Genomic DNA, 144179 nt, shown 5'->3' with positions numbered 1-144179 from the left:
ACCTACCCAGTGAGTATGGCACACACAGTTCACAGATACACACAGGACATCGGCTTCAATGCAGTTACACATTCTCTCTTTCTCTGTCTCTGTCTCCCATGATACACACATAATCTGAGTATAGAATGTGCTTACACAGAGGACATCACATACTTGCTTGCATGTATATGCCCAACAACGGAAATGTTAAGGTATTTGTTGTTTAGTAAGTTCTCTTCATTTGTACACTCTCATAATGAGGGGTCCCAGCCCCTGTCCTAGTGGAGAAAACATTAAGTAGTTTTCTTAGATTCGGTAGCTTCTTCCTGCACAGTACAGAAACTCTGCAGGAACATCAAGAATGATCCTGTTTCTTTCTCTCTAGATGACAGAGGTCCTGCAGTCAGGAAGCAAAGATATGTGTTTGACATCAGTGCTCTGGAAAAAGATGGGCTGTTGGGAGCTGAGTTACGGATCCTTCGGAAAAAGCCCTTGGATGGGTCAAAGCCATCTATCCCTGGGCGGCCAGCCCAGCTGAAGTTGTCTAGCTGTCCCAGTGGCCGGCAACCAGGCATCTTGCTTGATGTACGTTCTGTGCCAGGTCTGGATAGCCCCCGTTGGGAAGTGTTTGACATCTGGAAGCTCTTCCGAAATTTTAAGAACTCAGCTCAGTTGTGTTTGGAGCTGGAGGCCTGGGATCGAGGCCGTGTCATGGACCTACGTAGTGTGGGCTTTGACCGAGTTGCTCGTCAGGTCCATGAGAAGGCCTTGTTTCTGGTGTTTGGCCGCACTAAGAAACGTGATCTGTTCTTTAATGAAATCAAGGCTCGCTCTGGCCAAGATGACAAGACTGTGTATGAGTACCTATTCAGTCAGCGTCGGAAACGGCGGGCCCCACTCACAACGCGTCAGGGCAAGCGACCCAGCAAGAATCCCAAGGCCCGTTGCAGTCGCAAGGCATTGCATGTTAACTTCAAGGACATGGGCTGGGATGACTGGATCATTGCACCCTTGGAATATGAGGCCTTCCACTGTGAAGGACTCTGTGAGTTTCCCCTTCGATCTCACCTGGAGCCCACCAACCATGCTGTCATCCAGACCCTCATGAACTCCATGGATCCAGAATCTACCCCCCCTACCTGCTGTGTACCCACCAGGCTGAGTCCCATCAGCATCCTCTTCATTGATTCTGCCAACAATGTGGTCTACAAGCAGTATGAGGACATGGTTGTGGAGTCCTGTGGCTGCAGGTAGCAGCATAACCCCTCCAGCCACCCACCCTTCTCCATGGTTATGGACACCGTCAGATGGACTTCTCTTTTCCATCAGTGTACTGATTCCCAGGACCGTTGATGGGGTGGGAGCCACAGCTAAGAGCAATTTGTTAAGCCTCATTTTGCCCTTGGAGGAAGGGTAGTACTTCCAAGGCCTCTTCCAATTTCCCTTTCCATGACTCTGGCTAGAGAGCCCCTCTCCAGAGAGCATCTCTCCCAGAAGGGACGTTCCCATCTGAGGGATCTCCACACCAATCTGAGTACCTCCCAGGCATCAGAGGGTCCCTCTCATGAGGTACCAGCATCAGTGCTGCTCAGACTTCCAGAAATAGGCTATTCCTGGGAAGTACAGACTTGAGGGTGATAGAGGTATCAGGAGTTAATTTTCTTCAGGAAGTCCCTTCTCAGTGGCAGACTCAGTCTCAGACATTCCACCAATATCCTCTCCTAGGGAAGTCTGGCTGCTTCCTGGAATCTACCTGGAAAGATAGCATTGGGTCTGACTTGATGTACACACAAGAGTGTACAGTGACCTTTTCTATTTCCAGCTTGGCAGAAAGAGGAGCTAAATGGGCAAGGGTGGGGGAGCAGGGATGGGGGAAAGGGTATTAGGCTGTTATATTGTTAGATTAAACTGTACATTGGCCAAGATAAAGAGCAAAACCACAACTTACAGCTGTGACTGATTCCCTCCATCTTCCTAAAAGTGATCTTTCCTACATTCAGAATTAGGGTTGGGGAGGGGGAGGCCCTTGCTTTTGTCTCCAGGTGAAGGGGGGTGGCAAGGATACTTGCCTCTCCAGCTCCTCCCCCAACCTGAGCTGTAGACTGCCCAGAGAAAGGGCTGAGTCTGGCAGCTCCCCTCTGACCCCATTCCTTCTGCTCCCAAAGTTGTTTTGGCTGGAAGCCTCTGCCTGCTCCTGGGTGAAAAGAGCCGTCTCTCCATTGAGTTTTCTCACTAACATTCCTCTGTCTGATCAAGTTCTCTAAAAAGGTCTGTTCAATTTTTCTTTAAAAAAAAAACAGGAGGAAAACAGTGACAACTATTTATTGACCTAGGAGTCTTATCCTCAGCACTAAATATGACCCCTGCACATCATCTTAAGTGATGTCCTCCATACTAAGGGTTAATAACCCTTCTGCCTTTGACCTATAAGGGGACTCTGGGATATAGGACTACCTCCAGTGTGGGGCCTCAGAAATAGAACCCTTTTAGTCATGAAAACTCAAGAGATATGGAACATCCTCAGTTTGGGGGATCTAGGACATTAGACTCCCTGAAATATGGGGAAATCAGGGATGTGATACCCCCTCAGGTATTGAGACTTGGGAACCAGAGGGTAAGGAGACAACCTCAGTAAGGGGGCTGAGAATGTGGAACCTCCCCAAACTTAGGAATGTGGTCCCCCTTTAGATGCAGGTACTTGAGATGTGGCCCTTTCAGGTATAGAGACTCCAGGGTTTGGGAGCTCCCTCAGGTTTGAAAAATTGAGATAGTCGACTTCCTGAAATATGTGGAATTTAGAGATATAGTGCTCCCTTAGGTGTGGAGAATTGGAATATGGAGACTAGAAGATGAAGGAAAATCTTAGGTTGAAGACTTAGAATGTGGGGCTTCGTTAGGTGTGTGGACTTAATGATATGGTGAGCATCAGAAACGGGACGGGGGTCTTGACTACACAGCCCACACTCTTATTTCTAACCCATGGATATGTTCAAGATTCTCCAGAGCTGGGCCTTTGATCCCTGTTCCACAAGAAGATGCCAGGTCAGAGAAGGAGTCAGGTACCTAGACACTGGTAATATACCTATGGAGCTGGGAGTGGTGGCATGTAACTGTAATCCTCGCTATTGGTGAGGTCTGCCTCAGGTTGGTGGATTTCTTGAGCTTAGGAGTTCTGAGGTACAATGTGCTAAACCAACTCAGTATCCACACGAAGTCCGGCACCAATATAATGAGTCCTTGAGAGCTAGGGACTACTAGGCTGCCAAAGGAGAGGCAAACCAGCCTAGGTACAAAATGGAGCAGGTCAAAACTCCCGTACTGATTAGTGATGGGATTGGGCCTGTGAGTGACTACTGTACCTCTAGCCTAGGCAAGATAGGGAAACCCAGCCTCCAAAACCAAATAAAAACAAAAAAACCTACAGAGGGGCTCTTCTCTTGAGCAATCAACCCTTGGCTAGGGCAGATCAGTTTCCATTTTGCAGAGTTGCATTGATTTTTGTTGTGGTCAACTCTTGGCCTGGAGCTATTGGAATAAGAGTTTAGAGAGACTGCACTGCTGGTCTAGCAGGAGCAGAGTGAAGATTGGGGACATCAGCGTCCCAGAGAGAAGTGAAAGGACAGGGAAGAGAAATTGAAGATTGATTATTTGAATGTCTATAGGAAATCTAGAAGTCAAGTAAAAGGGAAAGTATGAGAGCCTGGGATGATGGGCACTGAGGGAATTCAAGGGGTGGGAGGGTGAAAGATCAAGGATGTGAATGACTTCCAGAGATATCCGTATCTTGGGCTATAACCCCTCCAGGATTCCTTGGAAGTTTTGGGAAGAACTAGAGGCAGTGTTATATGATGCCTTCCATTGAAGAAAGCTTGGGCCTGGAGTCAGGAAACCAGAGTTCTAAGTTCTGACTCTGGAGCTGACTAGTTGTATGATCTTGAGCAAATCACTTGTTCTTTCTCACCCTCAGACTTCCCATTTGTAAAATGAAGCTTTGGGATTAGATTGTGCCCAAGGGCCTTTCCAGCTCTGACATTCTTTATTTTTAGTATTCTAACAGTAATGACTTCAGGGTGGGCTGTATATGGGGACTGAGAAGCTGCCTACCTTCTAGGAAGTATCAAAGGAGGACACGGAGGGGAGAAGATGGTCACATAGCTTTCTATATAGTTGAACTAGAAAGTCTGGGAATGAGAGGTTGATTGGATCTTATAAGATGAAGGATGGAAGCCTTTCCCCTTTTTCCCATTTCAGGGTCCCTGGTCACCTTAATCTCTATCCAGGGTATCCTTAGTTACCTTCGGAAGATGTCATATAACCTCACTTCCTAAGAGGGTACCCCAGATGATGTCATTCCCCACTAGTTTACCTTTATTTCAATCTTTTATTTCTTAGTTATACCCTGGGCCTGCTGCCCTCCTCCCTGAGGGACACAATCTAGGTATCTGAGGTCTAGCCCAGAAACTAGCTAAGGTTGGCTAGAGCAGGAATTGAAATGTCAGCCTGACAGAGTCCTTGATTGGAACACTGGGTTAACTTCCACTCTGGGCCTCAGTTTCCACATCTCTAAAATAGAGATAATAATATTTGTAATGACTTCACAGTGTTATTGTGAGACCTTGCTGAGACCAGGGCATGTGGCATATAACTGAAGTTCCCCTCTCTGATCAGAACCTCTTGTTGTAACTCTTCCACAACTGCAACCCTCCTAAACCTGCTCTCCACCCTCACTGTGGCCTCTAGTTACTTCACCCCCTCTTATTCAGTCTGTCACCCCTGCTTCAATTTTGCTTTCCTCCCTTCATAGTCTCGGCCCTGTAGTCATACATTCCAATAGTGCCCTTTTCTCCACCTTTGAGTCTCTTATTCCTTTCTCTTTCCCAATTGCCCAGCGCTGGACAATTCTATCAGCCTGTCTTCTCCAATCCTGATACAGAAATACTACTGGAGGAATTCATGAAACTATGTGTCCACTATAAATTTGGGCTATCCAGCCCTCAACTGGGCCCGTACTGCTACAAGGCAATCCTTTTATTTATCCTTATTGGCTCCCAGAGATATTTGTCTGCACTGGAACTGCATGGATGAAAGTCCACTGGAAAGTGGATACAGGATGCCTGTTCTCAAATTATGAAAGCAATTGGGTAGGCAGTTCATTGTATGTATATGTATATGTATGCATACATATATGTATATGCATGTACATATATAACACATACAATATATCTGTATACTGGGCCCATAATTGCACAGGAAAGATGCATGTATGGACATTGCACAGGGCTTTCAATAGTCATGAGCTTTTTGCTGCTACAAAACTCACATTTTTAATACCAATTTACTCCTGGTAATGGTTGTGAATCATAAAACATCAAGATATCAGAAGAATTCAATGGCAAGTTACCCAAAGAGTAATGGAAAGATATATGGTAGATGTAAGTAGGCTACAACATATTACCAATAATGATTCACACTCAAGAAATGGAACAAAATATATCATCATGGACATTTGTGAGTAGAAAGGGAGGTGTGTTAGCCATGCAGCAAGAGTGAGGGATGACAGGTGGGTAACTGAAGGACTGCACTGGGACATAAAAAAAATATTAATAGAACCAAAGTAAGAACTCTGGTATGTTGAGTAGAACCTTTATGGAGAAGTTACAGAAGGACCTTCATCGGAATCATCCAAGATGAGAAGGCAGGAAAGAGTTGCAATCTTTTTTTTTTTTTGGAGGGGGGAAGGCAGGGCAATTGGGGTTAAGTGACTTGCCCAAGGTCACATAGCTAGTGTATGTGTCAAGTGTCTGAGGCCAGATTTGAACTCAGGTCCTCCTGACTCCAGGGCCGGTGCTGTACTCACTGAGCAACCTAGCTGCCCCAAGAGTTACAATCTTAATCAGTGGATGGAATGTACCTTACATGGATACATAAAGCCTTGAATTTGTCAACCTATTTAAGTACTGTCTTCCTATCACGCTCTTGCTATGATTATTCCAACCTTTGCCTTTCCGTTCAAAGCTCTAGCTCTACTCCACTAATTTCTTTCTTAGTGGATGACTTAAATTCCTAATTTACTGCAGTTGAGGCCATCTAATTCAGACTCCTTTATTTCCCTTCAGACAAATTCCTCAAAGCCATTCAGTCTTTGTCTTGTTTCTCTTCTTTCATAGGCAGCACTATATGATGGAGAAATCACCAAATTTGGAGGTCAGAGGAGGTGGGTTCAAATCCCAGTTCTTCTATTTACTACCTGTGTGACACTAGGCAAGTCATTTAAGCTAGTCAGCTAGGTGGCACAGTGGGTATAGTACAGTACCTGAAGTTGGGAAAGCCTGAGCTCAAATCTGTCTTCAGACATTTACTACCTGTGTGACCCTGGGAAATTCACTTAACCTCTGTTTCAGCTTCCTCCTTTGTAAAATGAGGGTAATAATATAACCTATCTCCCAGGGTTGTTGTGATAATCATATGAACTATTTATAAAGTGCTTTGTAAACCTTAAAACAGTATATAAATGTTAGTTATCATTATAATCATCATCCTCTTTGGACCTCAGTTTTCTTATTTGAAAAATGAAAGTCAGTCCATGGCTTATGAGGCGCCTTCCAACCAACTCCACATCTATGCTGCTTTGTATTTCTGATCTCAGGGGATGAAGTGAGTAAGTCTCCTCTGCCAAGTCTAATCCTTCCATCTGTGCTCTTTGTTCCATCCTTGTCCACTACCTTCAGGAGTTTGCCTGATTCCTCAATTCTTCTCTCACTCAACTTCCGTCTCTTTATCACAAATCGGTTCCCATTTTCCTTACAAATACTCTTAGAACACCCCCCCCCCCAACCTTTCCTTCACCTATATAGTCTTTTCACCTGTTTTTCATCTTTCTTCTCCCTTTCACTTTTAAACTAAAAAAATCAAACACCTAATGCATCTTCACCCTTCCATGTTTCCTCAAGGCTCCACAGCCTGGCTTTAGGCTTTTTACACCACCACAGGTGCACATAGATACTGGAATAGGTGCCTCAGTGTGCCAGTACACCTTGGGGTAAGCATTACCATTGCTCCTTCCTCTATCCATGCCTACACTTACCACCCTATGGGAAATGCTCTCCCTAAGGTTATCAGCAACCTCTTATTGGACAAATTCCCTGGCCTCTTGTCAGTCCTCATCCTTCTTGACCTCTCTCCAGTATCTGACACTGTTGACCACCCTTTCCATTTTCATATTCTTTCCTCCCTTGGTTTTTACCATTATGCTCTTTCTTGGGTCTCTGCCCTCATCTCTGACAGCTCCTTTATAGTTTCTTCATTAGTTCCTCTTCCTTTTTTGCCTCTCTAGGTGTGGCTATCTCACAAGCCTCTGCCCTTAGCTTTGTTTCATCTCCAATCAACCCTTTCCCATGAGGACTGTATCCACTCCCATGGCTTCCACATTCAGCTCTGTGTAGCTAACTCTCAAATTTACATCCTCAGCTCAGACCTCTCCTCTGAACTTCGGTCACATTAACCGAGATGTTGTTGGCACAGTCATCTTTGATTCTTCCTTCTTCCTCAAACTTCATCCTCCCCAATCCAATCAGTTTTTCAATCCATTGATATTACCTCCACAATATCTCTCATATCTTTCCCCTCCTTTGCACTCCTACTGCCACCACCTTTGTTCAGACCCTCATCACTTCCCATCTGCACTATTGTAAAAGTCTCCTAACTGGCCTCCCTGCCCCAATCTTTTCCTTCAATTCATCCTTAACCTACTTGTCAACATTTCTTAATGCAGTGCTCTGATAATTTCACTCCCGTACTCAAAGACTTTCACTAGTACCCAACTGCCTATTGAATCAATCAATCAACAAGCATTTAGTATGTATTGGTGCCTGGCACTGTGCTAGGCCCTGGGGATACAAGACAAAAATGAAAGGGTCTGTCCCCAAAGAGCTGACATTCTATCTTTGGATGCATAAGCATATACAGAATAAATCCAAGGTAACTTTTTGGGAGGGAGACACTTGCAGCCTGGAGGATTAGCTTCATGTAGGTGGTGGTGATTGAGCTGAGCAAGGAAGGAGTCAAGGTGTTCTTAGAAGCATAAGTGAGGAGAGAGCGCATTCCAGGCCTGTGACATAGCTCGTGGAAAGACACAGAGTCAAAAAATGGAATGTCATGGGTAAGCAAAAGCAAGATCAGTCTAACTGGACTGTGGAGTGCGTGAAGGGGAGAGACATATGATAAAGGTAGAAAGGTAGGTAGGGCTCAGGTTGTGAAGGGTTTTAAATGCCAAAGAGAAGAGTTGGTATTTGAGCCTAGAAATAATAGGGAGCTCTTGAATTTGAGAAAGGAGAGACTTGAGGCAGGAAGACCAATTTGGAGGCTATTGCAATAAGCCAGGTGAGAAATTATAAAGGTTTGATCTAGGATGGTAGCTATGTGAGGGGAAACAAGGGGATCACATGTGAAAGATGGGGAGATAGAACTGACAAGACCTGGCAACTAATCGAACCTCTCAATGTGGCTCAATATCGCATTAGCTTTTTTTGGCTGCCTTATTATACTATTGGCTTAAAGTCTACTAAAACCACCAGATCTGTTATGGGCAAATAGCTGATTATATCTCCCTAGTCTTATACTTATGAAGTAAAATTTTAACATCCAAGTGCTCATTTATATTTATCCTTATTAAATTTCCTATTTTATTCATTTCAGCCCAATGTTCTAGCCTATCATGATCAAGAAGACAGCTTAGTGGCATAGTGGATAGAGTACAGGGACTAGAGTCAGGAGTATCTGAATTCAAATTTGGCCTCGGACGCTCACTAGCTGTTGCATTCACTTGACCTTTGTCTCAGTTTCCCTATCTGTAAAAATGGGGATAATAATAGTACCTATCCTTAGGTACACAACAGAGTTATGAGGATCAAATAAGATAATATTTGTAAAGCACTTAGCACAGTGCCTGGCATATAATACTAGCTGAGCGGCCATGGATGAGTCTCTGAACCTCAGTTTCCCCCTCTGTAAAATGAGCATAACAGGACCTAGAATACCTATTTAATAGGTCTATGTGAAAATCAAGTAAGATACTCTATGTAAAGTGCTTTGCAATCCTCAAAGCATCTATATGATTAAATACTTAATAGACCTATGGTATTGTCATGTCTTATTTCCTCTCCAGGTAAAGAGCTCACGTATATAGATGTCTTTTCAATCTGTGTAATTCCCGTCTACATTCTCCATAGATCCTTTACAAAATAGTGGACTAATATGTAAGAGACCTTTCTCTAGGACTTTTTTTTTTACATTTTGTGGGTACCAGAGTAGAACTAAGGTTGCCATTGTCTTGTTACATGAGTGGTCCACCTCCTTTTCTGACCACAAATTTCTTAAATATTTCTTAGGGCATTTCTTGAGCACAGACAATCATTGGGAAAATGCTACGGTCTACTTGTGCCCATCATGTGTTTCTTTATTGCCGTTTAGTCCCTCACAATTTTGATTCTTTTGAGACTGTGGTTGTTTTGGGTTGGGCCTGACTCATGCCAGTTCTCTCGTAGTTTAGATTCAATACTGGAACCATACAAGACACAAGTCATTCAACAGTTAACAGAGATTTGCTTAACCATGGCAGGTGAAAATACGAAACAAGGATAGGCATTGAATATGGGTTGATTCAGCTAGGTATAAGTTCTCTCTCCTGTGTATGCCATTGTGATCTACCAGCCAAGCAGGAGAATGCACCCCTGGAGTTCCTCTTGGCTCCTTTGTATTCAGGTGATGAGGAAGTGAGCCCTTAGTCCCCTGAGCCAACCAAAAGAATGTCTCAATCCCTTTTAAGGAAAAACTAGGCTAACATGCATGGGGGCTAGGATATTGCTTCTGCCACAATAGTGTTCCAAGACTCACAATAGTACACTTGTATTAAAAACAAACTGGAAATAGACAATGATTTGTCCTAGAATTGAATACGAGGAAGAGACAATGCTTTTAATAATCCCAAAGTGCTCACTGGCATAAAAGTGCTATAGAAATGTCACCTGTTTTTATTGTTTCTATTAAAGATGAGGGGAATAAATTTCTAAGTAGCAAGGAGAGAGTCAATTAATAGAAAAAAATTGAAGATGAGATGAAGGAAGTATGCAAACTCCTGAAATAGACAGGAAGGGAAGGAATTAGGAATGCAAGTAGAGGCATTTATCTTAGCAAGAAGGGACACTTCTCTTGAAACTGGGGGGAAGGAGGATAGCATGTGTGACAGAGGTTGCATTAACTTATATTATTATAACTTATGAGGGCATGCAGCATACTCAAACTTATCATTTTTGAGTGTGATCAACTGGGGGAGTTTTGGGGTCTGTTTTCAGCCATGTGGTAAGTCAGCACTGAAAGGACTTGACTTTTGGTATAACATGGCATAGTGGTCCCTTGCTTCACCTGCCCTCCCCTCTCCAGGATAAGGTGCTGCAGTTAAAAGAGATGCCTTTTGTCTCAGTATCTGTGCTTCAATTCATGTTTCCTTTCCTGAGGAGGGCTGAGCATGGACCTTGAGGTGGACCTGTCCAGGCTTGTGATTTCATGAGGTCCCAAGGTCCTGAGTCTATTGCATGAAGGTAATTGGCTTTAAGAGGAGTTTCTTTATCAGAGAATATTACTGTTGACAAGAAAAGGATTGGCTCAAACCTGGTCCATTTTCCCAGTCGACATGTATTGGTAGTTGTTTGGACAATGGAGAGCCTAGGTGAAATATAAAATGCCTAAGCAGCAGTCATATAGACCACATTATGGTCTTATGAGGTTCAGGTACTAGTCTCCCACCATATTCTAACAGTAGTTTTAAGTTAAATTATTGACTCCTATCTTAAGTTTTTTTTTTTTAATCAAATGTGTGCTTCTGAGTGTTGTATTTAGCATTTTCTTTTATTTGTAGGAAATAAATACCTGATTGATATAGTATATTGAGTACCTTTTGACTCCCCCTAGAAGTCCTAGATGTTTACCAAACTTAAGCTGTAAGTAAATTTGTCCCTGAGGTGGGTTTTTAACAAGCCAAAGAATGTGAGAATAGGAAGGCTGATCCTTCTGGAGGAGGTCAGACTCCTCCAAGACTGAATCCAGTTGGATTGTATAGGTGAATCTAGAGTAAGAGTAAGGCTCCTAAGTGGAAAAGGAAGTGAGTACAATATCCCAGGCCTTAGGGGCCCTATATTGGTTCATTAAAGGTTAGATATGTACAAAGAAAATTATAATAATATAAAAACCATACTAATAAAACAGAGGAGGGATTCCCTATAGATGGTGATGTCCTCCTAGTGCTCCTATTTGTAGATGACATTGTACTGATAGCCATAAGCCCTAGAATACTACAAATGAGTTTAGCCTACAATCTACATGGGAAAAACAAAATATAGATAGAAAATGTGAATTGGCCCCAGATCATGGAGGAGCTCAAAAAAGATTTTCAAAATCAAATAAGAAAGGTAGAGGAAAAATTGGGAAGAGAAATGAGAGTGAGGTAATAAAATCATAGAAAAAGAGCCAACAGATTGGTAAAGGAGGCACAAAAAATACTGAAGAAAACAACACTTTAAAAAATAGAATAGGCTAAAGAGTTTAAAAAAAAAAGAGGCACAAAAATCCAGTGAAGAGGAGAATGTCTTGAAATGTAGAATTGGCCAAATGGAAAAGGAAGTACAAAAGCTTACTGAAGAAAATAATTCCTTAAAAATTAGAATTGAACAAGTGGAAACTAACGACTCTATGAGACATCAAGGTATGACAAAACAAAATTAAAAAGGTAAAAAAGAATTGAAGAAAATGTAAAATTTCTCACTGGAAAAACAACTGACCTAGAAAATAAATAAAGGAGAGATAATGTAAGAATTATTGGATTACCTGAAAGCCATAATAAAAACAAAACACCAAAAAACAAAAAACAAAACGGGGACAACATCTTTCAAGAAATTATCAAAGAAAACTGCCCTGATATATTAGAACCAGAGGGCAAAATAGAAATTGAAATAATCCACTGATCACCACCTGAAAGAGATCCCAAAATGAAAACTCCCAGGAATATCATAGCCAAATTCCAGAGCTCACAGATCAAGGAGAAAGTATTGGAAGAAGCCAAAAAGAAACAAGTCAGATATTGTGGAGCATAGTCAGGATTACATAGGATTTGGCAGCTTCCACATAAATAACTGGAGGGCTTGGAATATGATATATTGGAAGGCAATGGAGTTAGTATCAGAACCCAGCATCACCTACTGAGCAAAATTGAGTATAATCTTTCAGTGGAAAAAATGGATATTCGATGAAATAGAAGACTTTCAAGCATTCCTGATGAAAAGACAAGAGCTGGGACAGAGCCAAGATGGCACCTGGAAAGCAGGGACTTGCTTAAGCTCTCTCCCAGGTCCCTCCAAACACCTATAAAAATGGCTCTGAACAAATTCTAGAGCTGCAGAACCCATGAAATAGCAGACAGAAGCAGGGCTCCAGCCCAGGACAGCCTGGATGGTTGCTGGGAAGGGTCTATTGCACAGAGCTGGAAGTGGAGCAGAGCAGAGCCTAGCGTGGGCTGTGCCAGGATCAACCAGACCGAGAGCCAGGTGGAACAGGCCATCAGGCCCTGAATCATTGAGCTGTGGCAGTTACCAGACTTCTCAACCCACAAATGCCAAAGACAACAGAGAAGGTTAGTGGGAAAAGCTTCTGGGACAGAGCGAAAGGAGTTCACGGTTGGCACCTCCCCATGGGTGGCCGAGGTGGGGCAGCTCTGAGGCTGCTTCCAGAGTTACAGCTGCAGTTGCTTCCAGCCCCAGGCCCACCTGGTGGGAAGAATTAAGCAGCAGATTAGAGTGGGAGTGCAAAGCCTGCTTTGTCCTAACTGGATCTGGGCAGCAATCCTGGTTTGTGGTTCTTGGGGGAGAAGAAGCACTGGTGTGGCAGAGCTTGCTGTGTAGAAGTAGCCCTCAAAACAGCAGCGCAGCCCCTCAAGCTTGGGACAAAGTACTCTCTATCCTACAAGCAGTCATACACTGACAAAAAGCTCAAGGGTCAAGTAGGTGGCTGGGAATGTGAACAGGCAGCAAAAACAGTCTCAGATTCAGACTCAGACTTTGGAATCTTTTTTTGGTGACAAAGAAGACCAAAACATACAGCCAGAAGAAGTCAATGAAGTCAAAGAGCCTACATCAAAAGCCTCCAAGAAAAATATGAATTGGTCTCAGGCCATGGAAGAGCTCAAAAAGGATTTGGAAAAGCAAATTAGAGAAGTAGAGGAAAAATTGGGAAGAGAAATGAGAGTGATGTGAGAAAACCATGAAAAACAAGTCAATGACTTGCTAAAGGAGACCCAAAAAAATACTGAAGAAAATAACACCTTAAAAAATAGACTAGCTCAAATGACAAAAGAGCTCCAAAAAGCCAATGAGGAGAAGAATGCCTTGAAAGGCAGAATTAGCCAAATGGAAAAGGAGATCCAAAAGACCACTGAAGAAAATACTACATTAAAAATTAGATTGGAGGAAGTGGAAGCTAGTGACTTTATGAGAAATCAAGATATTATAAAACAGAACCAAAGGAATGAAAAAATGGAAGACTGTGAAATATCTCATTGGAAAAACCACTGACCTGGAAAATAGATCCAGGAGAGATAATTTAAAAATTATTGGACTACCTGAAAGCCATGATCAAAAAAAGAGCCTAGATATAATCTTTCAAGAAATTATCAAGGAGAACTGCCCTGATATTGTAGAACTAGGTGGGTAAAATAGAAATTGAAAGAATCCACTGATTGCCTCCTGAAAAAGATCCCAAAAAGAAAACTAGAAATATTGTCGCCAAATTCCAGAGCTCCCAGATCAAGGAGAAAACACTGTAAGCAGCCAGAAAGAAACAATTTGAGTATTGTGGAAATAATCAGGATAATACAAGATCTAGCAGCTTCTACATTAGGGGATCAAAGGGCTTGGAATATGATATTCTGGAGGTCAGTGGAGCTAGGATTAAAACCAAGAATCACCTACCCAGCAAAACTGAGTATCATGTTCCAAGGCAAAATATGGATTTGCAAATAAAATAGAGGACTTCCAAGCTTTCTCATTGAAAAGACCAGAGATGAATAGAAAATTTGACTTTCAAACACAAGAATCAAGAGAAACACGGAAAGGTAAAGAAGAAAGAGAAATCATAAGGGACTTACTAAAGTTGAACTGTTTTGTTTACATTCCTACATGGAAAGATGATGTATGTAATTCATGAGACCTCAGTATTAGGGTAGCTGAAGGGAATATACATACATACATATATATGTATGTATATATATATATATATATACATATACATATACATACAAAAGGCACAGGGTGAGTTGAATATGAACAGATGATATCTAAAAAAATAAAATCAAATTAAGGGATGAGAGAGGAATATATTGAGAGAGGGAGAAAGGGAGAAATAGAATGGGGTAAATTATCTCCCATAAAAGTGGCAAGACAAAGCAGTTCGGTAGGAAGGGAAGAGGGGGCAGGTGAGAGGGAATGAGTGAATCTTGCTCTCATTGGATTTGACTTGAGGAGGGAATAACATGCACACTCAATTGGGTATCTTATCCCACAGGAAAGAAGGAAGAAGGGGATAAAAAAGGGGGGGATGATAGAAGGGAGGGCAGGTAGATGGAGGAGGTAATGAAAAGTAAATACTTTCAAAAAGGGACAGGGTCAAGGGAGAAAACTGAATAAAGGGGGACAGGATAGGATGGAGCCAAATATAGTTAGTCTTTCACAACATGAGTATTGTGGAAGGGTTTTACATAATGATACACATGTCACCTATGTTGAATTGCTTTCCTTCTCAGGGAGGGTGGGTGGGGAGGGAAGAGGGGAAAGAATTTGGAACTCAAAGTTTTAAAAGCAGATGTTCAAAAAAAAGTTGGTTTTGCATGCAAATAGGAAATAAGATATACAGGCAATGGGGCATAGAAATCTATCTTGCCCTACAAGAAAGTAAGGGAAAAGGGGATGGGGGAGAGTGGGCTGACAGAAGGGAGGGCTGACTGGGGAATGGGGCAATGAGGATATACGTCATCTTGGAGTGGGGGGGGCAGGGTAGAAATGGGGAGAAAATTTGTAATTCAAACTCTTGTGAAAATCGATGCTGAAAACTAAAAATGTTAAATAAATAATAAAATATAAATTAAAAAAAGAGAAAAGACCAGAGGTAAATAAATTTTGACCTCCAAAAACAAGACTCAAGGGAAACATAAAAGGTTAAAAAAAATAAGAAAGAGAAAACATAAGAAATTCAACAAGGTTGAACTGTTTATTTTCTATATGGTAAGATAATATTTATAACTCTTGACAACTTTATTACTATAAGAGCCATTAGAAGGAGTATATGTAGACAAAGTGTTCGGATATAAAGTGACTTTGATGGGATGAAACCCCAAAAAACAAAATAAAGGAGTGAGAAAGAAAATTGCACTGGAAGAAGGAGATGGAAGATTGAATGGGGTAAATTATCCCACATAAAAGAAGCATGAAAAGCTATTAAAATGGAGGGGAAGATGAGGCAGTGGCAGGCAAAGTTTAAACCTTACATCAAAATTGGCTCAAAGAGGAAATAACATACACACTCAGTTGTATATATACAAATCTATCTTACTCTACAAAGAAGTTAAAAGGGACGGGACGATCGAAGGAAGGGGGGGGGACTGATATAAGGGAGGTTATATTGGGGAAGGTGGTGATCAGAAATGTGAGGAAGGAAAGAGTGGAGGGTAAGAGAGAGGGGGATAAAAAAGGGCAAAATAATATGGAGAGAAATGCACAGCTAGTTATCATAACCATAAATGTCAATGGGATAAAATCACCCTTAAAATGGAAGCAGATAGCAGAATGGATTAAAAACCCAAATCCTACAATATGTTATTTACAAGAAACACATTTGAAGCAAAGAGATACACACAGGGTAAAGGTAAAGGAACTGGAACAGCATCTATTATGCTTCAGCTGAAGCAAAGAAACAGGGGTAGCAATCATGATCTCAGAAAAGCAAAAGCAAAAATGGGTGTAATGAAAAGAGATAAAGAAGGAAACTATATTTTGCTGAAAGGTATCATAAACAATGAAGTCAAGCCAATACTAAACATATATGCACCAAATGGTATATCATCTAAATTTTTGAAGGAGAAGCTGAATGAATTACAGGAAGAAATAGATAATAAAACTACACTAGTGGGGGACTTCAACTTCTCTCTGTCATAACTAGATAAATCTAACCAAAAAATAAAAAAGAAAGAAGTTAAAGAGATGAATAATATTCTGGAAAAGTGTGATATGATAGGTCTCTGGAGAAAACTGAATGGGAATAGAAAGGAATATATCTTTTTCTCAGCATTATATGGTACCTACACAAAAATCTATCATGTATTAGGACATAAAAATCTCACAACCAAATGCAGAAAAGCAGAAATAGAAAGCACATTCTTTCCAGATCATAATGCAATAAAATTACATTCAATAATGGGCAATGGAAAGAGAGATTAAAAATTAAGTGGAAATTAAATAAACTAATCCTAAAAACCAAGTGGGTCAAAGAATAAATCATAGAAACAATTGACAATTTCATTAAACAAAATGACAAAAATGAGACAACATACCAAAATTTATGGGATAAAACCAAAGTGGTATTTAGAGGAAAATGTATATCTCTAATTGCTTACATTAATTAAAGAGAAGCAGATCAATGAAGTTGGCATGCAAATAAAAAAACTAGATAAAAAAATTAAAAATCCCCAATTAAACAAGCAAATTAGAAATCCTGAAAATCAAATAAGAGTTTTTTTTATTGGTTTATTTAATTTATTTAATATTTTTAGTTTTAAGCATTGATTTTCACAAGAGTTTGAATTACAAATTTTCTCCCCATTTCTACCCTGCCCCCCACTCCAAGATGGCATATATCCTCATTGCCCCATTCCCCAGTCAGCCCTCCCTTCTGTCACCCCACTCCCGCTCATCCCCTTTTCCCTTACTTTCTTGTAGGGCAAGATAGATTTCTATGCCCCATTGCCTGTATATCTTATTTCCTAGTTGCATGCAAAAACTCTATTTTTAACGTCTGTTTTTAAAACTTTGAGTTCCAAATTCTTTCCCCTCTTCCCTCCCCACCCACCCTCCCTAAGAAGGCAAGTAATTCAACATAGGCCACATGTGTATCATTATGTAAAACCCTTCCACAATACTCATGTTGTGAAAGACTAACTATATTTTGCTCCTTCCTATCCTAACCCCCTTTATTCAATTTTCTCCTTTGACCCTGTCCCTTTTCAAAAGTATTTGCTTTTGATTACCTCCTCCACCATCTGCCCTCCCTTCTATCGTCCCCCCCTTTTTATCTACTTCCTCCTTCTTTCCTGTGGGGTAAGATACCCAATTGAGTGTATATGGTATTCCTTCCTCAAGTCAAATTCAATGAGAGCAAGATTTACTCATTCCCCCTCACCTGCCCCCTCTTCCCTTCCCACAGAACTGCTTTTTCTTGCCACTTTTATGTGAGATAATTTACCCCATTCTGTCTCTCCCTTTCTCCCTCTCTCAATATATTCCTCTCTTATCCCTTAATTTGATTTTATTTTTTTAGATATCATCTGTTCACATTCAACTCACCCTGTGCCCTCTGTTTATATATATATATGTATGTATGTATGTATGTATATATGTATATCCCCTTCAGCTACCCTAATACTGAGGTCTTATGAATTATACACATCATATTTCCATGTAGGAATATAAACAAAACAGTTAAACTTTAGTAAGTCCCTCATGATTTCTCTTTCTTGTTTATCTTTTCATGTTTCTCTTGATTCTTGTGTTTGAAAGTCAAATTTTCTATTCATCTCTGGTCTTTTCACTGAGAAAGCTTGGAAGTCCTCTATTTTATTTGCAAATCCATATTTTGCCTTGGAGCATGATACTCAGTTTTGCTGGGTAGGTGATTCTTGGTTTTAATCCTAGCTCCATTGACCTCCAGAATATCATATTCCAAGCCCTTCGATCACTTAATGTAGAAGCTGCTAGATCTTGTGTTACAAAGAAGATATTAATAAACTTCGAAGTAAGAAAACCATTGAACTAATAAATGAAACCAGAAGCTGGTTTTATGGGAAAAAACACAATAAAATAAACTATTGATTAATATGATTAAAAAAAGGAAAGAAGAAAACTAAATTACTGGTATTAAAAATGAAAGGGGGGAATTCACCTCTAATGAAGAGGAAATTAAGATAATTGTTGGAGCTATTTTGCCCAGCTATATGCCAATAAATTTGAAAAACTAGATGAAATGGATAAATATTTACAAACATAAACTACTCAGATTTATAGAAGAAGAAATAAAATACTTAAATAAGCCAATCTTAGAAAAAGAAATTGAACAAGCCATCAATGAACTTTCTAAGAAAAAAAATCCCCAGGACCAGATCGATTCACAAGCCAATTCTATCAAACATTTAAAGAACAATTAATCCCAATACTCTATAAACTATTTGGAAAAATAGGCAAAGAAGGAGTCCTACCAAATTCCCTTTATGATACAAATATGGTGCTGATACACAAATCAAGAACAGCCAAAACAGAGAAAGAAAATTATAGACCAGTTTCCATAATGAATATTGATGCAAACAATTTAAATAAAATACTAGCAAAGAGATTACCATAATATATCACAAGGATCATACACTCTGACCAGGTAGGATTTATAAGAGGAATGCAAGTCTGGTTCAATATTAGGAAAACTATCAGCATAACTGACCATATCAATAACAAAACCAACAGAAATCATATTATTATCTCAATAGATGCAGAAAAAGCTTTTGAAAAAATCTATAGCACCCATTCCTATTAAAAACACTAAAGAGCATAGGAATAAATGGAACTTACTTTAAAATGATAAATGATATTTATTTATTTTAAACCATCAATAAGCATTATCTGTAATAGGGATAAGGTAGAAACTTTCCTAATACTATCAGGAGTAAAACAAGGATGCCTATTATCACCTCTATTATTTAATATTGTACTGGAAACTTTAGCTATAACAAGAGAAGAATAAGAAATAAATGAATTAGAATAGGCAATGAGGAAACAAAACTATTGCTCTTTACAGATGATATGATGTTATACTTAGAGAAAATTCTAAAGAACCAACTAAAAAAAATAGAAATTATTAACAACTTTAGCAAAGTTGCAGAATACAAAATAAACCCACATAAATTATCGGCATTTCTATATATTACCAACAAAGTCAAGCAGCAAGAGACAGAACAAAACATTCCATTTAAAGTAACTGTAGACAATATAAAATACTTGGGAGTCCTCCTGCCAAGACAAACCTAGAAACTATATGAACACAACTAAACACTTTTCACACAAATAAAATCAGATCTAAATAATTGGAAAAATATTAACTGCTCATGGGTAGGCCAAGCCAATATAATAAAAATGACAATTCTACCTATATTAATCTATTTATTCAGTGCCATATGAATCAAACTATCAAAAATTATTTTATAGAGCTAGAAAAAATAATAACAAACTTCATCTGGAAGAACAAAAGCTCAAAGATATCAAGGGAATCAATAAAAAAAAACATGAAAGAAGGTGGTCTGGTCATACCATATCTCAAACTGTAGTATAAAGTAGTAATTAGTGGTAAAAATAAGAATCATGAGTCAATAGAACAGATTAAGTACACGATAAATTATAGTAAATGATCATAGCAGTTTCGTATATAATAAACCCAAAGATCCAAACTTTTCGAGCAAAAACTCATTGTCTTTTTTTTTTTTGGAGGGGGGAAGGCAGGGCAATTGAGGTTAAGTGACTTGCCCAAGGTCACACAGCTAGTGAATGTGTCAAGTGTCTGAGGCTGGATTAACTCAGGTCCTCCTGACTTCAGGGCTGGTGCTCTACTCACTGTGTCACCTAGCTGCCCCCAAAACTCATTATTTGACAAAAAATGTTGAAAAAACTGGAAAGCAGTAGGTCAGGAACTGGGCATAGACCAATGTTTCACACCGTATATGAAGATAAGGTCAAAATGGTTACATGATTTACACATATGGTGATACCATAAGCAAATTAAATGAGCATGGAATAGTTTATCTGTCCGATTTATGGATAAGGGAACAACTTATGCCCAAAGAAGATATAAAGAGCATTCAAAATGTAAAATAGGTAATTTTTATTACATAAAATTAAAAAAAATTGGCACAAAACCAATGCAACCAAAATTATTAGGAAAACAGAAAATTGGGAGAAAAATTTGCACAAGTATCTCTGATAAAGACCTTATTTCCTATATATATAGAGAACTGAGTCAAATTTATAAAAACATAAGTCATTCCCCAGCTGATAAATGGTCAAAGGATACAAATAGGCAGTTTTCAGACAAAAAAATAAAAGCTATCTATAGTCATATGAAAAAATGCTCTTAAATCACTATTAATCAGAGAAATGAAAATTAAAAGAACTCTTAGGTACCACCTCATACTTATCAAAGTGACTAATATGAAAAAAAAAAGAAAATATCGGATGTTGGACGGGATGTGGAAAGCTGGGACACTGATGCATGAGTTGTGAATTGATCTAACCAGAGCAATTTGGTACTATGCCCAAAGGGCTATAAAACTACATATCCTCTGATGCAGCCATACCACTTCTATGTCTGTATCCCAAAGACATCCACAAAAAGGGAAAAGGACCTATTTGTACAAAAACATTTACAGCAGTTCTTTTTGTGGGGGCTAAGAATTAGAAATTGAGGGGATGCCAAACTGTGGTATGTGATTGTAATGGAATATTATTGTGCTATAAGAAATGACAAGCAGGATGATTTCAGAAAAATCTGGAAAGACTTACATGAACTGATGCATAGTGAAGTGAACTGAACCAGGAGAACATTGTACATAGTAACAACAATATTGTTCATTTAAGAATTGTGAATGACTTAGCTATTCTCAACAACACAGTGATCCAAGATACCCAAAGGACAGATGATGAAGTATACTGAATGCCTCCAGAGAAAGAACTGATATTGATTGAATACAGACTGAAGCATGCTATTTTTCACTTTCTTTCATTTTTCTTTTATTTGAATCTTCTTGTAAAAAAATGACCAATATGAAAATATTTTTACATAATTGCATATGTATGACCTATATTTGACTGCTTACCATCTCAGGGAAGGGGGAGGGCAGGGAGGGAGGGATAGAATTTGGAACTCAAAACTTTAAATAAAAATGTTAAAAAATTGGGGAAAAAAAAGAAAAAGGGTTGGGTTTTGGAAGAAAGACCATGAATTGCTTTGGAAACATTGAGTTTGAGATGCATATGAAACACAGATATGATTATCTAGCAAAAGAGACCAACGGAATGGTTGACAGATATGAATAGAACCAAAAGAGAGAAGTGTCAGGGTGGTAAAAAAACGTCAAATGCTGCAGGGAGACTACGAAGGATGAGGACTGAAGAAAGATCAACAGATCTGAGAATTACGAGATTGGTAATTTTGGAGAGAGCCATTTCAGTTGAATGACAATGCTGGAAAGCAAAATTTGAGACGAAATGAAAAGAAATGAAGTGAAAGCAGTAAGAGTAGATAGCTTTTTAAAGGTGTTTGGCTCTGACAGGGAGGAGGATTGTAGGACAATCACTTGAGGAGATAGTAGAGTCAAGAAAGGATTTCTTTTTTTCTTTTTCTTTTTTCTTTTTTTTTTTTTTTTTAAGGATAGGAAAGACCTAGGCATATTTATAGGCAACAAGGTAGAAACCAGTAGAAACTTGAAAAAGAAGGCATAACTGTGGGAACAGTCTATCGGTAATATATTGTGTAAGCAAAATGAGGGAATGATCACTTCTAGGTGGTGTCTAAAGGAAGAATTTAGACAGAAAGAAGTGGTATGGAGTAACATCTTTTAAGTACCAATGAGACTTAGAAAGTGTCCATTTTTGCTGGGGTTGGTCAAGGGTGGAGATCCTCCGGTGCTCAATCCAGGGGAGGGATAGAAAGGTATGAAGATAAGAGAGCTTTTAAAAGTGGTCAATTAGGATCTCTAAAGTCTCTTCCAGTTCTAAGTCCATGATCTTATGAGTAGGTTTGGGTTTGTTCTTTAGCAGATTAGAACATCTGAACACAATCTTGTGAATCCTGGGATTGAATTCAACATTAAGCATCTACTCTCTGAAATCACTCCAATATCTTTGCCCAAAAAACCCCAAATGGGGTCAGGAGGAGTCGGACGCGAACTGAAACGACTCAACAACACCTACTCTGAAAGCTGAGAAGCAGCATGGCATAGTGGCTAAAGAGCTGGCTTCACATTCAGGAACGCCTGACGCAAACCTACAGCGTGTGACCTTGGGCAAGTCACTTAAACGTTCAATGACCTAGGTAACTCTCCAACATTACAAACTACAGAACAGTCGCTGATTTGCCTGGGGAGGGGAAGTTAGCTTATTGGGAATTTCCTATACCACTGAAAGACCTGTGAGGGGAAGGGGAGGCTGTGAGGAGGAGAGGGTCTAAGAGAGAACGAGGGCTTAGCGGGTGGAGGAGGTGCAGTTTATGAGAAGTGGGAGGGAGTGGTCTATTCAAGGTCGATGAGGGAAGAGGAAGTCTAGGAGGGAAGGGGCTCTGAGGAGGGAAGGGACGCTGTGGAGGGTATCCAAGGGACGAGGTGGGTGGGGGCGCTTTGTAGGAAACTTTGGAGGGAAGTGGAGGCTGTGAGAGTGAAAGGGGAGGAATGGACTATGTGGTCTGTGAGGGGAGGGGTAGTCTGAGGGAAGACTATAAGGAAGTTTGTGGGGAAGGTACTGGAGTCTGTCCGGGGGAGATACAGGGGTTCTATAGAGGGGGAGATGTAGCGGTCTATTAGGCAAGGCTGTGAGGGGGTCTGTTGGAGGATAGGGATCTGGAGGTAAAGGGTAGATAGATATAGGGATAAAATGGGAATATTCTGTGTGTGTGTGAGACAAACGGTGGATATAGAGATAAAATGGGAATATTCAGAGTGTGTGTGTATGTATGACAAAGGGTGGATATACGGATAAAATGGGAATATTGTGTGTGTGTGTGTGTGTGTGTGTGTGTGTGCGTGCGTGTATGCATGATGGCACGCCCACGGACCTTAAGGGCAGAGGAGTGGTCCACGACAGAAGGTCGTGGAAGCGGGGGGCAGGACTAGTCTAAGACAACTCGCGGGGTGCGCCGTTGTGACGACACTGCAGGGAGTGGGGCGGCAGTAGCGCTTTGAGGCCGCGCGCCAGCACGCGCAGCTACGGTCGGCACTGCGCTTGCGCCGCCGTTGCCCGTCTCCTGCTGCAGAAAAGTCTCCCCCAGCCGCGGAGAACTCCGGAAATTCACCCTTCCACCCGGAAATGTTTGTTGAGGAACATGGCGCTGTTGTGGCGAGTCCTTGTGAGTGATGGAATGACTTTCCCTTTCCCCTTGGCTGGCCCCGGGGTTAGGAGCAGGGGCGTCCTTTCTGAGGGGGCAGAGGAGGGAAGCTGTGGCCGCCGGAGGGGACTCTGGGAGTGGAGGGCCGAAGCAGGTGACAGGTTCTAGGTTGGGGAAACTGAGGCAGGCTCTCCAGACTACCATCCCCCGACTGGCCTTGGGCCCTAGATGTGGGCTTCTCGGGAGGAGAAGGACCGGCGTCTCCTCGGAGGGACCTCAGCCACTCCGCACGTCCACCCTCCACTAGCTGCAGCCGTGTTACCTCTGGGTGAGGTGCGGACATAAGTCATTGAACTGAGAGGGACCGTAGAAAACTTACCGAGGCTCAGATCCCCCTTTTACAGAGGAGGAAACTGAGGCACAGCCGTGCTACTTTGCTAACTCACTCCTCGTGTGACCTTGAAGCACGTTGCTTCACCACTCTTGGGATGAGGCTCAACTGAGGTTCATTCATCTGTCGAGAAATAAAAGGGGAGGTTGGATTCGATGGCCCCTCTCTAAAGTCCCTTCCAGGTCTGAATCCTAAATCATATAGCTAGTAAGAGGCAGGAAACCAGGACTAGTCATTTTCTCCTTCCACTGATCCAATGCATGTGTTCATGAAAATGATTTTAATGATCTTAGCCAGCCTGGACTAGTGGACAGGTGTCGCATGAACTAGAGAGCCCTGTATTTGGGGAGATAGTTGGAACAGTGGGGTGTGCAATGGATTTGGAGGCAGAGGATTTGGGGTGGAATAATGGCCGTACTATTTGCTACTTGTGTGATTTTTAGTCAAGCCACTCTTTTCTGGACTTCAGTTTCTTCCCCTGTAGTGAGATTAAATTAGTACATCTCTAAGCTTCCTCCCAAGTGTGTGCGTTGTTATATTGAATTTGTATAATATATTTTATCTAGCAGCTTCAGATTCTTAAAAGATTTTAAAGCCTAGTAATGCAAAGTCAAAATTGTGGAAAAAGAGATAGGGGTGGGACCTATGATTTCATTGGCCTACCTCTTGGAGGAGGAAACTTCCTCTACCAATGTGGGTCTGCACCTTCTCTATAATTCACAGTCTTAGAGAGTTGTCTAATAACGATAGTGATGATAACGTTTATTAGCCTATATTTTTATAGCTATTTAAGGTATGCAAATAACTTTACAAATATTTCATTTTACCCTAATAACAGTCCTGCGAGGTAGGTGTTATTATCTCCATTTTACAAATGAATAAGCTGAGACATAGCTCCAGTGACTTGCCCAGGATCACACAGCTGGTGTTGGAATCAGGATTTGAACTCCAATCTGATTCCTGTGCTAAATCCACTGCGCCACCAGGCTACAACTAGAGCTCAGAGGCAGGCCTCAAACCCAAGTTTTCCTGGCTCCAAGACCTACTCTGGTGGATAAAGATATATGAGGAAATGCTTGGAGGATAACTAATCTGACAGGATGATACTGTGCCGCTTTCCTGAAAAACTACCTCGTCTAAAATAAGTGCCATAGTGCTTCTTTCCTGAAAAACTGTTAAGATTATGGCAGGAACAGTGTCTTACATAAACCTTGCATTTCCCTTAGCTTTGAGCATAGCATGCTCTCTGCACACAGTAGGCACAGTGAGTGAATAAAGATCATAAAGTTGCTGAGATCCAGGAAGTCTGAAGTTATAAGGGAAGGCCATGAAATCCAGTGGTCTATTACATCCTACTGCCTCTGATTTAAAAAAAAAAACTTAAAGCATACTATCAATGTGACAGTCATTTGTGTTCTGTGACTGCTATAGCCTTCTAATTATTCCCACTTCTGCTTCCCAGTTCCATTTTAGCCTTCACAGGCTACCAGAGTAGTTTTTTAAAGTAGTGTTTTTACCATGTTATTCTCTTGTCCCAAACCTTCCACTTCAGCCAAACTGGTTTCCTTAATGTTCCCCAACCAAAGATGCCTTTCCTACCACTTTGTGGAACAAATATTCCTGGAATATTCTTCCTCTCTCTTTATTCAAATTGTACCTATTCTTCAAGGTCCAGTTAAAGTTTTGTTTCCTTCATGAAGACTTCCATGGTTTTTTCAGTTCATAGTGATCTTTGAACTCATTGAATCATAAAATCTTAGAGCTTGAAGGGACTTCAGAAATCATTTAGTCCAACCTTTACCTGATGTGAAAACCCTACAAAATAGATTAATAAAACTTGCTAACCTTATTATCCCTAGTTCTATCATCTGGGACCACATAACTGTCTTTTTGACCGCTCCAGCTATTCACATTATCAAGCATATAGGTTATTGCATCTCTATTCCTTTGTCCGTAAAGTACCCAAAGAAACTCTTATTGGCACTAGACATTCAAGAAATTACAAATGTTAGTGTAACAGTGTAGTGGAATGTATCAGAAGGTCACTGTGGTCTTCGCTCGTAGTGTATTGAAAAGATCTTGCTTTGGAGTCTATACTCTCTTCCTCTGCCCAATGTATAGTGACTACTGCAAGAGTTTTACTAGCTTATGAAGTGAGAGTGTTGTTTGGTAAGAATCTTAGGGATTTTCTTTTATCTGCTGGGAAAGTAAGGTTATTACTTAAAAGAATTTTTATTGATTTTTTTTCATTATATCAATCATTTCTGGATCCTCCCTTGAAATAAAGGGGAAAAAAGGAAACCCTTATTGCAAGGAAAACACATTCCCTCATGAAAAAGCATTAAATGCTCTTCTAAGCACTGTGGGGATAGGAAGATGAGAGAGTCCTTGTCCTCAAGCAGTTTACATTCTAATACAAATGTAGGGAGGTGGTAGCCAGGGTTAGGGACTAGACTTCTGATTTCACTAGCATTTGGAGCTTCTGTTGAGAAATTTCCTCTACTAACGTAGTAGGTTCACAACTTCTCCTCAATTTAGAGTGTTAGAGTTGCCTGGAGCACCAAGAGATTTTTATTTTAATTTATTTTTTTTTACTGAACAAAAATATATTTTCTTTTTCTCCCACGTTTGTTGTCCTGCAGGACAAAATCATTGCAACAAATATGTGTAATCAAGCAAGATAAACTTCAGCATTGGCTATGTCCAAATATATATATATGTACACACAGACATATATGTACACACACACACATACACACACACACACATACTCAGTTAATCGCCTCACCGTCAGGAAGTGCATAGCATATTCCCTCATATGTTCTCTGGAATCATGGTTGATCATTGCATTGTTCAGAATTTGTAAGTCTTTCAAAGTTTGTCTTTGTAATATTTTTATTGTATAAAGTTCCGCTCACTCCATTCTGCATTGGTTCATGCAAGGCTGAAACTGCCTTCTTCATGGTATTTTTATCCACAGGAGGCAATGTGGGTTACTGAATAGGCTAAGATACAACAGAAGGGGGATTAATTAAAAGAAAATAATGGAGAAAAGGGTCCCCATTTGAAATGAGAATGGTACCAGTAGTACATGTTTCATAGGTTTGTTGTGATGATCAAATGTCAAGAAGTACATAAATGATTTGTAAACTTTGAAGCATTATATATCACCTGCTGTTATTGTTGTCATTTGTTGAAGAGGAGAATTAGAGGGTATCAAAGGCAAGCACCAAACACTGGAAAGAGAGTAGGATTTGGAGTCAGAGGACCTGGGTTCAAATCCTGACTGCCACTTAGAACTTGAGTGACTTTGGGCAAATCACTTAACCCCTGGACCTCAGTTTCCTCATCCAAAAAATAAAGAATTTGGAGTAGAATGACCTCTAAGGTCTCTTCAAGCTCTACGTCTAAGATCCTGTGTTACTAGAGGGGATTCCTGATTTGAATGGAAGGTCATCATCAGTCACCAAACATTTATTAAACTCTTAGCTATATGCTAAGTGCCGAGGGTACAAAAACATAGAAAAAACATCAGAGATTTTACATTTATGATGGGGAAACATCATTTCAATCACTAGGTGCATACAAAACATATACAAAATAGATGGAAAATTATCTGAGTGGGGGAGTTGGGAAGGCCAGGAAAGGTTTCTGTAGAAGGTGAGATCTCAGCCAATCTTTTTTTTTTGGTAGTATTTGATAGATTTTTTGATCTCAGCCAGTCTTGAAGGAAACTAGGGTAACTAAGAGGCCAGGGAGGAAGGGGGAGAGCAGTCTAGCCATGGGAGATAGTGTAAAGGCACAAAGATGAAGTTAGAATGTTGTGTTTAGCTTTTATCTATTGAGGAAAACAACACATTGTAGAAAACTATTCTGTAGTCTTAGGAAACAGTAACCGTATTCGAATGATTTAAAGCAGGACTGAATAAATTTGCTGTATATCTAGGAGCTAGCCTAGCCCTTAAACCTAAGAGCCAAACAAATTTCAGTACACTGGAAGTGACCTTAAAGCCTAGAATGTCAGATCTTGGGTGACCCATAAAACAGAGCAGGTCACACACGAGCCAGCTTTAGAACCCAGGACTCATGCTTCCCAGTCCAGGCCTCTTTCCACTGCAACATTCTTCTTTATTCAGTATACTACCAAATGGTCCAATGTATTTTATCCATAGTTGTTTTTTATAGTGTTGAGGGTGTGTTCAGAGGAAGGTAGGGAAGCAATGCAGTGGAGAATAAGGAGTAGAAGACCTGAATTCAAATGCTGGCTCTTTTACTTTCTCTCTATGTGACCCTGAAACAGTCACTTCACTAGGCTTCAGTTTCCTTAACTATAAAATGAGGTCATTTGAACATCTCATCTCCAAGGTTCTAGCCAGTACTAAATCCTATGACCCTACTACTGTAGCTGTAGTTTGCGGGGGTTGGGGAGGAGGAGAAACTGAACTGTCTCACTTTTATGGTTGTAATCCCAGCACCTATCATGATGTCTGACATATAGTAGGCAAAATACTTAATGATATATTAGTAATAAATACTTGTATTTATTGATAAACCATATTTAATAAATACTTGTTCATTGGTTGTTTTGAGCAAGAATGATCCAGATACAGGTGTGCTTGTAATGGACTTTGGCTTATGAGAAATGAGCTCCTTGTCTTCCTGTATGATCCCAGTGGTCTCAGTGTTTAAGAGGGGATCAGGCAGTAAAGAAAGAGACAGAGCAAAGCAGTCCCACTTGGGCATTCTGACAGAGAGCTTCATTCTCTTGCTTCTTGGAGGAAGTGGAGCCAATAACTTACCCAGAGTTTCCAATAAGAGTCTTTAAATATGTGTAGATATATGCATATATTTAAATAATTGATGCCTTTTGTTGTTATATCACATTCACTTTTGAACATAACCCTTTCCCTGCTACCGCAAAACATTTCTTGTAACAAATATTTTATTTTATTTTATTGTTTTTGTTTTTGGCAGGGCAATTGGGGTTAAGTGACTTGCCCAAGGTCACACAGCTAGTAAGTGTGTCAAGTGTCTGAGGCCAGGTTTGAACTCAGGTCCTCCTGACTCCAGGGCCAGTGCTCTATTCACTACGCCACTTAGCTGCCCCTGTAAGAAATATTTTAAAACAAAAAAGACATTTTAGTAAAGCCAATTTAAACAGTATGTTGACCATGTCTGATATTATTTTCAATATTGCATACTCATAGTCCCCTACCTCTATGGTGAAGGGAGGTAGGTATACTTTCTAAACTCTTCTCCATGATGAATTTGGCCATTATAATTATACAGTTAATTTTTTCCAGTATGAATCTTAATGGATGAAGTTTAATATTTAAATTGCTATTTGTTTGAGATATTGCGTAGATACATGAGCTTTTGGGATACCCTAGTAATCTGTCATCTAAAATTTGTTGAACTTTGACTTAAAGTATACTAGTGTGATCAGATGATATGCTAAAGAGCAATTTAGTTAGTTCCATTATAGTACTTCTACTTCTAAAACTGAGTCACAAAGCTAATTTTTTTTGTTTACATACGTAAAGAAATTTATTTTCAGTCCACAAGTATTTATTTTTTCTCTCCTACCCAGCTTTGAAAAAGAAAGAAAAATAAAGCCCTTGTAACATATTCATAGTCAAAAATAAATTAAACATTGGCCATGTCCAAAAATATTATGTCTTATTCTGTACCTTAAGTTTATCTTTTTGTCTGGAGGTGGTTAGCATGCTTGATGATTGCTTTATCGTCCTCTAGAATTGTGGCTGGTCTTTAATCAGAGTTGTTAAGTCAAAGTTATTCATCTTGACAGTGCTGTTAATATATAAATTGTTTCTGCTAACATTATTGTGCATCAGTTCGTACAGCTCTTCCCAGGTTTCTCTGAAACTGTCCCTTTGGTCATTTCTTACTGCATAATATTGTTCTATTACATTCATATACCACAATTTGTTCAGCCATTCCTCAATTGATGGACACCCCATTAATTTTCAATCCCACTGTTAAAATATTTTTGTACATATGTGGCTTTCTCCTCTTTCTTTGATCTCTTTGGGGCACAGACCTACCAGTAGAACCAGTGGGTCAAAGGGTATGCACAGTTCAGTGACACAAACTTAGTTTAAAGAGAATGAAATAACAATGATGAATTTAACTTTATTTGAGAGGCAGAAAGCACCAAACTGCATAAACAAGGTAGAACATTCCAGAAAATGGGAAAGGTTCTATTCTCATAGTTTCTATGAGGACAATTTCCTATCCTCCTTTATCTGTATAAATCCTGTCCTTGGTGATTGCTGCTGGGGGTCTGTCAACCACTTGGTAGCAGCAGAAAATATGCTTCTTTATATCTGAATGCAGATCACTGGGACAGGGCCCAGAGATGCTGTAAATTTCAGCTCAGAGAGACAGATCGAAACTAACAGCAAAGCCATTACTCCATCATCCATAACTATTCACCTGGTATGTCTACCCAGGGGTATAGAACATACTCTGAAAAAATAGCCAGTTTCTGTACTTGGGCTGAAACACAGACATATAAGTTAGTCAAAGAAGTCTAAACACATGTGTAAATCTGAGTTATTGGGTGAGGGTGGAGAGGAAAAGAACAGTGAATGGAGTAACTGGAGCCAAGTGGGATGGGTCTGCAAAGCTTTTATGAAGGAAATGAATTTTTAGCAGACTTGTGAAGGAAGGTAGGGAATGTTGTTTAATAAGGAGGACGAGTGGCTCAGGAGTGGAGAAAGATAGCTAGGAGATTAGCTTTGTCTGGATTACTGAACACCAGGAAGTGTGTGGTTAGATAGAGAGGTTAGGCAGGAGGGACTCAGTGGAAATCTTAAAGAGGGTCAGTTTGGTTTAGTAGAAAGAATATTGAGTTGGTAGTCCAGGTTCTGCCACTGTCACAGTCTGACCATAAGCAGTTTATTCCCTTTAGCACCTTAGTTTCTTCATTTGTAAACTGAGGAGGTTGCACATCTTTAGGGCTCTTTCAAGTTTTGAAAATATGATTTATAATCAAGCACCTTAATTTGATTAAAGAAGCATTTGGGATTGACTGAAGGTTTCTGAGAAAAGACATTCAAAAGCAATACAAAGAGAAGCTCATGTAGTGTAGTGGAAAGAACAGTGCATCTGGAGTCTTAAGAGAAAGTTTTGTGTCCTAGCCCTACTACTGATTAGCTTTGTGATACAATTTCTTAACATCTCTTGGCCTTGTTTTTTTCATTTGTAAAATGGGAATAATGATGCTTTATGTTAGACCTGCACAACTTGGCAGTAGGTAGGGGCCAAAATTGAAATAGGCTAAACTTCAGGCCACAGATAGGTCTTTAGCAGCTCACTTTCCAAGTAAAGGTGTAATTAATGATTAAACTATTTTGCAAATAAACCATATTAAAAAAGGGAAATTTCAATTAATATCAATTAATTACACTTATTACTTAAGATTTTTATCATGAAATCGTATTAATGTTAAAAGAATTACTTTGCAAAGTGGTACAAGTTTTAATACATTTTTCAGGTTTTCTTACTGTTTACATTTGGTAATGCCCAAAAACACAGCAAAAAGATGTGACTCCTGTTCCTCGAAGACTAGAGACAGACTGACTATGGTTGGTTGCCGTGGGTCACATGACAAACAGGAGAGCGTGCAGTGGCAGCACACCTGCCATATTACATGATGGCCACAGTAGTGACTAGTGGAAGTCAGGTTAAGTGGGCCATGGACAAAGCGCTCCTTACATCTTTACTTTCTTATACATCCTCTACATTTTTCATTGGCAGCCGTCAAGGGTCTGCAGGCGGCCCTCAAGGCCAGATGTTGGGCAGGCCTGCTTTATGTTATGATTGTCAAATGAGCTGATGTATGCAAAGCATTTTTAAGTTTTAAAAGTGTGCCATATAAATGTAAGCTGTTCTTAAGCAAGCAACATGATTCTTGCAACTATATATTACAGATCAAAAGGGGAGGAGGACCATCTTGTTTTAATTTAGGCACTGTTGAATGTCAGGACTAGAACTGTAGCTTTAAGAGGGGATAGATAACTGGACCTCAGGAAGACCTGAGTTAAAATCTGGCCTCAGACTCATAGTAGCTCTGTGACTTGGGCAACTTACTTAACTTCTGTCTGCTTCAATTTCCTCAACTATAAAAAGGGGGTTATAATAGCATTTCTTGTGAGAATAAAATGAAATATTTGTAAAGCACAGGGCCTGGCACATAGTAGGCATTTAATAAATCCTTCCTCTCTTTCTTCTTTCCCTCCTTTCTTCCTTCCTTCCTTCTGTCCTTCCTTCTATCCCTCCCTTCCTTTATTCCTAAGTGACAGTTTGCTAATAAGAATTGATTTAAAATATTGGTATAAGGCCAAGTAGAGCCCAAATTATCTTGACACATTTCTGTTGATATTGAAAAAATAAGTGATGAAATTCTTCAGAAAAATTTCCCAAAGTTCACATTGTTCCTTCTTGCCATTTCCTCTCATTTCTTTTTTTGGGATGAAACTTAACATGTTTTATCTTATCCCATGTTTGAATTTTTAGGAAAGTAACATCTGACACTAAATTATTGTGGTAAATCTTTTTGAGTTAAAATAGAAAACCCAAGAAACCTCCAAATCAAAGTCCTTTTAAAAAGATTACAAACCTCATTTGAGGTAGAACATTCTTTTTTTTTTTAAGTTTTTATTTTATTTTATGTTACCAGAACACAAATACAAAATAGAGAAAAGAAACAAAAACATATCATAAATTTAAATATTGAAACTTAAATATAAGGTAAGAAAGAAAAAAAAGCATGTCATGTGCATAGCAGAACATAGGAGGGGATTCAAAATATGTAACAATAAATTTTCATTTCAAGAAAGCCTGTATGATAAATAATACACCTTGTATTGAGAATCGTCCCATCTTTGCTTTCTTTTGTTCTCTGCTGTGCACTTGTTAACTTTGTTCTTTTTTTCCCCTCCCCCCACCCCCCCAGAAGGCTACAATATAATTTAGATATTTCTTGATATATACATACACATACAGATATATACTTACACATGCATATATACATGCATATATAGACATATACTTTTCCCAAACATACTCTACTCCTAATCTTTGTTTTTTATGTTTGTACATATCTTTTGTTTCCTATCCCCTCCTGCCTCCTTTACTTAACTTCTTCCCACTACGTGGCCCTCCTATTACTTGCCCTCTCCCCTCTAAGAATCCCTCCCCTATCCTGCCGTTCCCATTAATCCAAACTCCCTTTACCTATTCCCTCATTGTCCCCTCTGAAAATTCTTCCCTTATCCTAATTCCTCCCTTGTCCTCTTCCCCCTCACTATACCCCTACCATTTTATTTCTTCTAAATTTAGAAGACTTTTATACTCTTCTAAATATATGTGTATTGTTCACTCTTAAACCCATTCCCGGTGAAAGTAGGTTACCAGAACTGCCAGCCCTCCTCCCCCATCGAAATCCTCTGTATCTTTTCTACCTCTTGCACCTCTTTTGTATAAAATAGTTACTCTTTTTTAGCTGTTTCTAAATGGTTTTACTTTTTAAATTCATATCATAGTCAGGCTTATCCCCCTCTTTCTTATGAGCTCAACAGTTATTAATAAGAATCTCAGACATACATTTTACATTTTATGTTTTATAAAAGGTAAACAGTCTGTTCTTATGAATCCTTCATAGTCAGTGTTTGGTATGTCGAATCTTCTATTAAGTTGAGGACTTTTTTTTTTTTTTAACAAAGTCTTAAAAGTCTGAGGGTTTGTCAAATGTCCATTTTTTTTCCATTCAAGATAATACTTAAATTTGAAGGGTATGATATTTTCAGCTGGAGACCCAGGTCTTTTGCTCTTCATTATATTATGTTCCAAGACCAGTGGTACTTTGATGTCTCTGCTGCTAGGTCTTGTGTAATTCTAATTGAGGCACCACCATATTTAAATTGCTTTCATCTTGATGCTTTTAATATTTTATCCTTGAGCTGGGGGCCCCGGAACTCGACTATGATATTCCTATGAGTTTTCCTCATAGGATCTCTTTTTTTTTGTTTTGTTTTGTTTTTAATAAAGACATTTGTTTTATTTGATAACATTAGATTTTTTTGCCACAAGGAAACAGGCTCCACCAGCACCCTTGATTTTTTCCTCTGCTCTTCTGCTGAAGAACTTTGCCTTCACGATGACTGGCTGCTTGGGGAGTTTCCCTTTTCCTAGAACTTTGTAATAGCCCGACCATGCAACGTCAATGATAGGGGCAAGCCCTTCCTTGTTTTTGGCAGCATTAATCCTGGTCTGCTCACTGACTAGCGTCCACAGCTTATCAAGGTTGACAGCTGGGCAGTAGCTTTGGTTCTTCTTCAAGTGGTAATGCCTCATACCCACTTTCCCGAAGTAACCTGGATGATATTTGCCGAAGTTGATCGGGTGATGGTGCAGCCCTCCTGCATTGCCGGGGCCTCCGGGGTGCTTCCGGTGCTTGCCCATGCGCCCGTGGCCGTGGTTGACTGACGTGCCCGCGGAGCTTCCGCGTCTTCCTTAGTCGGGGAGGCATGCTGCAGGCCGCTGCAAAAGAGAAAAGGAAGCTGCGCCGCAAGTGTCGCGAGAAGAGCAGAGGAGGGAAGTCATAGGATCTTTTTTAAGTGGTGCTCGATGGAGTTTCCCTATTTCTACTTCCCTGCTTTGTTCTAATGCTTCAGGACAGTTTTCTTTAATTATTTCTTGTATTATTGTATCAAGATTCTTTTTTTGATCATGACTTTCAGTTACTTCGATTATTTTTATATTTTCTCTTTCTTGATCTGTTCTCCAAATCTGTTGTTTTTCTTATGTTTCACTTTCTCTTCTGTTTTTTTCATTATTCATGTTTTGTTTAATTATTTCTTGATCTCTTATAATTTCAGTGGCTTCACTTTGCGCAGTTCTAATTTTCAAGGTGTCATTTTCCTCCTTGAGATTCTGGATCTCCTTTTCTAATTGGTTGATTTTCCTTTTATAACCTTCTTATTTTCCTTGCATTATTTTTATTTATTTTTTTAGTTTTTCCTCCATCTCTGTCATTTGGCTTTTAAAGTCTTTTTAAAGATCTTCTATAAATTCTTTGGGCAGCTGACCATTTGACGTTGCTCTTTGGGGGTTTGTTTACTTCAATATCCTCCTCTGAAGATGAACTCCGGTCATCTCTATTCCTGTAATAGGTCTGTATGGTTGGATTCTTTCTCCTTTGCCTGTGCAGTTTTTTTTTTTTTGTGGTTAATGACTTGATTTTTGTGATCACCTCTAGCCCTGGAGTGTGGGAAATGGTGCCTCCTGCCCCAGATCTTCAGTTCTCCCTTCTGGCCTGGAACCAAAGTGAAACTTCCAACCTCCTGTAAGTGCCCACAGCCAGGGGCTTTCTGCCCCACTTTCTGCACTCACTGGCGTGTGCTGGTTCCTTCTCGCCCCCACCACTCTTCACAGCACAGCAGGGTCTGGCATTCCTGGTCAGCAGAGGTTCCCTCAATATTCCTGGGCTCAAAAGCATGACTCCCCTCTCTATCCTGGGGGTGAAAAGTTCCTGTGGCTGGGGTGGAGGCAGCCTTTGAGACCAACTAACCCCAGGACTGGCCTCTAGTTGTTGAAATGGAACCAAGCCTGGAGGTGTTTACTCCTTGCAGGAACCAAACCTGATACTGGGATTTTTCTTCAGATCTTCTCGAACTGTCCCAGGAGGATCTGGTTGTGCCCCTGTTCTTCTTTGTCTCCACCCACACTTTGTTCACCCTAAGGTGCTATTTTAACTCTTCTATGGGGGAAAATCTTGAGAGCTTGGAATTTTCTGACCTACTCAGCCATCTTCCCAGATTCCCCTACTGAAGTAGAACATTCTTAAACTTGAATTTGCCTTGTCTGAAGGTTTCTAAAAGTTTGATTCTATTCTCTTTTCTATAAAAAGATATGTCATTTCAATAATAATAGTTACAATAACAACATTTTAAAATCACTATTCAGAATCTTTTATATATGCTATCTCAAAACAACCCTGTAAAATTGACAGTGCCAAGTATTACTCCTGTTTTATGGATGAAGGAACTGTAAGGTTATAAAATAATTGAATTAGATAGATCTGGAAGAGACCTTCAAGACTGTCAAGTCTCCTCATTTTGCAGAAGAGGAAACTGAGGCAGAGAGGTTAAGTGACTTGCCCAGATAGTGTCTCAATCAAGGTTTGAACTCAGGTTTTCCTGACTTCTAGGTCAACAATACTTTATCCACTATACTATTTAGCTGTCTCTAGGTAATATGTGCCGCATCACACTACTAGCACATAACAGAGTTTGGATTCACATATAGATCTTCCTCCTCCTATTTCTGCTACATCATTTCTATACTATATTGGTGGTTTTGACCTGACCTCTGATTTCATTGATTTGGAGACTCTTCGGTGTGAAAATTCACACTCAAATGTAGACCAAAAGGTCTTTAACTTATGTCTGAGAATTTCCTGGGGCATTGAGAAATTGTTTATAAAGCCCATGTTTATAAAGCAAATTTTCCCAGAGGTAGTGCTTGACTCTCTCAATCTTCTTGACTCCAAGGCTGGCCCTTTATCCACTAAAGTATAGTGGACAAATCCTTTTATTAAGGGGATTTGTTCTGTGAAGTTTGGATTCAGTCAAAGGGCCGCTCTTGAGGACTGCAGATTCCTCACGCCTGCAATATACCATATTGTTTCTTGAAAGTTATTAAACAATATTAATCACTCGGGTTTTACCCATTACAATGTATGGCATATAACCTAGGAATTTACTGCTCCTTGACAATGCTTCTCCTTGAGCCCTGACTGTACTGCATATCATGATGCAGAGATTTCAAACTTTTTTCTTTTCACTCTGATAGCAGTAAACTTAGTGTCTTACTGCACCAAAAAGATAGGGAACATCTGATGTGGGCTCCCATATCTCTCCTCTGTCTTTTTTCAGAATTTCTTAGCATAATCATCTACTCTTCTAGTCACAGAATAAGTGGTATCGTCGTTCTTCACTAAAGCTAATCCCTCTGTCTTAGTCTTTTGCCTCTTATAGGCCCTCTACTAGTCATCTTTCCTTTACTACAAGTTACTTCCTATTTGTTTCTGAACATTCTCACGTTTTCTCTTCTTTCTCTTTTAACACCTGTCGCATTCATTCTCTTAAACTTGTTGAAATAATTTGGTCATACCTGATACCTCTACTTCCTCACTACCTGTTCTCCTTCAGCATGTTGGCTTCTCTGCTCTATCATCATACTGAAACTGCTCTGTCAAAGGTCAGCGACCTCCTAATTCCCAAGCCTATTGATCTTTTTTTTTTTTCCCAGTTTTTATCCTCTTTGACCACTATGAATTTTTGACACCATTGATACAGAGAATTAGTATGGAATAGTACAAAGAGTGCTGGACTTGGAGTTGGTAAGGCCTAGGTTCAAATCCCACCACAGACATTCAGTAACTCTCTGAGCTTTGGCTAGTCACTTAACCTTTCTAGGCCTCAGCTTTCTCATCTGTAAAATGGGCATGATAATAAATCACCTATCTTGCAGTATTGTGAGTATTAAGTAAGAATATGTAAAGTGATTTGCAAACTTTAAAGTACTGTATAACTGTTAGCTATTAATTCAATTTTATTTTATATTCAGTTTTGAATTCTCATCCTCCTACCTCCTTCTCTCCCACCCATTGAGAAGACAAGAAAAACAAAAACCATTACAAGTAATTATATCGTGCAAAATAGTTTCCCAAATTATCCCTGTCCAAAAAAAGAAAGAAAAATAAAAGAAAATACACTTCAGTTTTTACTCTGAACCCATAAGGTTGTATATAGCTTTTTTCATCATGAGTTCTTGGTGTTGTGGTTAGTCTTTGTGTTGATCAGAGTTGCCAAATCTTTCAAAGTTTTTCAAAATCTTTCAGATCTTTACAGTATTGTTTTTATTGCATAAATTATCCTCTTGGTTCTACTCACTTCACTCTGCATCAGTTCATACAAGTCTTCCAGGTTTTTCTGAAACCATTTCCTTCATCATTTCTTTCAGCACAATAGTATTCCATCCTATTCACCTATCATAATTTGTTCAGCCATTTCCCAATTGATGGGCATTGTAGGGACACTTTTTTTGTGTCCCTAATCCATAGCATAGTGCCTGGCACAAAAGAGTACTTAATAAATGTTTGTTGACTTGATTTTCTACCTCTTCCTTCTGGACTTTGCTGGTTTGTATACAGAAACACTGATGATTTATGTGGATTTATTTTATCTTTCAGTCCTGCTGAAGTTTTTCTTGCTTGATGTTAATATTCCAGAAATTAATTGAATAATCTCTGTGGGCGCATCTACCAAAGATATTTGCCAAAGAACATGTGTGGAAAATACCTTGTTGGAGGTGAAAGCATTTAAGACTCTGTTTGCTCTACTGAACCCAGTGGTTTTTAATCATTCGTAAATGATAAGCACAGAATGTTCTTCTAGTCCTTATGCCTGTCAATAAATTGTGTGACTCTTAATGTCTAGTCTTTTGTAGAAAAGAGTCTCTGAAAACTTCCCTGTTTTCTTCTCATGTTTTTATCAAGGATATCCTTTATATACATGCATAGATCATGCTCTGAAGGATTTTACAGAAAAAAGCGTAAGCATGTGAAATTTTCCAGTTAAGATGGTAGATCTTACATACCCCTCAAAAAACAATAGCAGAAATACCGAAAAAGGATGGTATATGGCTAAAAATAGACCAAAGTAAAATACAAAATAGATCTATGCCAGTACCATGAAAAATCATGGAGCAACTAACTGAAAGAGCTAAAATACCTGAAGTGACAGAGATGAAAAAAAGACTCAACACAAGATTCTGAGAGATATTCTCATATGGGTTAAAGAAGTTAAGCAAAAATAGCACTTGTAAGACGTAAGAGAAGATAAAAGAATCTGTAGAAAATTAAATGATTATAGAGGAATTAAAGTTAAAACTAAAAGATGATTTAAAAGATTGGAAGGAAATAATGAAAAACAAAATTACCAAAATGGGAACTGTAATAGGAAACCGCTCCAAGTTATTGGAAGCAACCAAAAGCAGATTTTCTATAGCAAAAAGCAAATTAAAGAAAAAAATAGAAATGGAAAAAGTTTAGAAAATATTTTAATTATTGGATGAAAATGCAGATTTAAATATAGTATTATATCTTAGAGTCTTGGACGAATCCTAACATCTCAAAAATTTAGAAGAGGAAAAACTGAAAACCATGTTCCAGGGTAATCTTTTTTTTTTTTTTTTATAAGAGGCAATTGAGGTTAAGTGAATTCCGCAGGGTTAAACAGTTAGTAAGTATCTGAGGCCAGATTTGAACTTGGGTCCTTCTGACACCGTGGCTGGCATTCTATCCGCTGCATCACCTAGCTGCCATTTCTGGGAAGTTTTCAAGAAAGCTTTATACAATTAACAAAAGAACCCATACAAATGTAAAGAATCCAAAGGACCTCTACAAATCCCGAAGATTCAGCTTTCCTTTTATGTGTTATAGTTAAACTTTAATACTACAGTAACTAAAGGGAAAAAAAAAATCTAGCAAGTGAAAAGAAGATAGAAATAACATACTATGGTACTTCATCTGTGATCACAGTGTACTTTCTGAGGAAAACAAAGGGACAATTGGGCAAATTAGAATTTTATAGGTACAAAATTAAAGCAAGGGCCATGAATTCAGAATTATGCTTATTTATTTAGGCAAGAAATGGCTGCTGCTTGGGAAGCATTTATGCCTTAAAAAGGCCACAGAGATAGTCATGCTTTTCCTTTTCTTTTTAAATTCAATTTTATTTTATTTTCTGTTTTGAATTCTCTCATCCCTTCTCCTCCATCTATTGAGAAGGCAAGAAAAACAAAATCCATTGCAAATAAGTATCATTATGCAAAACAAAGTCCTACATTAGCCACATCAAGAAAGGGGGGGGGAATATGTTCTAATTTGTATTCTTGAGTCCTTCATTTCTCTATAGCATGTTTTATCATGAGTTCTTCGGAGTTCTGGTTAGTTGTTGTGTTGGTCAGAGTTACCAAGTCTTTCAGAGTTCATTATCTTTATATTATTGTTATTTAATTATTATATAATTGTTATATTATTGTTATCCTGGTTCCACTTACTTCACTTTGCATTAGTTTATGCAAGTCTTCTAGGTTTTTCTGAAACTATCCTCTTCATCATTTCTGACAGCACGGTGGTATTTCATCACATTCACATACTATAACCTACTTAGCCATTCTATTCATGGGCACACCCTCAGTTTCCAATTCTTTGCTACCACAAAAAGACCTGTTAATAAGTATTTTTGTTATATTGATCTTTTTTGTGTATAGACCTAGTAGTGCATTTTGCTGGGTGAAAGTTTAATAGCTTTTTGGGCATAGTTCCAAATTGTGTTCTGAATAGTTGAACAAGTTCACAGCTCCGACAGTATATTACTGTATACATAGTACTGTACCATTTTCCCATAACCCTTCCAGCAGTTGTTATTTTCCTTCATCTTAGCCAATCTGAGTGTGAGGTGGTACCTCAGAGTTGTTTGAATTTTCATGAAGTAATTTGCATAATTGCTAGTTAATTAGAGCATTTTTTGATATGATTATTGACAACTTTGATTTCTTTGTCTGAGAACTTATTTCACATCCTTGATCCTTGACCATTTATCATTTGGAGAATGGAAAGCCATTCTTTTCGAGCAAGTATTTTAACAAGAACCAAATTTCTAAGTCAAAAGTAACTAGTACTAAAAATAATTCATGCTTCTCAAATCATGATAAAACCAGTTATTAACTAAATGTGAGCATCTTCAGAGTTTGACTGAACCACAAAATATTTCTTTTGAATGTTGTAGGTAAAACATGAGCAAAATGGAAAAATAGCAGGGAGAAGGAAGTATGAAAGCATGGTAATCATGAAGTGAATTTTCTAATTTCTTTAAAAATATATTATTTATTCTTTTTAAAGCATTCTATTCTTTTTAAATTTTGAGTTCCAAATTCTCTTCTTCTCTACCACCCCCACCCCCACTCACTGAGAAAGTGAGTAAAATGATAGCATTATACATGTGAAATATTGCAAAACATTTTCATATTAGCCATATTTTTTAGAAAAGCAAGAAAAATAAAGAAAGTGAGAAAATTATGCTTTAGTTTTCGCTCAGTTCTCTTTCTACAAGTGGATAGCATTTTTTCATCATGAGTTCTTTGGAATTATCTTGGATCATTGTTTTGGTCAGAGTAGTCAAGTCTTTCATAGTTGATCATCATCTTAACTGTGTTGTAATGTGCAACTGTTACTGTGCACAATGATCTCCTGGTTCTTCTCACTTCACTTTGCATCAGTTCATATAGTCCTGCTATGTTTTTTTCTGAAACCACCCCCCTTGTTATTTCCCACAGCATGATAGCATTCTATCACAATCCTATGCCACAGCTGCCATTCCCCAAGTGATGAGCATCCCCTCATAATTTCCAGTTCTTTTCCACCATGAAAATTGCTTCTAGAAATATTTTTGTACATATAGGACCTTTTCCTTTTTCTTTGATCTCTTTGGGGTACAGACATAGTAGTGGTATTGCTGGGTCAAAGAGTATACATAGTTTTATAGTTCTTTGGGCCTACTTCCAAATTGTTCTCCAGCAGTTCATTAGTATATCTATTTTTCCCTCATCCCCTCTAGCATTTGTCATTTCTGAGTCAACCTCAGAGTTATTTTAATTTGCCTTTCTCTAATTGATAGTAACTTATTCTTCATATGATTATAGATAGCTATATCCTTTGACCATTTATTAGTTGGGGAGTGGTTCTCACTTTTATAGATTTGACTCAATTCTGTACTCAGTATATGTTAGAGAAATGAGGCCTTTATCAGAGAAAGTTGCTGTATAATTTTGTGATATTGCTTTATTGTCTATGGTACCTTTCAGCAAAATGTAGTTTCCATGATTATCCCTTTTAATTAGGTCTCGTTTTGCTTCTGCTTTGTATGATTTCATGATTGCTTTCCCTGTCCTTTATTTCTTTTAAGGTTCAGCTGAAGCATATTAGATTCTGCTCCAGCCCTTTGTTTTAACTCTGTGTGTGTCTTTTTGTTTCAAATGTGACTCTTGTAAACAACATATTGTTGGATTCTGGTTTCTAATTCATTCTGCTGTCCACTTCAGTTTTATGGGTGAGCTCATCCCATTTACAGTCATAGTTATGATTACTGTGTCTTTCCCTCCATCTCATTTTCTTCTGTTTCTTCTTCTCTCTCTCTTTTTTGTCCTGTCCCTCCTCAAAAGTTTATTTTCCTCTTAACCACTGCTTCTGTCCCACCCCCCCCGCACCCCTGCTCCCACTTCTTTTTTAGCCCTTCCATTCTTATTTCCCTACTGGGTAAATTACATTTCTGTACACAACTGAATTTGTATATAATTCTTCTCTCTTTGAACCAATCCATATGAGAGTGAGGTTCAAGCATGAATTTTCTAATTTTTGATAAAACTCTGTTCCATTTGAAGCTAGAAACCTAACTAAACAGCTGATTATCTAAGAGAGAGGAATTTTGTTGTTTGGGTTAATAACATTACAAGAAAAATAAGAAAATTTTTATTCTTTTCTATTAAATATTGAAGAAAGAATGATGGAAGAAATGGCACGTAACAAGTTACAATGATAAATGTTAATGGTTTGAACTCTCTAATAAAAGGAAAAAAGGATTATATACTGGATTAAAAAGCAGAATTGCTATTTACAGAAGCACATTTGATCTAGAAAGATTTAAATAGATTAAAAATTAAAGTATAGCCTGTATTGTCAGATCATGAGAAACTGAAATAGGAAAGGGAAGAGGGGAAGAAGCATTTATTAAGTGCCAACTACATGCCAGCCACAGTGTGCCAAGCACTTTACAAATATTATCTCATTTGATTCTTACAAAAACCCTGTGAAATAGGTCCTGTTACTATCTACATTTTACAGTTGACGAAATTGAGGCAAACAGTTTAAGTCCCTTACCCAAGATCAGTAAGTATCTGTGGTGGAACTTGAACTCAGGTCTTCTTGACTCCAGGCCTAGCTTTTTATCCAGTGAGACACCCTGAATCTTAGGGTTACCTACTGCTGATGATTTTGGGCAAAGTTAAATTCAAGCTTGAAAACATTATAGAAAAGGATAACAAACAAGATATTGCACTAGAACTTTTTATTTAAGATGGAGCATATCAGTTTGAAATATATTATTCAGTTGTTTTAGTCATATCTGGCTCTTCTTGATTCCACTTGGGATTTTCTTGGCAGAGATACTGGAGTGGCTTGCCATTTCCTTTTCCAGCTCATTTTACAGACGAGGAGACTGAGGCAAACAGGGTTAAATGACTTGCCCAGGGACACACAGCTAGTGTCTGAGGCTGGATTTGAACTCAGGTCTTTCTGATTCCAGGGCGGCTGCTTTCTCCATTCTGCCACCTAACTGCCCCAATTTAAAAAAAAAATATGTCTTTAATAATTTGTGTAAGGGAAAAATAGCTATAAAATTTAATAGTGGGAAATTTTGCTGTACCTCATCAGAACATGGTAAATAGCAGAGAAAGAGAAATAAGAAAAATACAGACCAATAACACATTAAACAACCTAAATCTGATAGATAAATGGAGAGAACTTAATGGGAAAAGCAAAATATTCATTTTTTGGGAGCACAGTGAAAGTTTTTATATGAGACTTATTTAAAAAATAGATTATGTTGGCACCCAAAGAAGTTTTGTATATACATATATATAACTATGTATAAAAGATAAGCTATATGAGATTATGTATACACACACACATATACATATTATATACACACACACACACACACACACACACATATATATATAATATATATGGTATAAGTAAATGTATAAGAAGAGGGTTTAACAACAACAAACAATTATTAAGTATATATCATGTGCCAGTCACAAAGAAACATTTTTCTTCCAAGGACAAACTGCACATGACTTAACACTGGCAAGTGTTAGAGGATTGAACTGGAAATTTTTTTTTATATATTTTTTCTTTTTTTTTTTAATTTATTTAACATATTTAGTTTTCAGCATTGATTTTCACAAAAGTTTGAATTACAAATTTTTTCCCTCTTTCTACCCTCCCCCCACTCCAAGATGGTATATATTCTGGTTGCCCCATTCCCCAGTCAGCCCTCCCATCTGTCACCCCACTCCCCTCCCATCCCCCTTTCCCTTCTTCTCTTGTAGGGCAAGATAAATTTCTATGCCCCATTGCCTGTGTATCTTATTTCCTTATTTTGGATTTGACCTGAGGAGGGAATACCATACACACTCAATTGGGTATCTTACCCCACAGGAAAGAAGGAGGAAGAAGATAAAAAGGGGATGATAGAAGGGAGGGCAGGCAGGGGGGAGGAGGTAATCAAAAACAAACACTTTCGAAAAAGGACAGGGTCAAGGGAGAAAATTCAATAAAGGGGGATAGGTTAGGAAGGAGCAAAACATAGTTAATCTTTCACAACATGAGTATTGTGGAAGGGTTTTACATAATGATACGCATGTGGCCTATGTTGAATTGCTTGCCTTCTTAGGGAGGGTGGGTGGGGAGGGAAGAGGGGAGAGAATTTGGAACTCAAAGTTTTAAAAATAGACGTTCGAAAACAACAACAACAAAGAAAAGTTTTTTCATGCAACTAGGAAATAAGATATATGTTTACACACACACACACACATATATATGCATATATATATATATATATGCATATTCCTTTCAGCTACTATGATATTGAGGTCTCATGAATCATACACATCATCTTTCTATGTAGGAATGTAAGAAAAACAGTTAAACTTTAGTAAGTCCCTTATGATTTCTCTTTCTTGTTTACCTTTTCATGCTTCTCTTGATTCTTGTGTTTGAAAGTCAAATTTTCTATTCAGCTCTGGTCTTTTCACTGAGAAGGCTTGAAAGTCCTCTATTTTATTGAAAATCCATATTTTGCCTTGGAGCATGATACTCAGTTTTGCTGGGTAGGTGATTCTTGGTTTTAATCCTAGCTCCATTGACCTCCGGAATATCGTATTCCAAGCCCTTCGGTCCCTTAATGCGGAAGCTGCCAGATCCTGTATTATCTTGATTGTTTTTCCACAATATTCAAATTGTTTCTTTCTGGCTGCTTGCAGTATTTTCTCCTTGACCTGGGAGCTCTGGAATTTGGTGACAATGTTCCTAGGAGTTTTCTTTTTGGGATCTATTTGAGGAGGCGATCTGTGGATTCTTTTAATTTCTATTTTACCCTCTGGCTCTAGAATATCAGGGCAGTTCTCCTTGATAATTTCTTGAAAGATGATATCTAGGCTCTTTTTTTGATCATGGCTTTCAGGTAGTCCAATAATTTTAAAATTCTCTCTCCTGGATCTATTTTCTAGGTTTTTCCAATGAGATATTTTACATTGTCTTCCATTTTTTCATTCCTTTGGTTCTGTTTTATAATGTCTTGATTTCTCATAAAGTCACTAGCTTCTACTTGCTCCAGTCTCATTTTTAAGATAGTATTTTCTTCAGTGGTCTTTTGGACCTCCTTTTCCATTTGGCTAATTCTGCCTTTCAGGGCATTCTTCTCCTCATTGGCTTTTTGGAGCTCTTTTGATGTTTGAGTTAGTCTATTTTTTAAAGTGTTGTTTTCTTCAATATTTTTTCAGTATTTTTTTGGGTCTCCTTTAGCAAGTCATTGACTTGTTTTTCATGGTTTTCTCGCATCCCTCTCATTTCTTTTCCCAATTTTTCCTCTACTTCTCTAACTTGCTTTTCCAAATCCTTTTTGAGCTCTTCCATGGCCTGAGACCAGTTCATGTTTTTCTTGGAGGCTTTTGGTGTAGGCTCTTGGACTTTGTTGACTTCTTCTGGCTGTATGTTTTGGTCTTCTTTGTCACCAAAGATTACAAAGTCTGAGACTGAATCTGGGTGTGTTTTCGCTTCCTGGCAATGTTCCCAGCCAACTTATTTGACCCTTGAGTTTTTCGTCGGGGTATGACTGCTTGTAGAGCAAAGAGTACTTTGTTCCAAGCTTGAGGGGATGCACCGTTGATGTCAGAGCTATTTCTATACAGCCAGCTCTGCCACCCCAGCACTCCTCCTTCCTCAAGAACCACCAACCTGGACCTGATGCAAATCTTCAGCAGGCCCTTCACTCCTGCTCTGATCCACCACTTAATTCCTCCCACCAGGTGGGCCTGGGGCCGGAAGTAACTGCAGCTGTAGTTCTGTAGCTGCACCTCCCCTGCTGCCCTTGCTGCCCCTGCGGCGGTGGCCGAACTGTGAACTCTGTCCCCTGCAGCTTTTCCCACGAACCTTCTCTGTTGTCTTTGGTGTTTGCAGGTTGAGAAGTCTGGTAACTGCCACAGCTCACTGATTCAGGGTGCTAGGGCCTGTCCTGCCTGGCTCCTGGTCTGGTTGGTCCTGCTGCCTCCCACGCTGAGCTCTGCTCCCCTCCACTCCATGCGCGATAGACCTCATCCAGCGACCACCCAGGCTGTCCTGGGCTGGATCCCTGCTTCCCTCTGCTATTTTGTGGGTTCTGCAGTTCTAGAATTTGTTCAGAGCCATTTTTTATAGGTTTTTGGAGGGATGTGGTGGGGAGCTCACGCAAGTCCCTGCTTTCCAGCCGCCATCTTGGCTCCACCCCCGGAAGTCTGAACTGGAAATTAAAACACTATTCCTGTGCACAAATTAAGAGACCAGAATCTGCTTATTTCTGTAGGCTAATCAAGTGAAAGCCGTTTCTCTTAAATTTTTAAGAGAAGCTTAATATTTTTTTATTAGCATGGAAATAAAAAAAAAACTCCAATTGTGATATTTCATTTGGTACCAGTTGTAGTTATGTTGAAGAAGTTGAACACTTACTTGCATTATAGTTTTTTGTTTCTTCATTGATTTTTTTAAATTTATTTTTTTCCCATGAAATTAAAAAATCCCTTGGATTTTTGTCTTTTTTTTTGAGAAGGGGAATCTTATAAAACTTCAGGAGAACATTAAAAATATAATATCCTGCTTCCAATTTTTTTCTTCTTTTTTGCCTTTCTTATATTGCCTAGCATTTTAAGCTCTTTTTTAGTATTTTATTTTTCCCCAGTTACGCATTAAAAACAATTTTTGACATACATTTTTAAAACGTTGAGTTCCAAATTCACTCCCTTCCTCCCTCCCCCAATGAGAAGACAAACAATTCAATATAGATTATACACGTGTAGTCATGCAAAACATAACCCTAATAGTCTGACGTTGTGAAGGAAAACATAAAACAAAAAAAAAGCCTTAAGAAAAATAAAGTTTAAAAAAGTGTGCTTCAGTCTGTATTCAGACGCCATCAGTTCTTTCTCTGGGGATGGATAACATTTTTCATCATAAGTCCTTCAAGAGTTGTCTTGGATGGTTGTATTGCTAAGAATAGCTAAATCATTCACAGCTGATCATCTTACAGTATTGCTGTTACTTTGTACACACAGTACATTTCACTTTGCATCAGCTGATGCAAGTCTTTCTAGGTTTCTCTGAGAGCATCCTGTTCATCATTTCTTTTTTTTGTTTGTTTTGTTTTTTGGCAGGGCAATTGGGGTTAAGTGACTTGCCCAAGGTCACATAGCTAGTATATGTGTCAAGTGTCTGAGGCCGGATTTGAATTCAGGTCCTCCTGACTCCAGGGCCAGTGCTCTACTCACTGTGCCACCTAGCTGCCCCTAATCATTTCTTATAACACAATAGTATTCCATCGTAATCACATACCACTTATTCCCCGATTGATGGGCTTCCCCTCAACTTCTTTTTTTTTTTTTTTTTTTGAGAAGCAAAAAAGGCGAGCATGTAGTGCGCCTCGATCTGTATTCAAACTTCACAGTTCTTTGTCTGGATGAAGATAGCATTCTTCATCGTGAGTCCCCTGGAGTTGTCCTTGCACCTTAGGTTGCTGAGAAGAGCGCAGTATGTCAGGGTTGGTCCTCACGGAATCCATATATCTGTGATTGTGTACAATGTTCTCCTGGCTCTGCTCCACTCACTCAGCATTATGTCGTGTAGGTTTTTCCAGGTTGTTACGAAGTCTGCATCATCCCCATTTCTTATGGCACAATAGTATTCCATCACCTTCATATACCACAGCTGGTTCAGCCATTCCCCAATTGATGGGCATCCCTTTGATTTCCAATTCTTGGCTACCACAAAAAGAGCTGCTATAAATAACCTTGTACATATGGGTCCTTTTCCTGCTTGCGTGATCTCTTTGGGATACAACCCTAGAAGTGGTATTGCTGGGTCAAAGGGTATGAACATTTCTATAGCCCTTTGGGCATAGTTCCAAACTGCTCTCCAAAATGGCTGGATCACCTCACAACTCCACCAGCAATGTAACAATGTTCCAATTTCCCCACATCCTTTCCAGCATTTATCATTTTCCTGTTTTGTTATTTTAGCCAATCTGACAGGAGGGATGTGGTATCTAAGAGTTGTTTTGATTTGCATTTCTCTAATCAGTAGTGATCCAGAGCATTTTTTCATATGCCTATAGATAGCTTTAATTTCTTCCTCTGAAAACTGCCTGTTCATATCCTTTGACCATTTCTCAATTGGGGAATGGCTTGTATTCCTATATATTTGGCTCAGCTCCCTGTATATTTTAGAAATGAGGCCTTTATCAGAGATACTAGTTGCAAAGATTTTCTCCCAATTTTCTGCTTCCCTCCTAATTCTTGTTGCATTGGCTTTTTTTGTACAAAAACATTTCAATTTGACATAATCAAAATTAACCATTTTGCATTTTGTAATGCTCTCTATCTCTTGTTGGGTCATGAATTCTTTACTTTTCCATAAATTTGATAAGTAATCTATTCCTTGCTTTCCCAAATTACTTATAGTATCAGCTTTTACTCCTAAATCATGAACCCATTTTGACTTTATTTTGGTATATGGTGTAAGATATTGGTCTATGCCCAGTTTTTGCCCTACCATTTTCCAATTTTCCCAACAGTTTTTGTGAAATAGTGAATTATTAGCCCAGAAGCTGGCCTCTTTGGGTTTATCAAAGAGTAGATTGCTAAACTTGTTGATTTCTTCTACTTGTGTACCTATCCTATTCCACTGATCCACACCCCTGTTTCTTAACCAGTACCAGGCAGTTTTGATGACTGCTGCCCTGTAGTACAGTTTAATATCTGGTATGGCTAAGCCACCTTCTCTAGTATGTCTTTTCATTAATATCCTAGATACTCTAGACCTCTTGTTTTTCCAAATGAATTTTGTTATTATTTTGTCTAGCTCAGTAAAAACTTTTTTTGGTAGTTCTGTTGGTATGGCACTGAATAGATAGATTAGTTTAGGTAAAATTGTCATTTTTATTATATTAGCTCGGCCTAACCATGAGCAACTGATATTTTTCCATTTATTTAGATCTGATTTTATTCGCGTGAAAAGTGTTTCATAGTTATCTTCATATAGGCCCTGGGTTTGTCTTGGCAAATAGACTCCCAAATATTTTATAGTGCCTTCAGTAACTTTGAATGGAATTTCTCTTTCTATCTCTTGCTGTTGGGCTTTGTCAGTAATGTATAGGAATGCTGAGGATTTATGTGGGTTTATTTTATATCCTGCAACTTTGCTAAAGTTGTTTATTATTTCAAGTAGTTTTTTACTTGATTCTCTAGGATTCTCTAGATAAATTCCCCTCAACTTCTAATTCCAATTTTCTTTTTTCTAGAACATGAAGATTATTGTATTAATCAAACAAGTTTGGTGGACTATTTTGCATTTGTGGGTTGAGATTTTGTTTCTATGACCTGTACATGAGCGTAATAGACCAAATTCTATTTTGTCATAGGCATGGGAATCATTGAACTTTAGTCAGTATCCTACAAAACATGTGGTATAGGGACTTAAAATGAATATATACCAACTGAAATAATCTGTGGCTTACATTCCTTTTTTTTTTAAATTTACATGGCACTTTATCATTTATAAAGAGCTTTCCTCACAACAATCATACTGACATTTTTAATAGAAGGGTTTTTTTTTTGGAGGGGGGAAGGCAGGGCAATTGGGGTTAAGTGACTTGCCCAAGGTCACACAGCTAGTAAGTGTGTCAAGTGTCTGAGCTGGATTTGAATTCAGGTCCTCCTGACCCCAGGGCCGGTGGCTCTACTCACTGCACCACTTAGCTGCCCTTTAATAGAAGTTTTAACCTCTGAATTTTACAGATGAGAAAAACCCAGATTTGATTCAGAGGGGTTGAGCATCTTGCTCATGGTCACACAGCTGATAAGTGACCCTGATGAGACTTATTCCCCCTTGAATGTTCTTATTCTGCTACACAACCCTGTCTCTCATATATAAATTTGGAAAATAAAAGTTATTATTTTTTCATTGTGAATGAAGTCAGACTGTGTGTGGCTTACGTTCTTTATATCATTGAATTATTGTTTCCATTCCAAGATCTGCATGTGTAAAATGCAAAAATTCTAAACAGTAGTCTATTGCCTCATTTCTTTCTCTGTTATCATAGTTCAATTGTAAATCACAAATTTAAATTTAAATAATGAAAAAAGATATATGGTTTGGTAATTGATATCTTCCCACTTATTTTTTTGATAATAGCACTGTCTGTGACCTTTAGCTTTCATTCCCTTTTGTCCATGTTTTCCCATGTGAATCAGGACTTCAGGTTCTGTTACTGGCTGTACTACTATCTCCTGGTATAATTTTGGGGAAGTCATATCACTGCCTGGGTATCCTAATTTGTAAGATAAGAGATTCGATGCTCTTTAACCCCCACCCCCCACATGCACTTTTTGTTCTGGTATAAATTTTTTCTTATTTTTAATGGGCTCTCAATAAATGTAGGTTATCTGTAGCTCTATTCCCTTTGTGCCTGGTAGCAGTTTACATTAACTAAATAAATTACCTTTGAAGTACCTCTGATAATTAACTTTGACATTATTGAACTATCCATTTTCTATGTCTTGTTTATTATATTTATGCTGGCTGCATCACAGGGTTGTTGTGAGTATCATGTGAAATAATGTTTGTCTCTCAAAAGCTTTGTAACTGTTCTATACAAACGTGAGTTTTTATCGTTAGTTATTTGGGTCTTTTATTTCCCTTCCCACTGCTTCCTTTATTGATGGACTTCCTTTGGTTTCTGCCATTTGTTCCAAGGATAGGTACCTTGTCATCAAGAGAGATGAATGTTGGGAAGTGAGCTTCTTGGCCCCAATTTAAAATGATCCCTTTGCTAGTAGATATTTGTTTGCCTTAGTCTGATGGAATTTTCAAACTTGGTTTGTTTCTTTGTTTTGCTGCTACATTATATAGAGTCTTGGAAGACTTTCTCTCTTTTCTTCTAGAAGGGCCGATGTGGTGTAACTCAGTGGGTAACAGCATGCAGCCAATTGACACCCTTATTTCTTTCCCAAAGACGGTGGCTCCAGACATCCTCTGGCATTTTCCAGGTAAGATTTGTTGTTCTTCTGTTGGTATGAAAACCTTACTGTTTGTGTCCAAATGTCATGTATTTATAGATTAGCCAACCAAATCCTGTGATGGGAATACCTCATGGGGCCCTTTTTAGACTTCTCTGATGCCAGCCAGCCCAGGACTCTTTCCTGTACTGTGGTGTCTTGGGTGGTGCTGTTAATAAATACCCCAGCCCTGGACCTTCCATCACCCAGCTCAGGAGACCGGGCTACAGTCTGATGACTTTAATATTACTATGAGGAATTCCTTCCAGATATTCAGTTGAGAATCCACTTTTCTGCTTCATCTCACTGTGGCAGCTGCTTAGGAGCTAAGATTTTAAAAGGGCAAGGAAATCTGAAAGTAATTCATTCTACATGAGAACTAGCTAAAACAAAACTTCACTTAGTGTGGTGTTCAGAGGTGGCAGGCTCCCTTCTGTGGAGGGTAAAATAGTCTTTTCTTCCGTGAGTCCTGGGTATTTATTTACAGTGAAGCCCTGGCATATCTGTAACTCACTGTCTTGCTACATTTTATAGGCAGTCATAGGATCCTAGAATCATAGATCCAGAGGTGGAAGAGGCCACAGAGGCCATTTAGTCCGGTCTCCTCTTTTTTGGACTATTTTTCTTTCCTTCCCTCCCTTCCTCTTTCCTCCGCTTTCCTTCCCGTTTCTCTCCTCCCCTCTCCCTTCTTACAGATAAGGAAACTGTAGCCTAAGGGGGTTAAGTGACTTGCCCAACTTTGCAGAGGCAGTAAGTGTCAGGTAGGATTGGAACCCAGGCCCTTGGGTGCTTTCCCTTGTTCCACACTGCCCCAGTTCCTCGCTTGCATGGAGTGCACTTGCACAGCAACACTTACTGGTTGTTGTAACTAAGGCAAGTCACTTAGCCTGTGTGCTTCATTTGATTCATCTGTATCACTTTATTCATTTGTAAAATGTTAGTAATCCTTGCATTACTTACCTCACAGGGTTTGAGTGAGGAAAGCACTTTGCAAACCTGAACATGAGTTATGATGATGAAGGGGTTATCTTCCCAAAGTTCTCCTTGGAAATCAGTTTGAAACCGGCAAGTAGAAGTATGTGTTTAAGTGGTGGTTAGTTTCCTGGCCTCTAGCTTCCAAAACCCTTTTTGTAGTTGAACTATAAATTAGGACCTTCTTCCTCTTTGTTAATTGAAATTTGCAGTTGAGGTGGAGGCAATGTTTTGCAGTAGACATCTAGTCTTAGAGCTAGGAAGGCCTGAGTTCAGGTCCTGCCTCTGACACCTTGACTGTGTGACCCTGGGCAAGTCACTTCTTTTCTTTCATAGCCACCAACAACTCTCTTAAGATTTTTAAGTTCCAAGAGTACATCTTGATCTACATTGATAGAGGAAGTTAACTCAGTGGGAGTTACATAAACCAATAAAGTCCAATTAAAAAAAAAATCAGGATTATGTGCATTCATTTAAACTTATAACATTTACACAAAGTGTGCTCACTAAAGGTGATATCTCAGACTGAAGAGGAAATTGAGGCCTGGTAGGTATAATTGACTTGCCCGTGATCACAATGATTGAGTAAGTTTTGGAGCTGGGACTCCATTTTTCTGACCTCCAGGTCCATAGCTCTCAGCACCACATCGTACTGCCTCTATAAGCATGCAAACAAAAAACATACAACGTGTGTATATAAACAACGGTGAGGCCTTATTGGAAGCAGAGTGTGAAGATAGTAACTTGAATGAATTCAGGTTCTGCTCCTTGCTGCTCTTACAGTTGTTTGATAACAGATACTGTTCTCCCTTTCTCCTCTACCCATCCAAATCTTATCTTTTCTTCAAAGCCTGCTTCATTCATATTCCGTAATGACTCATGGGATCTACTCTTTCCTTTCTCTGAATTTCTGTTGAACGCACTGTCACAATCTCATGTTTGGAAGAGGGCTCAGAGGTCATCTGTACCAAGCTGTTTCCTAGCAAGAATCCCTTTCATTACATACTTGACAAATGATCATGAGGAAAAACAAGATATGCTATATAAATAAAATATAATCTATATAAAGTGCTTTTCAAATGTTAAAGCAATATATAAATATCATCTATGATTAGATGATAATGATGATGCAGATGCAGCAGATGCAGCAGTTTTTATGAGAAGAACTCTAGTGAGGGGGGAACCCACTCCCTCTGTGAGACAGCTCACTCTGTTTGCGGAAAACCCTTAATGTAAGGATTTTCCCCCTACATTAAGCCTAAATTTGCCTTGCAACTTCCCCCAACTGGTCCTAGTTCAGTCAATCAACAAGTATTTATTAAAGGCTCTTACTCTGTGCCAGGCAGGCAGGTACTGTGTCAGGTGCTGGGGATTCAAAAACAAAAGTAAGACAGTCCTTGATCTCAAGAAACTTAAATTCTATTAGGAAGGACATCTTGTGTACATATAAAAACAATCTACAAGGTAGTTTTGGGAGGGAGGACCCCAGCAGTTAGGGAGATCAGAAGCTGACTCTTGAGCCAGATTTTGAAGGAAGAAATTCCATGAAGGGGAGAGTTAAGGAGAGAGAGTAAATTGTAGGCATGAGATATGGTCAGTTAAAAAGCATGGAGTCCCATGTATGAAAAACAGCAAGGACAGTTTGGCTCAATCAGAGAATGTAGTTAAGTCAACAAATATTAGTAGGTGCTTACTATGTTCCATGTACCAATTTGCTAAGTGCTGTGATGGAAGGAATGTAATGAGACTGAAAAGGTATATAGTGACCAGATTGTGATGGGCTTTATCAGCCATTCAGAGGAATTTATATGTTGTCCTAGAAGCAATAGGGAGCCACTGGAGGTTGAATAGCAGAGTGAAATGAAGAGATTTGTACTTAAAGAAAATCACTTTAACAGCTGTGTGGAGGATGAATTGGAGAAGGGAAGAGACATGACGTGGGAAGACCAATTAGGAAGTTATTGCAGTAGTCCAGGTAAGAGGTGATTGAGACCCTAAACTAGACTGGTGATCTGAGTAGTGAGGATTCTGATATAAGATGCCATAGAGAGATATGAGGAGATTTGGCAACTGTTTGGTGTTATGAGTGTGAGTGAAAGTGAGGAATTGAGGTTAGCGCTGAGGTTGTGTACCATGGTAACTGAGAAGGTGGTGGTGCCCTTGACAGAAATAGGGGAAGTTGGAAGATAGATATGGCTTTTGGGAGAAAGTTCTCTTTGAGACATGTTATTTGAGATTTTCTGGTTCGTATAGTTTGTTTTTGGGGGGACATCCAGTTTGAAAAGTCCAGTAGTCCACCAGTGATATAGGACTGATATAGGTTCTTAAAACAGAGACTGCATGTGTGGATCTGTAAGTCATAGAGCTGACAGTTAAACCATGGGAGCTGATGAGGTCACCAAGTTAGAGTGTGTATAGAGAGAAGAGAAGAGTTCTTAGGACAGAGCCTCGCTTTACACCCACAGTCAAGGAATGTAATGTGGGTGATGATCTGGGAGAGGAGACTGGAATAAATGATCAGAAAAGTAGGAGAAGAACCAGGAGATAGTAGGGTCGCAAAAACCCAGAGAACAGGGCATGGTCAGTAGTTTCACATGTAGCAGAGAGGTCAAGAAGGGTGCAGACTGAAAAAAAACCATTAGATTGGATAATTAAGATATTTTTCAATTCTTTGGAGAGAGTTTGAGTGATGAGGTCAGGATCCAGATTGCAAAGGAGTGACAAGTGAGTGAGAGGAATTTAGAGGCAACTAGTGTTAACAGAATTTTCTAGGAGTTTGAGAAAAAGAGGAGAAATATGGGACAGTAACTTAAGAGGCTAATAGGATCTAGTGAAGGTTTTTTAAGGATGGGAAAGACTAGGGAATGTTTGAAGGCAGCCTCCTGGGGACAGAAACAAGACTACTCCCTTTTCCACATGACAGCCTTTCAGATACTTGAAGACAACCGTGATGGTCCTCCGAGTCTTCTCCAGTTGATCCTCATATGACTTGTTCATAGGCAATTTTGGTTGCCTTCCTCTGAATATTCTCCAGTTGACTGATGTCCTTCCTAATCTATATCACCTGCAAATGAACCTGGTGCTCTAGATCAGCGCTTCTTAAACTGGGGGTCATGACCCTGTATGGGGTTACGTAACTGAATGCAGGGCTCACAAAAAATTTGGCAACTGTAAAAGGTTTCTGAATGTGCAGTAAACTAAAAATTAATTCAGACTCAAACATGTAACAAATGTGGTATGTTTCTGGCAGGGCTTGCCCATGTTGCATTGCACAACTTCACTGCAGCCTTGGTTCTCAACACATAACATGCACACTTTGCACTGCGCATGCCATTATGCCACGCAATGCCAATGAATGCTGCCAGGAACAGCTCGGCTCAGATTCAAGATTATCGTATGTTTTGAATTGCAGTACATGCAAAATTGTTAAATGAATTTTGGCTCGAGTTTAGGACAGAATTTCCAACAATTTCTAAAATGGCCCTAAACATACTTCTGCCATTTTGTACTACATATTCATGGGGAGTGGCGTTCTCAGCATTGACTATTATAAAATCAAAATATCAATCAACTCTGAAAAACATCAAATGTCCTGAAGTATCAAATATTCCACCAAGATTTAATTCCTTATGTAAAAATAAACAAGCACATCCATCTCATTTGTATGGAAATTTGCCTTAGTCTTTAATAAATGCTAAAATTATATGCATACCATGTTTTAAAGTAAATTTCTTTATGATTTATTATCAGTAAATGTTTGATTTGCATGCCTGTTTTATATACCTATATGCTTGGGGTCATGTAAAAATTTCTCAGATGAAAAGGGGTTGTGAGTGGAAAAAATTTAAGAAGCCCTGCTCTACTTGTAGTCTGACAAGGGTGGAGTATACCTGTCTTACTGTAGCCTAAGCTAGTGTCTCTTCATGTCTCCCCTGTATTGTACTTTTAAAGTTGATATTTGAACTCAGATGTATGACTTTACTTTCATTCCTATTTCTTTTTTTTAATTTATTTTTAACATTCTTTTCTGTTTAGATTTTGAGTTTCAAATTCTCTCCTCCTTCCTTCCTATACCTCTTCACCCACCAAAAGAGTAAGCGAAATGATATCAATTATACCTGTGAGATCATGCAAAACACATTTACACATTAGCTATATTGCAAAAATAATTTTTTTTCAAAAAGCGAGAAAATTTTATTTCAGTTTGCACCCAGTTCACCAGTTCTCTCTCTGGAGGCGGATGACATTTTTTTTTCTCTTAAGTCCTTTGGAATTGTTTTGGATCATTGTATTGATCAGGGTAGCCAAATCTTTGACAGTTAATTATCATTACAACATTGCTGTTACTGTGAACAGTGATCTTCCAGCTCTTCTCACTTCATTTTACATCAGTTCATTTAAGTCTTTCCATGTTTTTTTTTTCCTGCAGTCACCCCCCCCCCCTTTCATTTCCCACAGCACAATAGTATTCCATCACAATCATATGCCCCAATTTGTTCAGCCATTCCCCAAGGGATGCACATCCGTTCAAAATTTCCAGTTCTTTGACACCACAAAAAGAGCTGCTGTAAATATTTTTGTACATATAGGTCCTTTTCCTTTTTCTTTGATCTCTTTGAGGTACAGACCTAGCAGTGGTATTGCTGGGTCAAAGGAAATACACAGTTTTAGAGCATAGTTCCAAGTTATTCTCCAGAATGGGTGAACTAGTTCACTACTCCACTGTCAGTTCATTAGTGTGATGATTTTTCCTCAACTATTCCAACTTCTATCATTTCTAGTAAGTGTGAAGTAGTAGAGTTGTTTTGATTTGCCTTTCTCTAATCAATAGTGATTTAGAACATTTTTTCATATGACTATAGATAGCTTTGATTTCTTCTTCTGAAAACTGCCTGTTTATATCTCTGTTAAATTTCTTATTTGATTCAAACCAACATTGTAGCCAGTCAGTGGTTCATGAGATGTCATAAATTCAGCAAAAATGTATTAAGTAATAACTATGTATTAGGTACCTGGGATACAGATATGAAAAATGACATGGGTCCTGAACTCAAAGAGCTTATTGTGTACTGTATTGTATTTTATTTGTTTGAGTTTCATCTCCATCTGAATAACTCTTTGAGGACATAGACTGTCTCTCATGCTTTCTTAATATTGCTCAGAGGGCCTAGCATAGTGCTATGCACATAATACATACTCAGCAAATGCTTGTTGATTAATAGTCTCTTTTATAATGTGATTTAGCTGTAGATTTATTCTTACATTTGGATTTTGGGTGAATATGTGAAGCAAAGCACTCTCATTTTTAAGCTTGGCTCCAGTTAATCACATTCCTGACTATCCTCTTTTCCTCCTAAACTGTCAAGACACCTTCAAGCACGATACCTGTCTTCTGTATTAGCTGCATGACATTTCCGTGCATATGCTCTGTGGTTCCAACTTGGGGTGTATCAAAGACATTTAAAGATGAATGCTTTCCTTTAAGGGCTGAGATAGAAACATTGGGTGGCAGTGGAAGGTTAGCAAGAAAAATAAATAAATGTACACATATGTACGTAAAACTAAGTGTTGTCCCTTTTATACCTACCATCTGCTATACTTAATATGGTGTTAGAGAAATGTCAGTTCATGAATAATGATAGCATGGGGTAGGGTGGTACAGCCACAGCAGGAATCTGTTGGCTACTACTGGAGATGCTTGGGAAGAGAGGCAATTTAACCTAATGGAAGAGAACATAGCCAAAACCCAGACTAGGTAGAACCACTATTAGTTGTGGTCTTTGAACCTGTTTGAGTGCTTTGTGCCCTAGCTGGACCATTAAATTGATGTATGTGATGTAATGTGAGGTGTTCTGTGTTTAGTCTGCCCTTCACAAAGCCTGTTTGATACTCATGAATTAAAGCATAGATGTCCTTGGGACAGACCAGAAGAATCCTGACTAATCCTTTAATAAACATGTTTAGAAGAATAGTAATAGATGATCTCCACAAATGAAAATTCCTTTTCTCCCCCTTGTTAGGATTAAAAAGAGAAGCAGTATTTTCATTCTAAATGTTCTATTCCTTTTGGACTGTGAACTATTCAGATCCCAAGGGAGAGAATTCTGACCAGAATTTTTTTTTCAGTGTTAAGATTAGTACTTTTCAAAATATCTATTCCTGATCATTACCTGCATTAAATTTCAGAACCCTGGGCTTGTTCCTTCTGGTTTTCCTGCCACTGCTGACAATTATCTCTATTTGTACAACTTTCAGAAATATAAATGCAACCCACCCCTCACCTATAATCTTGTATCATCAGTTGAGCATCAGATATTTCCAAATGGATATCTCAGAGACATCATACGCTCCACATACCCAAACTGTATTCTTGACTGTTTTTCCCACATGTCATTTCATTTCCATCTCCGTGTCTTTGTACAAGCTGCCTCCCATGCCTGGAAGGTACTTCCTTGCAAAACATGCCCCTCAGAATTCCTGGATTCTTTCTGCACTCAGCTCAGGAGTCACTTCCTATGTTTGACCTTTGTTGATAGCCCTGGATGCTAGTGCCTCTTCTTACCTTCCAAATTATCTTATATTATTTGTTTCTAACTATTTGTGTTCTTTTCTTGGTAGAATGCAAGTATCTTGAGACCAGTTTTTGGCCTTGTGTTTCCTAGAACATCTGGAGCAGGATAGGTGCTAATAAATCCTCTTTTGTTGATTTATTTATATTGAGTAGATAGATACTCAGGAGCTGCCATGCCCTGACCAGTGTAGCAATGGTGCTATGTTTGGCAGAAGCCATTTAACATTAGGAGTGAAAACTTAGAGTTGTCTATTTCTTTGATCATTTTCTTCTAGTGGTCCCAGAAGAGCCTTTCCCAAGCGGATGGTGGATTAGAACAGATCACTGGAATAGGCCCACGGCCAAACAGGACATATCACACTACAGTTCAAGTGAGTAATCACATATATGTATGTTGTAGTTCTCTGCTTTAAAATCCAAAGTACTGATATAGTCGTATACTGTTGGAAAAGTTCTTTAATGGAAAAGTATGATAAATAAAGGAATCTTCTCTTTATTTTTGACTGGGCATACCACTTGTCTTTTAGAAAATGCATATTCATTTGTAGTGACTACAGATTTTTATCAAAAAACTTTACCATTTTGCCAAATACAATTTTATCACTTTTTGAAATTTTATTATTCTAGGTGTATAGGTTCTTTTCATAAATCATGTGATGGTGACAGAGGTAGCCAGGTATCACGGTGGATAGAGCACTGGGCCTGGAGTCTGGAATACTTGAATCCAAATCTAGCCTTAGACACTTACTAGTTGTATAATTTTGGGCAAGTCACTTAACCTCTGTCTGCTTCAGGTTCCTGAACTTGAAATGGAGATAACAGTAGCACCTACTTCCCAAGGCTGTTGTGACGATCAAATGAAGTATTTGTAAAATACTTAGCATAACACCTGGCACGTGGCTTGTTCCCTTCCTCCTTCCCTTCCTCTCCTCACTTCAGTTGAATGGTTATTAAATTTATGGCTGCCTTAAAAATTATTTCTCTGTCTGTTTTTCTCTATGCCAGTAAACATAACATTCTTGCTCCCAGAATTGTTTATTGGAGCTGGTGTTAAGATTCTCTCTTTGGAGAACTCCCTTCTGTAGAGCTTTCCAATCCTGTTCCAAAGAACCTTGTTTGTTATTGTTCCTGGGGGGGATATAGCAGATGGATGTACAGTGTGTGGAGTCCATTCATCAAATATCTGCATGTTTCAGACAGGTGCTCTGGGTGCTAGATGCCAAAGAAATGAGATTTTAAATCCTAGACTTAGAAAGTCAAAAAAAGTCCCAGCAGAATTCGCTTAGAGGGACAAAAACTTTTTTTCCCCCTGCACATTAATGTTTTCCCTTTTCTTTGCTCAAACAGCTTCTAAATTCTAAGGACTCCTCAAAACCCATTGAAGAGAAGGTTGGTGCCCTCACAAAGATAATAGAAGCCATGGGATTCACAGGACCGTTAAAATACAGTAGATGGGTAAAGTCCTTTAAAATTTGCTTTTTGTCTTGTTCTTTGTCTTTATTGCTTTCTAGGTAGCCAGTGTTTCATAATTTTTCTGTTTCCCTGTCATTCCCCACCATTCAAGTAAGTTAGTCCTTAACCATGTGGGTAATTGAGGACATACCATGGAAACATTCTATCAAGAGTCTCCCATGGAAATATCAAATCCCTGCTGTGGGATCTGGTCATTCAAGTAAATCCTTGGACACTGGATAGAGCAGTTGTTTTGATCTTAATACATTTTGCCTGTACTTTTGTAGAAACACAGCCAGATTGAGGATAGCACCATCACCATGCATTTCTGGCGTGCTTGATACTTTCCAGATGATTTTGCACAAGTCTTTAGTAGAACACTTTTCACTTTTCACAGTTACTTAGGAGATGAAATAAAACCTAGCTTACTTTCATAGCAGGGATAAGGAAACATGTTGGCTGTATGGTTGTTGAATTGAATATGGATTAGAGATGTTGGGGGAGAAAACAACTTAAGAAATCTAACCAATGCATATTTGTGGCAAGGGCTTCGTTTTTCTTTTTCCAGTGTGAGGGGTGGGAAGTCAGGAGAGGTAGGGATAGAGTAACAAGAAAAAGAAAAGAGGGTCATTGAATCATCTTTCTCAAAAAAACTTAGAAGAGAGGAGAAAGAAGGCAAGAAAGAAGTACACATAAGCAGTTTGGCTTTGAAAAGCTACAAATTGAATTTATTATGTACTTAGAAAGAAAAGCAAGCTTACGTAATAGAGACTTGTAGTTTCATGTGAAATCCTCTTTTTTTGTTCTACTAGGTATATGGAAATGCCTTTTTGGGGGGATTTAAGTTAAGAATAAAACAAAATTTTTAAAAAGAAATCGATTCTCAAATTTTAAATTCTTGTTTGACTCCTGCTTGTAAAAATCATATTGTGAGAATAGTATTTCGATAGCTTGATTAATGCTGTGGCATTACAAGAAAGTTCATTGTATAGCTTTACTTAAGCTTGCTAAAGCTGATTTAAATAGGCCAGTGATGGCTTTCCTCTCCTACACACTCTCATCTGGTAATATCTATTAATTGGCACTTCTACTCTCACAGCAGTTGCGGGAGGGTGCTAATGTGAAGGGAGTATAATTGGGGCTAAGACTTGCGGAGCTGAGGTGCCATGATTGGTTGGAGTTTCTTCTGAACATGGCAGGAGGAGCTAAGATCCTGCCATTGTTGTGTTTTTGCCTGGAGTACCCTACCCTGTTGCTCTGTAACCATCAGTCAGGTCCCAGTCCTGACTTTGTGGTGAGACAGAGAAACTGAAGGCTGAGGGAAGAGAGCTGGAGCAGAGGAAGGATACATAGAAAATACTCATTGAAATGATGACATTACTGATTGTTCTTGGTCCACAAATGGCAAATAAATTAGCTAGGAGAGTGGATTGTAGCTGAGGAGTTAGTATACTGTTACTGATACAGAAATATAATTGAAAGTAGTTTGAAGCCTTTAGAAAGTCAGGAGCACCAAGAAAAACTGAAGATTTTGTTTTGGCAAAAAGGACAAAGTAACTTGGGAAAAGACTCTTTCAGCTTTGGATTCAAGAATTTAATTTGGAAAAGGGCAGCCATGTCATTTTGCCCTGGAATTAATGCACATGCCCATTCTACTCTGCTTTTATTTGAGAATGGGAAATGAATAAAATAAACTAAAAGTGTTTATTAAAAACAAAAAAAAAAGAACCTCCAAGATGTCATTGTTTGTGGAAAGATTAAGTGCAATTTTCTATACCTTTCATGTCTTTAGTGCACCTCACTGATGTTTATAATATTTGTGAAAATATATATTAGAAATATTTATAATGAGTTCTCAGAAGCACTTATTTGTTGAAGTGCTTTTGGGGAATCAAAGACAGACCGAATTATGTTGAGTGCTTTTTGCTTCACTTTAGCACTTCAAAAATTTGGAATCTGTGTGTAACTTTATATGATAACTAATAAAATTTATTAACCAGGCCCCCTTCCCCCTTGCAAAAAAGTAAAAAATAAAATAACTCTTTTTCTTCTCTTCCTCATTTCCTCCCAAATGACTATAATTAGGATAGTATAGTTTTGAATGATTTATCGTGTAACAGCTAGAGAGAGGGCAAAAATAGATAAGTGGGATACTTTAAGCTAAAGGAATGAGAAGGAATTAAGATGGAAATGCAAAAACAAAGGAACAGTAGAGGAGAGACATGACAGAGAGGGAAAAATAGCCTGTCAGATTTCTTGAGTGTTAGGGAACCTTTGGTCACTTCTTAGTCCTTCCTTCTTTATATTTCCCAGGGAAAAGGTACATGATATTTTGTTTTGGAGATTAATAAAATGCAACCTGGCTTTCATTGAATGGCCAGTAATAGGCCCAGCCCAAGCCTTTAGTGGCACATTGTTTAGAGGTATTGATGGCTTAGAATGACTGTAAATAGCAATTATAGCAATTATTTTCTATTCTGGCTAGAAGCTCTGAAGGTCTTCCCTGCCCAGATTGATATCTTTAGGCCATCTTTTGTCTCAATTCTTACCTAGCCCTTGGTCATTGAATGGGCATAGCCTCAGACAAACTGAGACCTGAGAAAGACCTTAATATAAAAGGCCAAGGTCACTCCCTTCATCCTGAATCTTGATCAGTCTTCTTAGCCACTGGACTCCATTGACTCTGGAGGAGACAGTGAGGCTGATGACTCTGTGTTGCTCTGCCTCACTCAAATCCAGCTCACATGCAAGTCAAGACATCATGCTCATTCTACCATTGGTCCTCTACTAGAACAAAGGACGAAAAATAACGATAACAAAATACAAGGAAACCTTCTGTATGGTTTAACCTAGACTGGCCTCTTAATTTTCTGATTTATCCTGTAGTCTCTCTCTGGCCTTATTTCATGATGTTTCTTTCTGTTCCTTGAGCCCTGGGAATGCTTTTGTGGCACAGCACTATCCACTTGTGTCTCTTCTGATGTCCTAATTGGTGGGAATTCTTCTTTTCAAGAGCCCAGAAGAGAAGGAGCTGATATGCTACTGCTGTTTTAAAGAGATTATGAATCCTAGATTAGGAGAAAGAACATTGTAGACATGGAGTCAGAGCTTAGGTGTGTGTGAGAGGCAATAGTATGTAAGCAGCCTAGAACTTGACACAGATCTGTCTTTTACTCCTATCACATTATATCTTGTGTCATAATTACTTACTTAGTTGGCTTATCTTTCCCCCCATTAGACTGTCTTTGTGGACAGGGGCTACATAATTTTTCCCCAGTGCCTTAGCATGGTGCCTTGCACATAGTTGCCACTTAATAAATGTTTGTTGAACTGAAGGGAAAGGGAGGAAATAAAAGAGCAAATGTATATATGTCAGCCAGTCTGGCCAAATATAAGAAGTTCCAGTTATTTCTGAGGGTTTCAGGAACCAAATAGCAAAAGGACAGAGAAAACTATTCTCTGTTAGCTAACAGGGCACTACTAGGGTCAGGGGGCACACCTAGGGCTCTATCCTGTCAGAGGCAGGGCAGTGAATTCTTTCTTTAGAAAGGAAGGAAATAGAATGGTAGTAAATTAGTCAGTAGATAAATAAGGATTTTAATAAAAAATTTGGTTCATGTGTTAAAACTGTTACTGAAAACAGGATAAGATACTTAAATAATAGGTGGTCACTGATAACATATCATTACTAAGACCTGGGCAAGTGAGACTAGGGTTATTAAAGATATAGAAAGACCATCAGATTTAGCAGGTAAGAGGTAATTTTGGAAAGAGTAATTTCAGTTGAGTGATGACGTTGCCAGCCAGATTGTAAAGGGTTGAGGAGAGAGTGAGATAAGAAGAAGTAGAGACATTGAATATACATAGCTTTTTCTAGGAGTTTGGCTGAGAAAGAGAGGGTGATATAGGACAATAGCTTAAGGGATCATAGGGTCTGTTGAAGGCTTTTTAAGGGTGGCAGAGGCTTGCATATTTGAAGGCAATAGGGAAGAGCCAGTCGATAAGGGAGAAGTTGAAGATTAGGGAAGGAGAGGGAATGATTGAGGTAGCAGTTGGCTGGAGCAAACTGGAGAGGATGTGATCAACTGTACACAAAGAGGCATTGGTCTTAGAAAGGAGAATGGTCATCTCATCAGAGACTGAGGGAAAGGAGAGAATTGGCAGATGATGGCAAGGGATCTTGAGATGAAGATAAGGGGAGAAGAGGTAGCTCAGGGTCTCCATTTTCTCTGTAAAATAAGACATGAATACCTCAGATTGTGTGTGTATGTGTGCGATTGCACATGCATGTAGGAGGCTTGAGAAGATAACTTTTAGAAGAGGTTTGGGATCGCTTCTCTAAGGAGTGAGCCAGGGGGAAGTAAAAGAATGACCTTGTTGCTGTGAGACCCAGTTTATGTTAGGTAGCATTCATTTGTAATGACCCAGTCAGTACAATTAGTTGGCTTGCTCTCGTTCTGTTCAAGCAGTCCTTGCATAGGAGAGAAAGGGGTTGGTAGTGGAAGTAATCCAGGGCTGGGCTTGGCAAGAAATGAGTAGCGACAGAATAAGGGGGCAAGGGATTCAAGAGAAAAGGACAGTTTTGAGTTGAATTGGTTAACTGTAGGGTTGAAACTGCATAGGAAGTGGAGAAAGGTAAGAAGGATAATGTAGGGATAATGATCTGAGAAAGTATTGAGGTGGGGTAGAGAGATTGGAGGTTGTCATGAGAACCTAGAATAAGTTCAGGAAGGGAGAGGTATAATGAGAAATGGCACAATAGGGGATTATGGCCGGACAGGAATATCAGATTCTTTGATGAACGAAGTTGAACATTTGTGGGTAATGGTGAAATCCAGGTCATAACCATCCTTAGATGCAGTTGAGGTGGAGTCTTAGGAGTAGATCATTGGATTTGAAGAGGTTTACAGAATTGGGAAGTTGGGAAGTTTGAGCACCATCAACATCCCCTGGTCTAAAATTAGGAGTTGGGGAGGAGAGGAAGACAGGTGAGCCAGGTGCTGAATTTGTTAAGAACAAAAGAATGATCTAGGGGCACATTGTAGTTTCAGTAGTTTCAGTGAGCTAAATGGTGAAAAATTTTAGTAGAGTGAACTTCAAAGTTCAAAGAGAGGTTGTTGACTAATAAAGGGAGGGATAAATAAACAAATAAATAAAACAGAGGCAGAAATAGAAGGCAGAAAGAATTTTTGGAAGTGGCATTGGGGAGGAAAAAGTATTCCAACTTTAGGATCAGTATGTTAGGGAGGGTGAGTTTAGCTGCAGCCAGCATTGGAGAGGATTACCAAGGATGCAGTGTCATCTGTGAGGAGCCCTATTTCACTGAGAGCAAGTAGGTAAGAGTATGAAAGGAAGAGAATTCCATAGGAGCACAATGAAAGGAGTGGACAGATATAAGGATCATGTCCTTCGTGGTTCTTAACTTCATCTCAGCTTCTTGTGGAAAAGGGATTAGGCATTTTTTGCTTGGGTACTGGAAGAAAGAACTGTCGTAGTCACAGAGTAGCAAATGTCTCAGTATAAAGAAGATTTTCCAGTATTTAAATCTGTCCAGAAGTGGAATGGGAACGTAAATGAGACTGGTACTATTTTTTAAGTCATACTCAAGGCTGTTAGATGAATCAACACTATGACATGGGTATCCCAAGTGTTCAGGCCTAAAGATGGGATGTTATATTGGATACGGCTGTAGAAGGGAATCATGCTTCAAGTGGAGGTTGGCCTAGATGACCTGTGAGGTTCATTCCAGCTGAAAGTCTGTGATTACCACAGGACTGATCAAGAATGGAAAGATCTAAAATAGATCCGAAGAACAGAACTGACTAGTTAAAATGCTCTGGAACCAGTAGCATGTTTGTACAGTTGTGTATTTTTCCCCATAATAGCAAAGGTCTAGTTATTGAATCTTTTTTTAGACTTCTCTTTAAGTGAATATGGGGATTTTTTAGTTCTTTTTAAATTTTTGTTGATATAAACTGAAAATCTCAATTTCCCCACGAATCTTTAATTAACCAGCCAATTATTGTTCAATGGACATTTTGATAATGCTTTTGGAGATGATGAAATATTTTTTCACCCAGCAATATGTTGAACTGACTGGCTTTGACAACAGCTTTGAAGATAGGATCCAGTGCTTTTGAGTACATTAGAAGTATTCTAATGAAATTCTTTCACTTTCTATTCCTGTTTATTCAGTGATGAGAAAGAATGTTTTCCTATTTATTTGATCCTCAGTTTCTTAACCTAGAAGTAATTGGTTCAGAAAGAAAGAACATTATTAGTTACAGAAAAAGCTATTATTGTTAAAAACTGGACTATCTCTACAAAAGTCTGATCACTTCAGTGATTTCCTCTAGTCAGACCTTAGAGTACAAGGGCTGCTTTTATTCAACAGACTTTAAAAGGGATGTGAAGAAACTGAAGAAGATCCAGAAAAAAATGGCAAAGAATTAAAGGAATGGCTTATGGTCCCTAGGAAGAAAGGTTAAAGGAATTAAGGAATTAGGACTGTTTAGTCTGTGAGGGGTAAGGGGATGGGTGTGTGTGTGTGTGTGTGTGTGTGTGTGTGTGTGTTTGTCTATTATTGGCTTTCAATGAGGATGCTAAGAAGTAATTCTCTGTTTTTGGAGCCTCAAACAAGGTAAAATGGGCTTTAATTAAAGTAGCAGGAGAAATTTCAGTTGGCCATGAGGAAGAACTTTTTGACTTTAATCGGAGTGTTATTAAAGAGGGCTTCCAAGAGGGATATAGTCTTTGTTCCTCGAGATCCTCAAGAAGACATAGATAAACATCTGGGTGGGGGACTTGACAAGATAATCACTCAAGATCCTTTTCAGCTCAAGAATTGTGAGATTCTTTGACCCCCACCAATCTGGTCATGTCTTGAGTTTGTTTTTATTCTCTTTGTCTAGAAGATTAAGATTGCTGCCCTTCGCATGTACACTAGCTGTGTGGAGAAAACCGACTTTGAGGAATTCTTTCTAAGTAAGTGACTGCTCTGTAGCAATTCCACAGGTTTGGGAGATATTAGTGCATTATTATACTAGGATGACAGCAGTCATTATACAAATATGACAGACATTTTCATTGTTATCTTTAACTAAAGCAATGAATGATTACATTCTGGATAATTTTTTTCAATAAATAAATATAATTGTTTACTAAAACTGTATATTTTTAATGTTTTAACTCTTGTCAAAATACCAATGTGATATTTTTAGGCTGCTTCATCCAATTTAACATTAAAAACTAAAATGTTGATTTATGCAGCTAATGCAATCTATATGTTCCTATTTGCGGCTTTCTCCCTTTCTTCTCCTCACCCATTTTTATTTTGGAAAGTCTTTTTTTTCCTCTTTGATTCTTGAGTGTCTTCTCAATATAGAATCAGTTCACAAAGGGAGAAAGCATTGTTTCTATACTTGGAGAAGTAGCCATTGCTTTTAAGAATTGTACTGTTTCTGCAGTAGTATATTTTTTGAATGTGCTTTTAAGTGATTTCTACCAGTTCACTGATGTGACATGCCTTAAATTGTCATCAGCAAACATATTTATATCGCTACACACTTAGCCCTAAAATTTATTGCATTTGATATGATGTTGAGATGGTTGCTAATTGTTCCTATTCCTCTTCAGTAAGGGCCCCTGGATTGAATCTGGTATTGAATATTTGGGGAACAGTTTGAGCTCATGGCCTATTATGACATGTTTGCACAATTTTAATGAAAGTTACATAAGTGCATATATTTGTAGTCCTCATCATATAATTGTTTTTGAGCTTTTCTGGAGCTTAACTTAAACTATCATATGTGAGGTGTGCCTACACAGTAATACTACTTTATAGTAGTGATATTGCTCTTCACTTAAAATATATCTGAGGTCTTTCTTTTGACATTGCCATTAGAACTTGGACCCCATTCTTATGAACAGCCTCAGTGGCAGCAAATATTTGTTTCGTGAGGGTGAATTTTAATTTTTTGAAATAGCCTAACATCATTCTGAGTTGAATTTAGGATGAGATATGGTTGAGTAATCTGGGTAATAAAATTTGGGGTTAAAGAAGAGGGGTTGCAAAATAATGAGGCTGATTTTCATACATCACTTGTGAACTGGTGAGTGCCAAGAATGGAGAAGTGGCAGCCCTGTGGGCATGACAATCAGATGGCCTTTTGAAGTGATTACTTTGAAATGCACAGTTAGAGAATCTTAAAACCAGAAGGGACAAGATATGTCAGGGGTAAAAAACAAAGATCAGAGGGAGAAAAGTGATTTCCCAAGGTCACGTAGGAAGTGAATAGCAGAGTTGCACTAGAACTCAGATTTCCTGACTTCCAGTTAAATACTCTTGCTGCCTCCTAAAATTAAGTATGCTACCACCCACACCAAACAGTGTCAGAGGCAATGTTTTGAGTCATTCTGACAATTATTTAAATATATGTTCTGATAGAAACTTTAAAAATCGTCTTACTTGCTTTATAGCTTTGTCTCTTATATGGTTTCCTTCCTTTTCTTCTTTTCCCTTTCCTTTTTTATCTTTCCTATTTTTTTTTTCTTTTCTTTTCCCAGGGACTTAGGGTGAGTGCTTACTCAAAGTAGGACACCTAAAGATTTGCAATGGATTTTAATTATCAAATATTCACTGAATCATGATGTACCGATCTGCTACAGAAACTGCATGTTTTTTTTCCTATCAGTACTTGGTACTCTTGCTAGGATGCCCATAAGCCGGAGCATTTGTGCCCTGACAAGCCAGTATTCTAGTACACTCCTGCTCTTCCACTCTCTTCCTGCCCAGGAAGCTTTACAGCCTGAGGGCTGATTCTGTCTCTGAGAAGTTTGGAAGGGCTCCTGGGGGCTGCTTTTGGGAAGGTTTGAGATAGATGTAGTAGCAGAACAGATTGTCCTTTAAAATTATTCAAATTTCATTTTCTAGATTGAAGGAAACCTCCCAGAAACCTCAGTTTCTCCGTAGGGTAGTGAGCTGCCCAGTATCAACCTAATTCCATATAGATTTGTGCAGGCTGCCCAAGACAATAGAATACTTGTTTAATTTTTTTGCCTGTTTCTTGGAGCAGGTTCTGGAGTGTATAGACAATAGAGAAAAGGGTTTTACTTTGTTGCTACTATGAGGAATATGAAAAAGTGGGAAGGAAGCAGTCTTCCTTCTACTAGGAGGCAGACAGTCCAAGGTCTGCTACCTGGACAAGTCGTTCATTCCCTCTAGGCCTCACTTGTTTCATCTGTAAAATGGGAATAATAATTTATATTCTACCTGTCTGAAGAAAGAGAGTTGCACCAGATAATCTCTTGAGGTCCATAAGTCCCTATAATTCTGTGCATACGCCCATTGTCATTGATCTTTCTTTCCCCCCTTCCCTAGGTAGGCATCCCTAAAGCAACTCATGATAGCCAAGGTGCTTCCTGGGTCGGTGAGCACATTTTGGTGAGCCTTGAGGTCCCTTGAGTTCCTCTCCACCATCAGAAGACCTGCTTTTTTCTGTTCCTCCTCTGTTATCACTTAGTACGCATTATTATGTTTAAGTAACTGCCCTGACACAGGAGATACCATCTCTGTCTTTATTGAATTAGTGATCCAGAGGACAGTGTGGCCAAGCATAGCCTTGACCACATTCAGCCTCTTTATTCTGCCTCCTCTTGTTCAAGGATAAAACTCTGCCTGCCTTCGCTTAGGAGGGGAAGGTTATCTGCCAGGAGCAGCTGGAGAGCCCTAAAATTGTCTTTCAGCCAAAGGTTGTTCCGAGCAGATCTAAGATTTGGCCTCTAAAAAAACTGAAGGATTTGGAAGTCTGGGCATAGAACTGGTTTGTGGGTTCTGGAACCAGCTGGAACCCCTGCCCAGCTTTGTCAGTGAGTGGTGAAAAGCATTCTTTTGACTGGGCTGCCACAGGGCCAAGGGTGGCAGCTCTAACTGTTGAATACCATGTTACTTTGTTGGTCAGGCTCTGACATCCTTTAGCTCTATTTCTTTCCCCTGGTCCTTTTCTTCTGGAAAGAATGCTCTCCTTGCCATTTGGGTAGATGTGTTGTTATCATATTTATCTCTGTAGCACTTCTTGTCACCATAAAGCCGTGTTCCATGAAGTTGGATGGGAGAAAAATTACTTCTTTTTTTCACTCACCTCTCAATCAGTATTTACCCTTTCCTTCAGTTAGTTAAAAACATTTTGAGAAAGGGTCCATAGGCTTCACCAGACTGCCAAAATGATCCCTGATCCCAAAATGGTTAAGAACTTCTGCCTTTGTTTTGTTGGCAGAGAGAAAAAGAGAAGGCTAAATCTTCTTGCATGCTTTTTAAATTGATTTAAAGGTCTCAAGGGGTCCTTTGCTATATGAAATCACTAGAGAACATTGTCTACTTAAAGCTGTCATCTTTGTATGTTACCCCATGCCTAGCATGGAGTTTTGAACATCATAAGCATGGAATAAATAAACGATGGTTGAACCAATGAATTAATGAGTTGATCAACGTCCTACTAGCAATTAAAATACAATAAATACGCTATTTCACACTTTGCTTTTAAAGTGCCTTCATTTAAAAACTATTTTGTTGTTGTCTTATAGGGTGCCAGATGCCCGATACATTCAACTCTTGGTTTCTTATTACTCTGCTTCATGTCTGGTAAGTGAGCCTTTGAAATAAGTTGACCACATGGGGTTTTTTCAGTCCTGCTGACTTGCAAGGTATAGACCGTAGCAGGACTGAGCATATAAAATGACGTTTATTCAGGCTGAAAAAACTGTTCCATTCATTTTCTTAACTGGCTTCTATTAGCATTTTTTTTATTAAAGGTCAAATCATAGACTTGGAGAAAAACTCATATTTGTAGGATTTTCTCAAAGAACGAGTGCCCCAGTGAGCCACATTATCAGGGTCTTTGAGAGCCCTGCTGAGCCTCGGTGGAAAGTTCCCTCCAGCAGCTGTTTTAGGAAAGTCCTCATTTACGTAAAAGTGGTTTAAATTGTGAGAATTTGTGGTAATTTTCATTGCTGGTCATCAGAAACCTATAACAAATTATAGTGCTGACATTTATGCCTGGATCTCTACAGTGTGCACAGAGGCCAGGTTTTTGCCAGGTTTGTTGCATGTAAAAATATTTAACACCTTAAACAGTATATTTTTCTTCATTTGTGAAATCAGTAGCCAAAAAAAATCAATTTTTCATCTAATGTTACTTGCTGTGAAAGGTCAGAAGGATATAGGAGAGACACCGAAGGTGGGGGTGGGGAGTGTATTTATCAAACTGCCAGATCTGGGGAAGCCAAATTCTGCAGAACTAAGTTTACTGCTCTAACCAAAGGGAGCATCTGAGGAGCTTGTGGAACTGCTGCCTTGTAAAAGACTCCTTGTCTGAGAGAGGCTCATAGGACTGACTCTTGCTCTGTTAAAGGTTTCTTGGTTTTGATAGTTCCTGAAATGAATCTTACCTTCTTCACTGCTAGAGCCCGTAAGATGGGTGAAGATTATGCAGCTGAGAGCTTTAGGTTAAAGGCTATAGGGTAAGGCCCTAGGCATCAATGCTTAGAAATGTGACTGGGTGTTTAGTCAGGTGGCAGTACTACTGAAGAGCCAAGCCTTAGGGAAAAGTGTCTGGTAGGGGTGGTGGTTGCCAAGCAAAATCAGTGAAAAGAGAGACCACTTTATTGATATAGGTCATAGTACTCAACATGATGCAGTGGAAAGAATTTTGGTCTCAGGAGAAGGACCTGGGTTCTACTTCTGGAGGCACCATAGGATAGCTGTGTATTCTAGGGCCAGTGATTTTCCCCTTTTAGAACTGGACTTCCCCACTTTGTAGAGAAGGTAGTTTGGCCATTTCTTTGGAAGAACAACTGTATCTCTATACAGTGTTTAAGCTGAAGCCAAGGATGTGGTGCTCTAAGCTCTGAGTACCAGCTGCCTCTTGGGGTGCTCTGGGCTCTGCCTGATCAGAGTTGCCAGCCCATCCAGGGTAAGCTGCTGTGGCAGAGCTGGAGTCATAGTGTACATTCATATGTTTTTTTAGGGCTCTTTAAAACTGCCTCGTCTTGGTTGATGAAATACTAAGGAGTTCACACTCCTTGTGAAATCCTAGTTGTTCTGGCCTTGATATATGTGGTTGACCCTGGTTGTATCTTCCCCCACTATTTCTCCCCTCCCCTCAACCCACTCACCTACATAGTTATTTTTTTTACATGATGTGTTAATGAGCCTCTTGTCTGTAATGCCCAGTGGCCTATATGACACTTTACAGAAATTGCATAACTAACCACATAGCCCAGGGTACCAGTACCTCTCTTCCAGGAGCTTGTCCTGTAGTAGACAAGTAGAAGCCAGGCCAGAAATTATTACTGTTTGGAGGAGGCTCATGGTCAGATGAGATGTCTTCAGGAAGGGCCTCGCCCAGTAGGTCTGTATTTGTGGGTCCTATGACCCTGTACTCTCCAAATGAGAAGCAGGCTTGGAGAGTAAGTGGGTAGAGGAAACCAGGCGGAGATAGCCCATGTACACAGCCCCGGGAAAATGACAGCTTGCCAGCCAACAAATAAATAACCTCATTCATTTCTCACACTGCCGGCACTTGAGCGCAGCCATGCAGGCTTGATTTGTTTGGCCTCCAAGGAGAGCAGCCAGTCCAGCCGATGGCAGGGTAAGGATTCCTTCCCAGCAACCAGAGTGACAAATCCACCCGAGTGCCCACGATCTTTACACTGAATTCCAAATCCAGTCTGGGCTAAGCAGCTTAGAAACTACTGCGGGGAAAACGAAGGCCAAAACACAACTGGCATTGTCAGAGGGGCCAAGTAGAGAAGGGCAGGATGCTGCTAGCTGCCAACACATGGCAGGAGGTCAGCTTTAGGAATAACAAGAATACTTTCCTTCCAGATTTAGGCAGAAGAACTCAGGCAAAAAGGAGGGAATTTATGGCTAGAAAAACCTTCTGCCTTTTCTAACTCTACAGAGGGAAAAGTGGTTTTAGTCTGCCCCCTACTCACTTCCACCCACCAGCAATAAGGGGCTTCTGGATGGCTTCTCTTGTCACGTGGACCTGGACGTTGTGGAGATGGAGTGGACGTCGTTGTTACAACAGCTAGTTAAAAGGGTTATTGCCTTTCTTCTCTCTTAGTCATTATTATTTTAGCTCCCCTTCCATGTGTGCTTTTCCCTTTTCCTCCTCCTTCCTCTCTGTTTCACAGAGCTTTTGGGGGCCGTTACAACTAGAACTTGAACGTGATTCTCAGAGCAGCATTTCTCAAACTGTCCATGTAACCATCTCTGTCATGAGATGCGAATAAGAAGGGATTTCAGGAGATTTTTTTTAATGTTTGCATTAATTTGCCCCCTAAGATATTATGAAATTATATATCAGTGAAAATGCTAACTGTAGCATTTTTTATGTCTGAAAATAGACCCTATTTGCTTTATTTTTGCTTCAAAATTTTCATGACTCTTGTTTTTCACCATTACTCCAGGAGTATTCATATTACTAGACCTCCATAATATTATTTGTAGATTCCATTAATATATTTCAAGTCCAGAAGTCTTCTCTGGTCAAGTCAGTTTTGGAAACACTGTTATATTCAAAGCAACAGACACCCAAGTACCACTGTGTCCAAGACGCTGTGCATGCTAGGTGCAAGGGATATAGAGACTGAGCATGTCAAGGAATTTACAGTCTGCTTGGGAACATGCAATACACAGTAATGAGTTGAAATATTTCCTTTTCAGTTTTACTAGTAAGGAGAGCCTTAGCTAAAGTCAGTGACTTTTTTTTTTAAACGAAGAGTTCAGGGCATTTCAGACTCCTTAGTTCTTATATTTTAAAGGCCTTTGTGTTTATACTTTGTAGTGTAGGTATATTTTGAGTTGTTACTTTTTTGTTTTCTAATTTAATTGTTAGTAGGTCACTAATAACATGTGCTTCAGTTTCCATCCTTGTAACATGAATGGCTTAGTTTAGATAACCTAGATTTTTTCTTGCACTAAAGTACAGTGCTTTTAGCATTTTCTGTCTCATTTTCCTTTCCTTCTCACTGGTTGGATTCAACACCCTAACTTTAAGAAGCAGTAGAAATTTAGCCTCTTGGTATTAAGATAAATGCTCAATAAATGCTTGATGAATGAATATGATTATTGTTGTTGTTGAGAATTCCTTTTAATATGTGATCGGGAAAGGGTTTATTGAATTCTTTTTTTGTTGTCGTTGTTTGTTTTTTGGCAGGGCAATTGGGGTTAAATGACTTGCCCAAGGTCACACAGCTAGTAAGTGTGTCAAGTGTCTGAGGCTGGATTTGAACTCAGGTCCTCCTGACTCCAGGGCTGGTGCTGTACTCACTGCTGCCCCGGTTTATTGAGTTCTTAAGTATAGTTTTTATTGTAATTTTTCAGGAACATTTTTTCCCTATGGAAGCCAATCTCTGAAATATTAATATAAATGAATAGAAAAAGGTATTTTGGCTTACCAGTGTTGAGTTTATGTGCAGGTTTTTAGGAGTTATGACAAAGAAAAATATAAGCTTTTTGGATTCTGATACAACCTAACTTATTTCAACATGTTAGAATAGAATTGAGCTCAGCAGTGTTGATTAAAAAGTCTAGACAGCAGGAGGTGATACTGATTGTTAATCTTCCTTCACTTGGGCATGAGTTTTATGTGTTTTTTATTTGTTTAAGGAGCATGAGAATTTCTGAGCCCAGTTTCTCTTGTATGGTTAATAGGTTTATGCTGACTTGGATGGTCACCTTTATGATTGTTAGCATATATATATATATATATTTTTTTTTTTTAAAAGAAATGTTATTCTTGTTTGGTACCTTTTTTGGGGGCAGGGAGGGGGCGGTGTGCAGCAAGGTGGCCCAGTACGTAGAGTGTCAGGCCTGAAGTCAGGAAGACTCATCTTCCTGAGTTCAAATCTAGCTATGACCCTGGGCAAGTTACTTCACCCTGTTTGCTTCAGTTTCCTCATCTGTAAAATGAGTTGAAGGAAGTAATCGACCACTCCAGCATCTTTGCCAAGAAGACTCCAAATATGGTCACAAAGAATCAGATGTGACTGAAAAAATGACCAAACAACATTTTATATTACCTTTATTTCTAAATATTTTCTTTTTTCCTCCCTTAACCAGAGAGCCATACCTTATAATAAAGAATAAAAAAATGAAAAAGAACAGTTCAACAGAACTAACCACCCCATGACTGATTCTAATACCACTCATAATGTTCGTATTCATACTCTCCCACCTCTTCAAAGAGGTGGATTCGCATGATGCATAGTAAATTTGTTCCAATGCCTCATTTTTATTCGGTTGATGTCTTTGTTTTTCAGGTGTGTTTCTTGTAATCATCACATTGTGGAGTTTTGTTTTCTTATCTAATCTGTCACTTTCTTTTTGTAATATTGGATTGCTTAATCCATTCATATTTAAGGTTACCAGAACTAGATTTATATTTCTCTCCACTTGTCTCTAATACTGGTTCTTCTAAATTAGGATTTCCCCCCCTTCTTCCTCTGTAAAAACAGTACATTATCTTTTCAATTATTTTATCTTAATCTACTTTAAAACAACCCTGTTCTTACTGATTTTCTTCACCACACCTTCAGAACCTTCCCCCTTCATGTTTGTTACCCCTTTTCCTAGATTTGGACTTTACTTTAGTTCCTTTTTATTTTTATCTAGTTATCTAAATATTCTTTTTTTTTCTTTCAGTTAGTAGTCAAGTAAAATCTCCCTTCCTTCTCCCCTATACCTTGTTTTATTATTAGTTTTAAAATTTTATTTTCTGCTCCATTTGCTAAAAAGAACTACCCCCTCCCCCATTCTCTTCATTATTTCTCTTTGCTTTTATGGCCTTTATACTAATTTATTCCTTCTTTAGTCTCTGCATTCCTCATGGAATTAAAGTTTCTAAGGAATTTATTTTGAGTCCCATCTTCTAACCAATTTTTCTGTTATTGCTTTGTAGATCTTGCCCCCTGGCTTCTATTCTTAGAAATACCAAGTCTGCAGGTGATAGGGAGGACAGAAGTATTTGCTTCATGGTAGGAATTTTCCCATGTCCCTGATTGTGCATTCTTTGCTAACCTTTGCCCTCCCCATGATCACTTTTTTCCCATTTGCTATGAAATTTCTTGTCTAGGTCCATGCCCTCCCTCTCTTCTGGGGCTCAGTTGCCCTTACAAGCTCTGAATCCTCTTTGCCTTAGGCAGGATGAGTGGTTTCTCCAAGTACCAGATCCATGCAAGATTATGCCCACTGTGAGGTTTCTGTCTCTGTTAAATATTTCTCCTCCCCTTGAGAGCAATCTTCAGTGGTGTGGAGTGGAGGTGTTATGCTGCCACTTCTCCTCAGCTTGATCTAGAGCTGTTGCTGCTCTGCCATTCATCTTTAGGTACTGCCATCTGTGGGGCTGAGAGGCTCAGCTGTTTTCTTTCCATTGCTGCCATCTCTAGAGTTGGAGTTCTGAATGATTGTGCTCATATTTAGGTCTTCCACCCCCAGGATTAACCCTCAAGTCTCTGGTCTTTGAGAGGTTTGGACCAGATAATGTCTGAATTCCCTTCCAGCTCTAAATTCATAATTCTCATCTCTGTGTTTAGTTTTCTTTATATCTTCTTTAGATTGCATCCTGGAAGATTCACCCCTTTTGATAAGTCCAGTTCAAAGAGAGGTTGCTCTAGATCTACAATAGCCTGAGTAAATAAAGCATCTCCCAATTACATTGTCACTTCTGAGAGAAGACTGAAGAAATGTCCAAACTCTATAGAGGGAGGTGGTTCACTTTCTATAACTTTTTCATGTTAATCAGGACACTCTGATTCACTATCCGCACAATTTAAATAGAATATTGTAAGTGCATAATCATGGACATAAAGGCCTATATAAAATCAAATGAGTGAGGGTTAGGTGGGAGAAAGGAATCAGTCTGCAACATAATGTTGTGCTGTATGCTGAAGGATCCCACACAAATTGGTAATATGGAGTCCCTTGTGCTGTATCCTGATTGTTGGTTATTGAGTTTGAATTATAATTAGGGTCTCATCTTCTTGACAAGACCCCATTTCAATAATAGTCTCAAATTTCTTGAATTTGACTTCACCCCACCATTTCATTGCTTTAAGATAACCATCAGCGGGGATGGTATCCATGGAAGCAAGGGAACATGCTGCCCTGAGAAACAGAAAACATTTCGGCTCATGTCCATGGAGTTAGAAAGTTTATGGTCTGAGAAAAGCTGTGCCTTTTAAACTTCAGGGGCAGGTGTATTAACAAACTACCAAATTTTCAAATAAATGAATTCCATTACCTCACTATTGCTGTTGATGAATTGGTCCCTGACAGCACTTATGCATCAGAGCATATAGTGTCTTTTCAGGTGAGAGGCCAACAGGAATGATGTGATTAACCTCTAGAAAACCATATGAGAAATGAATTTTGGTCCATTTACCTAGTTCGATTTTCTTGGAGTTGAGTATCCAGTTCTGTCTATGACCAGCCCCCTTCTCATCCGGAAGCAAATTTCTTAGAATCATGGACTGTCTGAACTAGAAGGTACATTAGAGATCATTTAGTCCATCCACATAATGAAGTATAAGGCACCCTTCTTGCTCTCAAAGCTCTCAGAGCTTCGAATTCTAGTCTGGGCTTTGCCCCTGATTTCTTTGTATGACCATGGATAAGTTCCTTCTCCTTCCTAAGCCTCAATTTGCCTCCTCTGTGAAATGAAAGGGTGGGAGTAAATTATTTTTTAGGTCCCTTCCAGCTTTGGCAGCCTATGAACTGAACACTTTAAAAGCTCCCTTGTTTAGGAAAAAGGTTTGGGAGGAATCAGTGAAGGGCGAGTAAGAAAAGGAAGAAGGGATGAGAAAAAAGAGAAAGGATAGCCTTCCAGCTTCTTCCTTTCACTTTGACACGTAGGTGTTTCCAGCTAGAGGCCATGTGGACTAGCGGGCAGACTCTGACATAGAAATCTGTTGTTCTTATGTACTATTTGCAAAATGAACAGAAACTCTTACGTTGCTATTATCTGCACTTAAGCTTGAAGCCTTTTAACAGGTTTCTCATGTCTACTTTTCTAATTTGTTATTCACATATCCAGAGTAAAATTCCTTCTGCTTGAGTCTTGCTTCTCCTTTCAAAAATCTTTAGTGGCTTTGCCTAACAAGTAGAATTCAGATTTTTTTTGCTTGTCACTCCAGGTGCTGCTGGAAAAGGGGCCTTTCTAGTGTTGGCTTATGTTGCTTCCTTCCATATATTCCATCTTTAGCCAGACTGGTCTTGCTTTCTGCCTCCTGAACAAACTGTGGCTTATCCTGCTTCCCTGTCTTTGCTCAAGCCTGAGAAGTTCTCACTCCCTCTATGCTTTTGGATTCCCCTCATGTTAAATTGCTATCCATTTGTTTAAGACCTAGAGATCATTGAGTCTTCTAAGTTCTGTAGTCAGCAGTAACCTTCCCCCTGCAAAGCTCATATAATACTTTGTTTTGTAACTTGCTAAATAACTTGCCATATAATATCGTGGATTACAGTTATTTCTTTGGGCTCACTCCTAGTGTACTAAGCTTCATAAAAGGAGAATTTATATCTTAAAAATTTTTTAAAATAAACTTTTATTGGTGTTTCTGTTTAAAAAAAATACCAAAATATTCACCTGTATTCTTCTCATGCCTCCCAGTGAGCCATCATAAAAGAAATAGTATTTTTTAAAGACAAAAATAGAGAAAAAAAATCCGCAAAACTAATCCATATATTATATGACAGCATGTACAGTGTACTAAACTTATGGACCTTCCCTACCTCTCTGCAAAGGGGAGGGGTGGGAGTATCATCTCATATGTTTTCTTTGGACCCATGCTTGTTTTTTGATTTTTTGTGGTTGTTAGAAAGCCAACAAATAAACCTAAACTGAGAACAAAAGAAGGAGGTATTAAAAGTTACAGGGAAAATAAATAAACTGGATACTAAATAAATCTGTAGAAATAATAAAACTAAAAGCTGGTTCTTCAAAAAGGCTAATAAAATTGATAAACCTTTAACCAGTCTGATTAAAAACAAGGTGGCAGAAAATAAAAACAAAATAGCAAGCAAACAAGGTAAAATAACAAAACCAGAAATATCCTACCAAAACTGAGAATACAAAAGAATACTTTAAAAATGTAATATATCAAAATTAACAGGACACTAGATAGGGAAGGGAAAATTATCTCATAATCAGGATATTTTCTCTTGAGGGGGGAAGGCAGAGCAATTGGGATTAAGTGACTTGCCCAAGGTAACACAGCTAGTAAGTGTGTCAGGTGTCTGAGGTCGGATTTGAACTCAGGCCCTCCTGACTCCAGGGCTGGTGCTCTACTCACTGTGCCAGCTAGCCCCCCCACCAGACGGAATCCTAATGGGGTAATCCAGAAAAAGGCAAAATGAGTCCTTTGTCAGGCCCAGGTTGGCATAGAAAAATAGACCGGGGGGAGGGGGTGTCGTGGACACGTGGGATGAGAGGGGCCATAACGCAGAGCACTTCAGCACCCAGGGAGACACTGTACACTCGCATCTGGAGGTGCTAGACCCATACTAGGGCATTGCAGTGGGAATAGGTGTAAAGTGGCAGCTTTGCCACCCACAACCCCGTTCTAGGTCACAGATCCAAGATGGAGTGAGAAGGAGATCTGCACACACGAGGTGGTATCCCCAACTAGGGAAGTCTTGGGTTGTGTATGGAGAAAGAAGAAAGTTCAGAAGCTAGTGGAAGCAGTGGTGGGGCTAAGACTCCTGACATAGAGCTGGCTGTTACTTCTAGCATGTAGGCCAGCCTGCAAAGGGGTAATTAAGGCAGGAATCCTAGACCAAAGGGGAGCCTATAATTCTGCCCTTCTGAACCAACCTAGCTGGCTGATGGGGCGGAGTCCAATAATAGATTACTTTTGCACAGACCCAAACCTAGGTCAGGAACTTGTAGAGCTCAGACCAGGGAGGCAGCAAAGAGATTTTGCTCTGAATCAGACCACTTTGGTGGCACTGAAAGTTTGCAGGTGCAATGCTCTCTGTGAGATCTTGGAATAAAATAACATTCAACACCCCAAGAAAGCAGCAATGGAACTAGCCTAAACCTTATCTCTATCAGTATGGCAAAGCCCAGTCCTAATAATATCTAGTCCAAAGTCAAGAAACAGACTAGAAGAATGGACAGACAAAAAGAGCTCCACCATAATGAGCTATTATGGTGACAGGGACACCCAAAACAAATGCAGATGAGAATGACTCAAAAACACCTGCAAGCAGAACCTTAGAGAAAAACACAGATTGGGTACAAACACAACTAGAATTGTTGGTAGAGATGAAGCAAGAATTAATTTTTTAAAAAATGGAATGAGAGTGCTTGAGGAAAAACTGGAAAAGAAATGAGAATGGTGGAAGAAAGAAATAGAAAGGGACTTAACAATGTGGCACAAAAGGTACAAAACCTTGCCAAAGCAAGAAACTCCCTGAATATTAGAATGGACCAAACAGAAGCCAATGACTTCATGAAGCAACAAGAAATATTGTAACAAAGTCAAAAGGCTGAAAAAATGGAAGAAAATACTAACTATCTTACAGTAAAAAGAACTGACCTGGAAGACAAATCAAGAAGGAAAAAAACATTTTTTTAAATTCTTTTTTTGTAAATAAAATTTTGAGTTCCAAATTTTCTCCCTTCTTCTGTCTCCCTCCATCCCTAAGACAATAAGCAATAATAGGTTATATGTGTGCAATCATGTAAAACATTTCCATATTAGTTATGTTGTGAAAGAAACAGAACAAAGAAAAAAAACCTTGAAAAAATAAAGTGAAAATAGTACCCTTCGATCTGTATTCAGACTCAGTTCTCTTGAGGAGAAAAAAAAAATTAAGAATCATTATACTACCTGAAAGCCATAACTGAAAAAGAGTATAGACATCATATTTCAAGAAATCTTAAAACTGCCCAAATCTCCAGGGAAATAAAAATAATACAATAGTCTCCTCCTGAAAGATACCACAAAATGAGAACTCATGAGAACATTATAGCCAAAATCCAGAATTTTCAGGGCAAAGAAAAAGATCACCATTATAAAAGAGCAGAGCACTTGGAATATGATAATCCGGAAAGCATTAAGGCTTACAGACAAGAATATTTTGCCCAGCAAAACTGAGTATAATGCTACACAGGAAAAATAAAAAGGATCTCTAATGAAATAGATGACTTCCAACCATTCCTGATGAAAAGATCAGAGCTGGATAGAAACTTTTTAAGCACAGGAGTTAAGAGAAACATAAAAAGTTAAACCTGATTAAACAGTGAAAAAGGACAAAATAAGGGTAAACTGCTTATATTATAATATAGAGAGGTGCCCCCTAGGAACATCATCAACATCAGGGATCATAGAGGGAGTCTAATTAGGCAACGCCTGGGAATTTTTTTTTAACGTCTCAGTGATTTTAAGAAAAGAATAGAAAGAGAAAGGAATACACCTCATAACAGAAAGGGAAAGGAAGGAAAAATTTATCTCATAATCAGGATATACAAGTAGATAAAGAGGAGATAGGGTGGAGGGAGCAGGTGACGTTTGGACCTCACTTCTCAGAGGAAGGAAGAATACACACATGCACGTGCACATGCACAAACACGCAATTCAGTACAGAGATACATTTCACTCAACAAGGAAATAGGAAGGAAAGGGGAGAAGGGAGAAGGTGAAATTAAAGGAAGTGTAGGTTAAGGGGGAGATTGTTGTTTAGTCATTTAATTGTGTCTGACTCTTTGTGACCCTGTGGACTATAATGTCCATGAGATTTTCTTGGCAAAGATGAGTGATTTGTCATTTCCTTCTCTAGTGAATTAAGGCAAATAGAACTTCAGTGATTTGCCCAGGGTCACACAGCTAGTGTCTGAGGCCTGATTTGAACTCAGGTCTCCCCGACTCCAGGCCCAGTGCTTGGAGGGATTGGTCTTAAACAAAACAAACTCTAAGGATGTTCAAAAATATTTATAGTTCTTTTGAAAGAATGGGAATCTGAGGGGGTGTCCATAAATTGGGGAATGAACCAGTTATGTCATATAAATGTGGTAGAATGCTATTGTGGTGAACTCTTAGCATCTTAATAATTAGGATTCCAGAGGACTAAGGAGGAAACATGCTACCTCCCACCATTCAGAATGAGACAGGGGTTGTTTTTGGATAAGGCTAATGTGGAAATTAGTTTTCATGAACTGTACTTTTTTTGTTACAGGTTTTGTTATTCTGTTCTCACTTATGGTTGGGTGAGGGTTGAGAAGACAGATCTTAGCTGATTAAAACAAGTTTAAGAAAAAGAAAATGTTAAGGAGTACACAAAAGTACTCATTGAGACTAAGGTTTTAGCAAAGTTACAGACCACAAAATAAACACTCAGAAATCAGTGATGTCTAACATGTAATAATAACAAAATGCAAGAGGCAATAATAGAAAGGGAAATCCCTTTTCAAATAGCTACAAAATGCATAAAATATTTGGAATTCAGCCTGCCAAAACACACAAAAAACTTTTCTAGATTCAGTTATAAAGTATTCATAAAGAAATAAAGAACAACTTAAATAGAAGAATGGAATATTCAGTGCTCAGGGCTCTGCTGTGCTAACATAACAAAAATTTTCATTTACAGTTTCAGCACACCAATCACATTATCCAACTTATAAAATATTTATTGTCTATTATTTATTGTTTATTGTCTATTATTGATATTCTGTATTATTTATTTTTAATAATATTCATTATTGTTGTTGATATCTTCTGTTTTTATATTACTCACTTTTCCTGCCCTTCCCTACCTTCTAGAGAGCCATTGTTTATAAGGAAAAAAAAAATTTTTTAAAGAAAACTAGTAAGAAGAGGAAAAAAAAGTTTAGCAAAATGGCTCATTATATTTAAAAAAAAAAAAAAAACCAAAAACCACCTGAAATTAAATGCAGTATTCCATACCCATGGATCTCCCCTACTCACCAAAGTGTTTGGTGGAGGTAGCTTCTCATATCTCTTTTTTGGGGTTATTCTTTATAATTTTGTAGTATTCATTTTAAAATGTTTTATGTTTATTGTTCTCGCCATATTCATTGTAGTTATTGCATATTTTGTTTTCATGATCTGCTTACTTCACTTTGTAACAGTTTATGCAAGGGTTTGAATATCCAGTATAAATCCAACTTGGACATCTACAACTATTGTACGCTGTACATATTTTTGGACTTTTTTAATGTTTTGATTTGTGGTATTAGTTTTTTTTTATGTCCTTAAAAAATTCTGTTTGTTATATGAGATGACTGTCCAAGAGGAAGAGGAGGGATAGTGGAGAAAAAATATGATGTAAAAAACAAAAGACATTGATAAAATCTTATTTTTAAAAAATAAAGAACACATTTCCTACCCATAGTTGTGAAAGGTATATGATCTGTTTTTCTTCAGATTTTTTATGGTATAATCTTTAATATTCAAGTCACATATCCGTTTTGAATTCATTATGGAATATGGTTGGTCTAAGCCTAATTCTTTCCATACTCCCAGTTTCCCCAGGAGTTCTAATCAAATAGATTGTTTTTTCCTAGGTAATTTAATGTTTTCAGTTTTATTGAACACTGGGATCTTATTCATTACTTTTCGTTCTCCTTTGTCTAGCTTATTCCATTAATCTGCTTTCCCACTTTTTAACTAATTTTGAAGACGGGAAGCATCATCTCCTACTATACTTTTAAAAATTATTTCTATGCTTTTATTTCCCTTGACATGTCTTACATGAATTTTATATTTTCCCCAGCACTTAGCATGCTTTTCTGTACATAGTAGGTAGGTGCTTAATGAATACTTGTTGAATGAATGAATAAATGGATGGATGGATGGATGAATTAATGAACAGACTAAACAAGAATCAACAAATCCTTTTGGGATTGGGATTCCTACCTGACAGGGGGTAGGGAACCTGTGGCATTTGGGGATTTTTTTCTGTGAAGTTTGGATTCGGTTAAAGGGTCGTATTTGAGGACCTACAGGGCCACATGTGGTCTCAAGGCCAAAGGTTCCCCACCTCTGGTTGGAGGACCAGGAAAATCTCTGAAGAGTATGGTACCTGAGCCAAGGCTCAGAGGAAGCCATGGATACCAGCAGATGAGGATGGAGTCCAAAGATGTGGAGATGAGGAATGGAGTGCCTTGTATAGAGTTAGAGGGGAAGTATAAGAAGAGACTGAAAGCAGCCTCTGACTGTTTGCCTTTTTCCCAGGATGTGTCTTGTCCGGATGAAGCAGGAAGGCCGTTCAGGGAGCTACATGTGTCGTATCATAGTTCATTTTATGTGGGAGGACGTTGAGCAGCGTGGCAGAGTCATGGGGGTAAGTGGGCCTAGTTAGATGTTTTTTCCTCAACCTCAGTCTATGGTTTGCCTCTCTCAGGTCAGAAGCACCAGCTGCTTAGGAAAGATCTTTTTTCCCTTTGTTTTTGAATTGCTGACTGACATAGTTAGCTCTGACCAAGGGACTGATACTATCTCTGTAGTGATTAATATGCAAATTATGTCCTGGATAGCTAAGAATTCATAGTCTTAATCACATCACAAGAGGTTAGGGTAATGCCTTTGGGCCATAGGATAGAGCCCTACAGGGACTGAAGCTCTCCCAGCACACCCTGCTATGAAGTGCTAATCACTTCAGCTGATGATAGAAATAAAGTTCAAATTTACTGAAGCAGGCAGAAGCCTGACATATCCAGCAGGAGTGGTTGTACAGCACACAGCATGAGCCTGAGCTGCTTCTACCAATCTGAGAGTCCCCATGATGTGGTGTAGAGATCTCTGGACTTCCCTGGTTCCAGTCCAGGTTCTGCCCATTGCTAGCGTTGTGATTAATACCTCCTCTCTCTGGCTCTCAGTTTCCTCAGCTGTAAAACAAGGCTAATAATTCTTGCTTTACCTTAATCTACTTCACAGATCTGATGTCAGTGACATGCTTTGTGCTGTGCTGTATAGAGGCAGACCCTGGGCAAGGACATCTGCTCAGTCTCTCTTGTGTTTGGGAATTGTTGATACCAAGTGCTTCATGAGTGAAGTCTTTCTTGTGTTCTAGGTGCTTGCCTAGGCCTGCAGCTCTGGTGTATGTTTGGTGCTTAAGTTCTTTCTGAAGAGAACGCAACTCCTTCTGCACAGGCCCTGTTCACTTTTTGGAACTGCTTGCTTCCATTTCTTTCTTTCTTGTCTTGGCTGATGATCTCTTTATTGAAGGAGATAAAAATGGATACCATTACAGAAATGTGAACTACTGCTCTGATTGCTTAAGCTGTCCCAGCAATCCAGAGCAAAGCTCAGCAGTTTTTTCCTTTTTTTTTCACTTAGTTGCCATTCACTCAGTTAAGCTGTCAGCAAACCCATGTAGTTTAACTTGACCTTAGATCCCTTTTCCCTAGCTATTGAACTGGTCAGCACTCAAGTAGTCTAGCTGTCACTGGAGGGCATTCTACTGCCATCTTCCATCTGCCCCAAAGGACCTTTCCTTGCAGCTCAGGCTCGTGCTGTGTGCTGTGCAACCACTCCTGTTGGATATGTCAGGCTTCTGCCTGCATCAGCAATGGAAGTCTTCCATTTCCTGCTGCTGCCTCATTGCTAGCCTCCTCAGATGAGAAAAAGAGTCAGTCTCCAGCAGCACACCTGTGCCTCCCATCTCTTGCTGTGCCTGTTCTTTGAAGGTAGAGGAGTAGCGGCCTCTACCCAAAGATGAACATTCTTTCACCTGGTTCCTACCCTTCACTTCCCAGTGACTCTGAACTCCTGTAGGTCATCATCCAAACTCCATTCCACATACCACCCCCCACCCCCACCCCCCCCCCGCCAAGTCTCACTCATTCCCATCTCCTTCAACCTCTCACCTCAAAGTTTCAACCTCACTCTACTCATCGTCTCTGGAAGGCCTACTACATAGGCAAGAAACTTCCCTTCATCCTAAGTCCTTTCCTTTCCCATTCCTTCTGTCTGCTATCTCTTACTGGTTCCCTTGATGACCAGGCCTGCCTGGCCATCCTTTCCAGTGCTGGCTACACCTTCACTCATTTTCCTTGCCTCATTGGTTGAGGGAGGGGAGTTGGAATACTCCTTGTTTCCCATTGCCACTTTCACGTTCTCCCTGTTCCTCCATCACTCAGTAACCTCTCTTCCTTTGAGGTTCACGCATTTCATCTCTACTGCTCCACCAAAATCCTTGTAGCTGTTGTCACTCCCCTTCCTTCCTCAAAGAATTTGTTACATTGCTCACAGTTTTTATGTCCTCTCCAACTCCTGCCCTCACACTAGGAGATGCTCAACATACATTTTAACTCTCCCTCAAGCCCCCTAATCACTTAGTTCCTCAGCCTACACATTTCCCATGGCCTATTCCTCCACTCCACCTTAGCCACATACATAGATGGTCATACCCTTGATCTGGCCATGGCCCATGAATGTAACACCTCTGTTTTCAAGAATTCTGAAATCCCCTTATCTGACTGTAATTGGCTTTTCACCTCTCTCTCTGCCTTCCTTTACCAAACTCTGCTCTTCATCCATATCATTACTTCCAATACCTTGACTCCTCAGTTCTCTCCCAGGCCATCTTCCTGCATTAGTCACTCTCCTCTTTTCCCCTATCTTGACCCTTTGGTGAAACAATTCATTCAGCTCTACACTATCCTCTCTTGAATCCCTAGCCCTCTATCATTTCTGCATTTATCGTTTGTCCTTCTTTATCAAAGAGGACGACCAACGACGTCACAAGCATGATGTCTTGACTTGCATGTGAGTTGGATTTGAGTGAAACGGAGCTTGGCACAGTCTTGGGCAAAATCAGCCTCGTTTTCTTCTTTGTAGTCATTATAGTGCAGTGGCAAGACAAAGGCCAGTAGAAGCAGTGATGGCCCAGGATGCATTGAGTGACCTTGACCTTTTTAAATTAAGGGCTTTCCTAGGTCACTTATTTTCTGCTAAGCCTCACCCGTGGATCACTCCCACCATTCACTACCTTCATTCCTATACATGTGCTGCTGAAAGAAAATGGAAAAATCACACAACTGTTCTGACTAGGACCACTATAAATTTATGTTATATGACCTCAACTGGGTCCTCACTGCAGCTGGGCAGACTTACTATCCCTTCCCTAATCACTTCACTATCCCACTTTCCGTAGCAACTCTTCCAAACCTTTTCATCCCTCTTCAAACCTCCCGTGGTTCCCCCTTTCCCCACTCTCTCAGTTGAGAACCTTATCTAATATTTTATAGATAAAACTGAGGCCATTTGCAATGAGCACCTTGTTCTTTTCCTCATTTCAAGTGCCTTCTGCCACTCTTCTCCTTCACCCGTCTCACAAGATGCAATATTCCTTACCAAAATCAACTCCATTCCTTTTCTTTAAATACGTTACCTCCTCCGTCATCTCCACTCTTATTTTCAATCTCTTCCCTTCTACTGGCTTACTTCCTGCTGCCAACAAACCAGCCCATATCTTCCCATCACTTGATCCTTCCATCCTTGCTAACTTGTATCTCGTCTACCCTTTGTAGCTAAATTCCTCAAAAAGGTTATCTACAATAGGTGCTTCCATTTTCTCTTATCTTATTCTCTTCTTTACCTCTTATAGTCTGGCTTCTCACCTCATCATTCCACCAAAACTGGTCTCTAAAGTTATTAATGATCTCTTAGTTGCCAAATCCAATGACCTTTTCTCAGTCCTCATTCTCCTTGACCTCTCTGCAGCCTTTGACACCATTTATCATTCTCTCCTCCTTGATACTCTTTTCTCTCTAGGTTTTCAGGATACCACCCTGTCCTGGTTTTCCTTATATCTATCTGACTGCTTCTTCTCTGTCTTATTTGTTTGATCCTCCTCCAGATCATGCCCTCTAACTGTAGACGTCCCTCAGGGTTCTGTCCTGGCCCCTTTTCTCCTCTCCATCAATATTCACTTGGGGATTTCAGCTCCCATGAGTTTAATTACCATCTTTGTCCTGCTGATTCTTAAATCTGCCTTTCCTGGCCCAGTCTCTCTGCTGACCTCCAATCTCTCATCTCCAACTCCCTTTAAGACATTTCAAACTGGATGTCCAGTAGACATCTTATGTTAAACATGTCTAAAACAGAGCTCATCTTTACCCCTAAAACCCTCCTTTCTTCCTACCCTTCATATTACTGTTGAGGGCAATACCATCCTCCCAGTCCCTCAGGCTTGCAACCTAGGAGTCATCCTGGATTCCTCACTATCTCTCCTCCTCCCCTCCCCCCCCCATATCCAAGCTATTGCCAAGCCTGTTGATTTCATCTTTACAATATCTCTCAATATACCCTCTCTTCTGTGACACTGCCACCACTCTAGTGCGGGCTCTCATCACCTTGGCTGGATTATCACCATAGCCTGCTGGTGAGCCTGCCTGCGTCAAGTCTCTTCCCATTCCAGTCCGTCCTCCATTTAACCACTAAAGCAATTTTCCTAAAGTGCATGTCTTATCATGTCACACTCCCTATCCCCATCCCACCCCCACCCCTGCTTTCTGTTGCTTCCAGGATCAAATACAAAGTGCTCTGTTTGCTATTTAAAGCCCTTCATAATCTAGCCCTCTCCTACCTTTCCAATCTTCTTGTACCTTGCTTCCTAACAAGTTTTCATTGATCCAGTGACACTGGATTCCTGTGTTCTGTGAACAAAATACCCCATTTTCCTCTGCCTGGAACATGCTCCTTTTTCCTCTCTGACTATTAACCTCCCTGATTTCATGGAAGTCCTAGCTAAATCCCACCTTCTATAGGAAGCCTTCCTCAGCCTCTCTTAATTTTAGTGCCTTTCCTCTGTTAATTATTTTCTATTCATCCCGTATATTGCATACTTTGTATATATTTGTTTGCATGTTGTCTTCCCAATTAGATTGTAAGCTCCTTGAAGGCAGTGATTGTCTTTTGTCTCTTTTTGTATCTCCAGTACTTAGCACAGTGCCTGGTACATAGTAGGCACTTAATAAATGTTTATCGATTGATTAAAGCATATTTGCTAACTCCTGCCTATAAGGTTACTCAAAGTAAGGTGTGCTATGGTGCATATCACTCCAAACAAGCTTCATGGGTTCCAGGTTGCTTATGCCTGCACCAGAGTAAAAACTTCTCATATACCAGTGGAGGATGGAGATAGAAAACTCACTGTCATCTCTAGCTCCTTATTGACTTCTATATACTTTGGGCCATAATAACATCAGTATAATTTCTCAGGAATTACTCTTTTTTCTCAATATGTGGCCTAGCCCTAGTTCATCTATCAGATTGGTTAAGGTCTTATCTTCCCTAAAGGCAGGGGTTTAGTAGGTGACCTTTCACATGGCCCAGAAATATTAGTAAGGCCATGGGCCATGTCCATGAACAATAATGAAGAAGCCATATGGCTTTGAAATAATCTCAAATTGTTATTTCAGCTTTTATCCTTAATTACTTGCTTTCTCCATGTGATAAACATGTAGAGGAGAAAGATGTTCACTAGGCACATATGGGCAAGTGCATGAGACTCTTCAGCTTCTACTCTATGGAACTTATCAGTTACATTAAAAGAACCATGAGAGTCTGAAACACATTGTGCCTGGGACAGCCAGGATGTGCTGTTACCTGTCATGGGCAGTTCTTGTACCCAGGTCTTCTTTACTCAGAAGCCACTTCTGTCCATTATGTCACGTTGCCTGAAAGGGACCTTAAAGATCCTCCAGTTCAGGGGTGCAAATCTTTTTTGTGTCAAGGATTCTTAATAGTATTCTCATGAAGCATATGTATCCCTTCCCAGAATGTTTTAAAACAGTTGAAGCAAATGCTTAATTTCATGATGATGTTGACAGTGTGACAACTAGTATTTATGTAGTTCTTTAAGGTTTACAGAGCACCTTGTAAATATTATATTATCCTCACAACAACCTTGGCAAATGGGTGATATTATCCTCATTTTACAGATGAGGAAACTGAGGCACACAGAGGTTAAGTGACTTGCCAGGATTGAACATCTAGTAAATTTCTGAACCTGGATTTGAACTCAGATCTTCCTGACTCCAGGCCCAGACTTCTATCCATTGTGCCACCAACTGCCTTCCTGGACCCTGAAGATCCCAAGTTATGAACCCCCAATCTAGTCAAACCACTTATTTTACGGAAGTAGAATATGAAGTTCAGAGGAGAAAAAGATTTGCTGAGGAAAACAGAGCTGTTAGTGGCAGGGCTAGCTTTTGAACCCAGTTCTCCTGACTCTCAGAACAGGGCTTTTCAATTACGTAGGAAAATGGGAATTTATAAATTTCAGCAATTAGGTCTACAATTGTTTCCCTCTCTGAAAATCTTGATTATTTCCTTCCTGAAATTTTCTTTGAGCACTCTCTCTGGTCTCCTTCTTTGCCTCCCCACCACCCTCTGCTTTGTACTGTACTTATCTGTGTGCATGTTTTTTCTTTCACTAAATTCTAAGCTTCTTCCAGGCCAGGGTCTCTTGTTTTCCACTCTTATATCCCTCAGTACCTCTCATAGATCTTTGCACTTATAAATGTTTGTTGAATTGAATTGCCAAAGGAGTCTTTTAAATAGAGAGCATATGCATTTAAGTGTTGGTTTAGAAATCACTAACTACTTAACAGGATTACAGTATAAGCCAATGGGAAAATATTCTCCAGTTTACAAAAATTTATACTATACCAGCTTTCATGTAAAGTGAGGCGTGCTCATGCAGCTGGGCCAGAAATCAAATGCTGTCTTGTGGCTGACAGAATTAGCTTTGACATTTTATCTGGAATGTTCTGAGTTTTTTTTAAACCTCATTTGAGATTCAAACATATAAATTAGCTGCAGAAATGAAGTTCATCATATCACCTCATCTGGTCTTGTTTTATTTCATTAACTGGTTCTTAAAATCCTTTGTGAGCCACATTGCAGCTGAAGAAGTTGGAGACCTTTTTCCTCGGGCTCTTTGCCCCACTCCTGAGTGTTGGTAAGAGTTGAGAACTAAGACTTGACACAGCTGTAAAAACAGACAGCGCCTTTGGCCTCATGTGCAGGCTGATTTCAGATGTACATTTCACTTGCTGCCTCTTGTACTAATGAAGTCAGTTTCTTTTGGTGGGTGCTTGTGGCCAGGTGTGTCCAGTCCTGTGGTAAACTGGTACTCTTTACTCCAATTTTCCATTTGTGACATTTCAACCTAACTTTAAAAACAAACATAAAAATTAGCTCAGGGCAGTGGCTCAAAGTGTTAATAGTAACATTAGACTGGCTAAATGACTTCCCCTCTGCTGTGCTCTGTCCTGCCAGACATCCCCACCTTGTAACTTACAATGAACATGTTTAAGCTTTCCAAATGTAGAATAGAGCCTAGGACTAAGAGAAATTGCAGCCATTTTCTTCCCTGTCAATGGTCTTGAGCATCCCTGGGGTCTCTTTGGACTTCCAAAGGATTTCTTTCTAGGAGAGCTCCATGAATAAGAATGAGCCTGCCTGTAAGGCACATTCTCCTGCATTTCAAAGCAGTCCTAGCACAGAACTGTTAAATATCTTTTAGCAGGCAAAAGTAAAACTTGGTAGGACAAGTGGAAAACTTTGAGGAGAAAATCTAATTCCCTCTTCCAAAATTCTTTTTGATTCCCCCCCTCCCAGAAAAATTTTGTTTTTCTCAGGTCTTCACATCTTTAAGTACTTCAAGCATAATTTTATAAGAAAATTAAGTTAGAATCACATTTTTATGTCCTGAACTAATAAAGTGTGCTTTAAAGAGGTATTATATTTTGGGTTTTCTTCTTTTCCCCACTCTCCAACCCCCACCTCCTCCACCTCCAGCCCCAAGTTTTGTGTTTTCTAGGACTACAGATCTTCTTGAAATTTTCTGTTTCTTTTCCCATAAACGACACCGCCACAGCTAAAGGGGCTGTTTCTAAAGATGAAGTCCTATTACGTGTATGGCTAGCGTCCCCATCATAAGGGTCACATTAGGCTGTCGGGAAGGGCTGATGCCCTGACTTGGGAGTGTTTCAAACCACAAATAAGAATATTATTAAGAATAATAATATTTTTATAATGCTTTAAAGTTTGTAAAGCACTTCATATATTTTATCTCTTTTGATCCTTATAACAACTGTCAGAAGTAGGTGTTATTATTAGCTTTATTTTTCTGATTCACAGAGAGATTGAGTGACTTGCCCTTGGTCGTAGAGGTAGTAAATCTCTTTGGCAAATTTAAACTCAGGTCTTCCTGACTCCAAGTCCAGCCCTCTAGCCACTGTACCACTTAGCTATCCTATATATGACAGTAATTTAATAGAAAACCATTTTTTATATAGCTTCAGCCCCTGAGGTAGAAGACTTATTTATTTATTCATTCATATATTTTAAAATTCAATTTTATTTTCAGTTTCGAATTCTCTTCCTTCCTTCACCCCTCCCCCACCTATTGAGAAGGCAAGAAATACAAAAGCCTTTACAAATATGAAGTCATGCAAAACTAATTTGCACATTAACCATGTTTTGGGAGGAAAAAAAATCGAGAAAAAGAAGCCAACTGAAAAAAATAAGCTTCAGTCTGCATTCTGAGTCCATCAGTTCTCTATCTGGAGGTTGATAGCATTTTTCATCATGAGTCTTTTGGAATTGTGGGTCACTTGGCTGCTTATCTTTATAATATCGCAGTTGCTGTGTAAGTCTTTCCAGGTTTTTCTGAAACCATCCCTGTCATCATTTCATAAAGTACAATCGTATTCCATCTTATTCATCTACAATAGCTTGTTCACCCATTCCCTATTTCATGGACATCTCCTCAGTTTCTAATTCTTTGTCCCACAGAAAGAGCTGCTGTAAATGTTTATATGTATATATAGGTCCTTTTCCTTTTCCTTCAATCTCTTTGGGACGTAGACTAGTAATGGTAGGACTGGGTCAGAGAGTTGTTATGCACAGTTTAATAGCTTTTTTGGGCATAGTTGTGAGTTGTTCTCCATAAAGGCTGGACTAGTTCACAGCTCCATCAACAGTGTAGTAGTGTACCTATTTGCCCACATTCAATTAGTCATTTTCATTTCTTTGAAGATTATTTTTTTAGAGGATTCTTCTCACTGGAGGCTCAGGACTACTGGGACTCAGTCCTCCGGAAAATTTCATTTCTAGAAAGAGCTCCTGTTTATCCACTCATGTTTTGTTGCTGCTTTGGAAGGCAGTATGGCAGAGTGAAAATATAGCATAGAGTAAGTGCTTATTATATCTTTTGGGCATGGAAAATTAGATTTTCAGTGGTTTGGGTAAACAGCAAACCGTTTCTGCCGTGGTGAAGAGCCCAACCCTTTCACCAGCCTTCCTTGGGCAGAGTATTGAGTTAAAGGGGGACTGCAGATTTTTCCTTATTTAAAACTAGGTGAGGCATGAATTTTCAATCGTGTTCCTTAGCTCCGCTGAGAGACAATTGGGGCTATAAACATTACATTTAATACTGATTTCCTTTTATTTGATTTTTAAAGTTTCCCAATTATATCCCTTAGCCCACATCCCATTTGTCTCTTTTTAAGTAGTCCTTTTATTCTATAAAAAGATAGACAATTCACATGCACATATTTTAAGACTTTCTGGATACCTCAGTGCATTTTTTTCCTAATACTTTTCTATCTCGACCGTCTTTCTCTTTTTGTCTTCTTAAACCCTACCAGCCTCCTGAATGGTCCCTTCTTATTGGTATCTGCTTACCTCACTATTCGCTAGGTTCCTTCTGTACCCACTTAGGCAGCTAGGAGGTACAGTGGAGAGAGAAAGTCAGGAAGACCTGAGTTCAAATTTAGCCTCAAACATTAGCCCTGTGACCCTGAGCAAGTCACTTGCCTTCTGTTTGTCTCAGTTTCTTCATCTGTACAATGAGGACGATAATGCCAGCCGTCCCACAGGGCTGTTGTGAAGATAAAATGAGATAATATTTGTAAAACGATATATAAATAGTAGTTACAATCATCCTCATTATTATTATACTTTAATAATCATAGATTTTAGCACTGAAAGGACCTTAGAGATCATTTCATACAAGCTTTTTAATTTCACTTTTATTTTTAAATTTTATTTTTAAGAGCCAACATGGTTTAGTGGACCAAGTACTGGGCTTGGAGGAGTATGTGGGTTCAAATTCTGCCTTAGAAACTTACTAGCTATGTGACTGTATGAATGAAAGTCCTTTAAACTCTATGTGTGTTAAGCAGCTCCCCAGAATTTATCTACTTTTTTGGTGAAGGGAGATACCCCCCTGGAAATTTCCCAAAGTGATGAAATCCACCCATTATTTCTCAATGTACCTCACCCCATCCCCTTCAAACTGAAGAAAAACAGTCAAGAAATACCTTTTGACCGAGTAAACCACATCTGTCAGCATATGATGCATTCTGTACCCAGAGTCCTCCACCTCTTTGCAGAGAAGACATAAGTGTATTTTATTATCTGTTCTCTGGAAATAAGAGTCCATGTGACCTCCTTCATTTTACAGAGGAGAGCACAGAGAGAGAATGTGATTTGTCCAAGGTCTCACGAGGAGTAAATGGGAGAATGAAGATTGGACTCCAAACCCAGTCTTTTTTCCATCCCTTGTTGCCCAGTGATTTAGTCCTGTGTTACCAACTTTATCCTACAGCAGTCAATTCAGATCAAAATATTTATCAAGCAGCTGCTATTTGCCTGACTCTGGACTAGGGCCATTTGGAAATGTTTAAAGTGTTGGGGGAGGCTGGGATAGTGAATAAGACACAGCTCTGCTCTTGGGGAGTTTGTAGTCTAGTAATGGGGATAAAGGCTAGACAACCATAACTCTAATATAAGGCAGACTGCAGTAATTGCCGTAAGAGAGGTATAAAGTTCTCTGGAGAAAGGAAAAATAACATCTTCTGGGGGAATCAGGAAGGCCCTGTGAAACTTTTGGGCTCAGCTTGAAAGTAGATGGTTCAAGAACTATGTCTGTGATTCTTTACACCACCTGCCCCCTTTTCTACCATTATATTCCCTGTTACTTCAAGATAAAAGTGGCCTTCAACAAGACTAAGGATTTTTAAAAAAAATTTATTCATCACCTAGTTGCCTACTTCATGATGAGTGCTTTGAAGTAATTGTAGGGTTTTTACCAGTAGAAATTGGGAGGTGGGAGTGGAAACATCCCTCAACACATGGAAGGAACATCATGAACAGAAGAAATGGGAAGGTTGGAAAATAAAAGGCATGTTGGAGCCAGTGAGAATTCCAGGTTGACTATAACATGGAGTATGTATAGGAGAATCTTAAGCCAAAAGACCTAAAAGGTAGGGTGAACTTTGAATGCCCCGCAAAAGAGTAGGGACTTAATTCTGTAGGCAGTAGGGATGCATTGAGTATGGGGGTGACATGATTAGAGCTGTTATTTTATGAAAGTGAAGTGGCAATACAACTTGTATTGGAACCAGAGAAGGCTTAATTCATTAGGAAGATATAATAGCAAGCCAGAAGGAAACATAGACCATCAGGTCAGCTGTGATAGGTACACACTTCAATGGAAAAGCAACTTGTGCGTAATAGAGATTCTCAGTTTAATGTATATTCCCTTGTTCTGTTCTACTTTGTGTATGGAAATGCTCATTTTACCAGTTTTTTTAATTGGAAAAAGAAATATCAGAAAAAAAAGATATATTTTGTTGAGGAAAAGGAGCATATCATAATAGACAAGAATTAGTTAGGGCCTCAATTATGGTGGTGGCCATGAAGGTGGAAAGGAAGAGACTGATTTGGAAGATATTGCAGCAATAGAATGGATAGAACTTGGTGGTTCATTAGATAGGAAACATGGGAACGAAAGGAGAGGCAAAGAGTTTGAGATTTTGGAGCCTGAGTGACTGGGAAATGGTGGTGCTGCTAGAAATAGAGGAGCTGAGAAAGGCTGGTTTGGGGCTGAGAGGATGAGTCTGACTTAGACATAATGACTCTGGGAGAATGTGGCATTCAGAAATGCATGACAGCTCCAAGACAGACATAGAGAATTGGAGGCAGCCACTTAGAGGTAACAAAAGCTGAAACATTTTTATGCAGTGACAGTTAGTAACCATCACAGGTTTATCCAGCATCTTTCACTCTTAAGAGTTTTGTTTTTTGAGCATCTTTGTCAGAACATATCTTTTAGGAATCACCGATGCTTTTCCTGACTCTGTTCAGGAGATAGCTTAGCTTCCTTTCTAAAAACTTGCCCCTTTTACTCTATCTGCCTTCTATTAGGGAATTTTCCAATAAGCTTTCTCCTCTGACCACAACTAGACACACTTATCCTCTTCTACCAGGTTCCCCATCTCCCCTTTTACACTGCTCCAGAGTTTCATGATGACCTGGTTTGAGTTCCTTTACCTAAAAAGAAAAGAGTTTGCTATTGGAAAACTAGAAGGGACCTGAGGCACTGTCTGGTCCACTGGTGAAAACTGAGTCACAGAGAGGGGGAGGGACTTGTCTAAAGTCATGGTGCTAGTTAGTAGCGTCCTCTTGACTTCATTCTACTGCTTTCTTCAGTGTATAGCACTTTCGTGAAATCTCTCACATGGTAAATGTTCCCCATACCTTTTGCGTTGTTCCCCAGGATTTCCCCAGTGAATGGCATTGTCCAAAGCCAGAATTTTCCTTTCTTAGACAGAAGTCCCAAACCTGAGGTCCCTTTCTTCCCTTCCTCTAATTCAGATCTTCTCTCTCAGTTAATGACTCCTAATTCCAGGAGACAAAGGATTAATGCAGCTTTTAGAAAAATACAGAAGTGGGAATGTCAGCATTCTGGATTTGTTCCTTGCATATCCACATCCTGAATGCTTCAGAATTGTCTCATTTTGCCTCCATTGACTTTGCAGTTATTTTACACACTATTGCGTTATGTTTTTTTAAGAGTGGAGGAACACCGCGGCTGAATGCCGGGCCCAGCAGGGCTGGGCTGGGAGTCTAACAAAGACTACATTGTACCATGACCTGCAAAGCTAATAAATGAATTCAGGAGACACCTAGATGTGTTTCTAGAAGGGGGAGGGGGAGGGGTCTAGTGAAAAGGCAGAAAGGTGGGATTAAGATAAATTAAAAAGGGGCCAGCCTGTTGGTGAGGGGACAGCCACTTCCTGTTCCTTACATTGCTCGAGGTTTTTAACTCTTCCTAGCTTCAGGCTTTGATTCAAGAGTTAAAACAAAACTAGTCTTTACCAGGTACCTCTCAGCCTTCCCTCCCCCCACTCTTCCAGTCATGAAAAGAACTTGGTTATAAGGATATTTCAGATGGTATGGCAGTGTTCATTCCTTGAAGCTCCCTCCACTGACTGTTTCTTAGGAATTAAAAATTTTTAGAATAGGTGGGACCCCAGCCCCCTCACTTTAGTGATGAAGAGCCTGAAACCAGAGAATGACAAGTTGAAAATCATACTGCAGGTTAGACTTAGTTTCTAAGAGTAGTAAATCTAGTCAGTCTAGAAACCTAGAACTCAGGTCCCTTGATTTCATTTCAGTGTTTTTCTTGTCACATCATGGGCTTAGAGATGTCCACTGCTGGCATATTGAGTTTGAAGTTTAGGAGATGATTATGGCATGAATGTGTAGAATTCCAATTTAACCAATTGCCTCTCCCCAAAGTGTCATTTTATCATTCTCCCTGCTCTGCTCTGATAGCATTGAGTGGCTGTGCTGAGTTCCCAGCCTGTACTGCTTTTCATCTTTTTTGGCATTTGAGGGCAAGGACTGTGTTAGGGATGTATATCTAGCATATGGTAGGTGCCCTTAAAATAAATATTCAGTGTTGGTGGTGATCCTGACTTTCTCAGAGCTGGTCAATTGTGACCTCTTGCTAATACTTTGTGAACTCAAGTGCTGTCCAGTGGCTATAAAATTTCAGTGTTAGTAAAAATTGAAACTTGTCTTTGATTTGTTTGGTAAACAAACAGCAGTGGGTTATTAAAAATCCAACTTCTCTTTTGTTTCCTATCACTAAAATGTTCTTTGCACATCAAAGTGGATATGACTTTTTTTTAACCTTTCTCTCTTTTTTCCTTTTCCTTTGACAATTATGACGTACATTGAGTAACCGTCCCTACTGTCAGAACCTTGGGTTTTCACATGATTGTTTAATCCAGGAGCTTTAAAATTGCATGTTTTGTCATGGTCATGTGTCCCTTTGTTGTGGCCTGAAGTGCTGAACTTGGAGGCAGGAAGCCCTGGGTTCTGATACTTACCTTGTGACCCTAGCTAAGCTGTTTAACTTGTTGAGCCTCATCATCTGTAAAATAGTGTCTATCTCTCAGGGTTATTGTGAGGATCAAATGAGATAATGTATATAAAGCACTTTGTAAATCTTAGTGATAGGTAAATGTTGGTTATTATTATTAAGACCACTTCAGCTTGAGACTTTCAGGTTAAAGGGAAGGAAGATGAGGGGACTGTGGTTAAATGATTATAAATATCATCATTATATCATAAAGTTCTTTCATAATCCATTATCTAGAAATTACCACCATTATACAGAGGAGGAATCAGGATGGGCTAATGACTTGTCCAAGATCTCAAGGCCAGTTGGTAACCAGCCTATACTAAACTCAAGTCAAGGGCTCTCTCTGTTGCACAGGGTTTTCCCCATTGGCACCAGCTCAGTCTGAGCCCTTGTGATTGTCCTTCTCTATCCCTTTAGGGTATTTTAATCACTTGGAATATTGGTGGTTTAAAAATTCACTAAGCGGTCAGCATGGCACAACATGCAGTTAACCAATAAAATCTTTTGCTGCGGGGGTGGGGACGGGAGAAATACATCTGCCCATCCATCCATACATACACACATTCACATGCACACACACATACATATACCCATACACACACATTCTGGGCTGTTGGCGTTTTGTTTTATGCTGCCCCTTCCCAGCCCCCAGCCTTCTGGAAGGGTCATTGTACAGCTTTCTTCCATAGCCACTTTTCTCTTCCCTTTTACTGGAGGGCAAAACCAGGGCAGAGAAATCATTTTTATTCACTTCTGAAAGGTTACAGTAATAAAGAAACTCTTGTTAACATCAGAGAACGTTGCAGCCAAGAGTTTTCACAGTCTGGTGTTGTTTATTTTACATGTAATTTGGAACCTTCTGCACTCTTAAAATATTGGCACGAGAATGCTTTAACTGTTGAAGTACTTCATTGCATGCAGCAAGAGTTACGGTGTCCCTGGGGCAGCTGGGCCCCAGAGAGCAGTTTTTTCTTATTCTTGTTAGAAAGTGATATAAGCCTCAGTGTGCCTCTGTTGTGTGTGCATGAGTATGAACACACAGATTTATGCAGGAACAGGAATATGCATGCATTGTGTACATGTGCACTACTGGTAGTATTTTTTAAGTAGCTGACATTTAAAGTTGAGACAAGTTACAGAGGGAGGCTGTGCATTCCAGTAGAAATTGAAACAGGATTAGAAAACCAAGGTTTCTAGGCAAATCTTAGGGGAGAGAGAGAGATACTGAAATGCTGGAATGAGTCCAAAAGAGAGTGGCCAGGAGGGTGAGGGAACTGAAGATCATGCCATGTTAGGATCGTTTGAAGGAACTGGTAATATTTAGCCAGGAATAAAGAAGACTTCAGGGGATGTTATTGCTATCTTCAAATATCTGAGGGTCTCATGATAGGAAAAAGGGATTAGATTTGTTCTGCTTGACTTTTTTTTTTTAAGAAGGCAGTACTAGAAATGGTGTAAATCATTGGGAGGCAAATTTCAGCTCCCCATAAAGTAAAGGGAAGGCAAGGGGAAAAGCATATAGATAGCATCTTCTGTGTGCCAAACACTGTGCTAAGCTTTTTTTTAAAAACAAAAAAAAAATGACATTTGAGATATAAGAAAGCACTTCCTATATAAATAGAGGTGTCCTACGCTGGAATGGGCTTCCTTGTGAGACAATGAATTCTACATCACTGAAGGTGTTCTAGAAGAAGTTAGACCACTACTTATCAAGGATATTGTGAGGAAAACTCCTGTTTCATGTAGGGGATTTGACTAGTTGACTTTCTAGATTTGTTCCAGTGCTGAGATTCTAGGATTCTGCTGTTTTGTGCTCTTTGCCTGCCCCCACCTTAATGCACTGGGGGCATTTTGAGCAAATCCTTTAAAGCCTCTCTGTGTTTCCATTTCCCCATCTGTAAATTTCAGAAAATGATATCCCCTTGTTACCTAGAAGGATATGAAGACAATCTGAATTGCTGGATCTTCTATAAAATATAGGGAAATAAAAGGAGCAGCTATTGGTCCTGGTGAAGGCTTTGGAGCTCCCTTGGGAGCAAATAACTTGGAATGAAGTTTCCAATACTATCTGGTCTAGCTCTTTGCCCTGATGCTTCTCAGATCCTAACTCTCTACTTCACTACCTCTTCAAACATGTTACTTGGAAATGCTCTTTCTTTTTCTTTTTGAACTTTTGCCCCCTCCTCCCAAGAGGAAAATTTCCATTAAAGTAATAATGAAAGGTGTAAACTGTGTGTGTTGCTCCTTCCCCTGGCCCTGGCCTCTTGTTCTGGGCCCTGGAGCTGCAGAGGCTTGGTGACAACATGCCTATGTTGTGTAGATGTAGGGGGAGAGCAGAAGATAGTACCTGCTAAGATCTTTAGTTATTCTCTATCCTTTCTTCCCCCCCCCCCCCCCCCACCAAAGTCCTTGGACTTCAGAGTCTGGCTAGACCCATCTGAGCCTACTTAGGGTTGGTTCCTGACTCCATGTGTAGATGTTTATGATTCTGTCTCCCCTCTTCAGAGATAGCTGTTGTAACACTTAGCTCAGCTTGAGGCAATGCTAGGTGAGTGAGGGGGCAGCTAGGTGGCACAGTGGATAGAGCACCAGGCCTGGAGTCAGGAAGACTCATCTTCATGAGAGCAAATCTGGCCTCATACACTTACTAACTGTATGACCCTGGGCAAGTCACTTGACCTTGTTTACCTCAGTTTCCTCATCTGTAAAATGAGCTGGAGAAGGAAATGGCAAACCACTGCAGTATCTTTGCCAACAAAACCCCAAATGGGGTCATGAAAAGTTGGACATGACTGAAAAAGAACAGAACAGGTGAGTGAGGGGCATCCTAGAGTAGGGAGAGACAGTGTCACCCTTCAGTGGAGGATGAGAGATGAGAGTCCTCCCAACAATGGAATTTAGTGAGTAATACTGGACTTAGAGTTAGAAAACCTGGGTTTTCACTTACTAGCTGTGTATTCTTGCCAAGTCATTTTACCTCTTTGCCTCAGTTTTCTCATCTGTAAAAGTGGGGTGATAATCTCTGTGTTAGTGATTTCACAAGGCTATTGTGAGGATCAAATTAGAGATGTATGTGAAGAACTTTGTAAACTGTAAAAAGCTATGTAAGCTAAGTTAGTATTACCTTCTTAACTATCTCCTGTACTCTTCTTGCCCTATAGCCTAGGAAGATTTGTCCCACTCCCACTTGGCCCTAAGACTAGAATGGTTTGGGGGCACACTTAAGATTCATTTCCACTCTAGCTTGACCTTGTCTGAAGCATCCTCTGGAAATGGAATTGGTGGGAAAGTGGAATGGAGAAAAGAGTCTATAGGACAGCTGTAAATTCCAACACTTAGCACATTGCTTGGTGCTTAATAAATGTTTATTCACTTACTACCTAATGCCAACTTGTAGATGATTATGTGAATGAAGTTCATACTCTGGGAGTTAATTGTAGGAATGCTTTCACATGGCCATGATCAGAGTCAGCCCTTGTCAGAATTGTGAGGCGCATGAGATTTGTCTTTGCTACCTGCCCCCAAGGCCCCCCAGTGCTCTTATGAGATCACAAAATGCCAGAGCTGGCAGCAACCTTAGAGACTATTGAGTTCTCCCCCTATTTTACAGGAAAAAAAAAATACCGAAGTATAGTGAGGTTAAGGAATTTACCTCAGATCACATAGTCAGTGACAGAGTCAGAACTAGAATCCGGGTCTCCTGATTTTCCTTCAAGGGCATTTTTCCTATTTTTTTGCACTATAAAATGGGAGTGAGAATATTGTCATGGAGAGGTAGGATGACCTAGTGGATTTGGAGTCAGGACTCATTTGTCTTCAAGTCTCAGCTCCAAGTACTTTGCAAAGTGGTGTTTAAATGCGAGTTATTGTTAAGCTGTTCCTCCAGCTTTCCAGACTTCCCCAGATAGTATCTCATCTTCTAGGCTTCTTCAGATCCTCTTACTCCAGTGAGAATATGCCTGTCCTGGGTGCTGTGATGTGGGGCCTGATCTCTACTTGATAACTGCATGCTTCTCTGATAAATTTGTATTCTGAGTTAGTTTTCCTCTTCTCCTGCCCTATGGATCCATCCATTCATCTATCTCAAATCCCCCTCCCTCCCCCCTCCCCAAAAGACTTGCATTCTTACAGAGGGTTTCTGAAGATGTGATTTACTTCTCATGTCTGAGTAACTTAAAAAAAAAAAAAGCCCATTGTGTACTTGACTACCCTTTAAACTCAAATCATTCTGGCTTCCATTAAATGACTGTAATGGGCCCAGCCCAAGCCTATTGATACATTGTTTAGAATGAGTGTAAATAGTAAATGTTTTCTATCCTGTCCAGAAACTCTGAAGGTCTTCCCTGCTCAATTCTTACCTAGCCCTTAGTCATTGAATGGGCATGGCCTGTGACACACTGAGATCTGGGAAGGACCTTAATTTAAAAAGGCCAAGATCACCCATTGCATCCTGGGCCATGACCAGCCTTCTGGACTTTTTGTCTTGCCACTGGACTCCAGTGACTCTGAAGGAGAGACTAAGACTGATGACTATGTGCTGGTCTGCTTCACTCACTCACATGCAAGTCAAGAAATCATGCTCATGATGTCATCAGTCCTCCTGGAGAACAAAGGAGTGCACATTAAACAGCTGCTTAGTTTCCCCCCACCTAGGGTAAATCGTGGCTTGGGGCACCACTAGAGGGCAGAATTTAGAGTTCAAAGGGACCTTACATCATCTCTAGTTCAAGCTAGGGAAACTAAGGCCCAGAGAGGGCAAATACTTAAAAAATCACACAGATGGTTAGTACTAGAGCCAACATTTGAAGTTAGGTTCTTTGAATCAAAGTCTCCGATATTATACAAATGAAAGAATGGATGAGCCAGGAAAAACTTCATGAACAAGATGGGAATTGAAATGGACAGCTCAGTCCTTGGCATTAGACAGAAGTTGTGTAAGACAGAATCACAGAGTATTGGAGTTAGAAGAAACTTCATTAGTTCAACCCATATCCCCAATGAATTGCTATGATAACATACCTGACAAGTCATCTCAAACTAGTCCTCCAATGAGAGGGAACCTAACCATCTTCTATTTCCCTTTTGGATGGTTCTAATGGTTAGGAAGTTTTTCCTGACATCTAGCCTAAATTTGTACCTTGACCCATTGCCCCTTGTTCAAAATTCCCCTCTCCATGGGGCCAAAGAGAATAAGCCTAATGCCTCTTCCACATGACAATCTTTCATATACTTAAAGACAACTATAATGTTCCCTCTCCCCTGATATAAACATTTCCACTCCCTTCACCATATCCTCATACGACCTGCCAGCAAGGTCCTTTACTGTCCTGGTTGACTTCAGGATGCTCTCCAACTTATCAGTGAATGTCAAATCCTAGAAGGTAAAGGAGACTCAGGACATAAGTCCAAAATTCCAAGTTTAAAGTAGGTGGTTGTTGCTGCCACAGTGGCAACCTCCAGGTCAGTTACCAACAGTCCCGCTCTAACTTTTTTTTCTAGCCTTATATATCACTATTTTCCCTCAATAGTCCCTGCGCACCAAGCAGTTTGAACTATTCACCTTTCTCCTAGTCTGTCCCTTTCCTGCTTCTGAACCTGTGTTCATATTGGCCCCCAATGGCTAAAATGCTGTCTTCTGTTTCCTCCCCTCCCTCTTGAGTAAATTCTCCCTATCCTTATAGATCTAATTCTTATGGTTCCTTTTCTGTGAAGTCTTCTTTGATTCCTTCAGCCAGAAATCATTTTCCTTCTCCTCTTCGTTCTTCATATTTTGTTAGCTCTTCTATGCACTTAGTCTCTAATTTGCATTTTATTTGAGCATATATGTTATCTTTGCTATTAGATTGTGAGGTTCTTTTGAGCAAAGAACTGTTTCTTACTCCTCTTTCTGCCCTTCACAGGGCCAAACACATGGCCTTATATGTAGTAAGAAGACTTTTAGGGATTGCTTGTTAAATTGATTTTAGTCAGCTTTAGAACTTAGAAAGTCCTTGCATATACATTATCTCATTTCATCTTCAGAATAACTGCGAGGTAAGACAGGACAAGGATTATTGTACCAGTTTTATGGATGAGGATCTCAGAAATGACATGAATTGCCCAGGATGATGCAGCCAACACATAGTCGTGTTAGAATTCAAATCCAGGTCTTTTTGACTCAGTCCAGTATTGCTTCTGTTATATTGGACTGTCCAACACAGTTCCCATCTTGTTCATTTATCATTTCCTCACTCCTCCAGACTTTTATTTGTGAAAGTCTTAACTCTTTAGCAGATTTGTTAAGTCCTTTAGGGGTAACGACTGTGGCATAGGTTTGTTTTATAATCACAGTGCTGGCCCTGGCTGGAGATATAGTAAGGTATCTATAAATTCTTAATGCATTGAATTGACTGGAGGTTTTGGAATACAGTATAAGTCCTCAGGGACTACAGAATAGAGTGGAAAATTTTTTGAAAATAAAATTAATTTTCAATTTTGCCAGTGCTGTAGGTTCAGAATAATCTTATCAGCCACCATTATAATCCCCTATCCTTTCTTCTCTATCCAGTGGGTAGTATATTTGGTGGCATTGGGGTCTTGCATGACAGTATCAGTGTCAGGAGTCACATTCTCACCTTGATTTCAGTCCTTACTTGCTCCTGAACCTTGTAGACTTGGCTGTTTTTCCTTAGACTCTTTACATGTGGGTCTTTGCTTATTTGCCTAATTGAACTAAGGATAGTTGTTTCATTCATTCATTCATTTAATGTTCTTTCATCACCTACCAGCACCATTGAGCTAAATTTAATGCTGTTAAGTAAAAATACAGAATAATTGAGCAAAAGTGGAGTCATGTACTTGGGTTCAAAAAAATCATTACAAAAAGAGGGAGAGAAGTAACTAAAGAGCAGTTAATGTGGAAAAAAGAAACCAATTGAAGGGGCTTTAATTACTATAAACTAAGTACGAATAAAACACTGATACCGTTATCTTTTGCTCTGCTCAGTCCACAGCTGATAGCCACATTTTAGAGGGAACATTGACAAAACTAGAGTATGTAATGAAGAGGTGACCAGGATGGTAAGGAGGATTGGAAAAAGTGTCACATGAGGACCATTTGAAGATTCTGGGCATGTTTAACTTAAGATGAGAAGATTTAGGGTAGGCATGATTATTATCTTTAAATGTTTTTCATGTAGAAGAAGGATTAGCTTTATGTGTGACTACAGAAGACAGAACTAAGCCCAATGGATAGAAGTCACAAGGAGAGAAAGTTTCAGCTCTTTATTAAAAAACGTTTGTTAATTAGAGCCCATAAATGTTGTGGGCTAAGGTATCTGTGCAGATGCTGAGTTAGTTGTTGGTAAGGTGGAGGATCTTTGAAAATATTTGATCAAAGATTGGACTAGGTGACTCCTAAGTCCTTTCCAACTCTGAGATTCTGAAAGTGACCTTACAGGAAGATTGTCGTCTGATTGGAACAGTATGAAAAAGTTGAAATTGGATTAAATCAGCCCAAGCTAAATGTGTGAACCAAAAAAAAAAAAAAAAGGTATAGATTCAGTGGCTTTCTTGGGAAGTTGAACTCACACAGGTTGGTAGTCATGGGTAGGAAAATGGGGAAAACATTTCCTAAAACTGTCAGACTTCTAGACCAGGCCATCGTTTTGTTTCCTTCTCTTTAATTCAAAACTTGTCCCCAGTTTTGAGGAATGGAGGCAGGGGTGGGGTGGAGGAGGTCTTTAGAAACCAAGGAACACTATGCTGAGGGGCAAAATGAATAGTGAGGCCCCCCAACTGAGTGAAATGGGTAGATTAGCTTAGAGTTTGGAAGTAATGGTTCTTAATTACTTTCTGGTCTTAGAGCATTACTTTTAAAAAATTCTTATTAAATATTCAGTTTACCTTCTATGTATAGAGCCACATCTGATATTGATAATGATCAGTGTAGTGCAGTGTAAAGAGTCCTGGATTTGGAGTCTGAGGACCTGGATTCAAATCTCAGCTCTAATATTACTTATGAGACCGTGGACAAGTCCATTCCTGATTCTTGGCCTCAGTTTGTTCTTCTGCCAAGTGGGAGATGGAACTAGATGCCTTGCAAGGTCCCTTCAGTTCCAGGTCTATTTTTCTAGGATAATAGCAGCTGTGAGGACAGGTCTGTTATTCTTTAGATGGGATTGCTGAGGCAGAGAGAGGCCGATTTTTAGCACTCACTCATTAGAAAATGTATTGTAGCATAGTAGGAAGAACTCTAGCCAGGAAATCAGAAGTCTTGGCTTCTAATCCTGGCTCTGCCACTAATTGTATTTTCCTGGACAAGTCACTTCTCTTCTTTGGTTTTTATTTTCTCATGTATAAAATAAAGAGGCTTTTACAAGATGATTCCTAAAGTTCTCACCAGTTAGTGCATTCTAGGATTCTTTGAAACTCTTTGGCCTTAGGATTTATATTCTCTTAGCTCCCAGTTAAGCCTCCTGAGTTCTTCTTAAAACACGTAAGTGACAAACCCATCTGGAGGTAGAGGTAGATATACAATTAGAGCTGGAACCAAAAAAGTCACCTCAAACTATTGTAATTCTATCCTACAGATGCTTTATGGCATTCTTGTTTATGTGAAGACAGCCTGGGAATGTAAAGGTTTTCAGATAATTTCTTGGATGCTTTAAAAGTGTACCAGAAGTATAGGGGTAAGCCAAGGTGGTGGAGTAGCAGTAAGAAGTACAGCAAGCACTGCCTCCAGATTCTTCCAAATAGGTTAAAAAATGCACCAGAGTGAATCCTGATGGCAAAAATCAAGAAAAAAGTCACAAGTTATTTGTCCAACCTAGGTTGGACATAAGGAGACAGAGGAAAAGGTCTTTGGATACTGGATGCCACAGGGTCAGGCCAGGACCTCTGCACAGAGCACTCCACCCCAGAGAGAAGCTGTGCACCACGTAGGACATGAAGATGTCCCAGAACCAAACTGAGCAATATTGCAAGCAACTAGAAAGAAAGAATTCATTCCCCAAGAAGTCATAGTTAGGATCACACATAATTTAGCAGCCACAACTATGAAGGTACAGGGAGCTTGGAATATGATATTCCAGAAGGGAAAGGATACGGGCTTACAGCTAAGAATAATTTGCCCAGCAAAACTGAGTATAATGCTACACAGGCAAAAATGGACTGGACCTGGGCAGGAAAAGGTAAGCTTTTTCACCTGGCAGCTCTCTGTACACTGCCCAGTTCTGGGTCACAAATTCAGGGTGGACTGGGACCCACACCTAAGGCTGGCATTCTGGGATAAAGAGCACAGGCCCTATATACAAGCATTAGTGGTATGGCTCAGATCCCAGCAGTAATCTCAGTTCCAGCTTCTAGCCTGATCTGAAGCCTACAAAGGAATAACCAGGCAGGGATTACAAACCAAAAGGAAGCCTGTATTTCTTTTACTCTGAACCAGCAGACCTTCCCAGCCAGCTGATAGTGGCCAAGTCCAGCAGCATTCTATTCTTACAGAATAGGAGGGCAGTAAGCAGACTTTGCTCTGGATCAAACCACTTTGAGATCACTGAAAGCTAACAGGTCCTCAGCATGAGCTATCCCTGAAATTCTAGACTAACTATTGTAGTACCCCAAGAAAACAGCAACACAATCAGCCCAGACTTTCCCTCCAGAAGTTCAGAGAGCCCAAGTCCTAACTTCAAGTCCAGAGTCAGGAAGTCCAAGGGAAGAATGAGCAAGCAACAAAGTGAAAAAATTCTACCATATAAAACTGTTATGGTGGTAGGGACACTTAAGACATAAATCCAGAAGAGAATAATTCAAAAACATCTATAAGCAAAGCCTCATAGGAAAACACAACTTGGGCATAAACTCAACCAGAATTCCTGGAAGAGATGAAGAAAGAGGTTTTTTTTTAAAGTGTTTAAAATGTTTTTATAAGTGAGATGAGAACATTTGAAGGGAAGAATGCAAAAGAAATGAAATGAGAGCAATGGAAGAAAGATTTGGAAAGAGAATTAACATCTTGGCACAAGAGGTACAAATCCAAGCAATAAACTCCCTGAAAACCGGAATTAACCAATAGAAGATGTGAACTCTACAAGAAAAGAAGAAATATTAAAAGAAAGTCAAAAGACCAAAATAAACCCCAAAACCCAACTCCAATACCCAGAAGAAAATGTAAGATAACAGCAAAAACAACTGACCTGGAAAATAGATTTGAAGAGGAAGAAATTTTAAGAATCATTGGACTATCTGAAATTCATAACCACAAAAATAGCATAAGTATCATATTTCAAGAACCCTTATAAGGAAATTATTCAGATCTCTTAGAACCAGAGGGCAAAATACAGATAGAAGGAACCCACTGATCACTTCCTGAAGGAAACCCCCAAATGTAAATCCCCAGGAACATTATAGCCAGAGCCAAAGTTTAGAGTTTCTAGGTCAAAGAAAAAAATGCTACAGGCAGCCAGAAAGAATGAGTTCAATTATTGAGGAGTCAATCAAGATCATACATAATTTAGCAGTCACAACTATAATGGAGCAAGGAGCTAGGAATATGATATTGCAGAAGGCAAAAGATATGGACTTACAATTAAGAGTAACTTGGCCAGCAAAATTGAATATAATTCTTACATAGGCTTACACAGGAAGAAATGGACCTTTAATGAAATAGAACATTTCCAAGTATTCCTAATGAAGGAAAAAAAAAACAATGCTGTGTTGAATCTTTGAAGTTCAAATACAGGTGTTAAGGGAAACATAAAAAGATAACTATTAATGAACAGTCATAAGGGTTTAAACAAAGATAAACTGCTTACATTATAACATGGAGAGATGATATATGTTAACTCTGACATGAGGGATCATAGAGGGAGTCTAAAGTAGAAGGCCTAGGAATGATTCCCTTCTGTCTTGATGAGGTAAAAAGAAGGATGGAAAAGCAGGGGAAGAGGACTACTTTGGGGGTGGGAGTGAAGGGAAAGGAAGATTAGGGAAATTATCTCGTTATCAGGGTGTGTAAGTACACATATACAAATGAGGGGGGGATTAGCATTAACTGCTGAGCCTTGAACTTTACTCTCATCTGAACTGATTAAAGGAAGTAGAATGTATACCCCCAGAGCTGGGTACAGAAAATATATTTCACTTAACAAGGAAATGGGAGGGAAAGGGAAGAAGGCAGATTTAGAGGGAAGGTAAATTAAGAGAGGGATTAGTTCTAAGCAAAACAAAATCCAACTAAGGATATTCAAAACTATATCTCTTTTTGAGATGTCGAAGAATGGGAATCTGAGGGAGAGTGCCCATCAGATGGGAAATAGTTGAATAAGTAAGGGTATATAAATGTGACTGAATATGATTGTACTATATGAAACAATGAAGGGGATGATTTCAGAGAAACCTGGGAAGACTTAGAAATTTATCCACAGTGACATAAACAGAACCTTCAATGACAACATTATTGTAAAGACCATTTTGAAAGACCTACTTACTCTCTTTGGTCTAATGATCAATCATGATTCCAGAGAACTGATGTTAAACATGTTACCCATCTCCTGATAGAGAGAAATGATTCAAAGTACAAAATTAGATAGCTAGATATAAAGATATATAAATACATATGTCTGTCTATATCTATACATGTATATACACACAGACAAACATTCTTTTGGGCATGGCTCACTCCTTCACACAGCCTTTCCTGTGCAAATGATATATTCCTTTATCACAAAAGAAGAGTAAACAGTCTGGGTTGGACATGAGCCCACAAGCTGTGCCTTAGAAAATTAGGAAAAAAAAAAATTAGGAATGGTAACAAGATAGAAGTTTTGATTTTTAAAAAGGAAAAAAAAACCTTACTACTACTGTAAGGTTTTTTGGTTGTTTACAAGCTTTGACTTGACATGCCCTTCCCAGAAGGAGATATTCAGGGCTTTAAGGCACACCCATTGTAACAGAAAAATCTTTCAGATATTCCAATGATTTTTTTAATTCAATTTAAAAAAAAATTGTTGTGATCGGTCAAGATCCACCTTCTTATCTTCCCATATTACCTTACCAATTGAGAACGCAGATTCCAGGAAAATAGCAGAATAAGGCAGGAAATTACCTAGCTCTCCCAAATTCCCCCCACAAACAATTTAAAATAGTGCCTCAAAGTGAACTTTGAGTGGCAGAAATAATTAAAAGTTGGGGTAAAACAATTGTCTGCCTGAGACAACTTGGGAGGATTTAGGAAAGACCTGACATCTTAGGGTGATGGTCTGGCCTGATTGGAGTGCAGATTACTCCATTACAGCACCAAATCAATAAACAACAAGCCCTAGAAGCAGCTGTGTCAAGCAGCAGCCATAGCTTCAGAAACTTTCACACCACAGACAGTGTTGGGCCTGGATGGCTGATCAGGGGAACACTGCAGGGCCCTCTACTGGCACTTGGACACAGGGCCCAGATGCACTGACCAAACCAATCCCAGGCTGTGGCACTCACAGGAAAGCAGGGTCCCTCATTTTGGTTCCGGAACAGAGAGGAGAGCTGAAGCTTGCAACCCTGAGAGGGATCACAGGGAGTAAGATCATTTGTGGTGGCAGCGTTGCTAGGGACCCTGGTTGTGGCTCAAGGTTGGAGAGGAGTACCTGAGGTCAGGACCCCAGAAAGAACTCAGAAAACAACAGCACATAAAACCTGAACCTTGAGGCATTATCCCCCACACTTCAGGGCTGGAGCCCAACTCTAACACAGAGTTAACAGCCAAGAAATAAACCACTTTTTAAAAAATGAGTAAGCAAAAGAGAAACCCAATCACAGATAACCACTGTGGTGATAGAGAAGATCTGTATTTAAAGTAAGAAGAAGATAGTGAAGTTGAAACAGCTACTCAATCAAATGAGAAGTTGGAGGAAAATTAGGGAAAAAATAAGACTAATGCAAGAAAATCAAGAAAATTATGAAAAGAAGGTTAACCAGTTGGAAAAAGAGATCCAAAATCTTATGGAAGAACATAATTCCTTAAAAATTAGAATTGAGTAAGGGGAAGCTAATGACTTCATGAGACACCAAGAAATAATAAAACAAAAGCAAAAGAATGAAAAAGAAAAAAAACATGAAATATCTCATTAGAAAAATAACTGATCTGGAGAACAGATCACGGAGAGATGATATAAGAGTTGTTGGACTACCTGAAAATAAATAGTCTAGACACTATACTTTGAGAAATTATCAAAGAAAATTGACCTGAAGTTTTAGAAGTAGAGGGTAAAATAGAAATTGAGAGAAAACCTGCCAGTCATCACCTGGAAGACATCCCAAGATGAAAACTTACAGGAACATTATAGCTAAGTTTCAAAGCACCCAGGTCAAGGAGAAAATACTACAAGCAACTAGAAAAAAAATAACATGGAGCTGCCATCAGGATACCACAAGATTTAACAACTTCTACACTAAAAGGCCAAAGGGCATGGAACATGATTTTCTGAAGAGCAACAGAACTGGGTTTGCAATAGAGAATAACTTACCCAGCAAAGCTGAGTGTAATACTGTGTGTGAGAAAAATGGAAATTTAATGAATTAAAGAACTTTGAGGTGTTGGCCAGGAAAAGAATAGAACTGAATGGAAAATTCGACCTATAAGGATCAGGAGAGACATGAAAAGGTAAACATTAAAGACCAATTATAAGAGATTTAACAAGGTCAAACTTTTTACTTATTATACGGGAAAATATTATCTGTAACTCTTAAGAATGTTACCATTATGTGAGTAGTTTGAAAGAGCATACATAGAAGGTTGGGGTTCAGGTGAGTATGATGGGATGATCCTAAAAAATAAAATTGGGTAGGGACAGGTAAAGTGAAGCAATTATCTCATACAAATGAAGTGTAAATGGAAGAACTGTTCAGGGCTGATAGTCCTAGGACATTATTCTCATAAGAACTGGGTTAAAGAGGGAGTAACATATATATCTAGAAGAGTATAAAAATCTTAACTTACAAAGAAATAAGAAGGCAAGAGGATAGAATAAGGGAGGACTCTTAGAAGGGTGTGCAGATCAAGAAAGAGGAGGATAAGCAGTGAGACTAAGGGAAGAACACTTAAGGAACAGGAGAGAAAGGGGAGAGGATAAGGGAGATTCCTAGAAAGGGTGTAGATTAGGAAGGCAGTGTTCAGAAATAAATTAGACATCAGAGGGGGGATAGGGTAAAAGAGGGAGAGAAGGATAAACAGTGAGGAAAAGTATGATGGAGGGAAATGCACAGCTAGTGATTATAACTTTGAATTGAATGGGATGAAGTCGCCCATAAAATGGAAATGGATAGCAGAATGGATTAAGAATTAGAATCCAACAATGTTTGGTTTTTTTACAAGAAGCATATCTAAAAATGAGAGATAGACATAGAATAAAAAATAAAGGTCTGGAATAGAATTTATTATACTTCAGCTGATGCAAAAAAAAAAAAGCCAGAGTAGCAGACATTTTTTCAAAGTTAAAGTTAAAATAGATGTACTTAGAGAAACAAGGAAACTATGATAAAAGATACCATAGATAATGAAGTAATGTTAGTACTAAATCTATATCCACCAAATGCTATAGCATCCAGATTTTTTAAAAGAAAAGCTAAATGAATTGCATGTCAAAATAGATAACAGCTGTAATACTGGGGGACTTCAAACTTCCCCTCTCAGAACTAGATAAGTCTAACCAAAAAATAAATAAGAAAGAAACCAAGTAAGTGAATAGATCTTAGAGAGCCAGATGTGATACATATCTGGAGAGAATTAAATGAGAATAGAAATGAATATACCCTTTACTCAACAGTACATGGTACATTTTCAAAAGTTGACCATATATTAGGACATAAAATCTTTATGGTTAAATGCAGAAAAGCAGATGCATTAATTAAGTGAATCCTTTTCAGATCATATTTCAGTAAAAAGTATATTTGATAAGGGACCATGGAAACACATTAAAAATTAATTGGAGACTAAATAACCTAATCTTAAAGAATCAGTGGGTTAAAGAATAAGTCATAGAAATAATAAATTTTATTAAATAGAATGGTAACAATGAGACAATATACTAAAACCAGTGGGATGCATTAAAACCAGTAATCGAGAAAATGTGTATTTCTTAATGCTTGTGTCAACTAAATAGAGAAAGAGCAGACCAATGAATTGGATATGCAATTAAAAAAAAAAACTAGAAAAAAGAACAAATTAAAAATCCTCAATTAAACACCAGATTGTAAATCCTAAAAATTAAAGGAGAGATTAACAAAATTAAACATAAGAAAATCATTGAATTAATAAAACTAGGAGTTGGTTTTATGAAAAAAACAATAAATAAAGAAGCCTCTGGTCAATATAATTTTTTAAAAAGAGAGAAGAAAATGAAATCACTAGTATTAAAAATGAAAATGGTGAATATACCACCAGTGAAAATGAAATTGAAGCAATTATTAGAAGTTATTTTGCCCAGTTATGTGACAGTATGATGACAATATTTTGTAGACGAAATCAAAACTACATATAGTCATATGAAAAAATGCTCTCAATCATTATTGTTTAGAGAAATGCATATTAACTTTGAGAATTTTGACAAAAGAGTTATAAAAACTGTGTTATACCCTTTGACCCAGCAATACCACTATTAGGTCTGTGTTTCCCAAGGTGATCAGGGAAAAAGGAAAAGAACCTGAATGTTCTAAAATATTTTTAGCAGCTCTCTTTGTCGGGGCCCAGAACTGGAGGAGATGCTCAGTAATTGGGGGGTGGCTAAACAAGTTGTGGCATATGATTGTGTTGGAATACTAATGTGCTGTAAGAAATGACGAACTGGGAGTCCTGCCAGACTCCTTTTATGACACAAATATGGTGTTGATACCTAAATCAGGAAGAGCTAAAACAGAAAGAAAATTATAGATCTATTTCCCTAATGAATATTGATGCAAAAAAATTGAACAAAATACTACCAAGGCGATTACAGCAATATATCACACAGATTATACTCTGATTCAGTGGATTTATACCAGGAATGACAAGTTGGTTTAATATTAAGAAAACTATTAATATAATTGACCATATCAATAACAAAACCAACAAAAATCATATGATTACTCTGTAGATGCTGAAAAAGCTTTCGACAAAATACAGCATCCATTCCTATTAAAAACACTTGAGAGCATACGAATAAAGGGAGTGTTCCTTAAAATGATTAGCAGTATCTATCATAAAACTATCAGCTAACATTATCTGTAATGGAGATAAGCTAGAAAACTTCCCAGTAAGAACAGGGGTGAAGCAAAGTGAAGCATTATCACCACTATTATTCACTACAGTACTTTTAGTTATAGCAATGTTAGTTAATAGCAATAAGAGAAATAATGTTTTGCTTAGGACTAATCCTTCCCTTAACCAACCATCCTATAATTCCTCCTTCCTACTTTTTCCCCCTTTTGCTCCTATTTCCTTGTTTAGTGATCTCCCTCTCTCTCTCTCTCTCTTTTTCTCTCTCTTTCTCTCTCTCTCTCTCTCTCTCTCTCTTTTTCTCTCTCTTTCTCTCCCCACCCTCTCTCCCCCCACCTTTATATAGAGAGCTGTTTATACGCTCTTATTATATGAGATAATTTTCCTTAGCTTTTCTCCCCCATCCCCCCAAAAAGTATTCTTTTTCTGGTCATTTCTTAAGATCATGAAGACAGAATACAACCACTCCTTAGGTCATATCTAATTGGACTGTTTCTGTGAACCCTGATGAAGATAGGAGTTCAAAATGTACACATATATCATCTCCCCTTAATTAAAAATGTAAGCCGTTTACACCCTCTTTAGTCTTTTATCATGGTTCATTCATGTTTACCTTTTTCTGTTTCTCTTAACTCCTGTGTTTGAGCTTCAAGAATTCAACAGAGTTCTGATCTTTTCATCAGGATTGTTTCTATTTTATTAAAAATCTATGTTTTCAAAAAAGATAAGACAAACCAAAATCCATATTTTCTTCTTCACGATTATGCTCTGTTTTGCTGGGCAAATTGTTTTTGGCTATAAGCCCGCATACTTTGCATTCTGGATTATTGTATTCCAAACTTTCCGTTCCTCCATAGTGTCATCTGCTAAATTATATGTAATCTTGTCTATGACTCCTTAGCATTTGAATTGTTTGTTTCTAGCTGCTTGTAGTATTTTTTCTTTGACCTAGAAGCTCTGAATTTTGACTCTGGATATAATGTTTCTAGGAATTTTCATTTGGGGTTTTCTTCAGGAGATGATCCAAGTGATTTAAACAGTTTCTGTATAGGGTTCTTGAAATATGATACTTATGCTATTTTTGTTGTAGTCCATTGATTCTTAAATTTTTTTCCTCTGTTTTTCAGATCAGTCATTTTTGCTGTATCATATATTTTCTTCTATTTTTAAAAAAATTTGATCATTTGACTTTGTTTTGATATTTCTTCTTGTCTTAATAGAGTTCATATCTTCTATTGTTCAGTTCAAGTTTTCAGGAAGTTTGTTGTCTTGGGCGAGCATTTGTTACCTCCTGTGCCAAGCCATTAATTCTCTTTCTAAAGCTTTCTTCTATAGCTCTCATTTCTTTTCTCATTTTTTCTTCAAGTACTCTCATGTCACTTATAAAAACATTTTAAACTCTTTTTTAAAAAAACTCTTTCATCATCTCTTCCAGGAATTCTGGTGAGTTTATGCCCAAGTTGTGTTTTTCTCTGAGGCTTTGCTTATGGATATTTTTGAATAATTCTCTTCTGGCTTTGTGTCTTGAGTGTCCCTACTACCATAACAGCTTTATATGGTGGGTCTTTTTCGTTTGACCTTGGACTTGAAGTTAGGGCCTGGGCTCTCTGAACTTCTGGAGGGAAGGTCTGGTTCTGTTACTATTTTCTTTGGGTACTAAGTGTTGTATTAGTCTGACAGCTCAGGTTAGGGTCCTGTAAGCTGTCAATGAACTCAGAGTGGTTTAATCCAGGGCAAAGTCTGCTCACTGCCCTCCTGTTCTGAGCTCTGCAAGTTCCTGGCCTGGATTTTGCTCTAAGTAAGAATAGACTGCTGCTAGACTCAGCCACTATCATATAGCTAGCTAGGAAGCTCTGCTGGTTCAGAGTAACAGCACTACAGCCTTCCTTTTGGTCTGTAATTCCTGCTTGGTTATTCCTTTGTAGGCTTTAGACTAGGCTAGAAGCTGGAACAAGTGACCCTGGGTAGTTCACTTAACCCTCTTTGCCTCAGTTTCCTCATTGTAAAATGAGCTAGAGAAGAAAATGGCAAAACCACCGTGGTATCTTTGGCAAGAAAACTTCAAATGGAATCAGAAAGAGTCATACACAACTGAAATGAACTACTGAACAACAACAAAGAAGCTGGAACTGAGACTCTGCTTTGATGCTGGGGTTTGAGCCACACCTCTAGGGCCTATTTCTGAACTTGTTCCTCTCTCCATATGCTGCCTGGGGGCTGCCATAGCTCCTTACCTCAGAATGCCGCACTTGAGCACATATCCCCTCCTCCATTCACCCTGGATCTGTGATCTGTACCTGGGTTCAGCAAAGCTTCCCAGTGGCACCAGTTCCCATTGTGATACCCTTGTATGGATCTGGGACCTTCTCTTGCCAGGGTACACAGCCGTTCCCTGATTCGTGGAGTTCTCCACTCTTGGCATTCTTCCGGCCAGACCCAGTCATATCCACTGTTTATAGACCTCTGTTTTCTCCTTATGCTGACCTGGGCTGGAAATGTGACTCACTGAGATTTTTTCTTTAATTTCCCCATCATGATTCGGTCTGCTACATTTTCTAGATCTGTTTCAAGGAGTTAGGGTGGAGAGGAGCTCACTGCACTCCTCTCTGTTACTCTGCTCTCTTGGCTTCACCCTCTTCCTTGGTTTAAAGATGAACATTAAAAAATACAAGAGCAAAGAGGAGAATTTATTTGAAACTATAAACTTGTTGCATTGTTTTTTAGATGTTTTAATCATATTCTTCTTGCATCTTTGTCACAGCCCACAAATGCCCCACTTCCCTTCCACTAAGAAGCCTCCTCTTGTAACAGTTATGATCAAATCAAATAAATCCATGTATTGGCCAAGTTGACAATGTTTGTCTCATTCTGCACCTCTAGGTCATTCCTCTTTTCCCAAAGGTGAGCAGCACACTTCATCATCAGTCTTCTGAAGTTGTGATCTGTCATTGTGATCAGGGTTCTGTAGTCTCTCAGAATTATTCTCATTTACGTTATTGTAGCCATTTGGTAAATTGTTCTCCTGGTTCTTTGCATTTTATTCTGGATCACTTAATTCATGTCTTCTCACATATCTTTGAATTCAGCAGATTTGTATTTTCTTATAGTTTAATGATATTTCATCACTTTCACGTACCAATATTTGTTTAGCCATTCTTCAGTTGATGGGTGGCCGCTTTGCTTCTAGGTCTTTGTTACAGCAAAAAGTACTGCTATATTGTTATACACATAGACCCCTTTCCTCAGCCTTTTATCTTTTTAAATACATGCTTCATTTGCTGGGCACAAAAGTATTTTCTACCTTTTAGCTCTTTTACATTTTAGGACTTTGAAGGTCTAGTTTTAAATTGCTTCCCAGAATGGTTAGACTAACTCACAGCTTCACCAATAGTGTTTAGTATTCCTGTCTCCAACACCTGTCATTTTCATCTTTTGTCATCTTTTCTAACCTGATGTGTGTGAAGTGGAACCTCCAAGTTGTTTTTAATTTGTATTTCTCTTATTAATGATTGGGAGCATTGTTTCATATAGTTGTTGATAGCTTGTATTGTTTTCCCATTTGAAAACCATTTTTATGAGTTCGTTCATCTTTCAGACTATTATTAGAGATACTGAGTAGGATTTTGTTTTATTGTATTGTGATAACAATACTCAGCATTCAGGTCTGAGAGGTCAAGGACCTTTTCTTATTCATCTTTCTATCTTTCTATCTTTAATAGCACCTGGCACTGTGCCTTCCTAGGCATTCAGTGATTATTTATTGAATCATTGCCAGGGTGATATAAAAACATTAATTATGACACTCTCAGATTAACCTTCAAGCTAAATGTTGGCCTAGCTAGCCACAGCATGGCTCACATCATACTTCCTAGATTGACAGTGAGAATATCATTTGGGATGGCATCTAAAACTTTCTGGACATTTAGGTAGAAGATATTGTTTCTCTCTTACCTTACTTGTGTGACCTATTTCTATCACCGAAGGAATTCAGGGTTAGTCTAGTAGAGTTTAATCTTCACAATCTTACGGATTTTTGTGTTATGCCTTCAGATTTTTTAGATGACTGTTCAAATATATTATTGTCAAACCAAGTAACCCATAATTTTCAGGGTGATACCTACTTCCTTTCTCAAAGCTGGGTATATTCCTCCTCTCAGTGTCAGAGATTTCTCTGCCTCAGGATGATTAAGAATGATGGTTGGGTGCTCAGCAGTGAAATCTGTCATTTTCTTGATACCTTGAATGTACGTGTACTCATACCTTGCAAATTTTAAACATAGGTTGACCTCTCCTTCTTCCCCTCAGGCTTTTGCTTTACAAAGGCTTCTTCCAAATAACGACTAGGAACATGTTAAAACAACAAGTTACACAAATTTTATTAATATACAACTTTCGAGGAACATAAATGTTGAGTAAAGGTAGATTTATTGATATATCTATCCATGTTGCTAAATATAGAAATAGAAAAAATATTGCACTTTTTTTCCTTCATCACAACTGAGAGTACAATCAAATGTTGGCATCTTTTATTTTCAGGGGAAAAAAAAAAGGAAAGAAGAAATAAATTGGCCTTTTTGGTTTTCTTCCCTTTGTTGAGGGAAGCAAAACTTTCTTATCCTGCCAAGATAACAGAAAAATTACTTTGTATTTCCTTTTGGGTAAATACTTTGTAAATACTTTGTATTTACTTTCTGGTTAACATTTAGCAGTGGACTAATATATTCAGTGGTTGATTGGCATATTAGTTTATTGTTAATGAGCTTAGTATTGAACACACATCACAACAGGAATCACATTCCTATTCACATAGAAAGATGGTTGAAAGAGAATCATGATATGACATCTGTTTGATGTGTTCTGTATCCCTCTGGACAAAACACATTGCGTCCCATCTTAAGGGCCCTATAGAAAGATGGAACAGACTTGTTTTATGGCCTCAGGAAGCCAGGAAGAAAGATTTCAGCTGATGGCAAAAAGAATGCCCAATCAGTGCTGTCCACCTCCAGAGTAAGGCTACCTCATGAGTCTAATAGAAAAGGATAGCCATGGGCTGCAGGTTAAGAGACTTGGGTAGTTAGTGGTCATGGCCCTACTACTGACTTGCACTGTGACCTTCAGCAAATCACTTCATCTCTTTGGGCCTTAGTTTCTTCATCTATAAAAATGGGGTTGGACTAAATGACTTCTACGACCCTTCCTAACCCTAAATCTATGATCCTGTGCAAGTTCCTTTCCCCTCTGGTCCACAATTTTATCATCTTTCAAATGAGGGGGTTGCCCTATGTAGTTCTAAGTTCCCTTTTAGCCCTAAGATTGAATGTCTTTTTTATGAGTCCTACCCTGAAGGAACTTAAGCTGTAATGGAGAGACATCACATATAGAAAATGGAGTTTAATGAAGAGAGCAAGTGATTTGACATTTGACTGCAACAGAGCAGGAACAGTCCTGTTTGGAAGTGAGATCGCAGCCTCGTATGGTATTTTGTCATTAAATACACAGCACTTAGAGATTACAGGGTGCTTGCTGTTTATGTCTCACTTTGGCATTCATTAGCTTATCTAATCTTTATAACATCCCTGAGTAGATGATAAAGGCAGTAGTATCCCCATTTTACTTATATCCGTAGGTGGTATAATAGATAGATGCCTTAGAGTCAAGGCGACCGGGGTTCAGGTCCTATGTTGAACCCATAGTGACTGTGTGATTCCAGGCAAGTCACTTAACCTGATTTGCATTAGTGAAAAGTTTCCACAGTGTGAGTTCCCAGCAGAGATGAAATCACAGTTTTGGGACATCCTACCCCAAATGAGGTCCTATTGTGAGTACTTCTCCCACCAGTAGAGATTGTAACCTATCCTGGCCTTCTCATCCTGTGTGATTCTTATGACTTCCTGTAAGAAGATCTTCCCATTGAAGATCTAACAAATGTGCTAGAGGCTTTCTTCTGGTTCTGTTAATATTTTATGGGATCTTGTGGGATTATATGGGATAAGTACTCATGCTAGTGCTCTATTCTGTTATTCTTCACTCTTGCTATGTGACTGATCTACATATCTTTTCTGGTAATGCCCATTCTTGATGTGTCTCTTAAGCCATGTTTCATGTGCACATCATTGTATCCTGCTTGTAGCTCACACAAGTCTTTCCACTGCCTTTTGTGTCACTTGTAGTTGTGATCCTTCTGAGATTGGGGTGTTCCATGATTTATATAGTCGTATTGCACCACAGGTAACCCATTTTACAAATAATACCTGATATATTGTACTTTATATATGTATGTTGTAACCCCAGCTCTGTTAGGTACAGTAAGCATTATCCCTATTTTTAGAGAGGAGGCAGCTGAGGCCCAGAACGGGAAAATTTCCTGCTTAATCTCACAAGAGCTAGTATTTGCCAAAGCTAGGGCTCAAACCCATGTGTTCATGGCACTGAGTCCAGTGAAAAGCATCTTGCTGCCTTACAGGCTGGTGTTCATCCTTCAGACATCCTGGACATATTCCATTAAAAATTTCGCAGCTTGAGGCACTTTACTGCCTTATTCTTTTAACCTGTTGGTTATCTTCTTCATTAATCTCCTGATTAGCAAACTCAGTGTGGCTGTTTTTTCTTTTTAATATAGTAAGTGGCCCCCCCTGGGATGTAAACTCCAGGACCTGTCCCTGGGCTGCTAATGTTTGTTTTCTTTGCCCCTTGAGCCTGCCTCTGCTATAACATTTGCCGTCTGTGTTAAGTAATCCTTAAGGTACCACTTTTATTATGTCATAAAAAGTGCATGGCAAATATATTATAACTCATGGACTTTGTTTAGAAATGAACGGATAATTTATTGAGTGTGTTACATGAGCCTTGCCCCCTTTCCCAGTGCAGCAGAGACTTGGGGCTCACTCAGGAGTGTCTACTGAGAGCGCCCCCAGCCCGTGACACACAGGGGATGGAGGCACAAGGTTGGCTAGAAATTACATCATAGTTTATGTACTCAATAAAAATTTAATTAAGTCATTACAGGAATTGCAGTCATCATTTAACCCTCTGATTTCTTCTGTTGAGTTTATTATTAAACATTCAGTAATACCAGTCACCAAATCTTGATGGCCTATAAAATATCTGCATGGATTTTAATAGCTGAATAAATGGGAAAATATGAGTAACTGACAGAAAAGGAACCTTTCCTTGTGGTTTTGCTCTGTGGACTTTTATAAAAAAGCAAAGCATTGTGAAAAGGGATAGCAGCTGAGGGGAAAAACAGCCCGACGCTGTCTGGTGGGGAGTGCTTGTCTGCTGTGTGCATTTGTATGTGTACAGGGCTGTACTCTGTGTATGACACAAAGAAAGAAACGTGTAGTTGTCCAGAAAAGGAGAGAATGAGAGCCCTTACAGCAGCAGCAAAATTGGGAGCTTGCTCACCAATAGAGAAAGACTCAAATACACCAAGATGGCATGGGAGATGTGTCTCAGCATTCTACATCCTTGGGCTGACCGGAAGGGCCTGGGTTGTTTAAGTGACCAGCCCTTAGAAAGCCACTGTCTGCCTCACGTGTTGGCTGCAGATCATATGTCTGTAGTGATCAAACTGTCTGCCACTCTCTTCTCACAAGGTCCTATTTCATGATCTAATCCAACCTGGCTGATACTTTAGGAAAACCAGTTCCCAGATGCAGCTAGAAGGGAAGGAGGAGGCTCTGTGGGTACAGAATGGCCAACTAGTCATAAGGGAAACGCCATAACAAAAGTAGGGTTGGGCATCAAGAAAGAAACTGAGTATGAGACATGAGATCAGTCTGAGCTATTAGGATTTCCTTATTAATACACAATTTTAGCTGATAAACAACTCTTACTTGTCCTGTCCTGTCATCCAGAGAGCTCTAGAAATGCGGTTCCTGCTTTCAGAGAGCTAACAATCTAATAGGTCTGATGTAGAGAGACAACTATAACACTGGATAGAAGGACTCTGAAAGCCTACAGAGTGCCCTTGGAGCAACATAGAGGCCGCTTCTGTGTTGATAAGGGCTGGAGAGGAGGAGATAGAATTGTTGTAAAGACAGAAATGACAAGATTTGGTGACTGATGAGATATGTGGAGTGAATGAGAATGAATAGTCAGGGATGACACCAAAGTTGTGAACCTGGGTTACTGGAAAGATGTTGCCCTCCAGAGTAATGGAAAGTTTAGAAGAGGGATGGGTTTTGTGGGAAAAGGTCCTGTTGTTTTTTGGACCTGTTGGGCTTCAGGTGCCTGTAGAACATCCAGTTTGGAGCTATGCTCTTTCTACAAAATCACTTGGAACTTTTTAGTAGACAATCTTTATGAGTTTCTTTTCTGCTTGCCAAGCAACTGCTTGCTAGGCTTGGAAGATAGACACATAATCTATCATTGAACCTGTTAAATCCAGTGATTGAATTGAATAGTTAGAGCCTGCCAAAAATTGTGCTCCACCTTTGAGAACTCAGGGTCACCTCTATTTTATGAGGAGCCATAGAAAAGACTAGGGCTGAATATATGGATATGGTAGTGATCTGCATAGAGAAAGGAATTGAACCTATGGGAGCTGATAGAGAGTCCAGGACAGAGCTTTGGGATACGCCCATAGTTATTAGGCATGGCATGGATGACAGATTTTCACTGGGGCAGTTAGTTAGGAAGAGAAACAGGAGAGAGCAGTGTCATGGAACCCAGAGAGGAGAGGATGTCAGCAGTGTCAAATACAGTACTGAAAAGAGGTCAAGAAGGATAAGGATTGAGAAGAGATTTAGATTTAATGATTAGGGATCATGGGTAATTTGGGAGGGAGAGAAGAATTTTAGTTTTGTGATCAAAAGCCAGAGGAGATTATGAAGACAGCAAGTGAAAAGGAAATGAAGGCATCATGGCTTTTTCAAGGAGTTTTGCTGAGAAAATGAAGAATGATACAGGATGATTGCTAATCAGGAATAGTAAGCTCTCTAGTAAGGATTTTTTTAAAGATGGGAGAAATGTGGGCATGTTTGTAGGTCACAGAACGAATCAGTAGATGAGAAGAGGTTGAATTTAGAGGTGGGGATGATAGGATTATATTCTAGCCAGGACAGGAGGGAATGAGGTCAAGGATATGTAGAGAGGGATGAGAAGGGATATCTCTTCATCAGAGACAAATGAAGAATGAAGGGAAGGGATGTTAAGGGATTGTAAGATAAGTAGAGGTTGTGAGATAAGGAAGAATGCAGAAGTATCATGCCCTATTAGTCCCAGTAAGTCATTTTTTTTTTTTTGCTATTTTCAGGAAGTATACTTTGTGTTTGTCTATTATGTTCAAACAAGTTTTATTTAAAAATAATAATAAAACTTGTTATCACTAGTGCAGTACCATGCACTAGTAATAGTAACTAGTAAACCTGTAAGAAATGTTTTATTGGTTTTAAGTGGCATTGTGTGAGGCTCTATAAAGAAATATGATCCAAGTCTTCCCTTCTAGGAGCTTACGGACAATTTAAAAACATGTTACATGGAGTAACAGGGCAAAGCAATGTCTGATTTGTTGCCCATGTGGCTTAGAGAAAGAAAAAGAGTCTTCCTGCAGAATGTGGGCTTGAATTTGCATCTTGAAGGCTGGATAGGTTTGGCTAGGTAGAGATAAGGAGAAGGTCATTCCCATTAAAGGGAGCAACACAAGTAAAATCTTGGGGCAAATGCAATATATTTGGGGGAGAGTGAGGAAACTTTTGTTTTCTTTATACAGCTCTTGTTTTTTAATTTGCGCATTTACAATAGTCAAAATGACTTAGTCACTCAAAGTTGTATCCAGCAGAAATGTAGGGAAAACATTAAAGACTAATTATAAGGCACTCATTAAAGTCAAACTTATCATATATATATGAAAATGTTATCAGTATTCTTAAAACTGTCCTCATTACTAAGGTAGTTTGAAAGAAAGGCTGGGGCTGAGTTTTGTACAATGAGGTGATTCTAATAATTGCTCGTTCAAAAGGAGTATAAAAGTAATGCAGTAATGTATCGTTCCCCATCCTTTGTTTCCCCTAGCCCTCGATTTTCCTACTCACTTCAATATTTCTCCTAATGCCTCCATTTCCCTGCAACCTCACATCCTATCAGTTAAAAGTTTGCCTTTTAAAGTTTTAATTTAGTTTTTCTATTATAAAGAGTTTATTTTCTTTCCCTACCCCAATTTAAAAAATACAAACAAAACCCTTGCAGCGGAAGTATTCTTAGTTAAACAATACAAATCCCCACTTTGTCCATGTACAAAAATGTAAGTTTCTTCTGCATTTTGCATTCACTGCCTCTCTTTCAGCAAGTAGATAGCATGCTTCAGCATTGCTCCTCTGGAATTGTGGCTGGTCTTTGCTTTGATCAGAGTTCTTAAATCTTTTGAAGTTGTCTATCTTTACAATGTTGTTGCAATTTTATACATTGTTCATCTGCTTCAATTTACTTCACTCTGCATCAGTTCACTCAGCTTTTCCTGGATTTCTCTTTCTGGCAGGAGGTAGGGGGCTTCATCTTCCCTCCTCAGGAGTCGTGGCTTATCATTCCGTCGATAAGAGTTCTCCAGATCAGGTGTTTTTCTAATGAGATCTTTCAGATGCTCTTCTCTTTTTTTCCTAGTTTTATCATTTTTTGTTGTCTTAAAACATCATTTGATTCTGCTTGTCCAATTCTAGTTTTCAAGGACTTATTTTCTTCCTTAGGACTTTGGACCTCTTTTTCCAGTTGGTTAAGTTTCTTTCATAATTCTCTTGAATCTCTTTTATTTTTTTCTTCCATCCACCTCTCTTATTTGATTTTTTAATTCCTGTTTAACTTCTTCCAGGAACTCTTTTGGGGCTTGTGGCCATTTGGCGTTACTCTTTGGGCAAAGAATGGCTTCTTTAAACTCACTCTCTTCCTGTAAATATGAACTCAGATTGTGGTAATCATAGAGAGTCAGGGTCTTTTTTTTTGCTCATTTTGATTTTTATTTTGTCTTATTTTATTTTTAGTAGCTTATTATCATTATCAAGTTTTAATCTCTAGCTGTGGATGATGTTACCCTAGGCCTCAGGTCATCATTTACTGTTATTTCTGAATTCTGTCCGGGGACTCAACCTCAGAAGCTCCTTTCCTCTCCTAAGCCACAGTTAGGGCTGCAGCCATGCTTGTCTGGTCAGCACCGCTAGGCCTCCAAACCTTTTTTTTTGTATTCCCTGTGTATAGTCTTTCTTTCTGTTGATAAGTTGAGGGTGTTCTTGGTACTTTAAGGAGCTCTACATTCTGATTCAATTTCCTCAGATTCCCACCTTCTCAAGTACTTTAAAATTCTTTGGTGTGGCTATCCCTTTTTTTTTTTTTTTGGAGGTAGTTGGAGTTAAGTGACTTGCCCAGGGTCACACAGCTAGTAAGTTTCTGAGGTCACATTTGAACTCAGGTCCTTCTGACTCCAGGGCTGTTGCTGACTCCACTGCACCACCTAGCTATCCCCTATAGATATTCTTTGAGAAGGCATCTTGCAGTAGAAAGTACTAACCTTGAAGTCACAGGCCCTGCCAGCTCTGCCACTTAGTATGGGACAAGTCACTTGGATTTCAGGGAGCTAACAGTCTAATAGGTGAGATGATACATGTAAGTGTTGACACTTATTTTTATCATCTGGGATATTGGACTAGATAATCCCCAAAGTCCCTTCTGAAACTGCTCAGTAGTCTTTATATGTTATCAGTCTTTATGTGGTGCTCCTCTACTGCCAAATAGCTCTTGAAACTTGGTTGGGCTGGTCCTTGGAGAATCAATACCTAGTCCATCACTGAACCTGTGGTACTGAATGATGAGAACCTGAGAGAATTATGCTAATGTCATCACCTCTGAGAATCCAGTTACCTCTAGGAGAAGATCTTTAGGAGAAGCAGAATCTAAGGAGGCAGCTAGATTAGGCTTACCTAACAGCATGAAGAAGCTAAAAATTGATTGGTAGAAAGTTTGATTTTTACTCCGGGAACTTCCATTGTACCACTCGGGGCCGATATGGCAAAGAGAAGACCATACTACTTTGGGCCTTTTTCCTTTCATTTATGTTTCTGTTTTTGCCATTTTGTCTTGACAGGTAAATTCCTATATTCTGAAGAAGAACATGCTAATCATGACAAATAATTTCTATGCAGGAATCTTGGGATATGATGAGGTAAGAACGTTAGCCAGACTGTGAACATCTGATACTGGCCTGCCTCCATAGTGACTTTTCCTGCCAGTGGCCATCGGTGGATGCTGCCGATTAGTACTCCACTACTAATTGTTGGTGCTAATTTTGTCATAATTCTCAACTAGCATTTTTGAGAGATTCCTTTAGACCCAACCCTGTGCTTGGTGTTAGGGATATAGAGCCCTAGTCCTTGCCTTCAAGGAACTTCCATTCTGGGTTGGGAAAATAGGATTTGTAAAGTAAAGTGATATACTTAACAAAATAATCCTATTTCTGTTACCTAATCTCAACTGAGGAACCCTCACTGGAATATGGCAATTCTACTCATTCAACTGAAACTGTTCATTCCAGAGTTACCATTGATCTTTTAATTGCCAATTCTAGTGGTCTTTTCTTAATCCTCATGCTCCTTGACTTCTGTGTAGGCTTTGATGCTGTCAATCACCCTCTCCTCTTGGATACTCTCTTTTCTCCAGGTTTTCATAACACTTGTTTTCTCCTGCTTCTCTTTCTACCTGTGTCTGGCCACTCTTTAGCCTGCTTTACCAGTTCCTAGGTCATGCCCACAAGGCTTTGTCCTGAACTGCCTTCTCTTCTCCCTCTATACCTATTTATTTGGTGATCTCATCAGATTCCGTAGATTCAATTATCATTTCTATGCAGATGATTCTTAGATCTGTTTATCCACATCTTTCTCTGCTGATCTCCCATTGTGCAGCTCTAGCTATCTATTAGATATATTGAATTGAATGTCTCATAAACATATTGAACCTAACACATCCAAAGCTGAACTCCTTATCTTTCTCCCAAAACCCTCCCTTTTTCTGTCAAGGGCACCAGCATCCTCCCAGTCACCCAGGCTCACAACATCAGTGCCATCCTTGACTTCTCACACTTAACCCACCTATCCAGTCTGTTGCCAAGCTCTGTCCATACTACCTTTGCAACAGTTCTTGTACGTGTCCTCTCTCTTCTGACAGAGCTGCCACGTTGGTACAACACCTCGTCACCTCATGCCTGCCCTGGACTATTGCAATAGCCTTCTTGTTGATCTCTCAGCCCCAAGTCTCTCCCTGAAGTGGAAAATCCATCCTCTACATAGTTGATAATGTTATGCCTCCTCAATAAACTCCAGTGCCTTTCTTATCTCCAGGATCAAATACACGGTCCTTTGACTTTTAAAACTCTTCAGAAGCTAGCTCTTGCTACCTTTCCAGTCTTCTGATACTTTATGCCCTTCCACATGCTCTGTGCTCCACTAACACTGGTCGCCTTCTGTTCCTTGCACAGAAAGTTCCATCTCTCCTGCTTCCAGGCCTTTTCACTGGCTGTCCCATGTGTCTGGAGTTTTCTTCCTCTTCATCTCTGCTTTCCTTTATGACTCAGCTCAAATCCTACCTTTTGCAAAAGGCCTTTCCCAGTTGTCTTCTACCTCCACACTCCATCCTTGTGCCTTCCCTCTAAGATTACCTCCAGTTTATCCTTTCCATATCTTGGGGTTTTTTTGGAGGGGAGAAGGGAAGCCCCAGTTGGGTTAAGTGACTTGCTCAAGGTCACACAGCTAGTAAGTCTGTCAAGTGTCTGAAGCTGCATTTGAACTCAGGTCCTTCCGACTCCGGGGCTGGTGCTCTATCACTGCACCACCTCGCTGCCCTGATATCCTTTACATATCTTACATGTACATAGTTGTGTATTGTCTCCCCCATTACAATGTAAGCTCGAGGGTAGAGACTATTTTGATTTTTTTCTGTCCCTGTTGCTTAGCGCAGTGCTTGATACTTTGTAAGCACTTAATAATGCTCGTTGACTTGAATTGATCCTCCCTAATTGATTCTCACTCAGCTCCCCTTAGTGGCTATTCCAGACTTTCTTTTTTCTTTTTAAGTCTCCCACACCACCCCTAACTCATGCTCATAGCTGAGGACCTTGCCAAGTTCTTTTCTGAGAAAACAGGGGAGCATTTGCCCTAAATTTTCTCTTCTCTACTCTATATCTCACAACACCTTGACATCATCCCAGTCTCTATAGGGTGATCCTTTTCCTTGCCAAGGCCAACCCCTCTGCATCTCTCTTTGATCCCATGCCTTTCTGTTTTCTCTAGCAATTTGCCCTGACACTGCATCCCCTCTCTCTTTTATCTTCAGTCTCTCCCTATCTAACTGGCTCCTTATCTGCTGACTACATTCACTCCTGTATCTCTCATCCTTATGAAGCCATGTCACAACCATCTCCTCCTGCTTTCATCCTGTAGCTCTTCCTTTTAGAAAATTATGTCTACATTCCTTGCCTATACTTCCTCTCCCCTTCTTCTTAGTTCTTTGAAGTCTGGCTTTCACTAATCTGAAACTTCTCTCTCAATAGTTAACTCTGATCTCTTAGTTGTCAGATCTGATGCCCTTTTTAAAATTCTGATTCTTCTCGATCTTTCTCCAGTATTTAACACTGGATTTTTATAATCGTTATGTCTATTGGTCCTTCTCCTCACTGTCTGGCTGCTCCTTTTCAGTTTACTGGTTTATCATCCATATTATACCACCCCCCTCAACTTTAAGGGTACCCTAAGTCTCTGTTTTGGTCATCTTTTCTTCTCTTACCACAATCTGTCTCTTGGTGACCTCCTCAGCTGCTAGTTGTCTTTGAGCTGATGACTCCACACTTACATATCTAGCTCTAGTCTCGAGCTCTAGTCACACCATCCAAATTATTTACTAGACATTTTGAACTCATTATCCCATAGACATTGCAGACTCAGCAGGCCCCAGAACTGAACTTAACTATATTTCCCGAAAAAACTACCCCTCTTACAATACTGCCCCATTTATGTTGAGGATACCACCATTTTTTTCATTTTCCTAGGTTTAAAACTTCAGAGTCATCCTCATCTCCATATTCTCATTCACTCTGCATATCCAGTCATTTGCCAATTCTTATTTTTACCTCCATACTATCTCTCATATCTGTTCTCCCTACCCTAGTTTAGGCCTTCTCTCTCACCTGGACTGTACCCTCCCAATTGGTCTTCCTCTTTCAAGCCTCTTCTCTTTCCTTCAAATAGCTGCAAAGTCAGTTTCTTATAGTGGATAGATCATGCTACCCCTCAACTCAATAAACTCCACTGGCTCACTGCTACCTCTGGATTAAAAAGCAAACTCCTCTGTCTGACATTTAAAACCTTTCATAACCTGACCTCTCACTACCTTTTCAACCTCGTTACGTATTACTTCATTTCATTTATACTCCAGTCCAGCCAAGCTGGCCCTCTCACTGTTCCTCACTTATACCACACAATTTCCTGTTTTAGTGCCTCTGCCCTGGTTGTTCTGTGCCTGGAATTCACTTCCTCTGTACTTTTAATTTCTTAGAATTCCTTGTTTCCCTCAAAACTCAGCTTCACCTTCTAAATGAAGCTTTTCCTTCTCCCAAGATCATCGTGTATATATTTATGTAGTGTTGTTTCCCCTCACTAGACTATAAGCTTTTCAAGGGCAATGAGTGTTTTACTATTGTCTGTATTCTTAGCCAATGCCTGGCATGTAGTAAGCACCTAATAAATGCTTGTTGATTGTGGAAGTTGTTCTGGGGTCAGAGGGCGGAGAATTGCCCAAGAGTTAGGACCATCGAGGAAGGCTTTTTGAAATAGATGGGATTTAAGCTGGCCCTGGAAATATGGGTAAAACTTAGTTGAATAGCTATGAGATGGTTAAATCCACATGCCTAGCCCTACTGCTTTGTTGATCCTTCAATCTTCTATCTAACCAGATTGGTTAAATTGGATATTCTCTTTGAAGGATTGTTACTGTTTACTGGGTAGTCATTTTCAAGGACTGATAAAGGAATAAAATAATCTGGGGGGGAATAATCTGCATTGGTAGATAGCATTTCCTTACCAGGTCATTTCCCACACCAATGAAATCGCAGGATCCCTGAAACAGGAAGCATCATTTTCTCTATCTTTTATGATTCCAAAAGTACTTTTGAGACTTTCAATATCTTGTGGCCCAGCTCTTAGCACAGTGCCTGGCACATAATAGGCAATTAATAAATGCTTATTGATTGATTAATTGTGGCCATCACAGTCACATGACTTTGTTTTCCAGGACTACATTTTCTCCTTGGCTTCTAGATGGCTGGGAGTTTGCCAGTGACCTCCAGTGAACTATGGTGATTACTCTGGGAGAGAAATAGTCACTTCACGAGTGGGGGGTGGTGAAGTTTGTTAAACTTAGATTAAACTTAGATTCTACTGGTTCCCACCTCCCTGAGACTATCCAGGACTGTTCATCCCTCCCCACAGTCCTCTGCTGCCCTGTCCCTCCCTCATGTGATATTCCCCTCCACTCCCTCATGGCCCAAGGGGTTAACCCCAAGGGCTGAACCCAGATGAAAGCTCAGAGACTCAAGTTCCCAAGATGTTTTGTTTTGGTGGTGGACTTGCATGGTGCTTTTATTTTTCCCAGAATCCTTTTTTCCAGTGGATTCCTTTTTATCCTCATTGCAGCAACCTAGTAGGAGTTAGGCTGCTCAAGCATTATCCGATTTTACAGTCTAATCAAAAAACATTTAAGTATCTGGCTTGTGCATACAGATCACCTGTACTAGGCATTATTGTGAGGAGGAAGGGAGTGGCAGAAGATTAGGAAGACATGATCCCCCGCCCCTTGTCTACTTTCAGTCTTGCTAGAGGAACAATCAGCTGAGGTAGATCAGGCCAGAATTTTTCAAGGGAAGAATGTGGGCTGGAGAGGTAAATTGGAAGATCATAGAAGATCAGAGCTGGAAGGACCCTTGGAGATCATTTAGTCTAAACCGTCGTATTTCAGAAGAAGAAACTGCGATTCAGAGAGGGGAAGAAATGTGCCCTTCCCACAGCTGGTCAGTGACAGCTGGGACTAGAACCCAGATCTCCCATCTCTCTGTGCAGTGTGCTTTCTCCTTGGCCACATTACTTGGCCACATTAGCTTTGCCATGAGAAACAGATGATAATAATGTGCATGAAAATGCTCTGTAAAATATTAAATACTGGGCAGAGGTGAAAGATAATTACTTTGACTTACCATTATGACTGTTAGAAGAACCTTGGTCTCCCTTTTCCTTCACTATCAGATTGCAGTGATTTCTAGCCTGTGCCTGCCATCCCCCTTCTTTCTTTCCTAAGACTGCCCCAGTTTGTTATGTGACACTGCTCCCTAGCTTTTCCTTCCTAATCTTCTTCCCTGTTCTCCCAGTCCTTGCAGCCTGTGCCTCACACTATATGAATATTCATGCCAACCCCACTGCAGCCTGTGCCCAGGGCATCACAGACACATGCACACCGGTGGTTTCATTAGCCAGGTGCTCAAAAAAAAACCCACAACATGCCTGAGCTTGTCCCTGGGCCTCAGCCCTGCCTTCTGGAGGAAGCTGGCTTCTTCCTTAGCTCTCAGGCCAAGCTGTTGAATTATGGGGGTATTTATCAAAGGATGTTTGAGGTGAAGCATTTTCAGCCAAAGCATAGGCACCCATAAAGGGTATGTAGCTTGTGACAGCAAGACTAGACTCTTTATGGATTGATGGACTGATGGCTATGGCCAATCTTTGTGTATATAAGTGTCTCTGAAGCCAGCAGGATGCAGCAGCTTTTCACAGCCACAGATCTATGGGTCCACTTTCATAGGATCATACATTTAGAAGAGAAAGGTACTCTAGAGGACATCTAGTCCAGCTCCTTCATTTTACGGGTGAGGAAACTGAGTCTCAGAGAGGTTAGGCAACTTGTCCAGGGTCATACGGGTGGTGAGTAGCAGCATCAGCGTTTGAATCTAGGTGTTTTCATTGCAAATCCAAGGTTCATTTCACTGTACCATGATGCCTGCTAGTATGACTCTGGAGTTACGAATACAGAGGACTTAGCTGGGAAGTAAGAGTTCTTGGGTACCAAGCCATGTACCCTGATTAGCCCCTAGAGGAGCTTCAGATGGAGAGTTGTGAAGTATATTCATAAATTAGGTTCTGTATCATCACCCACTGCAGCTCATGAAGATGTTTCTGGGCTCTCCTTTACTCTACATGCTCTCCATAGACTAGGCTGTACTGGCTAGCTCATACAGTGGGTTAAAAAAAATAATGGTAAAGAGACCACCATAGCAATTTCTAGCTCCATAGGGACCAAAGAAAAAGTCAGCCTCCATAGAATGGTTCCTATCCCTTCTCTTAAAGATATATGCTGCTATTCAAAGGAAAGGTAGCAGGTAACCTGCAGAAAACTGTTTCCTGCACTTGTCAAGGAACATGGTTCCTATTTTCAGCTCTGCCATTTATTAGTAGTATGATCTTGAACAGGTCATTTCACTTCTTTCAGCCTCATTTCCTCATCTTTAAAATGGGGTTACCTCATTACCTTCCTCACAAGGCTGTTTGGGAGAATCAAATGTGATGTTATATGTAAGTACTTTCTAACCATAAAGTTCCATACAAATGGCAGTTACAGATGACTAAACCAGGAAGCATAGACCAAGGCTATCTCTGGTACCAAACACATAACTCTGACTATATGTCCTCTTCATGGTGGAATAGCGTCTATTACTTTGATGAGTGGGAGATACTGTGGGAAACACAGATGCAGAACCACTGCTGCTACTTCTCCACTTAGTGTCCCATATGGCACTTTGCTGTCTTGCCAGAGTGCTGGGGAAGGACTTCTGGGCTCCCGTCTTGTCTCAGCCACGAATCCCATCCATGGAATCTTGGAGATGGAAAGGACCTCAGAGCTATCCAGGCTGCTCCACATCTGAACAAGAATCCCTGATATAGCATACCTAACAAAATGCTCCACTAGCCTTTACTTGGAAGACTTCCCATGAAGGGAAACAGACTACCACCTAAGAGAGCCCATTCTACTTTTAAATAGCTCTAATAATTAGGAAGTTTTTCCTTACTTCAAGTCAACTGTAAATTCCATGTCTTTTTCCTAGTTCTGGTACACACCCCTCTCCCCTCCCCTCTTCACTCCCATCCTCCCTACCCTACTGCACTCCTGCCAGTGACAACCTTTCAGATACTTGACGGTAGCTATCACATTTTCCCTTTTTTCTTCATAGGCTAAACATGTCTAGGGCCTACAGCCAACCATCATGGCATGAACTCTAGGTTTGTTATTATACTTGTTGCCCTCCTGTAGATGCTCTCAACTCAACAGTGTCCTTAAGAAAATGTGGCCCTGAAAATTGATCACAGTGTTCCACATGTGGTCTGACCAGGGCAGTGTGTACCCTTCTGTCCCTTCCTTAGTCCTTGACACTGTACTGTCTGTTAATGCAGTCTAAGAGTACATTAGTTTTTCCTTCTATGGGCCCCAACTTCCTCCTCTGTAACATTGAGGAACTAGACTAGATGGTCTCTGAGGCTTTGTGACTCTGTCTCTATAGCATGAGTTCTTAACCTGGGCAGCACAGACAGCCAAGGGGTTGGTGGACAGATTTCAGGGAATCCCCCAACTTGGATGAGAAAATATGTCGATAACTGTATTTCAACATGATTGATTTCCTTTGTAATCCTATGTATTTTGTGTCTTTAAAAATTCTTCTGGAAAAAATTATTCTGAGAAGGGTCCATAGACTTCACAGCCATCCACAACAGAAAACAAAGACTAAGAATTCTTACTTTAGAGCATGTGTGGAGTCCCCAGCCACTAGCACTCCATAATGTAGTTTCATCTTATAACCTTCCAGTGATGTAACCTATGTGCCCTCCCTCCTGTGGCAGGAGGGGGTAAGGCCACATAGTGTTCAGAGGGTGCCCACTCAGAACGCTCATTGGCTCAGCTGCTTTGAGTTCTTTTGGGCACAGTGCCCTAGGCCTGCATATTTATGGCTCAGGGCAACCCCCTCTATGTGAACCCAACTCTCAGCCCCTTTGTGTTACAGGGCATCCTGTCAGATGATCATGGGCTGGCTGCTGCTATCTGGAGGACGTTTTTTAACCAGAAATGTGAAGATCCCCGACTATTGGAGCTCCTGGTAGAGTATGTGAGGAAGCAGGTAGGTGTTCCCATCCCAGTACTAAGCATCATTTTGTTTCTTGTTTCAGGAAACTAAATTTATTTTTATAAATTCTATCTGCCCACTAATATTAGGTGAAAATTCAGTAGATGTTATGCTGTGTTCAAAAGTTAAAAATCCCTCTGGAAATTGCTACCGTCTCACAGTTCTGTAGCTGCCACTGCTATCCTCAGAACTGGCTGTCCTTTAAGTTAAAAAGTGTCTATCTGAATCTTTGGCTTCCTTTCTGCATCCCTCATATCTCTCTTTCCTCGGATTTTTAATACCATTTTTTCCTAGATCACCACTTTACAGTTATGTACTTTCCTTTGTGTCATAATTATTTGTATTATTTTTCCTCCCCATTAATTTATAGGTTCCTGGACAACAGGACCTGAGTTATAACTATCTTGTATTCTCAATGCTTAGCATAGGGCCTTCTACATAAACATGGACCAGTTCTCATGGCACTGATTATTTCCCTGTGTCCATAACTGCTGTGTTACCTGAGAACAGGGCAGCATCTTTTGCAGTGACAGAATACGATGGCTCCCTGGCTGACTGGCTGGCCAGGCATGAGGGTTTTTGAGGGGGCCAGATCAGTCATTAGTAAGAATTGATTGAGCAAATGTTATTTGCCCACATCATGCTTCAAGAAAAGAGAGCAGCTTCTACCCTTAAAGAACTTATCATTTTGTTTAGGAGATCTGATTAACATGAAACCATCATTCATTCATTTATTCATTCAGCAAATGCTCAGTGCTCCAAGAGATAAAGACTTTGTATCGGCCCTCAGGAAGCTCACAGTCTAGTAAGGAAGAGGACATGAATACAAGATAACTGGTAGACAATATTATGTGATAAATTAGGGATACAGGACAAAATGCTGTGTAAGGTCTGAGGGGGAAGATCTTTGTTGACTGTGGGTTCAAGGAAAGCTTCACTGAGACGACATTGGAATTGAACTTTAAAGAACCGGACAAGGATTCAGCAGGCTTAAACATGCAGGATGGGCATTCCAGCAATAAGAAATAGGATGAACAGAGCCATGAGAACCACAGGGCACGTTTGTTAGAGTGAAGTCCCGTTGGGTTGGAACATACAATAATCAAGGTAGAAGTGGAAAGGAAGGATGCAGTCAGATTGTGAAGAGCCTTAAATGCCAAGCAAAGGAAGGATAAAGCAGTATCTTAAGTGATAAATCATGGATTTAGGTTTTAAAGCAGGGTTTCTCAGCCTGAATTTAAAAAAAGTTTTTAATAAGTAGTTTCCTTTGCAATCATGTCTTTTATGTCATTTAAAAACATTCTGAGAAGGGGTCAGTAGTCTTCACCAGAACACAAGTCAGGCAGCCCTCCTCTCAGGGCTATAGGAGTTCAGAGAAGGGAGAGATCACTGGAGTAAGCAGAAAAGGCTTCCTGTAGGAAGTGAGAATTAAACTGAGTCCTGATGAATGGATGAGATTGAGACACAGTGGTACAAAGGGCAGAAGAGCATTGCAGGCATAGGGAGCAGATGCAGTCCAATGGAAGTTTTTAAATGCCTAGGCAGGGGAAGGATGAGGCAGTGTACCTAGCCTTTGTATCTTCTCTTGTTGAGAAAGGTGATGTGGTTTCTACTGGTATGTTTAGGAACACATACCGCCCAGTGACCTTTTTAGTCTTTCATCTCACCATGGGTAACTTGTGGCCACAAAGACCACTGACCCCTAGTTAACTGCTCACAAGGCAATTGCCTTCGGGGAAACCCTGGCCCGTGCCTGTTTATGGCAGTAATCCCATCAGACAACTGTTGAATCTTCTTTATTGGTCTTTAACTCCATTTCTTAGAGCCCATTGGAAAATTTTAATTCCTTTAAAACTGAAAATTCCTCTTTCATTTGAAGTTGTTTCCAGCTAACAAGCATTTATTTTCACTCCCTCCTCCCTGTCACTCCTTACACCAGCACATCTGCCCCCTTAGGAAACCTTAATTCCTGAACTCACAGCTCTGGCCTAGGACAGGTTTGGGGACCAACCTCAGGAAGAGAGCTGGCTTAGGTAGAATCAGGGGATTGATGATTTGAATCTGATAGAGTATCCTGATACTTATGGTCTTGTGATCTCAAAGTTTCCAGAAATCTTGTGGTGACAGGACTGTAATCTCCCCCATGAAATGTACATAGCAAATACTATGGTATCATCTCGTTTAGTGATGAAGAAATTAAAACACAGAAGGAGGTGATTTTCCTGTGGTTTCTCAGTTTTTCAGCTGCAAAAGCCCAAACCTAAGAACCTACCTGGGTAGGTTGATTCATGAACTTATCAGCTGCCTGTAGTGTTTCAGATAGTTCCTGGATTCATGATGCCCAGTATGTCAGGCCTTTGGCTTTCTGGTGGTTTAATGTTGAAGGGATCTCACCACTCCCCACTCTGCCCCCCAGTTACTCATTTGCTTTCCTCAGGCATGACCAGGCCGACTGCACTCAATCTAGCTCAGCAGCCAAAAGAAAAAAGTTCCCAGTATCTCTCCCTAAGAGGACAATGAGGCCAAGAACAGGCTTAGTTTCAGGGTAAGAAAAGCTGTAGAACCCAGGTGCTGTTGAACCCAGACCAAAGCACCTCTGGAGGCCAGACCAGTTCTTGATCCTGTTCAAGGGTTTCATCATCTCCTGGATTCAATTCTCTGAGAGAAACATAATAGCTAGTAAAGCATCCTTTGCCCTCTTGGCCAGCACAGAGGCAGTTAATGGAAAGAGCCCTGGGTGAGTGCCTGAACAAGAGACCTGGGTTCTAGCCTTAGTTTTGCTATGTACTTACTCTGAGATCCAGGCCTGCTCTTTCCCTTTCCAGGCCTCTCTCTCCTCAGCTGTAAAGTGAAGGGGCTAGGCTAGATCAGGAGTTCTTAACCTGGGGTCCATGAACTTGTATTTTTTATATTTTGGTAAGTGTACTGTATGGACAAAGGTCCATATAGTCAAAATTATGGTTTTTCCAGTAGCAGTACATGGCTGTCAGAGTCGCAGAATTGACGCTTTCAAATTGTGGTGCTGTATGAGACTTTGGAGAGTCCCTTGGACAGCAAAGAGATCAAATCAGTCAATACTTAAAGAAATTAATTCAGGTGATTCACTGGAAGGTCAGATACTGAAACTGAAGCACTTTGGCCACATCATGAGAAGACAGGACTTATTGGAAAAGACCCTGATGTTGGGAAAGATTGAAGGTTGAAGGAAGAGGGGACAGCAGAGGATATGATGGATCAATAGCATCACAGAAACAGTGAATGTTACATGAACATACTTTAAGAGATAGTGGAGGATGAAGTGCCTGGTGTGCTGTGGTACTTAGGACCACAGACTGAACGACAACAACAGTGTGTATTTCCATAAAATTGATTTCCTTTGTAAGCCTATATATTTTATTTTATGCTTTTAGAAACATTATTCTGGAATGTCCATCAGTTGGGGAGTGACTGAACAATTGTGTATGATTGTGATGGAATATCATTGTGCTATAAGAAATGGTGAGCAGGATGTTTTCAGAAAAACCTGGAAATTGAGCTCCCTATGGGTTTTATGGAAGGAAGAGACTTTAGAAATCTAACCCCCTCCATTTTACAGATGAGTGGCTGCAGCCCAGGGAAGGGAAAAGACTTGCCTAGGGCCACACAAATAGGAAATGGCAGAGTTGCTATTTTGAATTGAATTGAGATTAGACTGTGTTGTAATTCCACTATTAATATTTTACTGGGGCATCATGGTGAAAGTATTTCTTTAAAGAAATAGAAACTTTGTTTTCATTTAAAAAATCAATTTAATTCATTTTTAAAAAATTTACTTTCCTTATTTTTCTTGGAGTTTGTTTTCTTTCACAATTAATATGGAAATATGTTTTGCATGACTGCACATGTATGAACTGTATCAAATTGTTTGCCTTCTAAATGAGGGGGAAAGAATTTGGAACTCAACTTGTAAAAAACAAAGGTTAAAAATGTTTTTATATGTAATTGCAAAATACACACACATTTTCTTAAACAAAAAACATTATTTTGAGAAGGGGTCCACAGGCTTCACCAGACTACTAAGGGGATCCATGACACAAAAAGTTAAAACCCTTGGACTAGGGGATCTCTAAGGAACCTTCCAGCATTGACCATCTGTGATTCACCACTCAGCTCCACCACCTGTTGGTACCTCTCTGGAATCTGTGAAGATACCTTTACAGGATCGAAGACCTGGAGAATTGGAAGAGACCTCAGGAGCCATCTGATTCAAGCCATACAAACAGAAATTCCACACTAGCATACACATGACAAGTGGTCATCCACCCTTTGCTTGAACTCCTCTAGAGGACACACACACACACACACACACACACACACACAATCTCTCTCCCTCTCTTTATCTGTCTCCCTCTCTTCTTCACCCCCTCTCCCCCTTTCCCCTCTTTTCCGTTCTCTCCACCTTTCACCCGCTTGGCAGCCTAGTCCACAACAGGATGGCTCTAATTGTTAGGAAGTATGTCCTGACATCAATCCTAATCCTAAGTTGGCCCCTTTTCAGTTTCCACCTCTTGGTCCTGGATTTGCCCTTTGGAGCCAAGCAGAACAAGTCTGATGTCTTTGCTCCACAAAGCAGAAGTCGGGGAGGTAGGGGAGAGAGGTTGTCTTACAAGGATATAAATTTCAGTCCAATATAAGGAAAAGCTTCCTAACACTAAGGTATAGTGGGAAGCCTCAGGAGATGAGTTCCCGATCAAGGCAACCAACAGTGGTCTTAAAGCCAAGGTGGATGACCAGCAGTAAGGTGTACTATAGAGAATTCCTGTATGGGCTGGGGGGCAGACTTGATAGCCTCTGACGTCCTGGTCTCTTCCAGCTCTCCTCCCGGGATTTTGTGGAAGCTTGAAGCAGAATGAGTCAGACATGCCCTGTAGAGAAATTACTAGGGTATATGGACTTGTGAAGGGGTGGGGTCCTCTGATTTCTGGAAGGTGCACAGGTGTGTATCCCCTAAGGTCTCCATACTTCCTAGAGTGGTCCCAGGGACTTCTGCCTCTAGGAGCTTCTGTGGTAAAATGAGCATTGAATTCTTTAGGTATCTCAGTTGTGGATCTGGATGGTTGGGTTGGTTAATTCTCCCTGAACTCTTATTTAACAGGAAAAAGATAGCTGAACCATCTTTTCTCCTATCCCAGTTAATGTCTTTGGCATTCATTTCTCTACCCCTCCTTTGCAGATGCAGTACCTGGACTCTATGAGTGGGGAAGAACTACTCTTAACTGGGGAGGTGGCTTGGCGCCCTCTTGTGGAGAAAAATCCCCAAAGCATTCTTAAACCCAACTTGCCAACATACAATGATGAAGGCCTTTGAGGGGTGGCCCCTCCAAGTTATGGAGCAGCTGCCTTTGAGAAGAAGCTTTGAGGAGAAGAACAAGGTACCTGCCGCCACTGGGCCCAGCAGGAAGAGGCCGGATTAACCATTGAACAACATCTGTAAAACACCTGGCCCCTGTTTGTATTGATTTCCCTTTTAATGTGCCCTGAAGTTGGCCTGGGGGGTACTGGGTGGGGCCACTGTGCAGCTGGGTGCTGGGAGACATGCAAACTGTCCCAAGGAACTCACTGGGGAAGAGCTTTCCCCTCTAAGAAATTCTGCAGGGGACCCCCCCCCCCAGACAGCTAACATATATATATATATATATATATATATATGCTTTCCCCAGGGCCCTTGGCGGGGGAGGTGGTAGAAGCAGAAGGCACCCCCAGTCCTGGGCCTTCTCCACCCTTGGAACTCTTTGCAGTGCTACTGAGAGCAGATGGGTTGGGATGCATCTATCCCTCCACATGAAGCAGAGCATTGAATTGGGAATTAAAAGAAATAGAGAATTATCTCTGCCACAGTTTTTCTTTATTTTAGAGGTGTTGCTGAAAGTCATTTGAGGTGGAGTTAGCATAAGCTGTGGGCCCCCACCTCAGAGAATGCAGTTTGACAAGAACCGTCTCCCAGGAGTCCCCATTCATTCATCCCTAAAGTGGATCCTCTTTCTGGAGATGCTCTAGTCATTCTGAGCACAGCCAGGCCCCAGTGGGGTTGCTCACCTCCCCGATCCCTCAGGGACCTCATCTCACACCAAGGACTGCATGGCCTCCTCTCTGAGTCCACCTTGATACACAAGATGGAGAACATGATCTCGTCTTTTCTTTCTGTGCCCCTTCTTTAGGAGGATTTGGCTGAGGAAGAGGGATTCCTTCTTCCTTTGGTAGTGGGATGGAGCCCAGCGTTCAAGTCCCAGTCCTGCACCAGTTTCTTTATATTCCTGAACTGCCTTGTCCTACTGCTCAAAATCAGAGTGACCCCCATCACCAGGCTTTGGGGTTTGGGGGCCTGACCCCTCCTTTTCTGGATGCTGCCACCTCCCCAGGGTATTTTCTTTGGATTGGAAAAAAAAAAAGTCGTATTGTTCATTTTTTTTTCCCAAAGCAAACTTCCTCCGTTTAACTTGTTATAAAATGAGTCATATAAAGAAACTCTATATGTGTGAGGTATATATCCCACTTCTGTGAAAACATTACAAACCAAACAGCCTTCTCTCAGTTTATTTAAGATGCTTTTGTTGCAAGTTGAGCTCTAGAGAGAAGCCTCCTGTGTGTGTGAGATAATAACACCTTGTAACTCATTACAGCTGGGCAATATTCACATAAACCAGGGCTGAGCAAGGCAGGAATTTGCTGATTAATTTATTTTTAATGGAGTGAAGTATACCAAAATAAACTTTACTGTGTGTACCTAACTGCTCCTGGAATAGATGGAAAAATTAATGGAACAGATTTTGGCTCCCAGCTCCACACATTAATTCATATATAAAACAGTTATTTAAACCTTAACCCCTTTGCTGCCCTTGGCAACTCTCTAGTATCATGGAGCCATAGGCCTCAGTCACAGAATTGTAGCATCTTAGATCTGGATGGAATTTAAGTCATTTACCCAGACCCTTAAGTAAAGCATAAATCCACTTTACTACAACACCCCCTACAAGTGGTCATCTAGCCTCCACTTGGACATCTTCAAAAACAGAGCTCACAACTTTACAAAGTATTCTATTCGATCGTAGAACTATGGAATTTTAAGAAGTTGTCCCTCACGTTAAACCAAAATCTGTCTCCCTGTAACTTTCATCTGTTGCTCCTAATTCTTCTTAATGGAGCCAATCAGTTTAATTACTCTTAACAGGCCTTCAGATATTTAAAGACAACTGCCATATCTTCCCTAAGCCTTCTCTTCCTCAGGCTAAGCATGTCTGGTTCCTTTGATTGAGCCTTTATATGGCATGGCCTCAAGTTTTCTCACTATCCAAGTTCCCTTCCTTGGGTTGTTTCCCAAATAGTCTTTGTTCTTCCTGAAATGCCCCCAGAAATGAACATAATATTCTAGCTGTGGTCTGACCAGGGCAGCATAGAATGAGACTTACAATCCCAGTCCTTCTGGCCACTGTACTTCTTTAAATATAGAAATAGCCTGAGATGTTATTTGCATTTTGGGTGCCAGCACCAGGACACCAAGTGAGTTTCCTTCCACATCTTTGCATCACTTAGCTGGGCCAGTTGCCCCCACACATACCGGGAAAAGCCTCCCACCAGTAAGGGGACTCAGAGAGCAACGTCCCATCGAGTCTTAAAGTCATGGGGCTTTTGCCAAGTTTGTCCATGTTTCACATGTGGAACTACCTCACACTGGGGGGAAAACCAAAAAGTGAGTTCATCACCTGTATTCCAGATTCCACATCTATGAAATCCCGACAGGTTTGCTTACTTCCTAGGTGTTGACCCCCTTTTCGGTCCAGTACCTTCACCAGACCAGGTATCCAGCTGATTTCCTTGAGCATTTAGTGATCATACTCTTTATTCTCAACACTATAGGTAGGAAGGAAAGATTAGCTGTGCTTGTGATAAACTAAGCAATTGTAAAAAACCATTGGAAGTCCAGGTCCCTGCCTTCTGGAGACCAAATAGGAATCCCAAAACAATGAAAACGGTGACTGAAGGTAGAGTTCCTTTATGGTTTACAAAGTACTCAGTGTCCTGTCTTATCTGATTCTCATAATAATCTTGTGAGATGGGGAATGCAGGAAGCAGTAGAACCATTTTACATATTACAGGAACTGAGGTCCAGAAAAGGTCCTATAGATGACCTTGATGGAGAGACAGTGGCACATACTTAAATCTTGGAGGATTTAAGAGGGGTTAAATGAACATGATTTGGATTTTAAAGGATGAATACAATGAATAGGCAAAGGAGATGCATAGAAAAGCATTCTATGCTAGGGAATGGAATGAATAAATGAAATAAGCAGGGTATGGGTTGCCACAGTCTGGTATCTGGAGGAACTTTGGTCAAAAACAGTGAGACATGAGATGAAATAAAGTGGGTCCAGTAATAGACATTCAATGCAATATGTTGTGAGAGAAAAACACTGGATTTAGAGCCAAGAGACCTTGAACCCCACCTCTACTAATAAACTTATGTGGCCTTGGGCAAGTCACTTACTTTTGTGGGCCTTAGTTTCCTCATCTATAAAATGAGGTTGAACTGGATAATCTCTTAAGGCATTTTCCATCTATAAGTCCTATGATTTTTTTTTGTCAGATTGAGGAACATGAACTCGAACTGGTAGACAATAAGTAGCCATTGTAAACTCCAGAATAAGGAACTACCTACTGAAAAGAAGCACAAGGTGGTGGAAAGATCACTAGAGTCAGGAGACCAGGCTTCAAAGCTCAGCTCTATTCTGAACTGTGTCTAAATCTCTGTTCATCTGTAAAATGGTGATAATACTTGTGCTGCCAAATAAATATGATTTATTATTGATAATAATAGTGGCATGATGAAAATGACATTTTATGAAAATTACTCCAGCATGAATGGGTAAAAACATTAAGAGTAGAGAGGTTGTAGGAGGGGCTGGAAAGCAGGGACTTGATTAATTTCTCTCCCAAATTCCTCCAAACACGTGTAAAAAATGGCTCTGAACAAATTCTAGAGCTGTGGAACCCATGAAATAGCAGAGGGAAACCTCTCCAGCCCAGGAGAGCCTGAATGGTCACTGGGAAGGATCTATCACATGGTGCTGAGAGCGGAGGGGAGCCCAGCGTGGGCCGCGCCAGAATCAGCCAGTTGGAACAGGCCTTGGGGCCATGAAGCAGTGAGCTGTGGCAGTT

At 39.6% G+C, this 144179-nt stretch overlaps 2 protein-coding genes and 1 pseudogene across 3 annotated transcripts in view; 2 read left to right on the top strand and 1 right to left on the bottom strand.

Moving 5' to 3' along the window:
- Positions 1-1233, top strand: part of GDF5 (growth differentiation factor 5) — a 2975-nt gene extending 1742 nt beyond the window's left edge. The window contains exon 2 of the mRNA XM_036752540.1: positions 365-1233. Coding sequence (XP_036608435.1) covers positions 365-1233 — 869 coding nt within the window. The remainder of the gene's footprint in view (positions 1-364) is intronic.
- A 22038-nt stretch (positions 1234-23271) lies between these two features.
- LOC118843419 (ubiquinol-cytochrome-c reductase complex assembly factor 1) lies at positions 23272-140610 on the top strand. Of its 2 annotated transcripts, none has more exons than XM_036751059.1 (10): positions 23272-23442; positions 51215-51319; positions 59147-59242; positions 60219-60326; positions 67235-67307; positions 70905-70962; positions 84582-84690; positions 126870-126947; positions 134868-134981; positions 140200-140610. In XM_036751059.1, the coding sequence occupies exons 1-10, from the start codon at positions 23419-23421 to the stop codon at positions 140332-140334; spliced, it is 900 nt and encodes a 299-aa protein (XP_036606954.1). In that variant the 5' UTR covers positions 23272-23418; the 3' UTR covers positions 140335-140610. The 2 variants fall into 2 exon arrangements, with proteins under 2 accessions (XP_036606954.1, XP_036606955.1); XM_036751060.1 differs by having other exon boundaries at positions 23397-23442; positions 51218-51319.
- On the bottom strand, positions 33896-34382 carry LOC118841181 (annotated as a pseudogene).
- Positions 140611-144179: the final 3569 nt, after the last annotated feature.

This window comes from Trichosurus vulpecula, chromosome 3 (assembly GCF_011100635.1).
Source record: "Trichosurus vulpecula isolate mTriVul1 chromosome 3, mTriVul1.pri, whole genome shotgun sequence".
NCBI classification, from domain to species: domain Eukaryota; kingdom Metazoa; phylum Chordata; class Mammalia; order Diprotodontia; family Phalangeridae; genus Trichosurus; species Trichosurus vulpecula.
Note: the sequence above shows the minus strand (reverse complement) of the source record. Positions and strands in the feature narration are given on the sequence as shown.

Coding starts and splice junctions, on each gene's coding strand:
- LOC118843419 (XM_036751059.1), top strand. CDS start 23,419: ATGGCGCTGTTGTGGCGAGTCCTT. Junction 70,963..84,581: donor ATTACTCTGCTTCATGTCTG/GTAAGTGAGCCT, acceptor CCTTTTTCCCAG/GATGTGTCTTGTCCGGATGA. Junction 126,948..134,867: donor GAATCTTGGGATATGATGAG/GTAAGAACGTTA, acceptor TTTGTGTTACAG/GGCATCCTGTCAGATGATCA.